Source organism: Pelodiscus sinensis, chromosome 1 (assembly GCF_049634645.1).
Source record: "Pelodiscus sinensis isolate JC-2024 chromosome 1, ASM4963464v1, whole genome shotgun sequence".
Taxonomy (NCBI): domain Eukaryota; kingdom Metazoa; phylum Chordata; order Testudines; family Trionychidae; genus Pelodiscus; species Pelodiscus sinensis.
Window position 1 is genome coordinate 148,326,754 of NC_134711.1, and position 114,810 is coordinate 148,441,563.

General features: G+C 42.7%; 3 protein-coding genes across 14 annotated transcripts; 2 read left to right on the plus strand and 1 right to left on the minus strand.

The window, feature by feature from the left end:
- The first annotated feature begins 4,671 nt into the window (after positions 1-4,671).
- On the plus strand, positions 4,672-31,245 carry CCDC80 (coiled-coil domain containing 80). Of its 2 annotated transcripts, none has more exons than XM_006112220.4 (8): positions 4,672-5,373; positions 6,116-8,019; positions 13,903-14,059; positions 18,170-18,306; positions 19,262-19,410; positions 23,068-23,171; positions 26,144-26,224; positions 27,506-31,245. In XM_006112220.4, the coding sequence occupies exons 2-8, from the start codon at positions 6,127-6,129 to the stop codon at positions 27,850-27,852; spliced, it is 2,868 nt and encodes a 955-aa protein (XP_006112282.2). In that variant the 5' UTR covers positions 4,672-5,373; positions 6,116-6,126; the 3' UTR covers positions 27,853-31,245. The 2 variants fall into 2 exon arrangements, with proteins under 2 accessions (XP_006112282.2, XP_014433118.2); XM_014577632.3 differs by having other exon boundaries at positions 4,672-5,068.
- SLC35A5 (solute carrier family 35 member A5) lies at positions 23,170-72,644 on the minus strand. 10 transcript variants are annotated; one of them, XR_003090889.2, is made up of 8 exons: positions 71,653-72,232; positions 69,015-69,161; positions 66,500-66,598; positions 61,281-61,414; positions 57,842-57,909; positions 52,940-53,726; positions 51,595-51,714; positions 23,170-24,258 (listed from the first exon to the last, which is right to left on the minus strand). XR_003090889.2 is itself a non-coding variant. In XM_075906797.1 (8 exons), the coding sequence occupies exons 3-8, from the start codon at positions 69,136-69,138 to the stop codon at positions 51,646-51,648; spliced, it is 1,281 nt and encodes a 426-aa protein (XP_075762912.1). In that variant the 5' UTR covers positions 69,139-69,161; positions 71,653-71,783; positions 72,447-72,644; the 3' UTR covers positions 49,120-51,645. The 10 variants fall into 10 exon arrangements, 8 of the variants coding, with proteins under 8 accessions (XP_075762912.1, XP_075762903.1, XP_075762937.1 ...); XR_003090888.2 differs by lacking the exon at positions 23,170-24,258 and adding an exon at positions 49,120-49,416; XM_075906797.1 differs by lacking the exon at positions 23,170-24,258 and adding an exon at positions 72,447-72,644 and having other exon boundaries at positions 49,120-51,714; positions 71,653-71,783.
- ATG3 (autophagy related 3) lies at positions 72,644-106,701 on the plus strand. 2 transcript variants are annotated; one of them, XM_075906881.1, is made up of 13 exons: positions 72,644-72,835; positions 77,379-77,420; positions 82,437-82,486; positions 83,321-83,377; positions 83,546-83,616; positions 86,255-86,362; positions 88,598-88,647; positions 93,048-93,126; positions 93,675-93,709; positions 93,939-94,094; positions 95,695-95,822; positions 105,342-105,410; positions 106,480-106,701. In XM_075906881.1, exons 1-13 carry the CDS (start codon positions 72,764-72,766, stop codon positions 106,559-106,561), a joined length of 999 nt encoding a protein of 332 aa, XP_075762996.1. In that variant the 5' UTR covers positions 72,644-72,763; the 3' UTR covers positions 106,562-106,701. The 2 variants fall into 2 exon arrangements, with proteins under 2 accessions (XP_075762996.1, XP_075763004.1); XM_075906889.1 differs by lacking the exon at positions 83,321-83,377.
- The last annotated feature ends 8,109 nt before the right edge of the window (positions 106,702-114,810 follow it).

Here is a 114,810-nt window from a genome sequence, read left to right on the forward strand (position 1 = left end):
CGCAAAAATGGCGATCGGGGCTTTTTTGCGGAAAAGCGCGTCTAGATTAGCCATGGACGCTTTTCCGCAAAAAGTGCTTTTGCGGAAAAGCATCCTGCCAATCTAGACGCGCTTTTCCGAAAATGCTTTTAACAGAAAAGTTTTCCGTTAAAAGCATTTTCGGAAAATCATGCCAGTGTACACATAGCCCCAGAGTAGCCTTTTTGCTATAAGATGGCATTTCTAGTCCTGGCCATTTCCAGGTAATACATGGGCCATGTGGATGTGAAAACTACTGGGCAGTGTTTAATACACTTTTCTGAATCTCCATCCATTTTTAAGATGTTTTGAGGCAGTTAGTTTCACCAGACCAGTCCACAAATTCAGATTTCAAGGTCAGAATGGACCATTATATTCTAATCTGGCCTTCTGAATAACACAGACATACAACCTTACTCTGAGTATGTCTACACTGCAGAGTTTTTTCAGAAAAATGGCCATTTTTCCAAACAAACTTCACTTACGTTCACACTGCAATCTCCTTCTTTCAGAAAAAAATATTGAAAGAACTGAGGGGTTTTTCCGAAATTCGTAACCCTCTTTTTTCAAAGAAGAGGCCTTTTTCCAAAAGAGCTCTTTTGCAAAAAGACGTATGTGGACAGGGAAAAGGGAGTTCTTTCAAAAGAAGAGGAAAGAGGAAAAAGCACAGGTGCCCTGGTGGCCTCTCCACCCATAATAATCACAGCTTAAATGCGAGATAGCGTCCATTCAGTGTGGACGCTCTCTTTCGAAAAACCGAATGGCTTTTTCGATGCACTTTTGCAGTGTGGATGCTCTCTTGTGGAAGAAGTTTTTTGGAATATCTCTTCAGGAAAAGCTTGTTCCAATAGAAGCCTGAAGTCTAGACATACCCTCAATGTTTCCGCAAAAGGCCAATAATGTGTGTTGAGTTAGAACATATCCTTTGCAAAGATATTCAGACTTGTCTTAGTCTTCAAGGGTACATCTACACTGCACAGTTATTTCGGGATACCAGAAGTCTCACATTGGCTCGTGAGCAGAGAGGAAGTCTCTAGGGAAACCTACTTCCAGAGGTATCTTGAAATAGCTACACCGCGTCTACACAAGCTGCCTGTTATTTCAAAGTATTTTTCAAAATAACGGGTGCACTATTTCACCATCCCAGTTAACCTCATTGCCCGAGGGATAAGGGATGGCTTGAAACAACATGTTGTTTTGAAATTTGGCATTGTGTAGACATGCCAAATTTCAAAATAAGCTATTTTAAAATAATTTTTAAATAAGATACGCAATTTGCAATTGCGTAGCACAAACTGTGTATCTTATTTTGAGTTTAGGGTGCTGTGTAGACGCACTCCAAGTGATAAAAAATCCACCACTTTTCTAGGTAAGTTGTTCCAATGATTTACCTTTCCTGTTAAATGTGTGTACCTTATCACTAGTCTGAATTTGTCTAGCTCCATCATCAAACCACTGCTTCTCATAATGCCTTTTTGTACTAGATTAAAGAATTTTGATTATTGCTGGGGTTGGAGACGACAGGCCCTCAGCCTCAACTACAGCTCCGCCCTCTTTGTGGAGGCACCGCCCCACCACAGGGAGGCAAAGAGCATGCACACGCCCCAGCATCCCTGGAGCAGCAGGGAGGGAAGAGGCTACACAGTCCGAGCCTCCCTGCCCCCAGGAGCAGAAGGAAGGCAGTCGGCTGTGGCCTGAGCTGGCCCATGCCTCCCCACCCTGGGAGCAGTGGGAAGGGAGGAGGCCCCATGGCTCCAGCCTCCCTAGCCCACAGAACATCGGGGAAGGAGGCATTGTCATGGCCCAAGATGCCCCAGAACACGGGGACAGCAGGCACTTGGGGGCAGCAACACTCCTCCCCCAGTACATGTACAGCAGGTGTTCTGGGGATGGAGAGTGGGTGGGACCAAGCGGGGCCAAGCTGGCGGTTTGGGAAAGCAAAGCCTTCCCCTGCCTAAGTCACCTATGTGAGGAAGTGTAGACAGGCATCTTTTTCGAGCCCTTCAAAACCCCTTGACTCCTCATTGTGCCAGAGCTGGGAGCTCAGGGGAGTGATACAGCCTGCCCAGCTCCAGCTATCCAGGGAACAACACAGCAGGGGCACTAGTCCAACCACTGTTATTTGTCTTCAACACATTGCTGTGCAACGAGTTTCTCTTATTAACCCTGATCCTGAAGCAGGCTAGTGGATAAGTGCGCTCCACTCCTCCTAATAGATTATTGGTCCTGGACACTTTGCATTCAGCCCCACATTAAGAGCAACCCATAAGCCACAAAAATGTAACATTGCACCCATATGAGCATAAGACAGAAACACCAGAAATGTTTTCCATAGCACTTGCCAACTTAAAACAAAAACAAAACAAAGAGACAGAGAGAAAAAATATGCAAATACTTTGAATCAGAGGGCTGTTACTTTTCTTAAAGGGCCACTTAAAGTTGACCTAATATTTAATCTGATATTCAAAATAAAACTATGTTTTGTAAATAAGAATGATGATCATCTTTTTCAAACCTAAGAGCAATAGCAATGTTTCCGTTTGAGTTCTTTTAAGTATTGTATATCATTTACCAAAAAGTGATATTTGGGTATTTGTCAAGAGTCTGTGGACCAAATCTTCAGCTGCTATAAATCATTTTAGCATGTCTGCTTGCAATGGAGCTTGGCTAATTTACATCAGCTGAGGATTTGCATTCTAGAGCTAGATCTACACTACAGAGTTTTTGCACGAAAACGGCCAGTTTTGCACAAAAACTTGTGGAACATCCACACCTCAAATGTGTTTTTGCACAAGTAAAATGAAAGAACAGAGGGGTTTATCCATTGTAGGTATTCGTCCTTCTACAAGGAATAACTCCTTTTTGCGAAAGAGTTCTTGCAAAAGGTGTGTGTGGATGGGCAATAGGGGGTTTTTGTGCAAAAACAGGAAAGAGGAAAAAGCACAGAATGGTGGCCATTCTGTGGATAGCTATCAGCGCTTTCTTTCGAGAGAGCGTCTATTCAGTGTGGATGCTCTCTTGCGCAAAAGCACATCGCTTTTTCCATGCACTTTTGCAGTGTGGATGCTCTCTTAGGGTATGTCTACACTGCCACCCTAGTTCGAACTAGGGTGGCTAATGTAGGCATTCGAAGTTGCAAATGAAGCCGGGATTTAAATATCCCGGGCTTCATTTGCATCTTGCCGGGCGCCGCCATTTTTAAATCCCCCTTAGTGCGGACTCCGTACCCGCGGCTACACGCGGCATGGAGTAGGTAGTTCGAATTAGGCTCTCTAATTTGAACTACCGGTACACCTCATTCCATGAGGAGTAACGGTACTTTGAATTAGAGAGCCTAATTCGAACTACCTTCTCCGTGCCGCGTGTAGCCGCGGGCACAGAGTCTGCACTAAGGGGAATTTTAAAATGGCAGCGCCCAGCAAGATGCAAATGAAGCCCAGGATATTTAAATCCCGGGCTTCATTTGCAACTTCGAATGCCTACATTAGCCACCCTAGTTCGAACTGAGGTGGCAGTATAGACATACCCTTATTGCTTATTGCACAAGAAGCCTGTAGCGTAGACCTAGCGTAGGGAGCTACATTGATTTGTACAAGCTCAGGATCTGAAGTCAATAGATCTACACAGATTTATACTAGCTGGCCGTGTCTACATTGGCACCCCTTTCCGGAAAAGGGATGCTAATGAGACCAGTCGGAATTGCAAATGCCGCGGGGGATTTAAATATCCCCCGCGGCATTTGCATGAACATGGCTGCCGCTTTTTTCCGGCTCAGGGTTTTGCCGGAGAAAAGCGCCAGTCTAGACGGGATCTTGCGGAAAATAAGCCCTTTTCCGGAAGATCCCTTATTCCTACTTTCAAGTTTGAGCACTTTCAAGTAGGAATAAGGGATCTTCCAGAAAAGGGCTTATTTTCCGCAAGATCCCATCTAGACTGGCGCTTTTCTCCGGCAAAACCCTGAGCCGGAAAAAAGTGGCAGCCATGTTCATGCAAATGCCGCGGGGGATATTTAAATCCCCCGCGGCATTTGCAATTCCGACTGGTCTCATTAGCATCCCTTTTCAGGAAAGGGGTGCCAATGTAGACACAGCCGCTGGGTATCTCTCCCTGTCTTTACACACCTTTCTCTGTAAGTTTGCATCTTTTGCTTTTGACATGCATAATGCACATTTACATGAATCAAACATCAATATAAATACGTATTTAAATGTTTTGATCCAGCTTTTAAAAAATGACTGACCCTTTGATTGTTTGCAAATTAAAGACTAGAGCAGTTGTGTACGAGAATGTGAAAGAGAAATTTACTAGAAACTAAGGTGAAATTTACTGGTCTCTTTTTATTTCCCAGATTGAAATATAGAAAGTGGACAAACAAAAATTGGGAGGAAATCAGATTTTAAAAAAACTTCTCTCCACTTTTAATTATGTGCCATACTATTATTAACACAGGTAAGGAAATGAGTTTCTGAAGCATGTGATTTTTAACTGGATGGTATCAGTTTAGTGGAATAAGAAAGGAAGACAAGAAAGGGAGGGCTGGGGGGAAGGTCAAGCCAGTTTGAGAGCCTGAGGAGCTTAAAGAGTTAAGGTTGCAGTCATCCTTTACTAAAGTGATTTATGATGATGATGTGAAACGTTTCAACCCCCTAAGAAATTTCCTCCACCCTCCCTCAGTGAGTTGAAGTGGGAAAGAGGCAGTGTTCTGCTGATCTTTTAAATTCTTAGTGAAGTTTCCCTGATTTCCAGTGGCTGCTGCTGTTTGAGTTTGGTTTAGAACAGTGCTGAGGTTATCCTGACATTTCTGGGATCACATCCAGCGAAAAGGAAGAAGAAGAAAAAGAAAAGATTGGGGTGAAAAGTGGGGAGAGGAACAGAAGGCTCCAGGAGGCTTCTTTTCTCAACATTGCATTCCTGTGTTTTGCCTCAGCCTGGAAAATATATTAATCCCAGGGCTTTTTCTCTTTGGAAACAAAGGAGCTAAACTAGAGAGTGGGGAGGAAAGGCGTGATTAGAAGGAGCATGGAGCTTTGAAAGAGATTCAGAAACAACTGTGAGTTCATTTTTATTAGATGAAATGTGCCTCTCTGTGTCTGTGACTGATAGAGAAACAAAACAGACCTGCAGGTAAATGGAGCAGCAAAGATCACAGGGAAATTTACTTTTGCCTCATCCCACTTTGTCACAAAGGTGAAGAAAGACAAAAAAGTAAAAGCTCCACAGTGAATCAACATTGTCCGGAGTCTGTTTTGTTACATAAAAGTCAGTGAGCTGCAGCAAAACTCCATGCATGGCATTGCTCTTCCTCTAAAGAAAGGGCTGGATACACATATCTTGACGGGAAACTTTCCTGAGAGGGTAAGTTTTAAGTTAAAAACAAACTCTTGACTTACCATCTCTGTGAATCACTCTGTGTGTGTGTGTGCTGCGAACATAACTACTGTATTTTTTTTACGTATTTGAACAACTAGATAGATTCATGTTATAGATGATCTCATCTTTTGCCTAAATTAATCTACTGCATGTTTTTCTAGACATAGCCTCTAAAGTTTTTATAGAAATATCATTACAGGACTTCTTTATATAGCTAGCCAGTCTATTTGTTGTTCTCTGGTCACTTGCAAGGGTGTGTCTACACAGCATTATTATTTCAGAATAACGGCCGTTATTCTGAAATAATAATGCGAATGTCTACACAGCAATTTTGTTATTTTGAAATACATTTGAAATAACAGATGGCTTATTCTGACTTCTGTAAACCTCATTCCATGAGGAATAATGCCTATTCCAAAAGAGCTATTTCAGAATAGCTGTAGTGTGTACGCTTCTCTGCTGCTATTTCAAAATAGCTCCTCTCCAGTGCCTCCTGGGGCTCTAAATCCTCATTAGGGAAGCCTGCCTCAGACTAATTTAGAGGCTTCCTTGTAATGTAAACTTTTTATTCAGAAATAAACTATTTCAGGGTATTGCTTCTGGAATAGCTTATTTCGAAATAAGTGTGCAGTGTAGATGTACCCTCAAGTGCACAATCTAGCTCTCTATATCTATATCTAAAAGACTACTCTTAACATTTAACTTTTTCTCCTCATTTCTTTTGAAGTGGATCGCACAATGAACTGGACACCAATTCTGAGTTTAGCCATGCTGTGGGCAACGTGGCTAGCGTGCGACTCTGAGAAGACCGTGAGGCTAGCAGACAGAGGGAGCCACGGAATTAGTAACGTGCCTTTCTCTCACAGGGCTAGCAACAGATCGCTCTCCTTCCTGAGAAGGTCGGAGGCATCTCAGGGGAATTTCCAACGTCCTGTTGCCAAGAGGGATACTCCAACATCAAAAAATGTACGGCCTGACCTGCTGCGAGATGAAACACCTGCCCAGGCTAGGAAGATTAAAGCTAGAGTGAGGCAGATACAGAGACCCACCTCTGCGGCTAAACAGTCTCACCCTGAGATGATCAAGGATGAGGAGAAGTCTGCTGCGTCTCGGTCACGAATGATACGTTTCCCTTCAGGATCCAGTTCTCCTAATGTCCTGGCTAGCTTTGCCGGTAAGAACAGAGTCTGGGTTATCTCTGCTCCTCATGCCTCTGAAGGCTACTACCGGCTCATGATGAGCCTGCTTAAGAGCGACGTCTACTGTGAACTGGCCGAGAGGCACATCCAGCAGATGGTGTTGTTCCATGAGGAAGGGGAAGAAGGAGGGAAAGTCAGGAGGATAACCAGTGAAGGGAAAATCCTGGAGCAACCTTTAGATCCCAGCCTCATCCCTAAACTCATGAGCTTTCTGAAACTGGAGAAAGGGAAATTTGGCATGGTGCTGCTAAAAAAAACCCTACAGGTGGAGGAAAGGTACCCTTACCCGGTAAGGCTAGAAGCCATGTACGAAGTTATTGACCAGAGCCCCATCAGGAAAATGGAGAAGATGAGGCAGAAGGGCTTCATTCAGAAATGTAAAGCTGCCGGGGTGGAGGGTCAAGTAGTGGAGGAAGTTAACAATGGAGGCGGCACCAGACCTACATCGAGTGGTGGACATGTTCAGCTGTCAGTAAAAAAGGAAGAGCCAAGGAGAAGCAATGTTCAACCAACAAGGAGCAAAACAGTGAGGAAACTAATCACAACCACAGTGGCTCCTCCTCCCCCTACAACGCGTGCCAGCACCCTCCCTCCTCCAACCACCACTACCCAGGCAGCCACCCGTACAGTGACAACGCTGAACAGACCTATGACTACAGCCACATCCCTTCCAACCACTCTGAAAACTTGGACCACAAAGTCACACACCACGTCCGACTCTCATAGGCTGCCCACAGTGCCTGAGGCAACTGCCCCACGGGGCACAGACACTGAGGATTTTTACTCCCCGGTGTGGAATGAGAACCGCAGAGACAGGCAGTCTGGCCACCCAGAGAGACACCCAGTAGCCACCCGAAGACCTGGCAAAGTTGCTAGCTATGATAGCTACACAGAAGCTCCCACCGCTGCCTCTGAGCACTACACAAGGGCCAACACTGGTAGATTTAAAGACAACCGTACAGACCGGAAGGACTTTATCCACCGGGATCCCAGTGTCATGCCAGGTCAGCACAAACCCGCCAAAGCCAAGCCACCTAAAAAAAGAGTCCAGGAAAAGATTCTGAGCAATGAATATGAGGACAAATATGAACCAAGCAGGCCTGCTGTTCCCCACTTGGAGCAAGAGATTGCAGCAGGGAATATCCCACCAAAGAAGGGAAAAGAGCCAAAAAAGCATGACCGGCCAGATAAACCTGAGAAGAAGAAGAAGAAGGAGAGACCCGACAAGCTGCAGAAGAGTGAGAAGCAGGCCAAGAAGAACAAAGCTGAGAAAAAGAACAAGCAGGACAAAGATCGCAGCAAGAAAAACAAAAAGGGGAGCAGGACTGAGAACGAGGGCTACCTGAAGCCCAACACAAAGACTTTCATTCAGCCCTCCAGGAAATCAGTGACAAGCCTCCTGGATTTTTTTGAAGGCAAACGGCGACTCATTGTAAGTAGCATGTCCCTGAGCATTTTATCACCTCACCCATTAAACTTAGTCTCCCTCCTTCTGAGATCGAGACCTGCAGTGGGGAAGCTGGCATCACTGCCCTCCATGCGCTGCCTGTTCTGAACCTTGCATTGACAGGACTCTCTCTAGGGCAATGATGGGCAACCTATGCTAGAGAAGGGGGCGAATGACTGGCCCTCCATCTCAGTGGGCTGCAAGATTGTTGTAACCAACTTGATCTCCCAGGAAAGAGTAGTTTTGCTAACTGTGCTTGCACACCTAGCATTTGTGGAGTGCACTGATTGAACATAGCAGCGCTTTGATGGGATGCACATGGCTCTTACAGTCAATGTTGTGTACAATAAGCATGCACCTCACTTCACTTCACATGTGTGTCGCTGTAATAATACCGGTAGGAAAAAAAACCTACGTGGACAGACGCCTGCAGAATCTGGCAACCTTGCACGGGGGGGGGCAACAGTAAACAAAATGTCTGGCAGGCCACATATAGAACCCCAATGGGCACAGATTGCCCACCACTGCTCTAGGGGCAAAAGTGGAGTTTGTCATCCTTGGCCCTTTCAGTCCTTCACCTTCTGCTACAATAACCAAAAAAGGGCCCCAATCACGCTGGCATCTCTGAGTGTATTGTGGACAGTTGTCTGTAGACTGGCACCCTCCCATTCGTTTGGCATAAGGCCACAAGAAAAGCAATTATTGTTTTGTCCTCTGGGGGTTCTGGAGGGGAAGGGCTCTGTATCTGGGGTGATTAATGAAACGAAGCAGCAAGGTTCTAATTAGGATGCTTGCTGGCATTGCCACCAGCCTCTACATTCTATTTCCCAGCATGCTCAGCCAGCTGACATCTGTTCCATAGTAATGCCAGTGTCCAAACTGTGGAAACAGCCTCAAGGGTTGGGCACTGCTTATGGGTATATATATTCACACACCTGCCTGCACATATACATGCTGAAAGTCAGGTTTTCAAAGCTGCCATTAAGTCCTGATGGGAATTGGGCATTTAGGTTTCTTTGACAAGCCCACCTTATGCTGGTTTAATTACAACAGCCTCCTCTGGTGAGGTTCCCAAGCTTAGAAGCTGAGCAGAGCCTGCAGCTACTGCTCCTAATAATGTGTGTTTTTCCAAGTGCTTATCTAACAGCATTTCACCTGAGACAAGGAACAGTTTTAGCCTCACTTCAAATGTTTTCTTTGATCAGACGCATTCACTTTAAAGGTTCACTTTGAAAAGCAGATCTTTGAAAAACAGCATTTCAGTCTCACAGGTTAGTTTAGTGTAGGCAAGAACTTTCCAGTAGCTAGTGTCACCAATAGCACCATGGTTCCCAAAATCCAGCTAGGCTTTTCCTGCCCTTCACAGCATCCCCTACAATAAAGATTCTTCTATCTACCATGGGAGTTCAGTTGACAATTCAGCATAGCATCCAACTCTCTCCTACATGTATTACCACTGCATGGCTAACAGGAATAATTATATGAGTGAGTGAGCGAGAGCGAGAGCGAGAGCGAGAGCGAAAGAAAGAAAGAAAGAAAGAAAGAAAGAAATCACAGATTTAAACCGTACTAAATTTTGGAAGCAGAAAGGAAGCCATGTGTTTGAAAAAAAAACAGAACCTGGGGAATCTGAATTTAGCAAATGACTCTGGTCTTAACAATTGGCCAAAGCAAGACCACAGAATGGAGCTGACTGGAAGTTTAGGATCGTTGAAACCTGGCTCTAGTTCTGAACATTGTGACTTCCAAAAATTAGTGTCACGTCAGGCCAAAAAAAGCAAAAAGTGACGAGAACAGAATAGAAATCACAGAAACCAGACAGCCACTGCTTTCCTCCCTGAAGGATCATGGTGACTCATCACTCAGTCTGGAATTTGAATCTCCACATATCAGAAACTTTTAAGCTGGAGAAATGATTTGTCCAGTCTGTGGTAGTTGGTGAGAACAGACTGTAGGCAAACATTACTACTAAGCTTCATTATAGTTTGTCATAGTCTAGTACTACCAATAGTCTCCTCCTCCTGAAAGCTAGGTTCATTATGCAATAGTTATTCATATGGACAGTACTGGAGATAAATCAAAGGCAGAACCATGTGCTGTATGTAGCATGTGCACAAGGTAGATTAAAAGTTAGTGAAATCTGAATCCACAGTCATTTCACCCCCTTAAAATAAAAACCTCCTTTCTTTGCACCCCTTTCCCCAAATGGACTCTTCTGTCCAGTTCAGTTGTCCCTTCCTCTTGGGTTCAATTCTTCCAGTGTATTGCCCCAGTTGGATAGTTCTCTTCCACTCCTAAGTCCTTGGTCATCCTCCCAAATTAACTAACCCAGGCCTCTCTAGTATCTGCTCTGTCTGTGCTGTTTCCCACTGCTCCACTACACTGTTCCTTTTGGACCACTCCCCCAACTCCTAATGTGAATTTAGAAAAAGAAAAATCACTGTTTGTGATGGTTCAACCAGGCAGTTCACAGAGGTGGGTTAAGTACTACAAATGGTTAAACAGAGAGATAGGCCCAAAATTCAGATTCTGATCTGAATTTCAAACTGCCAGAAGTGTGTAGCAAAGGCTTTGATTAAGTTCTTTATAGATATAGGGCATTGCTGTGAAATCTCTGTCTACTTTTAGTGTTGATTTTGAAACACAACCCTGATTCAGATCTGTGGTCAGAAAGTTTTGCTTCAGGTAGTTTATTTTTTGTGTCGGGGGTAGCTGTGTTAGTCTGTAACTTTAAAAAGAAGTAGTCCTGTGGTTATTTCCACTCCAGCTCATCTGATGAAGTAGGTTATACCCACAAAAGCTCATGATACTATACATTTTTGTTAGTCTGTAAGGTGCCATAGGATGACTTGTTATTTTGTGTGTGTTATTCTGTGGTGATGAAGTGGAGACTGAGGGTTTGTAAGTAGCATTTCATTCACACACACACACTCTGGGTATGTCTACACTACCCTCCTAGTTCGAACTAGGAGGGTAATGTAGGCATACCGCACTTGCAAATGAAGCCCAGGATTTGAATTTCCCGGGCTTCATTTGCATAAGCGGGGAGCCGCCATTTTTAAAACCCCGCTGGTTCGAACCCCGTGCAGCGCGGCTACACGGGGCACGAACTAGGTAGTTCGAACTAGGCTTCCTAGTTCGAACTACCGTTACTCCTCGTGAAATGAGGAGTAACGGTAGTTCGAACTAGGAAGCCTAGTTCGAACTACCTAGTTTGTGCCCCGTGTAGCCGCGCTGCACGGGGTTCGAACCAGCGGGGTTTTAAAAATGGCGGCTCCCCGCTTATGCAAATGAAGCCCGGGAAATTCAAATCCCGGGCTTCATTTGCAAGTGCGGTATGCCTACATTACCCCGCTAGTTCGAACTAGCGGGGTAGTGTAGACATACCCTCAGAGGACATAGGCGAATAGCAGTTAAAGCAACTTAAAATTAAACCAATAAATAAATCCCTGTTTGTTTTGCAACATATACTAGGCTATTTTAAAGCTATGATTTGAGGTTTGCTTTGCTTCTGAAATGCTCCTCACTTTATCCTACAAGATTTACCAGACAGACAAATTCGTTGCTCATTGTACCCATACAATTCCACTAGACCAAACTCCACATTCATAATAGGGATGTAAGCATCTAGTCACGTAGTCAACTACCCGATAAGCCTAAGTTTATCAAGTAGTGGAGTCACTACTCGACTACTCACTTCCTCCCCCTCACCACTTCCTGCCTCTGTATCAGAGGCAGCAATGGGGAGGGGAAGCAGGAGCTGGTGCTGGGGGGAGCCAGCTTAAAAGCTAGTTCCCCCCAGAACCATCTCCACAGTGCAGGAGTGTAGGTGCAGGGTTGGCAGAGGCGCAGCAGTCCAGAACCTGGCGGGAGATGGGACTGTTAAATCCCAGCTCGCACTGGGTCTGGGACCAACCCCCGCTGTGGCTCTGTACTTTAAATTTAGTAGGAGCCGGGCTGCCTGTGCACCTGGCTCCTACTACATTTAAACTGCAGAGCCACAGTGGGACCCCTTATCGACTAATTGTGCTGTTGATACAAATTGTATCGACTACATGATTACTCAGTTACCTGCTTCTTAACATCCTTACATTCATACCCACACACTGGTTAAGAAACTAGGAGCAGAACCCAGCTCATTTTCTGGTATTTATCTGAGTTCTCAAGCAGTGTTTAAAATACCTTTTTCTTTTTAAACATTTCACTGTAACTTTAAAGTACAGTAATATGATTCATGTTATAGATGTGAAATCAAGTTGTCTTCTATACATATAATCTCTATGGGCCTGATTCTCATTTACACTAATGTGCTTTTTCCATCACCAGGGTGATGTAATGGGGCCTCTGTATAAATGAGACTCAGGCTTTATATAACCTATCACTTAGACTTATAATTGAATGTAGTTATAAACTCTATTTATAAGGTATGTTTCATAAAAAGTATCCCAGAAAGCCTTACAAAAGAGTAAGAAAACACTAGCAGAATGATTATGCATGATGTAAGTTAAATCATAACTTTGCCTTTAAAGGACTATTATATCTTATGACAAGCCTAAAACACAAAATTTGGCTTCCCCAATGGGTAGGGTTGCCAGATAGTTTCACCAAAAATACCCAGCATGGTGGGGAAAAAATTGGTTGAGCAAAAAACAAACAAACAAAAAATGGGGGACCAAAGTTTTTGAGCAAAAAAAAAAGTCACTGCGCCTTTAAATCCTAAATCCCCACACTCCCCTCACCCCCATCCCCACCAGACGTGGCAGGGGAAGAATGTCTCGAGCGGCCGTCCATCCAAGAAAAACAGACAATACTGGATGTTTTACATGTCTGGTATTTTCTGGTTTTTTTACCGGACACCTGGCAACCCAGCAAAGTTGGGATCTAGGGATTTTGGACAGAGCCTTGCTCTAGTCAGAACCCTTCTGTTTCAAGTGGATGCAGGATTCTCCTTGACTTCCTCTCCTAAATTGTTATGTGGTATTGCAGTGTGTAGTTAAACAGATGTTATATCATTCCCCCCTCCCCTCCCACACACACACACACTCAGAAGAGGCTGTATGTCTTTGGAAAACACATGTTGGTGTAAACTTAAAAGACTTTTTTTATTACTGCTGTAATCATTTCTTCCTGCCACACCACTTTCTGATCCTTCTTCTCCCTCAACACATTAAATAAGGCCTACAAGTGAGGCTTTCCAAATGTTTTTGGCTAAATGTGGGGTAGATGGTGCCCAGATCTAATATAACTATGCAGCTGACTATAACCATCACAAATGCCTGGATCATGGGACTAGGGGAGAAAGAAGGGGCTATGGCTGAAAATGACTCTAAAAACGTATTTAGGCCTGTTACTCCCACTGAAATTTAGGCCCATTACTCCCACTGAAACCTCGGTAACTTGATGATCTGGGGCTATGTAGCCATTTCCCCCACCTCTCTGCAAACAAGTGGATGTGAGGGTGGCATGGCCATGACAGGTTGGGCTGGAGAACTGACGGGACTCAGAAGGGTGAAGATCTAAGAAGGGAGTATGTTGTTTCCAGTACAGTTTACAGCAACTTACGCCTCTCCTCCCAGCACAACAGGGGAGCACCAGAGTGACTGCGTGTTGGAGGGATGTCTCTGAATCCCATGCCTCCTGCGGTTATTCCTCTAGCTTTTTGCTCAGGTCTGGGCCTAAAGACACTTTCTAGTTCTACATAAATAAATGTAAGTTCCTGTGCCACTGGCTAAGGTGTGCAAAAGAAACCCCAGTGGGCAAGCGGCATTAAAAAACGCTGTTCTTCTTTAGAGAGCTGCTTCTCTGACAGAGGCTTGCAGTGGCTTTGTTTTGAAACTAATCAAACTTTTTGTTTCTTCCATTCCCTAGCTGATCACGACGCCCAAGGCTGATAACACCATGTATGTGCAACAGCGAGATGAATACCTGGAGAGTTTCTGCAAGATGGCCACAAGGAAAGTCTCAGTCATCACAATTTTTGGCACCGTGAACAACAGCAGCATGAAGATTGACCACTTTCAGCTAGGTTCGTTGGGGGTTTTTTTTACATATTTATTTCTCGCCTCTCTCTTTTTTTAAGGAGGACCAAACATTAGAGAAGGAAGAGAGAAATCCAACTGGGTTAAAGTCTTAGAGAGAGATCCTTTGTTGTGGTAACTTCCTGCACTTTGTATTTACATAGCTGTGTCTGGCATTTACTGTGTTTAGTTTCCAAAGCAGTAAGGTGAAATGTGTGGTAGTTTTTAATGCCAGTGAAAGAATAGAAAGCAGGAGATGGGAGTGGGGGAGGGAGAACAGCAGGAAGGTCATTTTGTTCAGGTCTGTCAACATGTCATGTATCCATCTCTTTGGGAAACTTGAGGGTACTTCTATAGAGCAGCATTATTTCGGAATAACTGACGTTATTTTTAAAGAACATAGTGCTTGTCAACACAGCAAGCCATTATTTCAAAATAATGTTGAGATGGAGGACTTCTTACACTGACTTCTGTAACACTCGTTTCATGAAGAATAAGGGAAGCGGGAGGAAGAGTATTCTTCCTTTGACTTCCTGCTGTGTAGACAGCGCCAAGAGCCGAATTAAGCTATTTCAACTTAAGCTACGCAATTGACATGGCTGAAGTTGTGTATCTTAACTCGACTTCTGCCCTGCAGTGTAGACATGCCCAGAATGGTTAAATTTCTGTGATATCACCGGATTCACTTTACAGACTATACTGCCTAGTAGGATTTAAGAACTGCCACAATAATTGTTCAGTGTAACATACATGAATCAATTCACAAGGAAGGGGGAAATAAGTTTTGATTAAATAAAAAGCTACTCAAAACTCAGACCAATCCAACACCCACTCTGAATTTCCACATAGTTCCCTTCCTGTTGCTGATTTTTCTCCTCCCTTTGCACTTCTTTGTTCTTCCAAAAAACCATATGAAAGGCTTTCCTCAAACATAGGGGCTAACCAGGACAGACAAGAAATCTTACTAAACAGTTATTGTGTCAAGAGTTTCCTCCATTCTCTGAGGACACGTCTACACTAGGAAACTGTTTTGAAATAACTAAATTTGACTTAACTCCTGATTTTACAAAATCGAAATAGCGTGTCCCCACTACCAGGACACCTCGAAATTAGTCTGAAGGCAACTTCTGTTAATGTGGACTCACCACCTCAACTTAGAGCCCCAGGAAGCTCTGGGGAGTAGTTATTTCAAAATAGCAGCACTGGAGTGTCCACACTAACACTAGTTTGAAATAACTATTTTTAAATTAATGTTATTTCCTGAGAAAAGCAGGAGTACAAATTTTGAAATAAGCATCCCCTTATTTTAAAATAATGGGCTTGGTAGTGTGGACGCTTCACTTATAAATTTGACCCATGGTGGGATCATTTAGAAATAAAGCCCTGGTGTAGATCTGGGCTGGGTGAACATGAGTGTTCTTGGGCATGGTCATGTTTTGCTTAGTAATGGACTCCAACCATCATTTGGGGAAGGAAGTTTGAATCTGGTACTGAGTGCAGCTTTAGCTTACTTCTTATGTGGATATTTTTTGGATATTTGAAGCCTTTTCATTCTGTTAGATGGACTGAAGCAAAAGCCTTCTCTTTACCCTTAAAGCAACATACAACCAGTCTGGCTGCTTTCTGTGGGCTAGTGTAAATTTTTTCAGCTCATGGCGCTTTGCACCATGCATGAGTGAACCTAGGGTTCTTCTAGAGACCTTGTTCAGCCCATACGTATTCCACTAAGCAGCTAAACCAGCTACCCACACCCTGTGCTGCCTTCTTTAAGAGGGGCATCTTCAAAACTCCAAATGAGAGTTGGGTATCCAAATTCCCTTACGCAGCTTTGAAAAAAATCGAAGTGTACAAGTTCAGGTTTGATGCACAGCCTACTGAACTCAATAGGAGTCTTTCTGCTGACTTCAGTGGGTTTTGGCCAGGTCCTTAGATCCCAACTTAGCAACGTGCTTTAGCTTGTATGTAACTTTAAATAGGTGAATAGTCTCATTGACTTCCAGTATGACACTTCCAGGAGTGTAGTCCTGAACTGGTACTACCAGAACGCCCCTGCAAGTGTGGAAACACCTCTACTAGCCTGGCCTCAGACCCATGGGGCATATAAGGTCATGCTGTGCAGAGTATGCTGTTTTGCTCTACAAAAATGGTATCCTGTGTAGACCATGACTTTGGACGCACAGTGCGTTCAAGGTCATGCTGTGTGGAGGATGCCACTTTGAAAAAAACCTGCATCCTCTATGTGGCAATAGTGCTTTGTGATCCTCAGATGGCAGGTGCTATAGAAGAGCATAGCATAGTTAATTTTGTACTCTTTCACAGTTTACTGTGGCCCATGTTTCCTTTCATGTCATTTTCATTTATCTATTTCTAGATGCTAATTAGATTAAATCTTGAAGCACCAAAATCAATCTTATTATTTGTATTCCCCCATGCATTCTTAGGGAACTGTAATAAAAGGAAGTAGGGTACAGTATGATCTTTCTCTCTTCTGCATGTACCTTTTAATATCTCTTTTTGATTTTACCAACACTTTGGATTTTCTTTTGGGGGGTCTGTTGTGGTAATAACTATATCAAAGATGACAGCTGAGCCAGAGTTAATCTCGTTTCACAGATGCTCCAAGTGTGATTGTGTTTTCCTTTATTGAAACAAACAAAAACTATACAAAACACTGCAGGAATGCTATTGTGTAGTGGCGTGTTTTTGATCGTTGCTGCGGTACAACTGTAGCTCGGACTGAGATGATGACATTGGTATTTCAAATGTTCTATTACTGGTTGTACCTTGATAAATGGGATGATATTTCTTATGGTTGTTCCCACCTTAGAAAGGAGTGTGAGAGATTCTCTCTCTCACTGCAGGAGCAGTTTAGTCATTTCGGTTATTCATATATAGGAACACAAAAATAATGTTTTCACTTGTTAAAATATTTTCAGATATTTGAAATTTTAGTTAGGTTAGTTTTAGTTTTGGGGAGTGGGTTGCATCTGGATAACTAAGGAGGCCTTCCCCCCAACTGAAAATACCATCCCCATGTTTTAACAAGCCTTTTTTAAAGTCTTCCATGATCAGAGTAGAGTTGAGTATATTTACATAATCAGGCTTAACATGCAGACGTTTCTCTTTCACATGTTGAGTGCTGGCATGGGGAAGTAGTGTAGGATCAGTAAGTAGCACTGAGTAGTAAATCAATATCTCAGTATGACAATGAAGGGCTGCCCTTTGGATGAAACAAAGCAGCAAGCACTTGTGGTCATTAAAGATCCCATATCAACTTTTGCAGGAATGGAGGTGTTAACTCAGGAATCCTGGCCAAAATCCAGCTGTGTTCACTGTATTTCACAAGTTTAAATTCCATGTGTTGTTTTATTTGGATATTTTGTTCTTTATAGAATGTGGCTGTGGGCTGCATTTTCCTAATATTTCTGAAGAGCTTTGGAGTTCCTTTAGGATAAATTACATTACATGATACCTAGATATTCATAACTACCTCAATTTTAGATGCCTAGCTCATGATATCATTAAGGGACCCAATTTTCAGAAAGCGGGGACTGAAAATCAGGCCCCTTTAATGGTATATCTATACTTCATGTTTATTTTGAAATAGCACATCTACACTGCAGGGAAGATGCAAAATTAGTCCGAGGCAGGCTTCCCTAATGTAGACGTGTTATCTTGAGTTACTGCCCCAGGAGGCACGGGGGAGGAATAATTTAGAATGGCCCTGGTGACGGGCTATTTTGAAATAGCAGCAGTGGAGCATCTACAAATGCCTTATTTCAAAATAGCTATTTCAGAATAGGCGTTATTCCTCGTAGAATGATGTTTACAGATTTCGGAATAAGCTGTCCTTTATTTCAAAATTATTTCAAAATAATGGAATGGCTGTGTAGACGCTCACATTGTTATTTCAAAATATCGCTAGTTATCTCAAAATAACGGTGCAGAGCAGATGCACCCTAAGTTACTTCACACTGGGCAGCCAAAAATCACTTCCCTTTTGACTAGCAAGAGGGAGGGGGAAGGTGTTTCGTCCCCTTTTGTGTGACTTAGGTGGTGAAACTGATGACATTTTGCTCTGTGATTCCATATTTATCAGCACTTTATTTGCTTTTAAGATAATGAGAAACCCATGAAGGTAGTAGAGGATGAGGACCTTGTGGACCAGCAACTCATCAACGAGCTGAGGAAAGAATATGGGATGACCTACAATGACTTCTTCATGGTGCTGACGGATATCGACATGAGGGTCAAGGTGGGGAATTGAGCTCTTTTAACATAAAGACATTGGAAAGCAGAAATATGCTGTGTAGTGATGAGACATACACTGGAGAGGCTGGTTTAGGGCTTTGCCTTTACCTGAACTATCAGAAGAGTTTCATTAGCTGGGAGGTGGATAGCAAGGGTGATTGATGGCAAATAGAAAAGGGGGAGAGCACAGTCCATCTTTTTAAAATGGAGGATCTCCAATGGGCAGTCTGGATGTGTGCTGGGGGGAGAGAAGATGGTGGTCTGACAACTCACGACAAGCATAGAACTACCTCCATCAGAGGAGATGAATGCAGCATGGGATATCCTGAAATGCATCCTGGTGTGCCATGTGAAGTAGCGGTATAATATGATGCTGCTGCATCATAATGACATTCTAGGACATAGCATTATACTGCAAGATACAACCCAATTCTAGTGAGTTGTGTGCAATATCTCAATACATAAGTTTGTCCTACATAGCAGACATTTAAAGCAAGCCTCCTGGGAATAATCCAGTTCTTTACAGACTGCAAAATCAGAGATGTTTCTACCCACTGTCTCTTCTGGCAGTCTAGGTCTACACTGCAGAGGTAAGTCGGAAAAAGAAATGCAATTTGAGGTACACAAATTGCATATCTTTTTCCGCTTTACTGTCAAAAGAGGCTTTTCTGAAATTTGACACGTCTGCATGGCACCAAATTTTGGATAAAAGAGCTCTTTCGACACATCCCTTCTTCCTCGTAAAACAAGGTTTACAGGGACGGCAAAAGAACGTGTCCACTTTTTAGATTTTTTTTCTGAAAAAGTGGATGCGTTCCTTGGATGCAACATTGCTTTTCCGGGACACTTCCGGTATCCCAGAAAAGCACTGCAATCTAGACGTAGATGCAGTGACATGTTGTTTTGTGCATAAGGCCTTTACTTATCATTTGACCCATTCTTTACCTTTTATTTTATAGCAATATTATGAAGTGCCCATTGCAATGAAGTCTATATTTGATTTGATTGACACCTTCCAGTCACGAATCAAAGATATGGAAAAACAGAAGAGGGACGGTATTGTCTGCAAAGATGACAAGAAACAGTCCCTGGAAAACTTCTTATCCAGGTATTATTTTCAGCACTGGCTTCTGATAATGTAATCCTATTTAAAATATCTGGAATACTTTATTTTTAAGGATGAGTTTTTTTAAAAAACTAGATTTGGCAGTATCTGTCATTTCCAGCAAAGTAAAGAGATTTAACCACAGTTGACCCTGGTGCAGCATGCTCTTGGGGAGAGTAGAGCCCTGGAAATCAGATCTCCTGGGTTCTGTTTCCACAGGCTCATTGCACAATCTTGGCCAAGACACTACTTTTCTGTGTGTCGGTTTCCACAGATAAGGTTAATCTGCCTTACAGGGATGAAAGGATTAATTAGCTAATAGTTTGTGCGATGCTTTGAACCTGTTAAGCTTTAAAAGAGTGTTGCAAAGTTTCTGTATGCCAGTCCTTGGATGCCCCATGCCATAATCCTGTTATTTCAGCTGCAGCTCCTTCTGTGCAGTTCAAATCACTCACTCCATTTTCCCTAACTTCCTTCTTATCGTGTTTGAGATAATGCTGTTTGCCCTTTCCCAATGTTGGTCACCAGCCAGGATTTAAGAGTTGCTAATGCCTCTTGGAAAACATCTGAGAAAACCTGCTAAGAGACAGCTTTGTTCAGGTGGTCTGCAATATTCTGAATTACTCTTCCCCCCATAAAGCAAAATCCCTAGATGCAAAACCAGCCTGGACTTGAGAGAAATTCAGATCTGAAGTAAAACATTGCCGTTCTGGACCATCTCTGTTACTGGGTGATCTGCACAAAAATAAGATCTCTTGTGGTTCAGGATTTCACCTTCTGCTGTTGCATATTCCTCACCTGCCATCAAAATACTCAGTTTGTGCTATTATGCCTGATTGCTATGGAAATAACTGAGATGACAGCGAGTATTATGACTCCAAGGGGGCATAGATAGCAGGGAGAGATGAATGCATAAGCCATTGGTTCTTCAGCATGATAATTTCCAACAGCCACTTGCTCAGAGAAAGCATCTTTACCACATCCACCACATCTTCTAACTCCCCCACTTCCCTCCTGCTTGGCTCTCATAGGGCATGGCTACATTGCAACTATTTCAGAATACTTCCAGTATCCCAAAATAGCTATTCCACATCTTTGAAACAAGCCTGTTACTTTGGTTCAAATTAACACGTCCCAGCGTGCACTTCCTGGTTCGAATCAGTTGTGATTCAAACTAGCGCGCCGGTGAGATCATGCTAATGAAGCGCAGGATATTTAAATCCCCGCTTCATTAGCAATTTCGAATGCCTGCATTTAAATCCCTAATTTGAACGAGGGTGCAAGTGTAGACATACCCTTCCAAACCTGGATAGAACTGGGAATGCTTTTCTCTCTTGGGTACTTATATGGCTTCCATTACCCTACTATCGGAGCATCACAGTCTTTATCACATTTACTGTCACAACACTCCTTTGAGATAGACCAGTGCTATTATCCCCAAGGTATATATAAAAAAACGGAAGCCAAATGACTTACCCCTCTGTTAAGATGTGGGCTGCACTATGAAATTTATGGGGAACCCCAGCTGTAAATAAGATAGACCAAAGCCCTAGATCTGAACTCTCTCTGAACTCTGAGGCAACTCAGGTCTGGATACAAACTTTGCAGCTCAGGTTCCATTTCTAATTCCAATACAAAAAATGAAGGAAAACATGGACCAAACATGTGGGAATCTTCACAAACATATGGCTTGAATTTGGTTCTAGAGTCAAATCTAAATTGGAAGAGGGAGGAAGGGAGAGCTTGGCTTTATTTTAAGCTGCTTTGCCTGTCCCCTGTTTCTCAATCCTTGTCCCTTCCCTTCTCACCCTGCTTGCTATAGCACAGCAATACGCAGACCTCAGTGATTCAGGAGTGAAATTAGTAATCACCATTACCCAAAAGAGCCACAGTTCTGCCAATGACAGGGAAATATTTAGCTTTTTCTAGATTATTCTCACAACAAATAAGTGTATCAGCTTGCACTAATTTATTAAGTGAACTGTTAAGCATAGTAAAAGCATTCTGACTGGTTAATAGCATAGACTATTTAATAATTAAATCACAGTGTTTTATATCATGTGCAGGAGACAAATTCAGGGGCTCTGACAGCCAGGTGGGGAATGTGCAGGGCCCCCCTGGAAGGAGTGAGGACAGAAGGAGCATGGCTGGGGCAGCCAGTCCTTAACGCTGCCCTGAGTGCACCATGCCGACCCCAGCCCTCAGACCCACATGGAGTATGCTGTGTGGTGCTCTGGCAGTAATTTAAAGGTCCCGAGATGCCGGCCGCCACTGTCGCTGCAGTAGCAGCAGCCAGGAGCCCCGGACCCTTTGAATCCCTGGGCCCTGAGGCAATTGTCCCCCCCTCCTCCACACTGGTGTGCCTGTACATATTAAAGAGCCACTTGCAGCTGAAAGCCACAGATGGAGTATCACTATTGAAGCACATTTCTGGCTCTCTAAGCTCTCAAAGGCTACATCTGTTTTGCAGCTGACGGTGGAATTTCCAACTTGGGTAGACGTACACACACTAGTTTTGCCCAAGCTAGTGCATTAAAAACAGCCACATAGCTAGCTACCTGAGTATGTACCCAGAGTTTCATACAGGGATTAATTAGTCAGGGTGACTAGCCCATGCTGCTGCCAGTGGCACTACTTTTAGTATCCTCGTTCAGTGTTTCTCAACCAGTGGTACAAGTACCCTTAGGGGTACTCAAGAGAAGTCTTGGGGGTACGTCAACACAACTGAAATTTGGAGAAAACTGAATTTTGTTTTAAGTTTTACAGCGCTTTATTATTTTTGTACTTTTTACATCCAAAAATTTCATTGCCCGCCCAGCTACGATTAAGTTGTTCAAACAAATGTATTGCAATGGGAGAAAAAATGGCGTGTCTGAAAACTGTAGGCACTGGGGGTACTTCCTCTTTACAAAAAAAAAAGTGGTTCTTTATGAAAAAAAAAAAAAAAAAAAAAGGTTGAGAAACACTGCCCTAGCTACCAAACCTATCTCCAGCTGCAATGTAGACATTCCCTCAAAGAACTGTGGAACAATAATGAAAGCTGAGTGAAGCCTGTTTTCTATAGTTCTATCACCCTTCTAGACACAGTGATGGGGTCATATTCAGAACTTAACACTCATATGCTTTTTAAAAATGCTTCCCCATTAGATATGGATGAATTTTCCTTCAAATTGATGTTTAAACAAAAAAAATGCAATTTCTGCAAAAAAACCCAAAATTTTCCTGAAGAAAGTTTTGAATTTGCTGAATTTGTTCAATTTTCCCATCAGGAAAAAAAAGAAGTTAATATTCCGTGTCATGTGAGGCCAGTTGATTTTGTGGAACTGAATAGGAACACTTAATATCCAACTGACATGAAACTAAAACTACTTACAATGCTGTCATGCCTCAGAGTTGCCATTAGGAAGCTTCAAAGCTCCATTCTCTCCTGTGGACCAGGCACCCAGGCCAGACTTCATCTCCCATGATGCACTGTGGTTTCCCTTAGGAGCAAGCTGCATTGTGCATCATGTAAGTCACAGTAGTGTCCAGTGCGCTGCTGTGTAAAGCATTTTGAAGTCTGTGAAATTCCATATCTACATTCACCCCTCAGTTAAAAACAAAGCAGAGGGTGTTTGAGCCAGCAGAGAACAATACTCCTCTGTTCTCATCTCTTTCCAGGTTCCGATGGAGGAGGCGGCTGCTGGTGATCTCTGCTCCCAATGATGAGGACTGGGCCTATTCCCAGCAGCTTTCTGCTCTCAGTGGACAGGCCTGTAATTTTGGTGAGTCAGATGGCATTGCGCTCTTGCTCCCCAGACCACATCCTTCCTGAGCGCTATTTGTGGATGGATTCCTTCATGCTGATCTAAACCCAGACAACGTGAGGAGGTCTGTCCAACTGAAAGCTTAACCGAATCCACCCAGCTAGGGATGGAAGAAGGCAAATCCCTGACATGCACTGTAGTAACTGCTGCTACCCGAGCATATCTGGGGGCTGGCAACACCTCCTCTGAAGTCCCTCACTTCAGTTAGGGAAGGATTAGACCCCTCCACACACACACACAGAAACACACACATTCTCTGATGGGCATTTTAGGAGCTTAGCAAGGTAACAGCCCTGGGCTTGTCTCTCTTGTCACAGCTCAGCAAATTAGTGGTATAAGCACAATAGGTACCAATCATCAACCCAGCCTGGATGGAGATGCCTGGAAGGATGAAAAGAGCTATGTTCATCTTTTCTTCTTCATCCCAACTCTGGAAAGCATGTTCATGGAGGCACTTCAGCCTCTTAGCTGGGGCTCATCCAACTCTGCCTGTTCCCAATCCTGACCCTAACAGCCATGTAAATGGAGCAAGTACACCCTTGCCCAGCCTTCTAGCATGTATCCTTTTCTATGCAACACTCTGGAGTCTTCTGTGTAGCCGTAGTAGCAGTGGTGCCTGAATAAAACAGGGACCTACACAATGTCATTTTTACAGTGTCACTCTCTTAATCACAGTCTCACAGCAATTAACATCCTCAGCTGCTTTCTCTTCCCTTGATACCAAATTAATGTGCGAGATGAAATTTTTGTCACATAGTTTCTGAAGATCTGTATACAGCCAGCAGCCACTATTTATTTAACTCTTTCTCCTTTCTTGGGGATATCCATAAGGAATTGCAGCAAGATAGTAAGGCATGAGCCTTCTTTTTTCCTTATGCCAGAGTTGAATATCCGTAATCAAGCTGGGCATTTCCAAGGGTCTCATCTGTGGATCACTAAAATAGTAGCTTCCAGGACTCGGCCTAGCATACAAACAGGTGCTTCGCTGACTGGGTCTCCGGTGTGTGTCTGATCTTTTCTCAAAGACAACATTCCAATCCTCTGTCTAAAAAGAAAAAAAAAATGAATGCCTGCTTTAATCTGATCCCTGCAGTGATTTCCCACTTGAGAGTTACAGGTTAGGTTACCTACAAATAGTTTGCCACTGTACATATCATGAATAAGCACATTATTCTCAGCATTCTGACTTTTTCATATGTTTGGTGGGCTTCTCTCCATTTCTTTCATCTAAAAGCTTTCACTATTCTTTGGATCTCCTGAGATTTTTTGGAAAGTAAAGTAACAAAAATCTCATGTATCAAGGCATGAAAGGTGGGATTCAGAAATATATTTAGGTACCTAAATCTTCATGATTTCAGTGGACATTAGGGACCTAAAATACCATTGTGAATCCCTCCACAACTCTCCCTTGGTCAGGAAGGAATTATCATCCCAACAGGCAGGACTGCACAATTGGTCAGGAATAATTAGAAGGTGCGGTTCTTTCTTCTCTGAAGCTTCCATTGGCAAAGGCAGGATACTAGTCTAAGATGGAGTAATGGTTACTGCATAGCAGGTTACTCCGATAGAGGGTTATAAGATGGGATCCATTTTCACAAGAGAGACATAAAAAGGGATCAGATGGACAAATGGGCTGATCTAGCATGGTAAGGGGTGAAATACTGGACTTGTGACCTGATGCACTTAATATAATTTTGCTTTGCATCCAGTGGTCGTCTCTGGCCATCCTTCCAATATTAGGAGACCATCATGCTACTCTTAACAGTGCTAGATCGTTTATCAGACCCCACAGCTTCTCCATTTGAGATTCCACAACTGCCCTTCACAACGTATGCATTATAACCCGAGGGGCAGAGCATATGTTCCCTAATTTGGGGAAAAGATGAGGAATTGATAAATGTCAGCAATAAATACCATCTGCCCAACTTACCTGCCTTACCATGAAAGCCCTGACTTGTGAGGCTTTGTGCTAGGGTTCTAATATTTGTTTTATTTATACTGTCTTTGTATAAATGGGGGGGTTAAATGCCTTAGAGCAAAATCCTGCAGATCTTAGTTGAAGGCAGCTTTGACTGAGTAAGGACTACAGGATTTTCTGAGGGAGCCAGAGTGCAAGCCAAAACCACACCAGATGTACTCTCCTCATGGTATTTCAATTCCTGGAAAGTGGAACTGTGTATAGGACTTGACACTGATCACCAACTCACATGTCATTTGGATCCCATAAAAGACTCCCTAAGTCAAACCCCACACACAAGTTCTGAGGCATTGTTATGTTTACCTCACCAGAGATGTGCAGGAGGGGCTCTGCACCCTAGTTTATGCAACTGTAAGAACACAGGAGTCTAGGCTTGGCATAAGGGCTCCTTCGTCGAGCCTCTGAAGAGCCCACCCATGCACACACCGAGACACTTCATGACTGATAATGCAGTAGCATCCACCTGTTGTGTGCCCCTCTTAGTGCACCTCACTCACCCCACTTCTCTCCCACAAGCCCCACTGTGCAGAAGAAGGAAGTTATGCCTATGGAGTGGGCCTCTGCAATTCCCCCACGTGTGTGGTTGCCCTCCCACACAGCAGAACCACATTAGATGCTGCAGTCTCTCTGCTTGCATACTGCCCGTATAGATTAATTTATTCCCAAATTCTAACCCCTGATTAAGCCCACCATGCCACAGAATTATTTCAGGGAAATTCTATTGCCTGCGTTACACAGGAGGTCTGACTAGACAATCACAATGGTTGCTTGAGTCCTCAGCTCATGTGCAAGACTCCTATTGAAATCGATGTCAGACCCATGCACAGAAGGCTTGTGAGACTAGACCAACCAAGAAACAAGCATGGATCTGGACAGCTAAAGTAATGTGTGCCTGTCTGTGACTGAGTGGAAAGACTTGGTGTCTCCCAACACCTCTCTTGTTCCTTCACAGGTTTGCGCCACATAACCATCCTCAAGCTGCTAGGACTTGGAGAAGAGATCGGTGGGGTCTTAGAATTATATCCCATCAATGGTGAGAAATGATTTTCCATTACTTAGTTACTGATAATAAAGGACAGTTACACAGAACTGTGTGTTTCTAAGGTGTGGCTGGCACCTTCACTTGAAAGTGTGTTAAGAGGGAGAGATATAATTACAATTAAAGCACATTTTCTGACTTGCATAACATTCTTGTTTAAAAGACACTGCCAGGATAAAAAAAAAAAAAAAGATGGGCCTGAGTCTGAAAGATGCAGTATGTCTTTAGCTCCCACTGAAGTCAAAATAGAACAAGTCAAATGTACTTTTCTCCCCACACCTCCTGCCAAAAAGGCATGTCCTTTCCATTATTATCTCCCTCCCCTAAACTCTATACAAGATAAAGCACAATCACAGATGCTTCTCATGTGCAGGCCTTCATTTGGCTTCATTCAAGCTCCTTTCATCATCTACTCTTTGCTTACTTCAATGCCTTAATGCCCACTCAGATTAGTCTTGTATTAAGCAAGGTGTACACTAGGGGCTAAGTCTCAGAGGGGTAGCCGCGTTAGTCTGTAACTTTAAAAACAACGAGTAGTCCTGTAGCACCTTAGAGACTAACAAAACATGTAGATGGTATCATGAGCTTTCGTGGGCACAGCCCATTTCCTCAGATAAGTTCGAATTAAGATACGCAACTCCAGCTACGTTAATTGCATAGCTGGAGTCAACATACCTTGATTTGAACTTTGGCCACAGTGAGAGGTTGACAGGAGAAATGAAGAGTAGGAATCCTGGTGTTGATAGGGACACCCTCAGTGTTTGATTTAGTGTGTCCTTAATAGACCCACTAAATTGAATGCCAAAAGATCGATCTCTGGAGCATCGATCCACAGGTGAGTATAGATGCGGCCTTAGAAATCTCACTATCACATATTGGAGGCAGAGAGCTCCACCCTATTCAGTACATCCATCAAAGGATAGGTGAACATGGGGAGGAACCTCTCTCTTTTTGGATATGTAACTACTGCCCCAAATTGCAAGGAATATCAGACTCACATGTTTAATTCTATTACCCTCTATTGGCCGTTGTCTGCAGAACAAATAAACCCCTACTGAAACCAACGCATTCTTCTTCAGCCCACATAGCAATGAGGAAGCAGTAGGTCCTGAGTGCAATCTCTGCTAAGGAGGATTGTGAGATCCTTACACTGACCAGGATCCCTTACACAGGGCAATAAAATACAAAGAAAGGACAGCAGTGCACACTTCACAAATGATCAGTTTGCTGGTTAATCAGAATGTCAACATTGTTCCTGGTTCTGTCCTTTTCTAGGAAGCTCCAGTGTGGAGAGAGAAGATCTCCCTGCTCACCTGGTGAAAGACATCCGCAATTATTTCCAAATCAGCCCTGAATATTTTTCCATGCTTCTGGTTGGGAAAGATGGAAACGTCAAATCCTGGTATCCTTCCCCAATGTGGTCCATGGTGATCGTCTATGATTTGATTGATTCTATGCAGCTCCGGCGACAGGAAATGGCAATTCAGCAATCGCTGGGCATGCGATGCCCAGAAGATGAGTATGGTGGGTATGGTTACCATAGTTATCACCAGGGATACCAGGAAGGTTACCAAGATGACTACCGTCACCATGAAAGTTACCACCACGGATACCCATACTAAATAGAGCAACTTAACCTTTGGCTGCTGCCTCTTGCCCTCATCCTAATAGCTGTTCAAGCCATAAGTGGCCAGTCAAGAGCCTAAATAAACATTGCATTTGCCTTTTTGAAAATCCACAAGCCTTTACAATGAAATAGTTCAAACCAATAACACTGATGCTTTTTTTTTAGCAATAAAGACTCCTCTGTATTGTTTAACCCATGTAATCAGTGGACATCACCAGTTGAAGTTTGTTTGCATTAAACAAAAATCCTTTCCCTACCCTTTTGGCCATGGACCTCATACTGTAGCCAGGATACAAACTGTACAATAGATATTGTAATGCTTTTTTTATATTTTTTTCAAGGAGAAAAACAAAGTATATTTATTAGAAAGTGAGAATTTTGTGTTGTGCAGATGAACAGATACAGAAGACCACATCACAGGACTTCCCCACAGAAGGAGATTTTAGCAAAGACATGTGGGGCATTCTCTCTTTTATAATAATTTTTTTAAAACCTTTTTCACCTACCCTGTTTAAAAAGACTGTATCTCTTTTATAATAGATCAACTTTGTACTTAGCCGAGTTTCATCCATAACATAACAAAATGCAATCGCGTCGCTGAGAAATTTGAATTTCAAGCAAAAAGGAACATTTATTTCAAAAATATTTGTAAACATTTTTACTTGCATTTCAACTAACAATTTCTAATGATATTTTGGTGAAAATTCCATTTCCTCTCTTCATCAACTCTGGAGCCAATCTAAATTTCAAATCCCCCTTCTACTCCTTCCCCCAAAGAAAGGACAATTATTTTTTTTACAAAAATCTATGTAAAAATTAGGACATGCTTATTCAGCTAGCTCTGCTTCTGCTGTGGTTTCTCTAACTTGCATGCTTACTAGTGTGTTTTTAAGAGAACTGTACTAGTTATACCATACCATAAGCAATATCGCCGGATACCAGTTTCTATTTTACTGTTTTGTAACACGCAGCCTAAAAATATGATCTTCACCCTAGTCAAGGAAACTATGTTGAATATAGGAGCTTAGAAAATTCATTCCTAGAGGGTTCTAACCAATGGGAAAGAGTCAGTCTACTCATTTCAATAAAGGTTAAAGGCCTGATTCAACTCTTAAGGGCCTTACAGCAAAACTCAGGAATATCCCAATCAGGCCTCACAACAAAATATATCTTATTTAGCGGCTGCCATGGTGGAACGCACATTAGGTGACCTTTGACCTCTGATCTGGCATCTTGATATATATCCCAACCATCACACTGATGGATATATTTGGAAGAGGATTCTTATCAGTGGTCACAGCCACAGGACAGAAACAAGGAAGTGTCAAAGTACAACCCACTGCATGGTATTAAGCAAGTTGTTGAAAACCTTTGTCCCAGCCCAGATGAGAACAGAATTCTGCAAAACAAGGGCCTCGCTGAAAACCAGGTGTTTCCCTTAGAAAGGATCTCAAAAGCCCACCCCCATATCGAGTTCCGGTAAGTACGGGAAGAGTGAAGCCCTACCAGCTTCTGAAGCCACCTTCCCTTTCAGCACCAGAGGCCTAGTCATCATGGGGGCAGTTTGATAACTCATGCCCAGATCCTCAAAGGTTTGTAAGTGCTTAATCCTATTCAAATCATGGGAGTCCGATGCCTAAATATCTTTGAGGATCTTAGCCTCACTCCCTACATAGGGAGTGGTGATTAAGGCTTGTGGGAGATGGCTGGCTCTGGAAGGAGCCATCTTGAAAAAAAGACTATTAACTGTAACTTCCCTCTTTCAGCCTTGTTTCTTCCGGTAGCAATTCAGCAGCTGAAGTGGAGCAGGAAAAGAATTTATTTTAAAAAGTCAAGAAGGAATGATAAAACATAATGAGCTAAACTGAAGTAAGTCTTAGAGGAAAGGGTGAGGTCCTATGACACTGCTTAAGACAGTAAGTGCTGATTGACTTATGTCAAGATGGTTAAGCAGCTGACCATTTTGCACTAAGGCAGAAGTAGAGTAAGACATGCCAGATGTTTCCCTAACACTTACAACTCCTTTAGACAAAAGGAGACATTTTAAGGAGATTTCTTAATCATTTAAAACATTCTTGTGTCTTTGTATTTTTGCAATGATTCTAAGAGAACGTAGACTGCATTGCAAGTATTCCGAAATAGCAATGCCACATCCAAATGCCATATCCAAAGAATGTGTCCGCTATTTAAAAAAAAAATTCAAAATAATGGACATGCTCTTTCACCATCCCTGTAAACCTCATTCTACAAGGAATAAGGGATAGCTTAAAAGAGCACTTCATTTTGAAATCTGGCACCATGTAGATGTGCCAAATTTTGAAATAGCCTCTTTCAAAATTAAATCGAAAAAAGATATGCAATTTCCATACTGCAAATTGCGTATCTTTTTTGATTTTAGAGTGCAGTCTAGGCATAGCCTAAATGGATGCACAGTAAATCAAACTACAAATCAAGAATTAGCAGAAAGGCCCAGTTTTGGGGTCGGGGAGAATGGAATTAACATGCCTAAACAAATAGAAAATTTCAACCAAATAGGCAAGATCCTGAGAGTTTATCAAGATTTCAGAACAAAATGGTGTATGCACCAGACACTGACCTGTGCACTCTTAAAGATAATTATGTGACTGTCTATTTATAGAGGTAAGTTCAAACAAAAACTCTCCATCTGAACACTTGCAAGATTTAGGGGTTTTCTTAACATGGATCTAAATTTTGGTGATAACCCCCGTATCTGATAGACCCAACAAATCCCCATTTCTGAACAAACTGGAATTTTGAAGGATGGGGTTTGATATCCATAACAGGTCTGACTTTTGTAGCTTGTCTCTCCTTATCAAGTCCCACGGGCTAGAAAACTTTAATTCAGATCAAGGTTAATCTCTCACATAGCTAGCTAAAAATCCTTAAGAAAACACTATAACTTTCTCAAAACCTTCCACAAACATTAGAAGGCTGGAAACTTCCAAATTAAAAGGATCTACTTTACCAAAAAACACAAATAGCCCCAATATTTGAAAGTATATCGTTAGTTTCACAAACAACCTTCACTCTGCCCTTCTTAGAGCAAACAGAAACTTAGCCATGCTTAGCTATCCTTCATGCAGATATATTACGCTCATATTTTTATGCCTATTAATGAAGCAATCCTGAATGGCAGATAGAGAATGAGGTTTTGGAGTTTCTGGATGTTTGCAAGATTCCAAGGATTTTGGTTCATATCTAAACAGGTCATTTTCCTTTAGACTCTCTCTTATTACCAATCCAAACACAACAGCATTCACAATAATGGTGAAATGTACTGAAAGAAATACTATTGTAATGTGTTCTTAAAGAAAAACAAAAATCTCTCTTCATATTAGGTTTCATAAAACTATTTTCTTAAATCTGAGTGAGAAACTTAAAATGCTCAATGGCTAATAAGTTCCAGCATTCTTGGCTCTTGGCTCCAAAGGTATATCAGCAGTGACCCTCCATTCCAAGGTCAATAGATTTAGGCTTGTGCTACCAGATTAAATAGTTGTGTACAAACAATGGCTCCATCGCTGAAGCCTAGAGAAGAGAGTGCCAGTGCCTATTTAGCTATTTTTAGAGTTTTAGCACAAGGTTGAGGCTGTTGACCAAGGTGGGGATGCTCTCCCCCAAACAACACAACTTGGAATGGTCTTTGGAGATAATGCTCTGTCTAATCTATTTTTAGAGGCCATGTCAGCCATTCTTCTCCTAAATGTCAATTTACTATCTTCTACAATGTCAATTGTGAGAACAGTATTGTGGAAGATAGTATGGTCACACCTTCCTCTACAATACTGCATGTTTACTCACTATTGTGGTTACACCAAAATAGTTGCCCATTTCTGGGTGGGAGTCAGTGTCCCACAGTGAGAGGTTGACAGGAGAAATGAAGAGTAGGAATCCTGGTGTTGATAGGGACACCCTCAGTGTTTGATTTAGTGTGTCCTTAATAGACCCACTAAATTGAATGCCAAAAGATCGATCTCTGGAGCATCGATCCACAGGTGAGTATAGATGCGGCCTTAGAAATCTCACTATCACATATTGGAGGCAGAGAGCACCTGGTGAAAGACATCCGCAATTATTTCCAAATCAGCCCTGAATATTTTTCCATGCTTCTGGTTGGGAAAGATGGAAACGTCAAATCCTGGTATCCTTCCCCAATGTGGTCCATGGTGATCGTCTATGATTTGATTGATTCTATGCAGCTCCGGCGACAGGAAATGGCAATTCAGCAATCGCTGGGCATGCGATGCCCAGAAGATGAGTATGGTGGGTATGGTTACCATAGTTATCACCAGGGATACCAGGAAGGTTACCAAGATGACTACCGTCACCATGAAAGTTACCACCACGGATACCCATACTAAATAGAGCAACTTAACCTTTGGCTGCTGCCTCTTGCCCTCATCCTAATAGCTGTTCAAGCCATAAGTGGCCAGTCAAGAGCCTAAATAAACATTGCATTTGCCTTTTTGAAAATCCACAAGCCTTTACAATGAAATAGTTCAAACCAATAACACTGATGCTTTTTTTTTAGCAATAAAGACTCCTCTGTATTGTTTAACCCATGTAATCAGTGGACATCACCAGTTGAAGTTTGTTTGCATTAAACAAAAATCCTTTCCCTACCCTTTTGGCCATGGACCTCATACTGTAGCCAGGATACAAACTGTACAATAGATATTGTAATGCTTTTTTTATATTTTTTTCAAGGAGAAAAACAAAGTATATTTATTAGAAAGTGAGAATTTTGTGTTGTGCAGATGAACAGATACAGAAGACCACATCACAGGACTTCCCCACAGAAGGAGATTTTAGCAAAGACATGTGGGGCATTCTCTCTTTTATAATAATTTTTTTAAAACCTTTTTCACCTACCCTGTTTAAAAAGACTGTATCTCTTTTATAATAGATCAACTTTGTACTTAGCCGAGTTTCATCCATAACATAACAAAATGCAATCGCGTCGCTGAGAAATTTGAATTTCAAGCAAAAAGGAACATTTATTTCAAAAATATTTGTAAACATTTTTACTTGCATTTCAACTAACAATTTCTAATGATATTTTGGTGAAAATTCCATTTCCTCTCTTCATCAACTCTGGAGCCAATCTAAATTTCAAATCCCCCTTCTACTCCTTCCCCCAAAGAAAGGACAATTATTTTTTTTACAAAAATCTATGTAAAAATTAGGACATGCTTATTCAGCTAGCTCTGCTTCTGCTGTGGTTTCTCTAACTTGCATGCTTACTAGTGTGTTTTTAAGAGAACTGTACTAGTTATACCATACCATAAGCAATATCGCCGGATACCAGTTTCTATTTTACTGTTTTGTAACACGCAGCCTAAAAATATGATCTTCACCCTAGTCAAGGAAACTATGTTGAATATAGGAGCTTAGAAAATTCATTCCTAGAGGGTTCTAACCAATGGGAAAGAGTCAGTCTACTCATTTCAATAAAGGTTAAAGGCCTGATTCAACTCTTAAGGGCCTTACAGCAAAACTCAGGAATATCCCAATCAGGCCTCACAACAAAATATATCTTATTTAGCGGCTGCCATGGTGGAACGCACATTAGGTGACCTTTGACCTCTGATCTGGCATCTTGATATATATCCCAACCATCACACTGATGGATATATTTGGAAGAGGATTCTTATCAGTGGTCACAGCCACAGGACAGAAACAAGGAAGTGTCAAAGTACAACCCACTGCATGGTATTAAGCAAGTTGTTGAAAACCTTTGTCCCAGCCCAGATGAGAACAGAATTCTGCAAAACAAGGGCCTCGCTGAAAACCAGGTGTTTCCCTTAGAAAGGATCTCAAAAGCCCACCCCCATATCGAGTTCCGGTAAGTACGGGAAGAGTGAAGCCCTACCAGCTTCTGAAGCCACCTTCCCTTTCAGCACCAGAGGCCTAGTCATCATGGGGGCAGTTTGATAACTCATGCCCAGATCCTCAAAGGTTTGTAAGTGCTTAATCCTATTCAAATCATGGGAGTCCGATGCCTAAATATCTTTGAGGATCTTAGCCTCACTCCCTACATAGGGAGTGGTGATTAAGGCTTGTGGGAGATGGCTGGCTCTGGAAGGAGCCATCTTGAAAAAAAGACTATTAACTGTAACTTCCCTCTTTCAGCCTTGTTTCTTCCGGTAGCAATTCAGCAGCTGAAGTGGAGCAGGAAAAGAATTTATTTTAAAAAGTCAAGAAGGAATGATAAAACATAATGAGCTAAACTGAAGTAAGTCTTAGAGGAAAGGGTGAGGTCCTATGACACTGCTTAAGACAGTAAGTGCTGATTGACTTATGTCAAGATGGTTAAGCAGCTGACCATTTTGCACTAAGGCAGAAGTAGAGTAAGACATGCCAGATGTTTCCCTAACACTTACAACTCCTTTAGACAAAAGGAGACATTTTAAGGAGATTTCTTAATCATTTAAAACATTCTTGTGTCTTTGTATTTTTGCAATGATTCTAAGAGAACGTAGACTGCATTGCAAGTATTCCGAAATAGCAATGCCACATCCAAATGCCATATCCAAAGAATGTGTCCGCTATTTAAAAAAAAAATTCAAAATAATGGACATGCTCTTTCACCATCCCTGTAAACCTCATTCTACAAGGAATAAGGGATAGCTTAAAAGAGCACTTCATTTTGAAATCTGGCACCATGTAGATGTGCCAAATTTTGAAATAGCCTCTTTCAAAATTAAATCGAAAAAAGATATGCAATTTCCATACTGCAAATTGCGTATCTTTTTTGATTTTAGAGTGCAGTCTAGGCATAGCCTAAATGGATGCACAGTAAATCAAACTACAAATCAAGAATTAGCAGAAAGGCCCAGTTTTGGGGTCGGGGAGAATGGAATTAACATGCCTAAACAAATAGAAAATTTCAACCAAATAGGCAAGATCCTGAGAGTTTATCAAGATTTCAGAACAAAATGGTGTATGCACCAGACACTGACCTGTGCACTCTTAAAGATAATTATGTGACTGTCTATTTATAGAGGTAAGTTCAAACAAAAACTCTCCATCTGAACACTTGCAAGATTTAGGGGTTTTCTTAACATGGATCTAAATTTTGGTGATAACCCCCGTATCTGATAGACCCAACAAATCCCCATTTCTGAACAAACTGGAATTTTGAAGGATGGGGTTTGATATCCATAACAGGTCTGACTTTTGTAGCTTGTCTCTCCTTATCAAGTCCCACGGGCTAGAAAACTTTAATTCAGATCAAGGTTAATCTCTCACATAGCTAGCTAAAAATCCTTAAGAAAACACTATAACTTTCTCAAAACCTTCCACAAACATTAGAAGGCTGGAAACTTCCAAATTAAAAGGATCTACTTTACCAAAAAACACAAATAGCCCCAATATTTGAAAGTATATCGTTAGTTTCACAAACAACCTTCACTCTGCCCTTCTTAGAGCAAACAGAAACTTAGCCATGCTTAGCTATCCTTCATGCAGATATATTACGCTCATATTTTTATGCCTATTAATGAAGCAATCCTGAATGGCAGATAGAGAATGAGGTTTTGGAGTTTCTGGATGTTTGCAAGATTCCAAGGATTTTGGTTCATATCTAAACAGGTCATTTTCCTTTAGACTCTCTCTTATTACCAATCCAAACACAACAGCATTCACAATAATGGTGAAATGTACTGAAAGAAATACTATTGTAATGTGTTCTTAAAGAAAAACAAAAATCTCTCTTCATATTAGGTTTCATAAAACTATTTTCTTAAATCTGAGTGAGAAACTTAAAATGCTCAATGGCTAATAAGTTCCAGCATTCTTGGCTCTTGGCTCCAAAGGTATATCAGCAGTGACCCTCCATTCCAAGGTCAATAGATTTAGGCTTGTGCTACCAGATTAAATAGTTGTGTACAAACAATGGCTCCATCGCTGAAGCCTAGAGAAGAGAGTGCCAGTGCCTATTTAGCTATTTTTAGAGTTTTAGCACAAGGTTGAGGCTGTTGACCAAGGTGGGGATGCTCTCCCCCAAACAACACAACTTGGAATGGTCTTTGGAGATAATGCTCTGTCTAATCTATTTTTAGAGGCCATGTCAGCCATTCTTCTCCTAAATGTCAATTTACTATCTTCTACAATGTCAATTGTGAGAACAGTATTGTGGAAGATAGTATGGTCACACCTTCCTCTACAATACTGCATGTTTACTCACTATTGTGGTTACACCAAAATAGTTGCCCATTTCTGGGTGGGAGTCAGTGTCCCACAGTGAGAGGTTGACAGGAGAAATGAAGAGTAGGAATCCTGGTGTTGATAGGGACACCCTCAGTGTTTGATTTAGTGTGTCCTTAATAGACCCACTAAATTGAATGCCAAAAGATCGATCTCTGGAGCATCGATCCACAGGTGAGTATAGATGCGGCCTTAGAAATCTCACTATCACATATTGGAGGCAGAGAGCACCTGGTGAAAGACATCCGCAATTATTTCCAAATCAGCCCTGAATATTTTTCCATGCTTCTGGTTGGGAAAGATGGAAACGTCAAATCCTGGTATCCTTCCCCAATGTGGTCCATGGTGATCGTCTATGATTTGATTGATTCTATGCAGCTCCGGCGACAGGAAATGGCAATTCAGCAATCGCTGGGCATGCGATGCCCAGAAGATGAGTATGGTGGGTATGGTTACCATAGTTATCACCAGGGATACCAGGAAGGTTACCAAGATGACTACCGTCACCATGAAAGTTACCACCACGGATACCCATACTAAATAGAGCAACTTAACCTTTGGCTGCTGCCTCTTGCCCTCATCCTAATAGCTGTTCAAGCCATAAGTGGCCAGTCAAGAGCCTAAATAAACATTGCATTTGCCTTTTTGAAAATCCACAAGCCTTTACAATGAAATAGTTCAAACCAATAACACTGATGCTTTTTTTTTAGCAATAAAGACTCCTCTGTATTGTTTAACCCATGTAATCAGTGGACATCACCAGTTGAAGTTTGTTTGCATTAAACAAAAATCCTTTCCCTACCCTTTTGGCCATGGACCTCATACTGTAGCCAGGATACAAACTGTACAATAGATATTGTAATGCTTTTTTTATATTTTTTTCAAGGAGAAAAACAAAGTATATTTATTAGAAAGTGAGAATTTTGTGTTGTGCAGATGAACAGATACAGAAGACCACATCACAGGACTTCCCCACAGAAGGAGATTTTAGCAAAGACATGTGGGGCATTCTCTCTTTTATAATAATTTTTTTAAAACCTTTTTCACCTACCCTGTTTAAAAAGACTGTATCTCTTTTATAATAGATCAACTTTGTACTTAGCCGAGTTTCATCCATAACATAACAAAATGCAATCGCGTCGCTGAGAAATTTGAATTTCAAGCAAAAAGGAACATTTATTTCAAAAATATTTGTAAACATTTTTACTTGCATTTCAACTAACAATTTCTAATGATATTTTGGTGAAAATTCCATTTCCTCTCTTCATCAACTCTGGAGCCAATCTAAATTTCAAATCCCCCTTCTACTCCTTCCCCCAAAGAAAGGACAATTATTTTTTTTACAAAAATCTATGTAAAAATTAGGACATGCTTATTCAGCTAGCTCTGCTTCTGCTGTGGTTTCTCTAACTTGCATGCTTACTAGTGTGTTTTTAAGAGAACTGTACTAGTTATACCATACCATAAGCAATATCGCCGGATACCAGTTTCTATTTTACTGTTTTGTAACACGCAGCCTAAAAATATGATCTTCACCCTAGTCAAGGAAACTATGTTGAATATAGGAGCTTAGAAAATTCATTCCTAGAGGGTTCTAACCAATGGGAAAGAGTCAGTCTACTCATTTCAATAAAGGTTAAAGGCCTGATTCAACTCTTAAGGGCCTTACAGCAAAACTCAGGAATATCCCAATCAGGCCTCACAACAAAATATATCTTATTTAGCGGCTGCCATGGTGGAACGCACATTAGGTGACCTTTGACCTCTGATCTGGCATCTTGATATATATCCCAACCATCACACTGATGGATATATTTGGAAGAGGATTCTTATCAGTGGTCACAGCCACAGGACAGAAACAAGGAAGTGTCAAAGTACAACCCACTGCATGGTATTAAGCAAGTTGTTGAAAACCTTTGTCCCAGCCCAGATGAGAACAGAATTCTGCAAAACAAGGGCCTCGCTGAAAACCAGGTGTTTCCCTTAGAAAGGATCTCAAAAGCCCACCCCCATATCGAGTTCCGGTAAGTACGGGAAGAGTGAAGCCCTACCAGCTTCTGAAGCCACCTTCCCTTTCAGCACCAGAGGCCTAGTCATCATGGGGGCAGTTTGATAACTCATGCCCAGATCCTCAAAGGTTTGTAAGTGCTTAATCCTATTCAAATCATGGGAGTCCGATGCCTAAATATCTTTGAGGATCTTAGCCTCACTCCCTACATAGGGAGTGGTGATTAAGGCTTGTGGGAGATGGCTGGCTCTGGAAGGAGCCATCTTGAAAAAAAGACTATTAACTGTAACTTCCCTCTTTCAGCCTTGTTTCTTCCGGTAGCAATTCAGCAGCTGAAGTGGAGCAGGAAAAGAATTTATTTTAAAAAGTCAAGAAGGAATGATAAAACATAATGAGCTAAACTGAAGTAAGTCTTAGAGGAAAGGGTGAGGTCCTATGACACTGCTTAAGACAGTAAGTGCTGATTGACTTATGTCAAGATGGTTAAGCAGCTGACCATTTTGCACTAAGGCAGAAGTAGAGTAAGACATGCCAGATGTTTCCCTAACACTTACAACTCCTTTAGACAAAAGGAGACATTTTAAGGAGATTTCTTAATCATTTAAAACATTCTTGTGTCTTTGTATTTTTGCAATGATTCTAAGAGAACGTAGACTGCATTGCAAGTATTCCGAAATAGCAATGCCACATCCAAATGCCATATCCAAAGAATGTGTCCGCTATTTAAAAAAAAAATTCAAAATAATGGACATGCTCTTTCACCATCCCTGTAAACCTCATTCTACAAGGAATAAGGGATAGCTTAAAAGAGCACTTCATTTTGAAATCTGGCACCATGTAGATGTGCCAAATTTTGAAATAGCCTCTTTCAAAATTAAATCGAAAAAAGATATGCAATTTCCATACTGCAAATTGCGTATCTTTTTTGATTTTAGAGTGCAGTCTAGGCATAGCCTAAATGGATGCACAGTAAATCAAACTACAAATCAAGAATTAGCAGAAAGGCCCAGTTTTGGGGTCGGGGAGAATGGAATTAACATGCCTAAACAAATAGAAAATTTCAACCAAATAGGCAAGATCCTGAGAGTTTATCAAGATTTCAGAACAAAATGGTGTATGCACCAGACACTGACCTGTGCACTCTTAAAGATAATTATGTGACTGTCTATTTATAGAGGTAAGTTCAAACAAAAACTCTCCATCTGAACACTTGCAAGATTTAGGGGTTTTCTTAACATGGATCTAAATTTTGGTGATAACCCCCGTATCTGATAGACCCAACAAATCCCCATTTCTGAACAAACTGGAATTTTGAAGGATGGGGTTTGATATCCATAACAGGTCTGACTTTTGTAGCTTGTCTCTCCTTATCAAGTCCCACGGGCTAGAAAACTTTAATTCAGATCAAGGTTAATCTCTCACATAGCTAGCTAAAAATCCTTAAGAAAACACTATAACTTTCTCAAAACCTTCCACAAACATTAGAAGGCTGGAAACTTCCAAATTAAAAGGATCTACTTTACCAAAAAACACAAATAGCCCCAATATTTGAAAGTATATCGTTAGTTTCACAAACAACCTTCACTCTGCCCTTCTTAGAGCAAACAGAAACTTAGCCATGCTTAGCTATCCTTCATGCAGATATATTACGCTCATATTTTTATGCCTATTAATGAAGCAATCCTGAATGGCAGATAGAGAATGAGGTTTTGGAGTTTCTGGATGTTTGCAAGATTCCAAGGATTTTGGTTCATATCTAAACAGGTCATTTTCCTTTAGACTCTCTCTTATTACCAATCCAAACACAACAGCATTCACAATAATGGTGAAATGTACTGAAAGAAATACTATTGTAATGTGTTCTTAAAGAAAAACAAAAATCTCTCTTCATATTAGGTTTCATAAAACTATTTTCTTAAATCTGAGTGAGAAACTTAAAATGCTCAATGGCTAATAAGTTCCAGCATTCTTGGCTCTTGGCTCCAAAGGTATATCAGCAGTGACCCTCCATTCCAAGGTCAATAGATTTAGGCTTGTGCTACCAGATTAAATAGTTGTGTACAAACAATGGCTCCATCGCTGAAGCCTAGAGAAGAGAGTGCCAGTGCCTATTTAGCTATTTTTAGAGTTTTAGCACAAGGTTGAGGCTGTTGACCAAGGTGGGGATGCTCTCCCCCAAACAACACAACTTGGAATGGTCTTTGGAGATAATGCTCTGTCTAATCTATTTTTAGAGGCCATGTCAGCCATTCTTCTCCTAAATGTCAATTTACTATCTTCTACAATGTCAATTGTGAGAACAGTATTGTGGAAGATAGTATGGTCACACCTTCCTCTACAATACTGCATGTTTACTCACTATTGTGGTTACACCAAAATAGTTGCCCATTTCTGGGTGGGAGTCAGTCTCCCTATTGCTGGCCTGACGATGTACTTCTCTAATTCAAGAGAGCGTCACTAACGGCTCCAACCAGTCCTCTTGAAATTAATGGAAAGACTTCCTCAAAAGTTGGATTGGCCCCAATACCCTTCCCTGTCCCAGAGGTATAGACAAACAGGTTGGTGCATCTCCACAGTTACATACCTGATGTCTCCATATGATTAGGCCTGGTGTAAATACATCAAGCATGGAAGTATCATTCCATTTTCTTACAGATTTTTTTCAACCAAGATTTCATGGTGCGCAAGGCACCTCCTCCGTCCCCCTCTCCTCCAGCAATGACATGGCCTGGGTTAAAATCAGCCCCACACAGTGTGTGTCCTCCCCTTCTTTGAATTCTCCTATCAGTTCTCACAAGGTAGGTCTGAGGGCAGGTTTAAGGAGGGTTCATCCAACAAGAGGAAAACCAATTTACAAACATAAACCTTAGGCGTGCCCTCTTTGTGGAGGAGTGATGTTGTCCTGCTGTTGGTCCCGGACTATCAGTCCTTACCCCTAAAACAGGAAGTCTGCTTTGAGGGTTTCCCCACGTAGAGAAAAGAGCAACCTCTCACTTTCTGTGTCTAGCTGGACAACAACTTGTCTCTCCTCCTCCTCTCTAACCAAAGATCTCTGGCAGCCCTTAACTGGAGTTAGGTTTCCCTAATTGAGCCAAGCTAACTCCTTTGCAGTTTATCAGTAAAAAGGCCTTTATCATTCTAAGGCTCACATACCTCCCAGTTTCCAGTAGAATGACTTTCTTGCAGCTTCCCAGCTTGACATTGTTACATTGGGGAACTTGGAAAAATAGTAATAGCCTAGCTCTTATACTGTACTTTTAGGGTTGCCAGGTGTCCGGTTTTGAACCGGACAGTCTGGTATTTGACCTTTCTGTCCGGGAAACAAACTGAGAAAATACTGGACATAAAAATGTCCGGTATTTTCTAATTAAGTAAGTTTTATTATTATCATGAGTATCAGTATGTAGTTGCATACTTCCTGGCTAGTAGACACGCTCACAGTGTGTGAGCGTGTCTACCAGACAGGCAGTAGGCAATTACACAGTGGGGGGGCAGGATGGAATTCCTGGAGCTGGACTTGCCTGTGCACCCCGCCGGGACCATGTGAGGGACGGGCAGTGCCCCGGGATCTGCGTTCACCCGGGCCAGCCCTGCTCCCCGCCGGCCGGCCCACCCCGCTCCCGGCCAGCCCCACTCCCTCTGATCTCCCCCCGGCCATCCCCGCTCTCCCCAACTCCCTCCTGGCCAGCCCTGCTTCCCAGTGGCCGGTTCCGCCCCTCCTCCCCCAATCCCCTCCCGGCCAGTCCCGCTCCTTCAAACCCTCTTCCGTCCAGCCCTGCTTCCCACCGGTTGGTTGCCCCCCAGATCTCCCCGAGCCAGCCCTGCTCCCCCCGGCCAGCCCCACTCCCCCTCACCCCATCTGAGATCAAGTGTGTCCAGTATTTTTTTGAAACCATCTGGTAACCCTATGAACTTTTCATTAGTAGGTTTCAAAGCGTTTTATGAAAGTCAGAATCATTCTTTTCCCTTTGTAGATGGCAAAACTGAGGCATAATAAGGAGACACAACTTGCCCAAGGTCATCCAACACGTTAGTGGCAGAGCTAGAATCCTGAGTCCCAATCCAGTGCTCTAGCCATTGGACTATACTGCCTCTACACTAAGGACACTTTATAAAGTTAAGAAAGGGCTTTTCTCCATCATTTGTCTTCAAACAGAAATTTCAGGCAGGGAGGCCGCGAGTGTGGTTTTGGAGACTGTCAGACCTGGTTTGATGTTCAGTCTCTAAAGGTGTTGGGTTGATTTATGTGCTCAGACTTTGCATGTAGGGAAACTCTTTGGAGAAGTTTATGTAAACGCTGTCACTCTTCTTTAAATGAAATATTATATAAAGCTAATGGTTCCATATGTTGTTCTTGGAAATAGTTTAAGGTTGACAGCTATGTTTGCTATAGACAGGAAATTCAGGCAAATAGTGTATACTACAAAGTTGCACGTAAAGGAAAGCAATGAAATGTGTCTTACAGCAACTGAAATGTTAACAGTTAAGATGGTTTTTGCATTAATTGTTTCCCTTCCCAAAACAGACCATTGCCACTCAATGAAAATATGCATCTGGAAATTGTATTTAAATGAATTTTCTGATTATATTCTGTACGGGTTAAAGCAGGCAGGATTTTCTCTCTGTTAATGAGCTACCATAAAAGTATAAAAATATGAGTCTGGTTGTGAAGTTTCTCATCTAAGTGTCACTAAGAAAGTAATGACTAATAAATAAATTGCAACCATAATTTGAGAGGAGTCCTGTGGCACCTTATAGACTAACTGAAGTGTAGGAGCATGCATCTGACGAAGTGGGTCTTTGTCCATGAAAGCTTATGCTCCTACACTTCAGTTAGTCTATAAGGTGCCACAGGACTCCTCGCCACTTTTGCAGATTCAGACTAACACGGCTACCCCTCTGATACTTGACATAATTTGAGAGTTATTGTCTTTTTTAAAATGTGTTAGAAAAAGGTCGCTGGCTCCCCCAAGAGGAACATATTAAGAAGTGAGGAACTAGGATGCTACTTTTACATACACATTGCTTTTCACCCATGTCTTAAAATGCTTTATTAATGTCTAGATTCCTAGAATGTAGCCTGGATTGTACACCCATACAACAAAGTTAAGAGGTAAGGGTATGTCTACACTAGCCCCCTAGTTCAAACTAGGGAGGCTAATGTAGGCATTTGAAGTTGCAAATCAAGCCCGGAATTTAAATATCCCGCGCTTGATTTGCATCTTCCCGGCCAGTCGCCATTTTTGAAATTTACAAGTCCGGACTAACTGCCCGCGTCTACACGCGGCAGGGATCCGGTAGTTCTAATTAAAACCCCTAAATCAAACTAACTGTTAAACCTCCTTGCAGGAGGAATAACAGGTAGTTCGATTTAAGGCTTTAATTCGAACTACTGGGTCCCTGCTGCGTGTAGACGCGGGCAGTTAGTCCGGACTTGTAAATTTCAAAAATGGCGACTGGCCGGGAAGATGCAAATCAAGCGCGGGATATTTAAATTCCGGGCTTGATTTGCAACTTCAAATGCCTACATTAGCCTCCCTAGTTTGAACTAGGGGGCTAGTGTAGACATACCCTAAATTGCCATCCTCCTGATGCCCCAGACCATAGGTCCAAACATGTAGAGACACCTACTAACTCCCTGTCACAAAGCAGCAACCTTGAGCAGTAGAGTACTGGCAAGCAGAGTTGAGCCAGCACAGCATGGTGAGTAGCAACTTGTGCTGGCATACACCAGGGGCTGTGTCTACATTGGCATGATTTTGTGCCAAAGCACCAGCTTTTGCGCAAAAATTGCTGCCTGTCTACACTGGCGTGTAATGTGTGAAATCAGTGCTTCTTGCACAAGAACTATGATGCTCCCACTCAGGAATAAGCCCTTTTGCAACTGTTCTTGCGCAAAAGGCCAGTGTAGACAGGCAACATCAATTTCTTGCGCAAGAAAGCCCTATGGTTAAAATGGCCATCGGAGCTTTCTTGCGCAGGAGAGCGTCTACACTGGCACGGATGCTCTTGCGCAAAAGCACATTGCTTGCGCAAAAGCACATGCCAGTGTAGACGCTCTCTTGCGCAAATACTTTAACACAAAAACTCTTGCGCTAAAAGTATTTGTGCAAGATCATGCCAATGTAGACATAGCTCAGCAGTAAATTATTCTCCACCTCAGGAGGGGATGAGTAAGAAAGCAACAATGGCTCCCCAACACACAATGCCTTTCCTAGGATGGCTCAGCAACAAGCCAAGGGCACAATTTCATAGAACCATAGAATCATAGAATAATAGGACTGGAAGGGACCTCAAGAGGTCATCGAGTCCAGCCCCCCGCCCTCAAGGCAGGACCAAGCTCCACCTACACCATCCCTGACAGATGTCTATCTAACCTGTTCTTAAATATCTCCAGAGAGGGAGATTCCACCACCTCCCTTGGCAATTTATTCCAATATTTGACCACCCTGACAGTTAGGAATTTTTTCCTAATGTCCAATCTAAACCTCCCCTGCTGCACTTTAAGCCCATTACTCCTTGTCCTGTCCTCAGAAACCAAGAGGAACAAATTTTCTCCTTCCTCCTTGTGACACCCTTTTAGATATTTGAAAACCGCTATCATGTCCCCCCTTAATCTTCTTTATAAGCTTAATTCTAATTAAGCTTCAAATGTCCCAGTACAACAGGCAAGAGAGAACTAAGGACCACATCATCTACATTGGCGTGGGCTACAGTAGCTCATTCGCTGTACTACACAGCTATGGATCAGGAAGCAAATCCACTGAAATCAAAGGGGGAAAATCAAACCTTACATTGAGTAGTGTCATGAGAAAACTAACATGATGGAAACCCAATGTTTACTTGAACTTACTGATCTTGCCATAAAGGACAAACCAGAGAAAAATCCTTTGAAGCCTTTGGAAACCTGCATGTCGATATTAGCCTAGGGATGTGGTTTTGGGGATCTTGGCCATTTGTAGTAGGTTCCTCCCCCAAAACTGTGGTTTGATGATTTCATACTTTTAAGGCCTATAACCCTATTTCTGGCTTTCCAGAAAGCTGCTGAGTCTTTCACTTCCCCTGTAACAAGACTACACTCCCCTCTGCAAGCACACCCTGGCTGAGTGCATGCACCTGCACTCTTATTTGTTGTGGGTCTACACTCACTCAGCCCTCCTGCCAAGACATACACAATCTGTCTCAGGGCCTTGTCCTGGTGCAGTCCACCAGACAGCCTAAAGCAACCTCTGCTCTAGCAAGGAACTGAACTCTCTCTAGCCCTACAGCTCTTTGTATTCGAGCCTGCTGAGCCCTGATTGGTTCTTTCCCACATAGCCCCTTCCCACATAGCCACTCTAGGCAGGTTGGAGAATGTCTCTACTGCCCTTTTCAAGCAGTGGTGTGTGACATGGCCTCAAGGTCTCCAGCAGGCAGCCTCAAGGCCTAGTCTACTTCATTAACACCCCTGCACTCCCATCAGATCCCTCCAAGCTATGGGTGGGCAATAAGATGGCAGCAGTTTGCAAGTGCTAGCCCCTATTGGGCTGCCACCGTTGTATTTATCTGTGCATCTGCAAGTACAGGCTCTTGCAGCTCCCCTTGGCCACAGATCACTGTTTCCAGCCAATGGAGCTGTGAGAAATAATCCACTGGCAACGGGAACTGCATTCCTCCATATCTGTGGAGGCGTAGGTAAATAACAGTGGCAGCAGCCCACCATGGGCTAACCTTGGCAAACCAGATCCAGCCCACGGGCCAATATTTGCCAACCACTGGTCTAAGCACTTTCTTGTTTTGCATACCAAGAGTTCAAATAGACATCAATAGATTTCCCTAAAATGGGAGGACACTAGGGTAGCAAAATCATAGAACTGGAAGGGACCTCCAGAAGTCATCTAGCCTAGTCCCAGGCACTAATGGCAGGACTAAGTATCATCTAAACCAGGACTACTCAACATGCGGCCCGCGGCCCATTTGATTCCGGCCTGCAGAGTGGTTTGGGTTTATGCAAGGCTCCACATGTGGCCCACGTGTGGGATCCTTTGAACATGGCCTCCGCTAGGAACATGCTCCACAATGGCGAGTCAATATAATGATTTTCGATTGATACATGTTTAATTCCTGGACTGTCATTACTTATTAAAAGTGCTGTCATATGGGTGGAAATTGGGTAAATATTGCATGCTATGAATGTCAACAGAACTGACTTAAATGGGGCTTGCATGTTGTGTAGTCTTGCCTTAATCTTTGTATTCATGCTATTCAGTGTGAAAGAAGTTATTTGCATGTACAATGTACAGTAGACTTCCGATAATCCAGAACCTATGGGACCTAGGTGGTGCCAGATCATCAGATATGCCGAACTATCAGGAGGTACTATAAGCTGGTTATATATATACTGTATATGAAGTGTTCTTAACCCTTTTTATTGTACATACTGTATATTGTAATGTTTTAGTTTTTTAAAGCCTTTTTTACCCTTTTTGCTCAGTTCAGCTGCTGCCGCTGTTATCTTGTGACTCATTTTTTGCTGAAGCTCACTCACTAGACTCTTGCCATTTTGATGCCAGACTATCAGGAGTGCCGGACTATTGGATGCCGGACTATTGGAGTTTTACTGTATATGCAACCACACTTAAGTTGTGGCCCTCAGCATGTGATGTATGTATCACTGTGGCCCTCGGGGCTTCCAAAGTTGATCTAGACCATTCCTGACATGTGTTTGTCTAACCTGCTCTTTAAAATCTCCAATGATGGAACTTCCACAACCTCACTACACAATTTATCCCAGTGCTTAACCAGATTGACAGGAAGTTTTTCTTAATTCCCAAGCCTCCCTTGCTGCAATTTCAACCCATTGCTTCTTGTTCTATTCTCATAGAGGTTAAAAAAAAAAAAAAAAGCTTCAGTGGGTAGCCGAGTTAGTCTATTCAGGAAAAAACAACAAATGGTCTGGTAGCACTTTATAGACTAACAAAACACGTAGATGGTATCATGAGCTTTCGTGGGCACAGCCCATTTTCTCCCTTCTCTTTGTAAAAAAACTTTCATGTATTTGAGAACTGCTATGTCCCTTCTCAGTTTTCTCTTTTCCAGACTGAACAGACCCAATTATTTCAATCTTCCCTCAGAGGTCATGTTTTCTAAACCTTTAATAATTTTTGTTGCTCATCTCTGGACTTTCTCCAATTTGTCCACATCTTTCCTGAAACGTGGCATCCAGAAGTGAACTCAGAACTCCAGTTGAGGCTTAAATCAGCACAGAGTGGAAGAATTATTCTTCGTGTTTTGCTCACAACATTTCTGCAATACATCCCGGGATGATGTTAGCTTTTTTGCAACTGTTACATTGTTGACTCATATTCAGCTTGTGGTTCACAGTGATCCCCAAGTCCTCTTCTGCAGTACTTTCTAGGCAGTCATTTCCCATTTTGTATAAGTACAGCTGATTGTTCCTTTCTAAGTGGAGTACTTTGCATTGTTCTTCTTGAATTTCATCCTATTTACCTCAGATCATTTCTCCAGATCATTTTGAACTTTAATCCTGTTCTACAAAGCACTTGCAATCTCTTCCAGCTTGGAATCATCTGCAAACTTTATAAGTGTTCTCTCTATGCTATTATCTAAATCATTGAAGAAGATATTGAACAAACTCAGACCATGAACTATCCCTGCGGGATCTCATTTGTTATGCCCTTCCAGCATAAAAGAACCTAGACTGAAAATAGAATTAGTGAGTCCAAGTAAACCACTTTTGATTTGATAGAAGATGTGCATGCCTCTCAGATGTTTTTATCCTCACCTTCCAGGCTCTTCATTACTGTGGGTACAGCTAGACTCCACCGGTTTTTTGGAAAAAGCTACACAAAATGCACTGCGCATTTTGCATAGCTTTTTCCAATTCTTTTGTTAGAAGAGGCTTTTCTGACATTTGACCCATCTAGACTGGCCAAATATTGGAAAAAAACCCTCTTTCAGAAGCCCCCTTATTCCTCGTGGGGCTTCTTAAAGACGGCGTTTGCTCTTCTGCAAAATAAGTGGAAGAGCAAACGTGTTCCCTGGAAACAGAACAGTTCTTTTGGAATACCTCCGGGATCCTGGAAAAACTGGCGTAGTCTAGCCGTACCCTGTGTCCTATCTGCTGCCACTTACCCAGATGGCATGGTTATAATGCTCTTTATATAGCGTGGGCTGAAATGAAGAACCACAGTGTGGCCCTAACTTGAAATTGCTCCCAACTTTAGAGTTAGACATGCAATTCAGGAGCTGACTTCTGCAGCAGTTGGAGAGAAAACAACATATACAACTTGACAGGTTTTGGTACTACTGGAGGTTGGCTATCACACTTGATGAACCAATGAACTGATCGAGTGTGGCAGAGGGTGTACATTAATGAGCTATAGAACACATAGCTTCATGAATTTTGGAGCACAAGTTCAAAGGCAGGATTTCCTTCAGCCCACTGAGAAACATCAGTAGCTGCTGCACATTCTGGCATAGCATCATGAAATAACCCTTTAAGAAGTAGTTTGGTAAAGAATTATACCATGGATGTTTCCACTGTGAAAGACCCTTCATAGAAAGGAAAAAATTATAGCTTTTTTTTCCTGACTAATTTGATTTCTTCTAAATTTTCTTCCTCTTCTTTCAAGTTTACCTGAACTATATGGATCCCATTTCACATCACCAGATGTTCTTCCAGCAACATTTAATCAGGCAGCAACCATTTTCAACCCACTTTACCTAGCACCTTGCATAATCATATATAATAGTGCAGAGTGGGTGTAAAATGCTACTAGCGTCAGGAAACCCTATATAGCTAAGACATTACACGTAAATTGCTTAACTTGCAGAAATAAACAAATGTCATTATATACCGCACCCTATCTCATGTTGCAGCTGTCAAATGTTCTAGGATCATTGAGAATATGCTGAGTTTCTGTGTATACTTAGAGAAAATAAATACTGTATCTCTAGTTTGCTGCCTCCTCTATGAAATCATGAACATAGCTCAAACCAGAAATAAATTACAATGCAATCATCTCATAATGAACTTTAGTTTATTCAGGCTGGTTTCACAATTAGGCATAATAAATTACATGTAAAACAACACCTATTTACGAAGTGGTCATGTATCATAGGCACCAGTAGATATGGAAACAGCAGTGTCACACAGAATGCAATACAATGTTGAATTGCTGAACTCAATAGGCCTTATTCTGCTCACAGTTACACCTGCACACATAAGAAGGAACTCCTCTGAAGCCATAAAACTGTGGTAAAGTCAAAAGCTGGACCACAATCATACCACACATTTTTCTTCACATTCAAGAGTTGAACCTGTAATAGGGAATAATATATGCCTAATCCAAATGGTATGTTTGAAAGGACATTGTTCAGTTAAACATTCAAAGGGACTCTGATTAATCTGGGTTTACCGGTGCTTTCTATGGCTAGTGTCAAAACGCATCGGAAACATAAAAATTAATTTGGCCTTATATTTAAAAATAAAATAATTATTCTTATCTTCTTATTAACCATTTTGATTATTAAAACACATTTCAGTGTTTGTATAGTTTACTGTTTAAAGTGCTCCACAAAAATACAATAATTGATCCTCAGAACACATCTGTGAGGTAGATTAACAGTATTATCTCTATTTTACAAATGGAGAAGCTCAGGCAGGAAGCTGAAATGACTGAGACAAGGCAAAAAAGTGAAGCAATGGAAGAAAAGGGATTAGACTCGTGAGTCATTGAGTCTACCAGCTCGTACTTCACGGAATAAAAAAAGATCATTTTCAGAGGTGAATAGACTTCTCACTATTTCTCTCAGCTTGGACAATAATAGACTTTCCAAATTACCCTACAATTTCTAGTTACATTCATTGTCAGGGCCATAGAATCATAAAAATGTAAGATTACAAAGGTCCTCGATACGCCATCTAGTCTAGTTCGCTACACTGCAGTATGACTAAGTATTCTAGACCATCCCACATTCTAGCACAATGCTACTCAACTTTGGAAGCCCCAGGGGCCATAATGATACTCACAGAACATGCCGAAGGCCACAACTTAAGTGTGGTTGCATATACATGCAAATATATATGCAAATAGCTTCTTTCACACTGATGGGCATGAATACAAAGATTAAGGCAAGACTACACAACACGCAGGCTCCATTTAAATCAGTTCTGTTGATATTAATAAAATGCAATATTTAGCCAATTTCCACCCATATGACAGCACTTTTAATGAGCCATGACAGTCCAGGAATTTAACTACTAAAATGCATATCAACAGAAGACCATTATATTGACTATTTTTTTTGTTTCAACTCCTACCAACGAGCCGCAAACAAACGGGCCGCGGGCCACATGCAGCCCCCGGGCCACTTGTTGAGTAGCCCTGCTCTAACATAAGTCCATATCAACTAGGCAGCAAACACTGTAGAAAAATGTTGGTCTAAACAGAACCTATTCAGCTGTATTTTTTAAAGGCTACACAAATATCTCTTAGAGATTATTTTTAATGCTTGTTTTTACAAAAAATCAAAATTTTGGGCCAAGTTTATTTTTAACATTTAAAAGTCTGTCTTTACAAATACGATGAAATGCACTTACAGTGAATTTGGACATAAAGTAACTAGTTTTTTTAGTTAAATAGAATGAAAATCCTTGATTTCTTATGATGGGAAAACTGAATTTTTATGTAGAGTAAGAATGAAATTACTTCACAAATAGCTTCTATTTCTGAATATCAGGAAAACTGCTCTGCCACTGTGCAATAATCACCACCTTACCAAACAAACAGAAAGTATTTATAATGTGGCATAATGTTTCTCAGAACATACAAGACCAGCCATTCCTACAAATCATTGCAGTAGAGAGGAAACTTATTTTGCAGCTGTGGAAACTAATGACAGAAGTATGTATGATACCAATTAACCATGGAAATAAGAATACCTTGCACTTATATCGTGCCTCATATCTTTAAAGCACTTATGTTAGGACAACTCTCAACTGACCACTGATGTGAGGATTACAGGATCAGGCCCTCAACCAGTGAGGCAAGTACAACCCTAGTCCATGGCAGACAAACATGTACAACTGAGGACACCAAGTTTACTAGATTATTATACATAATATAGTACCCATGTGACCCAGATCATTAAGTCAGGGCTGAATTCTCCACTTATAACACTCTGATTACTGGTTTATCATTAACTGCACTGGAATTAACTTTTGATTTATACTAGTGTGAGAAGAGAAAAAAACTTTATATATAGTCTCAAAATTATAATTCTCTAGTTCTTCTAACCAAGGGGCTTTACTCATTTTTTTCCTCATCTGACATCCCACCCCCAAACCTGGACAAACCTATGCTGATTTTGGAGTTGTGTTGTATTTGTACAACTTAAAAAATACAATACAAATCCTCTGAAATCACAAAAACCCTCCAAACAGTCTTAACTGTTGCACCTGTAAAAAAGGGACTACCCTAGATTTTAAAAAGATACCAAGCACTGCTCTCCTGGAGAATATCCAGCACCCAATTGCACAAGCTGATGCTAGAAGGCATCTTCATCTGTATCAACATCACTGTTTGCTTTGGTTAGTCTCTCAAGCTCCTCTCCATCCTACAGGAGTCAAAAAACAGAGGGGAAGAACATATTAACAGCATTAGCAAATTTTCTTCTTGTTAATATTGCACAAATACTTACGTTGAAGCAGTCCAGTAACAAATATAAAATCAAGGACCTGGACTTAAAAAGTTCTTGAACTGGGAAACTAAGATCCTTGCGTAAGATATAGTATATAGCTGTTTCTGAAAGACAGTCCCCAGATATTTTTATAGCTAAATATTTACCATTTTACCTGGTGTACTTCCTGAATTTTTTCCAGGTGCATTGTATTCAGTTAAGCTAAACATGTCCCTTATTTATGTTGGCAAATACATAGGTTTGAGTAATTTGTATTGTAGCTAATTAATTACATATGCTGAAACATGCAGTGATTGATTTTATAAATGTGTGATTGCAGGTGTTACGTTAAATATCAATCTGCCATAGCATTGTGTAGAATTTCAATGAAACGGTTATACTTTTACTGGGACAAATGAAGTTTCCTAGGACTAAATGCAGACAGTGCCCTCTTCTGCTCACAGACCATAAATATAGTATACGTACTGCAAACCTACTCCTCAATTGGTGAAGTCTGGGAGCAAGCCCCTTTCTCACAAAAATGTTCCTAGATTCTAAACATCTGGGTCTTCAGTCATAGAAGAGCAGGAGGCTGGAGGAACTGATTCATGAAAAAGGACAACTTTCATGTTGAAAATCTGATATAAATATCCTTATCTGGGTTTTTTAAAGAAAAAAATCTTACCTGAATTTCATAAACATCCTAGACTGTTAAAATTCAAAAACTTTCAAATATCTTATTTATTTTTCTTTCATTCAGACTGAATGTTTACTTTCTGCATTTAGCTGAACCTGGGCTGCGAAAATGGATTAAACAATTTATCTTGTTTTTTATAATACCATATCTGGGTTTGATGGATAATTTGATTGCAAATGCTAAAAGAAAATGTTAAATCAAACCCAAGATTGCTGCAGGGTCACAGCGAAGTAAGGTTTTGATCAGGCCTCAGGAAACAAGAGGAAACAACTCATACATTTATGGAGTTAAAACAAGGATTTATTTACAAGATTGAGATTGCAGATCTTGTGTCATTTAAATGAAATTGACAATTTGGTTGAATTATGAGTCTAGCCACATGCACAGTTAATGCTGAATGGGCAACTGGGTAAACAATCTATGAGAAAGGGAGTTAACTAGAGAGACAAAATTTCAAAGCCTTACCCCACTGGATCGCTCCCAGATCTCACCAACGAATTTGTTCCTCTCCTGCTGAGTGGCATATTCCAGGTCTTGAGGTTTGCTGGCATGGTAGATAAATATGGAGAGAAGCACCACAGGTGCTTCCAAGAAGAAGTCCAGAGAAGGCTTGAAATCAAAGATGATGATGGACACAATGGTGATGATTACAGTGGTGACCTGCGCAGTCAGGACATGGAACATGTTATCTCGGAATTTCAGGATGAAGGCCACAGACAGCCCTAGGAAGGCAGTCACAAAAATAAGTGCAACAGAGAACACGTTGTGGCCATAAAAGAAGCCACAGTACTCTATCTGCCAGCGGTTCTCAGAGCGCAGACCCAGCATCAACCCATTGAAAAGCACTCCAAAAATGTAGAGTTTGCTGTTCTGCACAAAGATACTTTCATGGTCCCCTTCCTTCAGAATCTTTTCATTATAGATGTTGGCCAAAGCGGAGATGAAACACTGCATGATTATGAGCAGATGGCCCAAGCCGAGGCGGAGAGGTTTCAAAGCTCCTGTAGTTGTAGCAGTGAAATTCCACTTGAAGCTGGGAAAAAACTCTGTTACTGTACAATTGTCTTTTCCCCAGCACTCTTCCTCTGACTTCATGTAATGAAGGCAGCGATTAGATGAGCTGAAAAACATGTTGTGATGAAATCCATGTGTGGCCAAGCTGTGCTGATTGCTTCCGGTTCCTGCAGTCAGGGCTATGATGGACAGGAATAAAATGAGTAAAGAAGCCCACTGCACCAAGGAGAGTTGCCGTCTGTGTGTAGACAAAAAAAAAAATTGTCCTTTAGGATACTGGGACAGATGTTCAGCATCTTCAATACAAACTATGTAATCAACAAAGAAAGCTCCATACCAGCCACAAATCCAGAGACATTGAGAGAGGGTAAAATCTCAGCTCCTTTGAGCAGATGGTAAAAACTCCCATTAACTTCTGTGGGGTGGGGATTTCATAGATTGGGGTGAGAAGCCTCCAGCCTGCAGGCTGGATCCCTCCCACCTCCTTATCTTGCAAGGCTCAGGGTATCCTCTTGCAATGGGGAAAGCCCATGCTCATGCTCCAGCCCCACAGCAAGTTTCCAAGCCTCATCGCCCCCCTACCGCCGAGGCTGAAGCATGAGCACCAGCATGCTCTGCTGGGGGCTAAGCCCTGAGCCTTGGCTCCCCTGCATGGATGCCCTGGTGCTCCAACCTATTTGATTGGGGCCAGGTCAGCGAGGTTTTTTTTGCTGGGGGGAGGGAGTTTGCTTCTCACTTTTGTATCCCCCAACTGATTTTCTGAAGATCAGTGGCTCCTGAACAAAAGAGGTTCTCTACCCCTGCGCTAACCTTCATCTCAGAAAAGAAAGAGGCAGGGAACTCCAGAGCCTCACTTCAGCTGTCCTAGGGGAGTCCCTGCCTGACTCACAATGGCGATATAAGAACACAGAGAAGAAACTCTGTACAGATGGCACATTTAAGGAAAGAACCATTAGATAACATAGTTAACAGGCAGCAGCTAAAAATGACAGCTACCATTTCCATGGAAATAGGTTAGAGCCGTGGTCACCAACCTGTCGATCGTGATTGACTGGTCGATCCTGGGGGCCCAACTAGTCGATCATGAGGCTTTCGGCGTCCCTCCCTCGCCACCCCTCTCCTCCCAAGACGAACACTGTACTGATGCTACCTCCAGGGACAATGGAGGTAGCGCAGGCTTTTGGCAGGGTTGGAGGAAGTTCTGCAACTGCACGCCAGGTCCCAGAGGTGCATGCGTTGCTCTTCCCTTCCCCCCGCCCCTCAACAGCCGACATGGTACCTAAAAACGACGGTCCATCACACACTGGGGACTTTGTTCCCCTGCTGCCTTCCTGCACCCGGGGAAGAGGGTGGGGTCCGGGACTGTGACGGCTCCAGCTGCTAGGGCAGTGCGTGCTGCCGTGGGGAGTGGAGGAGGAAGGCACGCGCCACCCGAATGGTTGGGGCTGGCACAGTCCGCGACTCCCCCCCCCCCGTGCAGGAAGGCAGCAGGGAATAAAGTCCCCAGCACACCGGCTCCAGCTGCACGGGCAGCGCGCGCTGCTGTGAGGAGCAAGGCACAAGCTGACCGAGCGGTTGGAGCTGGTGCGGTCCGGGACATTCCCCCACCGCCGCGCAGGAGGGCAGCAGGGGAATAAAGTCTCCAGCACACTGGCTCCAGCTGGCGCAGTCCAGGACGCCTCCTCCCCCCGTTCCCACCCTGTGCAGGAAGACATCAGGTGTGCGACGGGCAAGAGTTTCAGGTACCGTGCTGCTGTTTGGGGGACGGGGGAGCACCCCATGCATTTCCTGGGCCTTGGCGCACAGCTGCAGGATCCCCAGGTACCAGTACCTGTCCCCTCTCCCAGCCCAGACCCCCACAAGTACCCTGCCCCAGTACTCACTGGCACCCTGTCCTGTGCCCCCATTGGCACCCTGCCCCAGACACCTGCACTGGCACCCTGTCCCCAGCCCTGGCACCCACAAGCACTCTGTCCCCTGCCCCAGCATTCTGTCTCCTGCCTCCACCAGCACAGCTGGGGCCACATTAGTGAGGCTTGAGGGGTTGTGTTTTTGTCTCTCACTTGTGTGGCCCTGATTGTATTTATTTATATGAGGGGCAGGGAACCTGTTTTGAGTCAGGGGTTACTGACCTACAGAAAAATCAATGCTGAAATCTTGTGTGTTTGACATAATATTTTATTTAAAAATTAAGCTTGGCCAGCAAGCCCCCATCTGGACACAGCATCATAACATTCCTGTATCCCCCACCTCAACCCCAAATCTGAGCCTATCATACATTGGAACCCCCTGTCCTGAGCCTCTCTCATGCCCAAATTCCTGCACCCCCATATCCTCAGTCTTCTGCCATAACACACTTGCACCATTCACACACTACAAATCTGTGTCCGGAGCCCATCATACTCCCAACCTCCCTGCCCTGAGCCCTTCACACTCCCCAACCCAAACTTCTGCACATCCACAAGCCTGTGGCTTGCTCAGCACCCCAACCCTCCACCTGATCCCAACCCTCCCCAGCCTGGAGCCCCCACACTGAGCCAGCATCCCCTTCTCCACCTCCTCCTGCATCCAAATGGAGCTTGCACTTCTCACCCTTTCCCACACCTAAATCCCTCATTCCTACCCCAGAGCCCGCACATCCTGTCTCAACCCAGGAGGCTAGACTGCAGGAGTTTTTCCAGCAAACATGCTCTTTTGGCAGCCCCTGTATTCCTCATTCCACAAGGAATGAGGGGGCTTCCAAAAGAAGGGGTTTTCTGACATTTGGCCCAGTCTAGACAGGCCAAATGTCGGACAAATTTCTTCCAAAAGAAGGATAAAAAAAGCAGCACTGTAGCCATACCCTGAGAGTGTATAAGGGCCAGGGATGGCAAGTGATAGAAGGGAACAAAGAGGGTGGGACCTCAAGGAAGGGGTGGGGTCTTAGGGAAAAGATGGGGTAGATCTTGGCTTGTCCTGACATTTAAAAAGTTATCTTGGGTGTAAAAAGGTTGGAGACCACTGGGTTAGAGGGTACAAACAAAGCAAATGAATTCAAATAAATCCTGTTTTGCAAATTTTCACTTAAAGGAGAACAGAAATTTCTTTGTAATTAGGTTTGTGCCCTCTTTTACTATTTTATTGCGTTATAAAGGCAGCCATAAAAGGCTGTTTATTTTGCTTGTTTTTTACTTTAGAAATTTCTCCTAGTCTTGTTTATTCTAGAAGCATTTATGGCAACAGGAGAATTTATGACATCACAAAAGACGAGCGGCTGAGCAAAAGAAAAAAGGATTTCAGTCAGATTATCAAAAACCATTTTAAATTAACACTTATTTAACTTGAATGCCCATAAATACTTAGGAGAAAAAATGTCTTTGTTAATGATTTTACACTACTGACCCTTCAAGTAGGGTACAAAAAGTCAATATATATATTCCCCAGGATCTTCTCCACTACTGAAGTCCTTCTGCAAAGCACATAAGACTATGACTGACATATTGAGTATTTGAAAGGGAAAAATAATGTAAGTGGGTAGAAAGGATTTTGTTCTTCTTTAAACACAAATAATTTTTTAAAAGATCATAAGCTTGCTTTTTAAAATATGCTTCGCAATTCACTTGCCTCAGCAGATCAAACTAAAGAAGTCCATTAAATCTGACACAATTATAACACACAGCACACTATCTATCTCTGTTCTCTACTGCATCTCCCATCTCTCATTTGTTTGTCTTCACTTGGTATGCAACATTTGCAGCTGGTAATAAATTAGAAAGATTTTTGCAAACATTTTCAAATGATTGTTTTCATCAAAATCTGTGAAAATTTTTAACTGCTCTAGTAAAATCTAGTTTAATTATATAAGCCTCAGGATACTGTCATTTTATGTTGTCTAAAATGATAAAATGCAACACTTCATAGATAAAAAAGCTCTCTTAAAATGTAGTTACATTTAGGAGTCCATATCAGTAACTTAAGAGTAAAACACATAAAAATATTGCAGTTATCTCCAAAATAATATTAACAACCTGGAATTTTAGAATAAAGGGTAAAGTTAAAAAAACATCTAAACATTAAAGTATGGAAATGCACAATAAAGGCACTCACACCTTAGCTCGACTCTTTAATGATGCTATGTAATACAATGATAGAAAAATGAAGGACTGAGATAAATTTGCTGAGATTTAAACTTGTGGTTCCAATTAAGCTATGAATTGCATATATACTAAACACTTAACCTGCTATGCCATCCCTCTAGCTTGTATGTCAAAGACATCAGAAAATACAGAGTACTAAAAACACTACAGTCCTCATGTGGAGGGAAAGAATCCACTGTAACTTCCCCCATATTTATTTACTTTCAAATGTACTTACTTTAGCACTATCCTGAATAAGAGAGCTGTTGTTATAATGATAAAATTTGAAAATAATACAGCCATGGCCTAGAAAAAAAAAGAAGAGGGAACATAGTTACAACCCAGACAGAATCTGATCAGCAAATCAACTCACACCATTCACTTCTCAGAAGGCCCCACGGCAAAAACGATCTTATTGGGACTGACCTTTCACTCCAGGGGAAATTCACTTCTGTGAGGAGGAACCACATGAGATCCTAAATAACTTGCCAGTTCCAAATTAATGGATTATGTAGTGTGCAGAAACTTTGCTAGGGTTCTCTGCAATGGGGAAGATTTCACCCTGGGCTAAAAAGGATTGAAAAAAACTAGAATTGATTTCAGTGAGTGCTGGATCTAGTACTTTGGGCAAATAAAAACTATTCATGGCTGTAAAAATTAATACATAGAATATGTAGTCACTTAAATTGTAGGTATGCTACATTTCTTGCTGTTTGTACTTTGAAGTTTGAGCAATATTACTATCTCGAAAGAGCGCATGGAGACACATGTTTAAAGCACAGCTCCACTCCACTACTGTTTGAAAGTATCTGAGTCAGAACTTCTGATTTTGCTGAAGAAAAAAAAAAAAACGGAGTGCCATATTTTTTTTACTCTGGCTAGCCATGCATATCCAATACAGCTTTGGGAGTCTATTCTGGCTCACTCAACAACTTAATTGTCAAGTAGGTATTAATTACAGGACTAATGCTGTTGCATAGAGGGAACAAAGCATAATTTGAAGATAACAGGTCTGCATGGGTGTAATGTGTGGAAGAAAAGAACCCAACTTGCCTTTCAAAAGCCAAGGCAATTTGCAGCAGTATTAAAGTAATTAAAACAACACTTGTTTTACTTGGGCAATCAGAGCAACTATGATTTGGATACTTCATAAATAATAGCATTTTTCAGAACAGAACCACACTTTAAAATCTTAAGAGTCAGAAGATTTTCAATTCAGGTTCCTACAGGGATTTTCTATAACTTAACTCTGTTCTCAAAGGCATTCCAGATTGACTCATGTAAAAAATAGGGGATTTGCCATTAACATGTCTGGCACAGAATTAACCACAGTCTTTGAACATAAACTACCAAGGAAAATTCAAAACTGGCCTCACCAAGCAGATTGTGGGATCAGTGAAAACATCCGCGAAAGTAACATTGATAGTACATGAAGTACCAGAGGAACCAATGTCTGTTTGAGACTTGTAGTAACTTATGTCCTAGAACCTTGTTTTTCTGGTGCAACTCGAGTGAACCCAGAACAAGTATAGAGTTTAAAACTAATTTTTCAAAAATATATTTGTTAAACGCCTCTGCTTTCCTCACAGCCTGGTTAATGAACAGTGACAAACCCAAAAATCTGGGTTTAACTCGTTTTGAGGTGTTCCCTGCACTCGACCTTTATGATGAAAATCTCTTTGTTACATAATAGGTTTTAATCAAATATTTATATACATGTGTATAATATCCATATAGTGCATATAATCTGAACTTTGTTAAATGCTTTTAAATTCACAATATTCACTTTGCATTAATGTTGCCCTTGTTAACCAGTATAAACGGCAGCTTCATTCCATTATAATCTAATGTATTATTTGCTAAGTAGCACATCATATTTTCCAATATTGTGTTCCCATGTAAACAAAGATCTTAAGTGCAATGAATACACATAAGAGGTCACAGTAAGGTTTCCTCTGATTTTCCTGACTTGTAAAATCCAAGTCTCAATTTTTAGAACTGTTATTAGACCATTAAGCATAAAATGTCCTTAGTTCTGCTTTTAAGAGTAGGAAAACTATTTGACTAAATAGGTGAAGTCAGAATGGACAGTGGAGGTTCTTCAAAAGATGGACTAGCAAATACAGGACTGGTGCACAAAAGAAACATGCGCTCCATTTGCATTTTGTTTTTGCTTTGTGGTCATCAAAGTACAAATCAAAATCTGTAGAGACAGGACATGATAACAATCTATGGTGTTACACCCAACACTGGTTTCCAGTTTTTATTCACTGATGCCCCAAAAAGCAAGAAAACAGAGCAAGTATCAGAGCAAAATCTACCACAGACCACTAAGCAACACATCAGGTCTCAACCGAAATTAAATCTTATTTTTAAGTCATATTAAATAAACAACAGCCAAATACTAATTAACCTCCTATCTAGGTAGTTTTTAAAATCACATGAGACAAGGATGGCCATGCATCTTCTTTCATCCAACTAGATACTATCCCTTCAAATGCAGCTTACCATGCCTTCCAGAATTGAGTCAGTCCAGGAGCCACTTAAATCTGAAATGTTACGATTCTTGTTTTACCATTATAGGGCTACAATTTTAATAAACCTCTATGAAATATGCCAGATGGAAAGTTAAAGAAAATTTATATGAAGGAAAGGAAGGGTTTTGAACAATGTTCACTTTGAGGGAAGAAATACAAATTGCTAGTGTGGATACAAGCTTTCTGTGTGATACCTGTATTATAAAAGATCCCAACAACCAAAAACAAAATTGCTTATTTAAGAAAATAACTGCATGTGGATATAATCTTTCAAACATCAGATCCTGTAATTTATTCAGGACTATACTGTGCTCACCTTTAAAAAGCTATGAAAGCAGCACGTGTTATTTTAAAATACCCTTTGAGCCCTAAAAAGACAATTTTTAGAAAAAGCCTCTGAGTTAAAATAAAGGTTTAGATTAACTATAGTTTCTCTAGTGTCATGATAACTACATTGAAAATTTCCTGTTATTTTATTAGTCAAAACTAACCATTTGTTTCTAGTCAATACTAGTAAAACTTAAAACAAACAAATAATTCCCAACCCTAAAAGGAAGATCTCAATTTTTCTGAAAACTAGATTTTATTAGTAGAACTTGGAATCAAACAGCAAATATCTGTTACACTGGTATCAATAAAAATTATCAAGTATTAGAGATAATTACATGCAAAAAATAAGCATCTAAAACTCTTTCCTCACCTCTTCCTCCCTACTTTTGGTGTTTAATCATAATGGTATTGGTGCAGAATGAAAGCAAAATACAAAAATGACTGAAGTCATTTGTATAAACACATTAATGGCAGGAGCCATATGATAGATGAGACTCAAAACCCACCTTCAAAACAAACTGATATGCTGAGCTCAAGAAAGGAGGAGGCAAGACCAAGTCTTGTATCACTTTGAAGCCACTCAACACTACCTCTAAATCAGGCAGGAAGTAGATTCTTCAGAAAGATTCTCTCTCAAATGGAAGCTACAAAACAGGATCTGATGGGCAGTTGGATGGAAGGGATTAATAAACACAGTCCTTGTGCCTTAGACAGGGCAACTAGGATCACGAAACCCCAACTAACAAAATATCAACAAGAGAGAGACTTGCATCACTTCAATGCTATTTTATTTGACCGGTGTATACTTACTGGTTGGAGGTAGGACAATACATAAAAAACAATCAGGTTATCCAAAAAGTACAAAAAGGCAGGAATTGACCACTTCATGTAGTTACAAAATGCCCTCCATGAAGTGCATCCGAAGTCACCATATGACTGTCCCTCTAAAAAAAAATAAAATAAAAAATGAAATAAATCAGCCAGTAAAATAAACTTGATTAGAATTATGAAAAAAGAATTTCTAGATTAATAGAAGTGTGTTTTAATTCCAATCTGACAGACTACCAATTGCTTGTTTTGTTTGTTTTAAAGCAAATTTAGTGTTTGATGAATCGTGTCAGAATGACAGCCCTGGAGATTTTAGTCTTCCATTAACTCACAGGATATACACAACACAGGCAGCACTAGCTTCCCCCATATTGTCTTGTTAATCTGCTTCAACTGTTTACCTAAAGCAACAACCTGTAAGAGGAGGAAAAATTCAGTCTCCACAGTCATTCAGTGTTCTGCCTCAGCAGAGAGGCATCAACAAGGCTGGTGGTATTTTTACATAATATTAACTAGGAATGAGAATGAGACTACCCATCATTATTGATGCCCAAAGAATGGCAGTCAGATAGAAATGGCTCTTGCTGACTATTGAGCATGCCTAGATTTAAAAAATAGCCTAGATTTAAGAGACTAGTTTATATAGTCTCAGAAGTACAGTAGTAGCACTTTACAGAAAAAAAAGACAGTCCTCGTTCCCACTGAGCTTACAACAGAAGACATGGCATGACAAGACAAAGCAGAGAGTAAGGCAGTGAGAGGATGCAAGATTATGAGCCTTAGGTAGGCCATGCCTGTGGCGGGTTTTAAGGGTGCGAGCCCCGCACCCCCGAAATCCCCCGGGTTGAGCCAGCGGGGTGGGGTGGGGCTCCGCGTACCCACCGCCTTCCAAATGCCCAGTCGCCCCGCCCTCCGGGGTCCACGGGCAAGTCTGGTCCCGGGTGCGATCACCCCTCGCCCCTTGCGGGGTTGAGGGGGCTCAGCAGACCCGGGCCTGTGTCTTCCCGGGCGGCCCCCGGTCGGGGGCCCGACCGGAGTTCTTGAGCCGTCCCTCTCTTCTTTGCTCCCTCGCCTCGTTGCCCCTCTCTGCGGGGGAAGGGGGGGGGGTGCTGCGTTCGACCATCGCTGCCTTTTGGGCTTGCGCTGAGGTCGGGGTGTGGGGGAGTGGGGGACCCGGGCCCGCCCTCACCACCGGGTCCCAGCCCGAGGCCCTAAGTGAGGTGGGTGCCTTAAGGTGCTCCCCTCACGGCAGGCGGGGCAACCGCCCGAAACTCGCCTGCCCACGGGCGCCAGAACGGCCCCGCCTCGGACTCCTTCCACCCCCGATGCTCCGGCCCCCTGGGCCGGTGCAGAGTCGGGTCACTTACCCCGTCGTAGCCGCCGGGTTCGTCCCAAGGCGAGCCTCCAGTTGCCGGGGTCGTCTCCCTTGGTCGCCCGGAAAGCCGGGTGCTTGGGGTGCCGGGAAGCCAGGGTGGCTGCCCGCTCGCTTCCCCTCTCTTGGGCGTCCCGGTGCCCCTGTTATGGGCGCAGCCGGGTGACGTCGGGGGCGTCAGCCCCGCCCCCTCCAGCGGATCCCCGCGTGGCTCCGGCCGGAGCGTGCCCGCGGCTTCCGCCCGGGGCGCGAACCGGGGCGCCCGCGCCGGACGCTTCCCGGGCCCCAGGTGTTTCCCCCGTCCCCTCTGGCGCGCGCCTGCCCCCGCCTTTAGCCGCTGCGGGGCCGGCGGCGCCGCGCCGAGCGGCTTCTGGCCGTCCCTGGCCGCCGCTTTCTGCCGGAGCAGGGGGGCCTCCCCCGCCCCTAGTGCGGACCCTGCCGGGTCCGTCACAATGCCTATAATATGACTTTCCATAACTAGATTCTGTAGGATATCATCAGTGTGGACACTTGACCACAGAGACATTACTCCTTCAAATGTGAACTTTAAAAAACAGTATTTATTTTCTGAGCACAGGGAAGAGGATGCAGGTGGCACAAGCATGTGCCGTCTTCATGGTCTGTGAGGCTCTGCCCCAGGCATCCCCAAGAGCAGCTGGATACTGCTGAGTTGGTGCCGTAGGGCCGCCCCTCGGCGCTGCGGGACCAACCCAGCAGCACCCCAGCTGCTCTATTGCAGGCATCCCCGATTCAGCTGCTGCTGAAACTGAACAGCAGCGGTTGAATCAGGGACACCTGGGGCAGAGCCGGACTATCGTAAGGCGGGGCTATGACGGGTCTGGGGTGGCATCCCCTCCCACCCCACTCCAGGCCCCTCATAGCCCCCCCTTCTGATAGTCTGGCATATCTGATAATCCGACACCCCCTGGTTCCTAAAGGTGCTGGATTATTGGAAGTCTACTGTAGTTTGTTGGGTATTACAATTACATGTGAAAAAAAAGTTTCATTTGCTTTGCTTTTTAACACAACGGCTGTGCACTGCACTTATGATCTTCTGAACCTGGCTTTTTCATTAGCATTTGTGGAAAGCAATATTTTACTTAGGTTTCTTTTCAGTCTTTATTATAAAATGGTTGAAGTCCGTTCTCTCATATACAAAAGTATCAGTATTCTGCTATTTTGCTCTATGAAATGGTGAGAGACTGACCCCAGAGTCTTGTCATTTTATGAAGATACAGAGAAGGCTAGGTGGAAAAGGGAATCTGCATCCAACAATAATTTTGTTTTTTATTGTGCCTTTCTGACGAGTCTCTCAAGGTGTTTTTAAAACATTAAACAAGCTTTAGAAAACTTACTGGACAACAGAGCATTCAAGGGATCTGTTCAAAGTTATACAATGAACAACACAACTAGCAGAACAAGCAAGTATCATTTCCAATTATCCATTTGAATGGCCGTTTTTGCACAAAAACTCTGCAGTGTAGATATGGCCATAGATGTACATGTTTTGCAAGATAATTATCCATAAAGAGTAATATACAAGTCATCTACGGAAAGCTTATAACTTGTAAAGATTCATAATCATTGCAAGATGCATGTATGGGTAGTATTTCAGGAACAATGTAGTTATATTGAAAGTATGCTTTAAGGACTGGGAGTAAAAATAAGACACCAAGGCATAATGTGTCTCTGTGATGACTCATTTAAACAGAGAGAGATAGCACCCTCTGCTCTGGTTAGCCAGTGTCGAAGACTAAATTATCTAGCCTTGCTCACTCCCAACACTTCCAACTGAAAACCATCAGAGGCAACTGCAAACAACTGAAACCACTTGGCAGGGAAAGAGAAACACTAACCCGCCTATGAATACAGATAAAAGAGGGTATGTCTGCACTATAGGATAAGATTGAATTAAGATGTGCAATTTCAGCTATTTTAATTGCATAGCTGAAGTTGAAGTACCTTAACTCAAATTTTGGCACTATCCACGCTGCGGGAAGTCAAAGGGAGAACACCCTCCCTTCAACTTCCCTTACTCCTTGTGGAAGCAGGACTACCAGCTTCAACAGGAGCGCCCCTCTCAGCTCAAATTAGTGTGTCTTCACTAGACATGCTAATTTGAACCAGGGAAGATTGACAGCAGCAGCTTCAATCTTCTCTGTAGTGTAGACATACCCAGACTGTTTTAGTACAACACAGAGTGTGGAGAGCCACTCAATATATTTCTATTGATTACATCTCGAGAAGCAGGAGTGGTCTCATGAAAAACTGGATTCCAGTTTCTGTGAAATAAGCCAGATCTGCTACAGACTATATTTTTTAGATAGAAACGATAATTATTAATGAATGTAGATGTAAATTCATCCTTTAGTGTTTTGCATGTATTGTAACCATTTGTTTCCACCACTCTCTTTTGTCTCCATTATTACGCTCTTGTGCACTATATAGGGGAGAGGATTTCAAGTAAAACTAGTAAACTGCAGTACAGTACATTGTGCCTTTGGGGACAGGAGATCTGGGATTTCTGAGAATAGCCAATTTCAGGGGCTGCATATCAAAGAGAAACTCTTTAAAAAGACTGACGGACCAGAGTGCACCTATTGTTAACCTGCACGGTAAAGACAAGGCTAGTGTAGCTCAGGGGAAAGTGCTTCAGTGGCTGACAGGCTGGCATTAGAGAGCTGATGTCCAGCTAGGCACAGGTAAAACTCCTTCCTACTGGCAGCAAAGGGTAATAAGGCGATTCACAGTCCAGGGAATTTTGAGAGAGCGGTAACAGTCACCATCAGCACTTTTCATAGCATTAGGTAGTGAAGCCTAACCTGCTTAGCTGATAAAATGTGAAAAGATCACAGATGCAGGGGTTGTCATTACTTCAGAATCAGAGCTAACTCACATTATTACCTGAGTGTCGTCCCTAGCTCAAGCCCTATCCATACAAAAAATCCTCCACTACAGCCTGATGATGCTTTTAACGTGAGTTGGCTGCCTGTCAGGGCATACAAATCATGGGTATGTCTGCATTCAAGAGACTATACCAGCATAAATATACCAGCACAGTCCTGTATCACAAACACAGCCTACACCACAAGTGAGCAAAAGGGACTCCGCAGGCAGGATCCAGCCCGCAGAGGCCCTGCTTCTCCCCCGCCCTCAAGCCAATTAAGGCCTGGGGACAGGGGAGCGTACCAAGCTTCTTCCAGAGCATGGGTGCCTAGTGGGAAGGGGGGGACAAAGGGGCTCTCCCTCCCCCAGACTAATCATGATCTGGAGGTGGGGTAGTCCTGCCCCTTCCTCCGTAGGCCCCACCTCTTCCAGCATGGCCCACAGCCACTTCAAAAAATTTTGAAGTGGCCCCTGGGCAAAAGTTACTGCCCATCCTTGGCCTACACCAAGATAGCAGGTTAGCATATGATACTACTTTCCTGAATAATGTCAGCTATGTTGATGGAAGCATTATCAACATAACTGAGTCTTCAGTAGGGTCTATGCAAATATAAATTCCACATGTAGACCAAACCTACAGCTTGAGTTTGTCAGCTGCTAACCCAATCATTCTATGAAGCTTACACAAATGCTCCATATTATTTCACAACGTAACCTCTGTCACTCAAGCTAACTTCTCTTGAATTAATGTAACTGAGTGCAGAGTATAATTCAAGTTAACTCTCAGTGAAGATGCTGTCTCAATTACTACTGTAGATGTACTACACACATGGTGTACCATGGGAGAGTCTAATGATTGTACTGAATCCATCATACAAGAGCAGAAGGATTTAAAATACAAGGTGAACAATTTCCTAATGGATTTTTAGGCATATGAACTTACCTTTTGTAGTTATCCAAAGTGCCACTGCCATACATAGCACCAATTTTACTAGCTCAGAGCACACATTCACAGTTGCAGGAAGATAATCATATTTGTTATCTGTGGAATTCAGCAAAATTATTACAGCAAATAAACATTCATACTCCTCCAACTTTTTCAGTCATCTTTAAAGCAACAGAAAGAGCACAATAATTCCCTGAGAACCACTTAAATGCACGCATTCAAAAGTTTTCACCAGGTCCCATAAATGATGTACCCTTTTAAGTTAAGGTTACGTTCATTACCATAATTATAAATACTCCAAATTTTCAATGGCACACAACTTCTTGAACATTTTGCTTTCCAGGCTGACGTTTCCAAGCTTAGTCTCAAGCTCACAAGTTTGAATTCCTTAGGAAATCTTGATTACAATTAGTTCAGCCTTTACAGAATGCTACTTTCCCAATTTAAGTAAATTTGAGCTTTGTTTTTTTCCCCCCACATACAACACAAATCTGACAATTTTACAAGTTTGAGATTTTTAAAGTGGCTAACCATTCTTTAAGGATTAGACTAGAGATGTTTAGGACTAGTTGACTGATAAGCATTTGCTTATCGGAGAGTCTGCTGACTAGTCGATTTCCCCCCCGCCCCCGTGCCCTTGCTCCCTCTATGATACAGAGGTAAGCAACGGGGGGTGGGGGAAGATATCCGCGGCTCAGCTGCCTCTTTAAAATGCCATAGCGCCGTGGAGCCTGGGGACTCCCCAGCTGATCCCAGGTTCAGGGGAAATGCTGTGTTGAACAGGAGTCAGCTGGGGAGTCCCCAGCTGACCCTGGGCTCCATCGCTGCCCCAAAATCAGCTCTGTTCCTCGGGAAGCTTGTGGTGGTTGCCTCCGGTTAGGTAGGACTCCAACCCTCAGCCACCTACCTGCTCAGTCACCACCAGCTTCCCCAACACTTCCTTCCAAGAGTGTCAGCCGCATCCCCAGTGAGCTAGCATTTTTGCCCCTGGCATGGGCTGGGCACCTGGGAGTCCCCAGCCGACCCCGGGTTTCAGAGAAGTGCCACTCGGAACCTGGGGTCAGCTGGGGAGTTCCCAGCTGATCCCGGGTTCCGCAGGAATGCTGCGCTGGAGCCTGGGGAGTCCCCAGCTGACCCAGGGCTTCACGGCGCTGCCACCACACAGCTGATTCCCAGCTCAGCTGTGCGGTGCTGACCCTTTAAAATGCTGTCTTGGCATTTGAAAGGGGCAGCGCCGCATGGCTGATTCCAGGATTAGCTGTGCTGCTGTGCATGGAGCATGGACTCCCCAGCTGTTCCCAGGATCCAACACGCCATTTCTGTGGAACCTGGTATCAGCTGGGGAGTCTGAGTCCCCCGCTGACCCCAGGCTCCATGACTTTGAAATGCACAGGAATCCATGCAGCACTGTTGCTTTGAAACGCTGTGGGGAGCCCAACATAAGGCTCCCCGTGGTGTTTCAAAGCGACAGCATCGCATGGAGTTTGGGATCAGCGGGGGAGTCCCCAGCTGATCCCAGGCTCCACATGGCGCTGCCGCTTTGAAATGCCGTGTGCAGCCTAGGGATGCAGCATTTCAAAGTGGCAGTGCCGCGTGGAGCCTGGAGTCTGGCCCCAGGCTCCATGTGGCACTGCTGCTTTTGAGTACCCCCTTCTCGCCTCTTTCTGATAGAGGCAACAAGGGGGGGAGGGAAGCAACTAGTCAGCTAGCCTGTAAACTGTCCAATAGGCATTTGCTTATCGGATAGTTGACTAGTTGTTCACATCCCTACCCTAGGACACAACCCGCTCCTTCACTCAAACGCTCTCCCAGACCCCACATCCTCTCCCACACCCCAATCCCCTACCCCAAGCTTCCTTCTGCACCTAACCTCCGCCTCAGATCCCGTACTCCCTACACAGGGGAGCATGTCCCTTAACCACTTATCAAAATCTTGAAGTGGCCCCTCAATCAAAAATTACTGCCCACTTCTGCTATATAGTAACAAAAGACCTGATCCAAAAAGGCTGACTCCTGTGAGAGTTGAAGGGACAGCACCTTCCAACAACAAGCATACAGTTAGCATCAAAGCTAAAAAGGTTTTCAGCATAGGAAAAACCTGTTGCAAAATAAAAGCAAGCAGCTCCTATATCACTCTTGTCATCAGATGATCTGAAAGAGATTTACATGAAAGAGGTGATATTATCCTCATTTTATTGATAGGGAAACAGATGCACAGACTTGCCCAGGGTTATGCAGCAAGTCAGTGGCAAAATGAGGAACAGAATCCAGATCTCCTGTATCCAGTAAGTGCACTGCTCCCCCAAAAACAGAATCTGTCCTGAAACATTTATGCCCCCAACAAACCTGCAGGTGAAAGGCAACAGCAAACACAGCCCACAAAAAGGAGATTGAAGCCAGTAAATATATTTGCAATAGAAGGCTTTAATCTCAGCATCTACATTGTTTTACTCTAAATGGAAAACTCTAACTTCTGCATGCAGTACATTATGTATTAAACATCCAAGCTTACCTTCATTGGCAGAATACTTCATCAGGAGAATACGACTTGAGCCCAAGGTAACGAATGCTCCTCCTAAAAGGCAGGTGTACAAGGCTGACTTGGTGCACCATAAAGAATGGCTGGAGCACTTCATTTTTCTGCCTTGCTGTCAATGCCCTTTGGACAACAAAATAAAAATACCTTGTATACTTATGTTCAGACACTGATAATAGATACCCTCCTTTCATTCTCTTGGTGCTTCAGAAAATCTCTGACCAGCAGCAGAACAGAGATACTGGAATGCACTAGTGCTGTGGTTTTCAACTGGTGGTCCATGGACCACTGGTGGTCCATGGTGACTTTTTTGGTGGTCCACAGGAACATTGTCCAAAGTCACATGGTGTGAGCAGGCGCCACTGTTAGGCTGTTTTATGCCGTGTTCACAAGCACGCAGCACATCATCCATACAGTTACCTAGGACGCAACTGCGTTGCGTTGCCAGTAACTTCTGTCTGAGGTTCTGAGTGTTAGTGTAGCTGCCACCGTCGTGCTGAGCGGTTGCTGTGTCGTTCATCCTGTGGTACATGTGCTGTTTTACAGATGTGGTGTAGTTTGTTTATAATGGCAACAACAGGAAGAAATGTCAAGTGCAAGTATTCGGAGAACTACATCAAATTCGGCTTCGCTTGTCAAGAAAAAGAAGGTGTGAATTTGCCACGTGTTATTTGTTTCAAGGTCTTGGGGAATGATTCAATAAAGCCGGCTAAGCTGAAACTCCATCTCAAAAAGTGTCACCCCAACTTGTTGCAAAAGGATGAAGATTATTTTGAGCAGCGGTTATCAGGTCTGAAACGGCAGCGCCTCGACTCAACAAGTGCATTCTACAATAAGTCAAGCAATGCAGTGCGCGCTTCCTACATTGTTGCATACAAAGTTGCACAGGCCAAGAAGCCTCATACCATTGTAGAGCAACTTGTGCTTCCCAGTGCAAAAGAGGTGGTGTGGCTTGTTCTTGGCAAAGAAGCAGCAAGGAAGCTGAATGATATATCTGTCTCTAACGACACAGTATCGAGAGGGATAAATGAGATATCACAGAACATCAGTGAACAAGTTGTGGATGAAATAAAGAAGTCTCCATTGTTTGCCATACAACTAGATGAATCGACCGACATTGCATTGTGCTCTCAGCTATTGGGTGTTCTCATGATACATGGTTGAGGGAGACTTCAAAGATGAGTTTCTTTTTTGTAAGACTCTTGATACCACCACAAAGGCTCAGGATGTGATGAAAATTGTTAACGATTTCTTTGAAGTACATGGTCTGGGGATTGGGTAAATCTTGTGGGTATCTGATGGTGCACCTGACATGCTGGGCTCAAAATCGGGCTTCCAAACGCTGGTGAAACAGCACGCGCCAATGGTTCATTGCTTCATTCATAGGGAAGCTTTGGCGTCAAAAACATCGACTGATCAACTGAATGCCGTTTTCAAAGGGTTGGTGAAAGTAGTCAATCACATCAAATCACTGGCTCTGAACACCAGGCTGTTCAAAAGATTTTGCCTGGACATGAGTTGCGACTTTGATGTGTTGCTGTTCTACACTTCTGTACAGTGGCTGCCAACAGGTAATGTACTCAACAGAGTTTTTCAATTGAAAGAGGAATTGGATTTATTTCTCCAGGATCAAGGGAAAAAGGAATTCCAAAATGTGTTGACGCAGTCAAATTTAGAACTTTTGTATCTTGTTGATATTTTTGGAATCTTGAACAAACTGCATCTTCAGCTGCAAGAGACAGGTGCAAATCCATTCTCTCACCAAAGCATCATCAAGGCTTTTCTTGACAAATTGGAATTCTGGATCTTAAGAGTCTAAGGCAATAATTTGGTTCAATTTCCGTATGTGGAGGCCATGCTCGGGGGAAAAGGAAGCCATTCAGACGCAAGTTCTCGATCATTTATGGAAGCCACGAAACGAACTCCAACGATACTTTCTGGAGGGGAACAGGACAACGGATGAATTATCTTTCATCAGGAATCCATTTACAACAGATGTTAACAGTGTTCCAGAGGATCTGCAGGAGGAATTCTTGGCTCTGAAAAATGATTTTGCGGCTCAAGACGTGTACCAGCAGTCTACCATAGAGAAATTTTGGGCCAGCGTGACAGGGAGTTACCCAAATCTGTCAGCAAACACAGTCAGATTTTTTTTTTTGCCATTTGCATCAATTTATATGTGTGAGACTGGACTTTCGTGTTTGTTGCACATTAAGTCCAAACAGAGGAATCGGCTTGTAGTGGAAAGCAATATTCACTGTGAATTATCAAGTACCATTCCAAACATTGAATAGCTTATCAGTGAGAAGCAAATCAAAAAAATCTGTTAGTAAGAAATAAATTTCTAACCAAAATGTTCATTGTCTGCTCTTTTTTATCATGTCTCAGAAAGGAAGTGGTCCACGAAAATTTTTTGATTAGCCTGGTGGTCCGTGGACTGAAACAAGTTGAGAACCACTGCACTAGTGGAAGATTCAAAAAAAGCAATGCTGGGAGAGAGCTGTATTTGTACCATGGTGAATAACTACGGGGGGTTAAACTAACGTCATAGTCATAGTAGGTACCTAGTATTTTATGATTTCTCACATTTAAAGAAAAAAAATCTTGTTCCTACCCTTGGCAATCTGCTAAATCTCATGTGCAGAAACAGGATCTGGTTCATTTCCACTGGTCCAACTACACCGGTCCAATCGGGACACAGATCTCCCAGCCTTACCAAGAGCAACACCTCAGCAGGCTCCAGACCTAGGATTACTGGACTGAGGTTGGGGAAGCACCGACACAAGGAACCGCGCGCGCAGACGCTCTCCTGTTTCTGACTGGCGCTGCTCCTCAGAGCCAAGGGCCTGGGACCGGCTGTGCCAAGTGCAGCTGCCCGGAGCCGGGGCACGAAGACGCTGCCCGTGCAGACGAGCGGCCCGGTGTTTTTACCCTGGAAAGCCGGTGCCCTGCTCCCGGGGGCCACCCTGCGGCAGGACGTCACGCGGGGCGGGCAGGACGGCACGCCGCACCCCGCTGCCCGGGCCAGAGAGGTGGAGCCCGGGACGCTCCCGCGTCAGACCCGGGCCAAGGGAGGCGCGTCGGGTCCCGCTTCTGGTGGCTGCGGCGCCGGGCGCTCACGGCCCGAGGCAGCCCCGCCCCCACAGCGCGCGCGTCCCCCTCAATGGGGGGAGGGGAGGGGAGGGGAGGGGAGGAAAACGAGCGTTACCCGCCCGCCCAACTGACAAACCCCGCCCCCGATCCCGGGCGCTGCCGAGCTCACCAGGCAGGCGTAGCTCCCGCTTCCGGCATCGTCGCTCGCGCACGCGCAACGATACACAGGAAACCCCCCCCATACACACACACTTCAGTCACGTGCTACGCGGGAGTGGGAGGGGCTGCATGTGCCATCTCCACGTGATTCCTCACCCTTGCTACAATCCACCGCGCATATCGTGTCTCTCTCCCCCTCCCATCTTCGTTCCGCGCGCGCGTCTGTCTCGTCAGTTGCGCGCGAGCGTCGTGAGCTCTAGCCGGCACTCTGCCGCGCAAGCATAAGGGGAGAGGGCGAGGCCTCACCCTCGCCGGACAACTGTGTCACGTGCGTGTGGGGGCGGGAGGTAAAAAGCCGGTCATGTGACTCCGGGTGGTAGCGGTGGTGGGCGCTGCGAGCTTGAGGCGCGAGCGGGGCTGCGGGCGTTCGGGGGGCTCCCCCGCGCGCGGGCGGGCGCGCGCGCTCCGGCAGGATGCAGAGCGTCATCAACACGGTGAAGGGGAAGGCGCTGGAGGTGGCCGAGTACCTCACCCCCGTGCTCAAGGTAACGGCCGCCGCCTGGCCCCGAGCGCAGGGGGCGGGCCCGACTGGGGCGGGCACTCCGCCCCTCCCCCCGCCGTTCCTGTGCCTGGCCCGGCCGGCAGCCTTGGAGGGGGTAGCGAGGCGGGGTGGCAGCCCCGGGGCAGTGACTCACCGGCCTGGGCGGGGACAGGCCTGGGGGGGGCGCGACCTCCCTGCTGGCGTGTTTACACTAAGGGCTGTGCCGGCAGAAGCGCGGCGTCACAGGCGGAAAGGTGCCTGTGGGTGGGGTGGCCGCACCCGCCGGATACTAGGGGCTTGTCCTTGTACATAACTTTAGGCCTTTTTCTTCTCGCAGCCCCCCTCCCCCCAGGAAAAAAAAATGTTCTGATTTTTCACACGTATCATCATCCCAGGTGCACTGCACCACAGTAGCCTCTTCCCTTTTCTTTGCTACAGAGTGGGCAATACTTTTTGATGGGGGAGGGAACACTCCAATAACTTGGTAAGTGGTCAGGGGCTGCACTTTTCTATTATATTAATGGAGTGGGGGGAGGGTGTCCTGGGATGAGTATAGGAGGGAGCTCTAGGTAAGGGATTCAGGTACAGGATAGGGATGTAAGTGAGTAGTCAACTATTTGCATTTTCCTCCCCCTACCCCACTTCTTGCTGCCTCAATCAGAAGCAGCAAGGGTGGGGAGGAAGCAGGAGCTAGAGCTGGGGGAACTGTCTTAAAAGCTCTCCCAACACTGTGTCCCTGGCACTGCTGCCTCGATCAAGGAGCATGCCACACGGAGACACACATGCTAGCCCCAGCAACCATTCACTTTAAGCAACATTGCCCAGGTGTCCTGTTAGGGCACAGGATTTAGCCCAGAGTGTCATGGTAGGCCAGATCCAGCAGGCTGTATTTTGTCCACCCCTGCTTTACAGGAATAAACTGTGCAGCTGTGTCTAAACTGGCAAGTTTTTCCGCAAAAGCAGCTGCTTTTGCAGAAAAACTTGCCAGCTGTCTACACTGGCTGCTTGAATTTCCACAAGAACACTGACGATCTCATGTCAGAAATCAGTGCTTCTTGAGGAAATGCTGCTCCCGTTCGGGCAAAAGTCCTTTTGCACAAAAGTGCCAGTGTAGACAGCTCAGATTTGTTTTGTGCAAAAAAGCCCCGATCATGAAAATGGCGATTGGGGCTTTTTTGCGCAAAAGCACGTCTAGATTGGCACGGACGCTTTTCCGCAAAAAGTACTTTTGCAGAAAAGCGTCCGTGCCAATCTAGACACACTTTTCCACAAATGCTTTTAAAGGAAAACTTTTCCATTAAAAGCATTTGCGGAAAATCATGCCAGTCTAGACGTAGCCTGCTGGTATAAGCACCTGGGTATAACTGAGTCCACAGTCAGGGAGTAAGGGGTAGATATATTCCACTCTTACTACACCAATGTACAGGCAGTCCCCGGGTTACGCGGATCCGACTTATGTCGGATCCGTACTTATGAATGGGGCTTTTCTCGCCCCGGAGGACATGGGTGGCGGGACCACCCAGACACGCCGTGGTCCCGCCGCCCGGGTCCTCAGTGGCTTTGCTCCGCGTCTCCCTGGTCTGCTGGGGGGACCCCAGCGGACCAGGGAGACACGGAGCAAAGCCGCAGAGGATGCGGGCGGCGTGACCACGGCGCGTCTCGGTCCCGTCGCCCGCGTCTCCCTGGTCTGCTGGGGGGGGGGGGGGCGCAGCTAGTGCGCCCTGCCCCCCCCCCCCCTTCCCCCAGCAGACCAGGCTTTTCTCGCGGACGCCTGGGGCAGAGCAGCTGTGGTGCTGCTGGGTTGGTCCAGTAGTGCTGCTCCTCGGCGCTACTGGACCAACCCGGCAGCACCCCAGCTGCTCTGCCCTGGGCTTCCTGGAATCAGCCGCTGCTGGTCAGTTTCAGCAGCAGCTGACTTGGGGACACCTGGGGTAGAGCAGCTGGGGGGCTGCCAGGTTGGTCCCCGCAGCGCCGAGGTGCAACGCTGCAGGGACCTACCCGGCAGTGCCCCAGCTGCTCTGTCCCAGGCGTCCAGATTCAGCTGCTGTTGAAACTGATCAGTGGCTGATTCCAGGAAGCCTGGGGCAGAGAAACTCTGCCTCAGGCTTCCTGTAGTCAGCCGCTGGTCAGTTTCAGCAGCGGCTGAATCTGGATGCCAGTTCCAACTTGCGTACAAATTCAACTTAAGAACAAACCTACAGTCCCTGTCTTGTACGTAACCTGGGGACTGCCTGTAGTTCAAGGAGTATAATTTTTGTGTGTTGACAAGGCTTTAAAATAAGACTTTGTGTAGATTGTAGCTAGATAATTGCAGCTGATCTTTGCTAGCTGCAGCTGTCGTAATTATGGTGTAGACATAGTCTAGTATACCCAAAACCCTTTTAACAGGTGCAGATAGTGGTATCCACCTCTGTGTTTCTTAATCTTTTTAAAAGAAAAGTCTCTCTCTTCTCTTGCTGTTTGTTCAGTATTTGAATTTTCCGCTATTCCTGCATGAAAACAGTGAAGACAGATAAGCCTGGGCTCATCATCGGTTAACATTCATGGTTACACGCAGACTCCTGGTATGCATGGGGAGCCTGCTTAAAAGCTGGCTCCCCAGGTACACTGAGTCCTGGGGAGCTGTCTTCCCTTTCCCTCCCGCTCCACTGTTGCCTATGTATCAGAGGCAGCAGGATAGGGGTGGGTAGGTCCGAGCACAGTGGTTGGTTCCAGAGAGCCATCTGCCTCCAATGTGTAACTGCTTACATTTTCAGTGGCTGAATGGCTAAGTAGCAGTTCTTCAGAAAAGGACTTGGGGATTACAGTGGACGAGAAGCTGGATATGAGTCAACAGTGTCCCCTTGTAGCCAAGAAGGCTAATGTTACTTAAATGATTTTAACATCCCTAGTTTTGTCATGTTTTAGCTAAGTTTTTGCAACATAACCCAGCACTGGTTGTAAGTATAGAAACAAACTGAAGCCCAAGTAGGTGAAGTGACTTGACTAAGTTTACTGAGTGTCCTTTTCTGTGCTAGGAATAGAACCTATGTGTTCTAACTCCTAATCTCTCCCTCTAACTATTGTAGCACATTGTAATCAAGGAAGACATATGCTGTATACCATCTTTGTACTTTGAACTGTTTGTTGAGAGAGACTAAAATGTTAATTCAAAGCTCTTTTTTACAAAACAAGAACAAACCAAGTAGATGGTGTTATCAAACATGCAGCCCATACTTGACATGTGTGCACAATCACTGTGTGCTGCACAGGCTCTGGTAAGAGATCTTTCACAGCTGACTTCAATTAAACTGCCCAAGATGACCACAAACTCTATTCAGAAGTGAGGATGCTCAGGTTTATTGCTGACAAAGTACAGTATTAGTTCCTCATGTGCTACAGGTAAACTTAATATGTGCATGCCCGTGACAATGATCCAGCCCAATTAGCAGCTGGACAAAGGGCTAAGGTGAGGCATCCCTGCATTTATAGACTGAGTCAGACTACTTGCCTATCCCCTTATGTGCTTTGAGGCTTATGTCTCTTTGTACCTTTCTCTTGATATTTCACACAGAACATCACTATTCATTGCTTCTGTCAAATAATCTTGTGTGCTAGGTTGAGAGATTTTTCTCTTAACCTGCCAGAATATATTTATATAATCAATGGTTTTTAGCAATGCTAATACTAATACTGTTGCTGAGCTCACGTACCAAAGAGTGAACTTGCAGACAAGCATCTGCGTTTGAAAGGACCTGACTTGCTTAGATCGTGATTTTTTTTTTGTTGCTGACTTTAATTCAGGTCATGTATTAAGCCTCCACTTGAGTCTTTCTTCCTTCTATGGATGGGATTTTTAAAATACCCAGTAGAAATGCAGCATAAGTGTATCCTTTCTGTCTAAAGAAACTATGCTTTTTGCACTTTTTAAAACGGTTCCCCATGCTGACCTGCCACCTCGCACTTGTATCAGAGGCAGCAACACAAGGTGGCAGGCAGCTCCCTGGCATGCTCTTCATTTAAAACTTGGACCAGTGGGCTAGGACTGAGCCAGCCTGCCAGTCTGAGTTTTAAATGCAGAGCACACAGGAGAAGGAGGGTTGTTGAGGCTAACTGGGACCAATAAGCATTGCTCATCAGTTAAATGGTTTGCCAGCTAACTGCTAACATCCCTAGTATTTAGAGCAGTTTCAGAAATGATGGCTGAGTTTCTGGGTTCTTATTGATCAGTGCTATGCTTGCCAAAGAGGTAGAAGATCAAAGAAGTTCTTCTTTGCTCCTGTTAGCTAACTGAATTGTTTAGAATTGCAAAAAATATGCTTTGGTTATGTGACTTTTTTATAACCTCTTGGATTCTATAAGAACTACTTTCTCGTGAATGTTCTGTCCTATAGAAAATGACTGCAGGCTGGCTATAAACCAGCTTATTGACACCACAACTGACTTCAGGTTTGTACACAGATCTACCTAGAGAAGCAATTTCAGGATCAGTGTCTAGCAGTTTCTTAAGCTGTGCAGGTTCAAATGTCAACAGAGTTGTAAATGTTTCTGAATTGTCTTTATCGTAGGAGTCAAAGTTTAAAGAAACTGGAGTCATCACTCCTGAAGAAGTAAGTGTTCAGAACTTATAAAATGTATTAAAATAAGCTATTAAAATATTAATAGATTGTGGTAAAAGTTGCCATAACTTTTTATAGTAGGTCTTACATTGACTCCTGCAACTGCTGACTGAGTGAAAGTTTGGGGGTGGGATTATATGCAAACTATTTCTGCTTCTGGAGGGATAGTAACCCAAGTCTGTCAGCAACAGAATTCCTCTTGAAATACTGTTGGGGGCACAGACCCTAGGCATCCTGATATAGGCTGAGGGAGAACCCACCCTTCTCTGAACACTCTTGAGGTGGTTTGGTTTTCCTGGATCAGCAGTTCCATTCTGCATTGAAGTCTGAGAAGTAAAGCATTCATTGGACTGAAAACTCCCTTAAACAATCCAGGGACCTCCCTCACTTACTGAAAGCAGTCCTGCTTCCCATCATATGTTTTTGTTCGCCTGCTACTGAGTATGTGGTGGGGTCATAACACATTATTGGTCCCATGCCATGCACAAGCATTTCCCTGCACTCTATAGGCTGCCCTAGCTTGGCCTTTTTTTTCCTGTAGGTGCTTTCAGGAGCAGTTTACAAAGAAATTTGCTGTAAAGGAAAAAGGGTTACAAAATGCTGGTCTGTTTTTTCTATATATAAAATGCAATGGTGCTTTTTGGTTTTCTTCCTCTTCCTGTCCTTATATAAAAGACTAGTGTTTGAAAGCTGTTGTCCCTGTAGCTGCCTATGCAGAGACCACAGAAAAGTAAAATGATTGGGGAGAGGGGATGAAGGAGAGAGGTTAGCTTAAGACAAATGCAGAGAGAAGGAAGGAGGCAGTCAGAAAAAAATTTAAGATAGTGTTCACAAGACAAACAACATAAGAAGATAAATGAGGCAGAAATGTTATCCCAGTACTGTCATCTGAAACTTTTCTGTGGAGCTAAACTACATGCCAGAGGAGAGCTCTGTTTACCAGATCGTTTTTGCTAACCCAGTACTATAGAATGAACTACAGGCAGTCCCCGAGTTACGCGGATCCGACTTATGTCGGATCCGCAGATACAAATGGGGATTTTCTCGCCCCGGAGGACTGGAGCGGTGGAACGCCTGGTCCCGCCGCTCGCCTCCTCCGGGGCGAGAAAAGCTGCTCCCCGTCTCCCTGGTCTGCTGCGGGAGCCAGCAGACCAGGGAGACGGGGAGCAAAGTGGCGCAGGACCCGGGGCCGGACCCGCGGCTGCTTCCAGATCAGCTGGAAGCGCCGGGGGTCCGGCCCCGGGTCCTGCGCCGCTTTGCTCAGCGTCTCTCTGGTCTGCAGACCAGGGAGACGCTGAACAAAGCCGCGCAGGACCCGGGGCCGGACCCCCGGCGCTTCCAGCTGATCTGGAAGCGCAGCGGATCCGGCACGGGTCCTCCGCCGCTTTGCTCCTTGTCTCTCTGGTCTGCTGGGGGGGACGCAGCTAGTGACCCCCTCAGCAGACCAGGGAGATGTGGAGTAAAGCCCGGGGCCTGTGGTAGAGCAGGTGGGGCGCTGCCGGTTGGTCCCACAGCACCGCTCCTTGGCGCTACGGGACCAACCCGGCAGCACCCCAGCTACTCTGCCCCAGGCGTCCTGATTCAGCCGCTGCTGATCAGTTTCAGCAGTGGCTGAATCAGGACGCCTGGGGCAGAGCAGCTGGGGTGCTGCTGGGTTGGTCCAGTAGCGCTGAGGAGCGGCCGCACTACTGGACCAACCCAGCAGCACCCGAGCTGCTCTGCCCCAGGCGTCCCCAAGTTAACCGCTACTGAAACTGACCAGCGGCTGACTACAGGAAGCCCGAGGCAGAGTTGCTCTGCCCCGGGCTTCCTGGAATCAGCTGCTGATCAGTTTCAGCAGCAGCTGACTTGGGGACGCCTGGGGTTCTTAAGTTGAATCTGTATGTAAGTCAGAACTGGTGTCCAGATTCAGCGGCTGAATCTGGATGCCAGTTCCGACTTACATACAGATTCAACTTAAGAACAAACCTACAGTCCCTATCTTGTACGTAACCAGGGGACTGCCTGTATACTATAGCCTGAACTAATTTGTTCAGTGCTAAGCAATCCTTTGAGGTGGTAGTTTGTTTTTTTTCTAATTTCATGGCAACCCCACAAATATTTCTAAATAACTCTGAATCACTGAAGCAAAACTCTGAATCACTGATACTTAACCCTATCATCTGTGGAAGGAAAACTGCACAGGAATGTCTAATTAGAAGGAGTTTCCCCTCATTATTCAGCTGTCTATATGGACTGTGTAGGGAGTCTTTGCTGTTTGCAGCATCAGATACTAGGGATGTCATTGTGTAGATGACTACATGATAAGCCTGGATTTATAGGTTAATCTGTTCGACTATATGCATCCCCCCAGCCCCCCCCCCCCCCCCCCCCCCGCCTTGGCTGCCTCTGTATCAAAGGCGGCAGCGTAGGGTGGCTGAGGCCCAGGAGTGCACTGGCTGCCCCCAAGGACTATCGAATAGTCATGTAAGTGCTAAGATTTTATGCAGCTACACGACTATTCAATTACATGATATCTAACATCCCTATCAGCTACAAGTCCATGCCAGAGGTAGGTTCTTAGATATAATGGGCCATTGGTGTGACATAGTATGGTGTACATTCTTATTGTAGGACCTGTGCGAAGACTGCCTGTCCTCTAATCTCAAAAGTAGTGATTCTTAAGAGGTTGAGAGCTCATGTGTTTTAGCACTTTGCTTTCAAAGCATTACGGCTTCTTTTTTTTTTTTTTTTTTTTTTTTTTTTAAACTCTGGCTTCCTAGGCTCTGTAACTTGATAGCCTTTCTGCCATAAGTATCTTGTATCAGTTGGGCCCCTAGTTCTGATTCCATCTTCATAAATATGGCCCATGTTAAGATACACAGACAAGCTCTGAGTTGTCTTAAAATAATCTGTGAAAGTGTGTCCTTATTAGGCAACATTGAGTCATAAGATCCACATACAGTTTCTATAACTCAATATGTTTGATCTCTGGCTCCATGGCGTAACTGATTTTTGGATGGTTCCTTAGCCATTGTTAGGTTTCCATGTCTTCCATAATTTTGAGTTTGGTTCCCCTCCACTCTTCCTCCCTCTTCCTCCTTTTCACCCTGCCCCTCCCCCTCCCCCCAGGAATAAAGACAGCTACTTTCACAGGGTGTCTCCTGTCAATGGAAATATATTAAAGCAAATGGTCAGGGGTGTAAAGTAGTGAATCATTGCACCAAGGGTAGATGTCTTGAGAGATTTAGGGTAGAATTTTTGTGTCTGCTATCTGTCTTCTAAAAAATCTTTCTCCGTTATCCCTAATAGTTCTCAGAGCAGTAGCTTTTACCCTATTCTTCAGTGATCATTAAAGAGAAATTCTGCCAGGTGTATAAGAGAAGGCTGTTTCTTTAATGATAGTGTTTGTTATATTGGAGTGTGTCAATGAATTGTAATGCACAAGCAATTAATCAGTGCTTGTTCCCAGATAACTCATGTTTTGCTGGTACACAAACTTGCACCACTTTTTTAATGCATTCCAATTCCAAGCTTGTATTTTTATTCCAATCATTGGTCTCTTTGAAATGCTGATTGCAAATTGTGATTGTGTGGCAACTTTGTGACATAAGACTGAAGCTAGGTCTAATACCTTTTGAGGTGACAGACTAGCTATCTTATCCATTGCATCACTTGACTGAGTGAGTTGCTATACTGCCCCTTGTTTCTAGTGTTATCTATGGATATTTGGATTCTTTCCCCCCCCCCCTTTTTTTTGGTTGTCACATGAGTATTCTGTATAAAAATGTTTGAGGATGTTTAACTTAAAACACTTTTCCTGCAGTGTTGGAAATCAAAGTGAAACTGACTCACTTCATTTCACTGTCAAAACTAAAAAAGTTGTAGTAATTTCCGGTGTTAATTCATGTAAAGTTACATTTTTATATTGATCATGTCATTCAAATGGATTGTACCCATTTTCCCCACTCAAGCAATCCAGTGTAGTATTTTTAAACAAGTACAGGATTATAAAGAGTGCTGCAGTTTTCTGCTTTACACATAGTGTTCTTGCATGTGAGTGAGTGGCTTTATGGACCTTCACTAACTTTTTTACAGTTTTCCCATTACTGTTAAATTCACTTTTAATAGAGGTTGATGTCAAGACATTTTCCCAAAAAGAGAAAATGACTATTCTGTGGAGTAAATGTATTCTATTGAACAAATGATGTGATATTTTCTGTTATGCTGACTTGCAATATTTCTGGGACACATGAAGGGAAAATGGTTGGCCAATTTGTTCACAGTAGTCTGTGAAGCCCGTCTGCAATAGCTTTCAGTCAGTGAAGCAGCATTTTACTGTGAAGTAGTATTTTAAAATTGGGAAGTATAGCTGGAACAGATCTGTAAGTTGTTTTAAAAACTAAACAAAGAACAAGCAAAACAAATTCACATTGACTTTAAAACTTCAGCTGTTCATTCCTTCTCCGCCACCCCCATTCTGATTAGAATAAAGGGACAAACAAATGACTGGATTAGATTGTGTTAATAATCACTCTATATGTAACTTTTTTAAATGCTATTTTTAAAAATATCTTTAAGGGATGCTAGAAATATAATTAAGAAACTTCTTTACTTCAATTACAGTTCATTAAAAGGGAGTTCTTAAAATCCAGCTCTTCAGGACAGAGACTTATTTTCATATGTATTCACTGCAGTTACCATGCTTTGTTACCAATTCATGATTGGCTATTTCTGGGCACTGCCATACTATAATACTTATGTCCATTTACTCCTTTAATTTCTTTCAACTTTAACAATGAATAACTGATGTCCGATTAACTTTGTTTCTTTATGTAACCATGTTTGGTTATGAACACTGCAGGGAAATTATTTTGCTTTTGCTTTTGCGAAGCACAATGAAAATCATATTTTTGTAAATGTGTTCAATATAATTTCTGTACAACTGAATTAATATTGCTGAAATGTATAAGTTTCTTCATTCTAAATACATCATTAGTGCATGTTTTTTCTTTTTATTCCAAACAGTTTGTAGCAGCTGGAGACCACTTAGTTCATCACTGTCCTACTTGGCAATGGTAAGTAAAAGAGAATGAGGCACAGAGAGTTAGAGGTGCAGAGAGCTGGAGGGACAGCATTTTTTATGTTAAATTTGCATACACATGCAAAAATGTATGGTATATCTCAATTTAATACAGATGAGAACTAAATCTAGACAAACTCTGGCAGTAGAACCTATCCCATTGTTGTCTTGGTAATGATCCAAATGACACTTTTGGAGGGAGGCTTTAGTATTAGCTACTATTTGTAGTCTCAGTCAGGATGGTTTCTCTGAGGTAGCAGAGAAAACAGACCACTCTGATAACTAGAGTACTTCTCTAATGGTAAGAGCAGGCTCATGCTTATTTGGGCCTTTCTTTGCTCCATTGATTATGGGGACTGTGAAATCTTGAGACCATTTTCTTTGTAATGGTGGTAGAGAATCACTGAACTAACTACAAGGGGCTGCTTGTAAATTCAGTGCCATGATGTAACCTACATATTTAAAACAATAGCTTATGCTAACATTTGATCATGTAAATCCATATCTAGCTAAGTTATAGATTAGAAAATGCTGATGTATAGATCTGCTCTGAAAACAAATGTCATAACTGCTCTGAGAAGGCTTTTTTTTACCTTTCTGGAATACAATGAGAAGGTATAAATAATGTTTTTGGTATATTTTAACAGGGTCTTGTGTCACACAAAAAATCATGAAATGTTTAGTGGTTAGAGCATAAAATTAGTGTCTATATTATTGGGCAAGACAAAGTTTATGCATGTGGGTAATGTAAAACTAGTACATCTAGCTTTGTCAGCATGGCAAGTCAAAATAGTATGTGAGATGAAAAAGTGAAAGCTCTTCTTTGTAGCTCCTTCCTGCTTGCACTTGGGATCATCTCACTGGTCAACTTGGTATGTTTCAAGAGGTAAGTTTTTTCAGTATATCTCAAGTTTTGCTACTACTAATGTGGTGGTTACTAATCTCAAGCAGAAGCAGGGTATTGGTATTTTTGTCTTCTGACCACACAGACTGAAGATAGTGTTCTTGTCTACAAAACAAATTTTCACTTTTTTGTGGTATGCTTTTTTTAAAGGGCTTCAGGAGAAGAGTTAAAGGTCAAGGCTTATCTGCCAACAGACAAACAGTTTTTGGTAACTAAAAATGGTAAGAATGGCTCTTAGTAGAGTTAAATGCAGCATAGCTCTTGTGAATTAATGGGCAAAAATAATTGCAGGCCATGCTTGTAGACCCAGCTCTTATCCTAGATCTAAAATTGGCAATAGAAAATAGAAACTAATCTTCCCTTGTATCTTCTGCATTTTCGTCTTGTGGTGAGAAAAGAAGCAGATTATATAAACTTGAGTATCCAGAATCTCATGCCTCTCAGAACTTGTCATCACTGAGCAGCAAGATAGTAAATATGTTTGGGGTCACATTTCAGCTTGCATTGTGAAAGTGAAAACTTCAAGTTCAGAAATACTTAAAAATAGGTGATCTTCTCTTTCCTTGCTTGCTTGCTCGCTCTTCTCTCCTTTTCCTTCCACTCCTGTGGTTAGCAGGGATGTAGGGTGTAAGGTTTTAACTTAAAATTCTTCCTCCTTCACCCTCCCCAGTGCTGGATCTTTTGGTTCTTCCTGGCTTACTAAAGTTATATCAAAATGCTTTACTTGGTAACACTCAGACTTTTAATCTCATGACAACTGCGTAACTCGGATCACCATACCAGTGACACTATAGAATGCTCTTGTAAAAGAGCTCAAATGATGGTCACACTTAAAGCAATGTCTAGTGGTGGTGTAGACTGCCCCATTTGCTATGAGGAACAACTTGCATCTCTGCCAAAACTTTGGGGGAAAGCTTACTTTTCTGAAAAGAAACACCATCTTTTGTGCCAAACTTTGTTTATAGCAAAGATGTCAATTTAGCCCCCTCAGTTCTGGTTTACAAAAGAGATGTGATTGAAGGCCTGAATTATGGCCTCATAAGGTGATATTCCACACTTTGACTTGACTCACCCATTTTGGAGACTTGAAATCCTCAAGGGGCCCTTGTGATCTGCACAGGATATAATTGAATTATTCACCTGCCAGTGCTACCTACGGTTGTAACAAACTTCTTATGCAGACAGTAGAAAAGACTGCAGGCTAAGTGATATACTTCCTTAGCTGGTGCCCTTTGTCGCCTCTCGTCAGTTGAAGAAAATCCAAGATTCCAGATTTCTTATGCTCAGCTGCCTGGTATCATAATATTATAACAACCTTTGACTTAAACACTTATTGAAAAGTTCTCATAGAGCACTCTACTAATCGGTTGTCAGGGAGACATCAAAACGAAAACTAGAGGACCCTACCCCTATGCCCTGATTTTGTGAACAGTCTACAGTAGGAATGTAAAATCCCATTTAATTTATTAACCACTTAAATGTTAAATTTAACCTGTTAACTTATTAAATGGAGACAGTTGGGGGGGCTGCTCCAGCCTGATTAGTTTGGAGCCAGTCCCCTTGCTGTTACAGTGACTGCTCCAGCCCTGCTGTTTCCAGCCCTTCATGGGGCTGCCAGCTCCTAGTCTCACATGGGGCAAGAAATGGCAGCCCTGCGCAGAGCCAGTGGCCCTATTCGGGGGGCTGCTACCAGGTACCAGTTAATTATTATCAAGATACCCATTAACACCTCTACAGTCAGCTTACAAAGTATAGCACTTATGTACTAATTGTTTTCTCCAGGGCTGGATTTGAGTGTTTCAGACAAGCTTTCTGTTTATATTAATGAAAATGTCAGTTTTGCCTTAATCAGATATAAACACTTTTACTGTCACACTGTAAGGTCTCCTGTGCAGTAGCTCTATGTTAGCAGGAGAGAGCTCTCCTATTGGCATAACTAATTCACCTTCAATGCGCAAAGGTTGCTACGTTGGCAGGAGACACTGACCTAGTACTGTCTATACCAACACTTTTGTTGGGGGGGGGGTGTTTTCACATCCCCCTGACTGATGCAATGTGCCAACCAAATTTGTAGTGTACACAGAGCCTTATTTTAGCAAGCACAGCTTTAATGTTTGAATATGCATATGACCAGGGCTCGACAAATAATACAAGAGCCAGGTTCAGGCGATCTGTGCATGCACAGAACGATCTGCACATGCGCAGATCGTTGGACAGTGTGGCTGGTGAGCGGGGCTCACCACGGTTCAGCGAGCCCTGCATATAACACACAGTAAACTCATCATCTTAAATAACCATCTTCCTGTTAATAGCAGTTCTTCAGGTGACCAGCTGATCTGTTACTTACATGACTCATGAACTTTACATAGAGGTCTGACCATCACATAACCAGTAAAAGTTACATGTTCAAATTCAGCCAAGATCTGCACTGACCAAAACCTGATTAGTGACATATGATATGCATGAAACAGGTAGTTCCCAGATTACACCAAATGGTTGGCAGTCTCAGAAAATTCTGAGACTCAAACTCCCTTCTGACCCTTACAGGTCAGGAAAAATATGAGGTGCTTGGTTGACCACTGCTTGGAATGTACCAGTTCCTTAACTAGTGTCCAAGTACTGTCATGCCTTCCCCTGTGCTAAATTCATGTGAATAATTTAGGTTGGAAATCTTGAAGGATTATCCCAAATGTACTGAAATTGTCTAAACTTGAGTTTTTAACCTTGTACCACAGAGAGCAAATGGGGCTGGGAAACCTTATTCACTGCAGGGTGCTCTGCAGTATGAATTTTTCTGTTCTTAACTAGTATCTGATGGCACTTATCCTATTACTTGTAAGAGTTTGCTCATGTTTACAGTGCCATGCTACAAGCGGTGTAAACAGATGGAGTATTCAGATGAACTGGAAGCAATTATAGAAGAAGATGATGGTGATGGGGGATGGGTAGATACATTTCACCATGCAGGTATTTGAATTCTTGTTTTTATATTTGTCTCACTATTATAAAAGACTTAGACTCTTATTAGACATTTCAATTTTAAAATTAACTTTCTCAAATGTGGTGTGTCTTAATAGCTGGTCTGAGAGACCTGAATTGCATTTCAAGTTCAGTTCCTATTTAGTGTGTGTGTGACACTAGCAAGTTGCTTAACCTCTCTGAGCCGGCTTCTGTCTGAAATGAGGTAGTATTTCAAAGGTTTGGGTGCTTAATAATTTGTCTTTTGAGATGCACTATAGAGATGCATATTATTATATCTGGTAAGCAAAATATCCCACATGCAAGGAACAAAACTTGTAACTATAGAGAGATTGAGAGAAATAAAAGCACCATTCCCTTCCACTTATTTGGAGAATAATGGCATACTGATCCCTCTTGTCAGTGAGTTTGAGATGTGCTACAATTTAAACTCTAGGGGTTTAAACGTCAGTCTCCCAGTAAGTTGATATTCTGGGGTTCAATTTTGATGGGCAAGTAAGGACCTACTAAATCAACCGCTGATGGTTCCCCTTTCGACTCCAGTACTCCACCAGGTTATAAGGAGTAAGGGAAGACAATGGGAGAATTTCTCCTGTGGACCTCTTGCAGTGGAGATGCCACAGAAATTCAACCTCGGGTACATTGACTTCAACTCTGCTATTCTCGTAGCTGGAGTTGCGTATCTTAGGTTGATTTTCTCTCCTTGTGTAGCACTTACATAACGGCTATGTCTAGATTGGCCCCTTCTCTGGAAGAGGCAGGCAAGTCAGAATAGGGAAATCCGCGGGGGATTTAAATATCCCCCCCGGGATTTAAATAAACATGGAATAAGAGATCCTCCGGAAAAGGGCTTTATTCCAGAGGATCGTGCCAGTCTAGACGCTCTTTTCCGGCTTTTCCCCAAGCCGGGGAAAAAAGCGGTGGCCATGTTTGTTTAAATCCCGCGGGGGATATTTAAATCCCCCGCGGATTTTCCTATTCTGACTTGCCTGCTTTGCATGCCTCTTCCGGAGAAGGGGCCAGTCTAGACGTAGCCAACTCCTATTGTCCCACTTTACATGAGCTGTTGAGACGAGGTCAAAAGAGTCAGTGTTGCTATTAGATGTTACCTGTGTCTTTGATACCTAAGGGCTTTTATATAAATTGGGATGATAAAACCATAATTAACTACAGAAAATAGATTGTAAAGCATTCATTGAATTATAGTCAGAAAGTCTGTAGAGCTTATTACTTTACATAAATATGAAAGTTTTGGTCAAAGAAAGACTTCTCTGTGAAGTGGGGCCTTTGTCATCATGAGGGGAAAACTCAAGAACTAAAAATAACTGTTCACTTGATTCTACCATGTAGTCAACCTAACTCTAAAGTGCCTAGCAAAATCTTCCATAGCATACTCTTTTCATTCTGATTTTGAGAGTTGATGATTGTTTTAGCACAGCCTGAGAAGGCAGGCTTTGAATTCCAAGATGAGTGTTTTCGAGAATAACCCTTAAAAGTGTGTGGAGCACCTCTCCACCAATATACTTACCACTGCTCCCAGCCAATGGAAGGGTTCTCTCCTGTCGGCTTTGAGTGGCTACATTAGTTTACAGCAGTGCAAAGCTTTTTACTGTAGCCAGAGTATTAGGTTATCTCCTCATGCTAATTAATTGATAGCGGCAAGCTGCTACTTTACAATGTAAGCTCCTTGGAACAGGGCTATGCCAGTATTGAAGTATTTTGCACATTTATGGCACTATAAAAATAACATTTGGCTAAGAAAGCATCATGCTTGTAGTTGAACAAGGCTGCTACATAGACAGGATGCTTTGATTGCATAGTAGTTCTTTCTACATACCCAAATGATTACTCTTGGAGTGCACCTTGCTTTCACATGCTTGATGTTACTATGAGTAAAGTAGTGTTATTGAATAGCATAGTGTTCCTGCTAGTCTAAATCTCTGACCGTGGTAAAAGCTCTCTGTCATCAGTTAAATTATGTCCCCAATGCATAACTTGTGCAGGAACTCCTGTATCGGAACTCTTGTCTCATAAGTCTGCACTGTGTGATTAGTCTGTAGTAGCCTACATAACCTACTCAGGAGAGAGTCTTTTTCTGCACTGAATAACATGTATCCTTCTAGTTCTTAAAATGCTGCTTTCTGAGCCATTTATACCATTCTGGGGAAAAGAAATAGGCTCTTCTAATTTGGACTATATTCAGTGTTGATGTTCAATCAACAGGTATTGGAGGCGTGACAGAAGCAGTTAAGGAGATCACACTGGAAAGCAAGGTATTTCTTAGGCTGTGAATATTGTACTGGAAGGCTGAAGTAAAATAGATGTCTGTCATAGTGTCCTTATGCAGCCAGGCTAATTACAGTATGTATATGAAAAATCAGTATATGGGCCAGGAAATATGTGAAGGTGGTGTGAACTATGAAGTGCGTTAGTGAACCCACTATAATATCAGCGTAAGCATGTATCCCTTTCTAAGTTTCCTCTAAGGTGTGCACCTGTGCAGCCCCTGATGGCGTCTTCAGTGGCTGCACATTTACCTCCCTAGGGCTGCAGTGCAGTGGGGAGAGATCCTCTTCCCCAGCCCAGATACTGCTGTGGGGAAGAGAGGGCTGGGATGGGAGGTCCTCTCTCCCTGTCACAACCCCAGGACAGCCAAACTCCAAAACCCTCATTGCTGGTTCCAACCAAAAGCCCTCATTCTCCCTGCACCCCAGTTCAGAGCCCCCTCCCCAGAGTCCAAATCCCTCACCACCACCCTTGACACACATCACTGCCATATTGGTGCACATAGCAAAATTCATTCTGTACATGGATGGGAAAAAATAGAAGGAACATTGATCCCTTCCCATTATCATGGAATGAGTCACAGTTAATCTGGAATATTTCAGTTGCGCATACACGTTCATTAATATTCCACATGCAGCTATAAACTCATTTTACTCAACTTTAGCTGAAAATGTGCACAGGTAGGATGCTGACAAATTGTTAGAGTAAGAAAATAAATCCTATTTTATGGTAAAATGGGGCTTACTCAACAGGTTTTATATTGTTTTTTAAACTCTGGTGCCTTTAGGTAGTCTAGAGAAGATACATATTGATTTGAACAGTCGCATGTCCTGCCAAACTTTTATCTGCAGTTGCTGAGACACTATAATAGCTACATGCTTTTTAGTTCATTTTTTTATTAACTTCCACCATACTTCTCAAATCAGCATAGGGCAGAGATGAAACTTGGAAAACTTCAGCCTTAGAGGAAGCTGAGAATAGCTGGAAGAGGCACTTAAGATAGCATGCACCTTTCCATTTTCAACCATAATATGTGTGTTTTAAAGGCATTATTGGATGAAAGGCCTGCATAGAAATCTAAAATGTCTCTTAAAAAGGAACCCGACTAAATGGAGCTGTGCCTCTGTGTTGCAGCTTTTAATCTTAAAACAGGATAAATCTGTTGTGTGAAGTGAGGAAGAAGAAAATTGGTAAGGATGCCACATAACTTTAATTCAGTGATTCCTCATGATGCTTACAAATCTAACAGGCCAACAAAATTGTCTTGTACAACAAACAATTTTACTATGTTTATGGGCATATGCACATTTTTCAAGCAGAAATAAAAGAAGAAACACTTGGCATGATTGTCACCTGTTTCAGAATATAAAGTACCTATAATGTACCTGTTGCATTGTGTTAACTGCTTTACACACATCTTATCTAGAGGGTTTAACCTTAATCAAACTCAAAAAATCTACTTTTTGCAGGATACTTGGCTTGATGGGGGTGTGACCCAGTCCAACATGGCAAATCTTTGTGTGCCTATGTAATAGAACAATATTTGCTTTTATGTTGTCTTCCATATATAGGTACTGTATTCCCAAAGCACTTCACAACTGACTTTGTGCAAACATGCCATCTTATTATATACTTAGGTTGTACTATGTATCTGTACTTGCAAGCTTGGATTATATACTTAGCAACCTTTAACATTAGAACCTATTTTATATGTAAAGGAATGTTGGCCATTGACACATAGGATATCTCCTTTCAGTCTTTCATCTTTGACTTATCAGATTAACCTCTCTGGACGTTCAATAATGGATTTAAAAGTAGCCATTCTTTTACAAAGGAATTTTTCCACCAAATTACAGAGAGACTCCTAAACTAGAATTTTTTTACAAATTTGACACGGTCAACCTGTGCTGGAGTAAAGATATTAATTGGTTAATGCATTACAAAACCAATTCCCCTGCCTTTGATACTTGCATTTTCTCATCAAAAGCTATGAATGGGACACATTCAGCCTCCTTAACACAGATCCAACAATTGACAGATAACTGCTTTTGCTGTTATATATTCTTTGGATTTTGTTATTTCCACTCCAACTCATCTGATTTATTGGGTTTTGCTCATGAAAGCTCATGATACTATATATTTGTTAGCCTCTAAAGTGCCATAGGACCACTTGTTGTTTTTATCACATTATGGCTCAGTCTCAAACAAGCTGCGAATCTTGCATGGATTTAAAAAACAAGTGTGGAATTATTGCACCAGTGACTGCTGCATGGCACTGGCAGGCTTTAAACCAGATATTTAGTTGTTAGTTGTACTTGATTCCTTTAAATTGCCTTGCTCAATGTACCAGCTCCTTATGTCTCCAAGTCACGCTTCTTTGCTGACAACTTCTTGTTCCAGTTAGCTCTATTGCCTTTGTGATGTAGCTGAGCAAGCTGTTGTGATGGGTTTCCTCTACCCCTTTCCGGGGTACCTGATGTACTGAGATTCCAGTGAGCCCACCATTCCACCAGCCTGGGCTTCTTCACTCTGTCCTGCTGTGCGCACACAGAGATAGACACACTTAGCTGGAAAATGACACCAACACTGAAATCAATACTCTAAGCTAAAGAATTGCCCAGGCATTCATGCACACACCGTCTGGAGTGCTGCACAGAAATCTATTGGTTAATTGAATAGTCAAATAACGTCATGAATTCTTATCAGTTACATGACTATTCTATAGTCCCTGGGTGCAGGGCCGGCAGCCAGTGTGCTCTGGCCCCACTACCAAGAAGCCCCTGCCACTCCACTGCCTCTGTTTTTGAGGCAGCAGCGTGGGGTGCCAGGTGGGAGCTGGTCCATGAGGGGAGCCAGTTTAAAATCCAGCTCCCCTTGCTGATACAATGGCAGCAGCCCCTGTTTGGAGTGGGGGGGGAGGGGAAAGCTGAGCTCCTAGAGCAAGAACTGAGCCAGGCTACCTGTCCACCTGGCTTCTAAAACACTTTAAATGCAGAGCTGTACCAGAGGTAGGTCCTGGACCTGGTGCAAGCCAGGACTGAGCCGGGCTGCTGGCCAGCCTGCTAAAACATTTACCGCTGTGGGGAGAGCAGGAAATGGATGTAATCTATAGCATTAACCAATAAGCTTTTGCTTATCAGTCAATTAATTGATTGACTACACTATTACATCCCTAATTCACCCCCTCTCTTAATAATGGAGGAAGATATCCATAACATTTTGCCCCTCCTTCCCAGTTATGAACTACAAAAGGTAGATTTTTAAGTGGTCATAGGGGATAGCAAACGGATCAATGATCAAATAAACATAGAACTAAGCTTAATACACTAAATAAATTGGCTACAAATTGTAATTTCCCATCCAAAACATTTGAAACATGTTGCAGAATTTCTTGAGGACAAACTGCTCTTGTTTGTGGCTTAAAATTCAGGTCAAGTGCTATTTCCAACCTTGGTCTAATCTTTCACCTCTTCCCTTTTTGTCTGTTTTCCTGATTCTTCATTCAAGCAAAAATGAGCCAAGATAAATTGATTCTCGAGCCTTACATAAGATGTACAATCCTCCTTTTCCCACTTTGACCCCTCGCACCCCTTCTTAATGGGAAAACACTGTAAGCCCAAAATGGGAGTTCAGTACCAGATGACATGATTACCTGAATTTGCAGCATCACAGGAAATTTCTCAGGAAGATGGGAAATTAGCATTTTCATAGTCATATTATTCTCCCTAATGGCCCATCCAGGCTGGTTGTGTTCTGTATGGTGGGTGTTCCCCAGGTGGCTACAGTTGTAATTGTATCTTAACTTTTGATACAAAAGAGATACATGCATACAAATAGGATAATCATATTGGAAAGATTATATGATTTACAGAATACCATCTCACATGACCTGTCTTGCCTAAAATTGATCTGTTACATATTCATATTGGAATAATACTTCTATGAAGAATATAGGGTGGAGCCACACAGCTGGCTTCAGTTCTACCGTGGGAACCAATAGGCTCATGAGCTACACTCTGATAGCAGAGTGTCTGTCTTGGTGTTGATATAGGATTAGATGTGTTTTCGGAGCAGAATTCACGACATGGACAGTTAGAAAAAAACATCCTTTGACTTTAAGCCTAAGCAAAGCTGATCTGGAAACAAATACAGAATCTCATAACTTTCAGGAGATTTTTTAATACACAAAAACCTTTAAATGCCTGACAATGTAGTATCTGATAATGTGAGTATTAGTTTTCTTATTTATGATGTTTGGATTCATAGGAATAAATGGAAAATACTCATTTGTAAATACTTTCCAAGGCAGATGAATTGCATAGCACGTCTCTTAAACCCCAGTCTCTTTAAAGCATTGGTCTCACTTGCTTTCAATTTAACTTAAAAGGAGAATATAAAACTACCAGAACATCCAGACTCCTGTGAGGATGATGAAGATGGTGAAGGAGAAGCAGCTGACATGGAAGGTATTTTCCTTTAAGTTGGATACGATGCACTTTATATCAGCCATATAATCAGTGCAGCACACGCTTTGGGAAAGCACTATTGCTTGTTCCTATGTAATGCCTATTAACAGGCCCGTGTTGGACCTGATTCTCTTCTTGTGCTGAATTTACACCACGACAACTCCATTAACTTCACTGGAATGCATAAGTGTTAGTGACTGGAAAATCAGACCAATAGGTAGCAGACTAGACAGGTCTGGCATGGCAGCTCATTGTGACTGTTGAGTACACAAACTTCAGTTTCTGAAACCCACCCTGTGAGAGATGCTGACTTCCTAGAAGCTTCCATAATGAATGTCCAGTGGAGCCGCATAGTAGCCGATCTGTCAGATTTACAGTATTAGAGTCTAGTTATAGTTGAATGGCACAGGAAAATTAGGAAGTCTACTTGTATAAAGCATGTATGCAAGTTGATTGCAGATTTTAAGGAGGCACTCTTGGTGGCAAATATTTAGGCTTCTGATTAATTACAAACTTGGCATGTACTAGTATATGTTCTTTTCTTTCAGAATATGAAGAGAGTGGTCTATTGGAGACAGATGATGTGAGTAAACTGTTTTCAACCTCCTCTATATCATGGCTAATGTGCTTTTCTCCTTTCTTAATGCATTTGCTAGGAAACTTTAAAAAGCTCTGTTCCTTATTGTAAATTAATATTGTACTCTGTCAGTTATCATGGTGTTCAGACGCTGTTTTAAGTATGGGGCAAGGGTGAATAAATATTTGTTCTACTGTTGTTGACTTTATTCTTTATCTTAAATCTTGACCCTCAGGCAACTCTCGACACACGAAAAATAGCAGAAGCTAGCAAACCTAAAGCTGATGTTGGAGGAGAAGATGCCATCCTGCAGACCAGAACTTATGACCTCTATATCACTTATGACAAATACTACCAGACTCCAAGGCTGTGGTTATTTGGATATGATGAGGTATAGCTGTAGCTCATCTCTCCCCCTCATTCTCTCTCCCCCTCCACTCCCAGGCTCTTCTCCTTGGGGCTCCCTGCCTTGCCGCTGACCCCCCTAACATCCCCAGCATGGCTCTCAACTCAGCTGCCCGCCTGCTGCCCCAGGATGTCCCAGAGTTTCCGGGGGGAACCACTTGGTCACTGTCAGCCCTGCTGCCACATAGTGTTCCCCAGGGTTCCTGGCTGGGGCCACCCAGCCACTGCTAGCCCTGCTGCTGCTGGGGTTCCCCAGCCAGAGCACTCGGTCACCCGCCCCGCTTGTACAACTGACCTCACTGCTGTTGGGGATTCTGGCTGCCCTCCTCTGCCAGCCCCATTTCAGCCAGGAAGCTCCCCAGCAAAGGCTGCCTGGTCACTCCAGCTCCCCTGCCACCGGGGGTTTTCTGGGATGCCTGGCGAAGGCGGGGACTCCCCAGATGCCTCCTGGTCCCACCAGGGCTCCTCAACCCCTACATTGCTCCCACCTCCTACAAGGCTCTGGTACAGCAACATCCGTGGCCCTACCAGACCACAGATGTTGCTGGACCAGAGAGTCCCAGATTTGGGAGGTTCAGCTGGATTTGGGAGGTTCAGTAAGAGCAATTTGTTGGTACTTGATTACATGTTTAAGAGAAGAAGTGAGGAGATCAATATAAAGCCAAGGTTCAGCCAAGATTTACTGGGCCTGTGAGAAGAAGTAAAAGCAAGCTCACCACACTTTGGCTACGTCTACACTGGCCCCTTTTTCGAAAGGGGCATGCTAATTTTAAACTTCGGAATAGGGAAATCCGCGGGGGATTTAAATATCCCCCGCGGGATTTAAATAAACATGGCCGCCGCTTTTTTCCGGCTTGGGGAAAAGCCGGAAAAAAGCGGCGGCCATGTTTATTTAAATCCCGCGGGGGATATTTAAATCCCCCGCGGATTTCCCTATTCCGAAGTTTAAAATTAGCATGCCCCTTTCGAAAAAGGGGCCAGTGTAGACGTAGCCTTTGTGTGGTTGTGTAATTAGATCTTGGTACCCAGTTGTGGGGATGCACATGCAATAAAAGATTCTTTTTCTCTGAGCTGTTCACTCTTCAGCATAAACAAGAATGAAAACCAATAAGCCTGCTATCAGTAAAGCAAGAAAGAGTAAACCAGTATATACAGGCAGCAGGACAGTTGAATAGGAAAGCATTCTTCCTCTTAAGGCTATGGAATCTTGTAAGTTTGTCTAGTAATCCTAAGTCTCAAGTCTAGAAATATCTAGATTCCTGGAACCACAAGGTCAGCTCCCAGCTTCCCCAGTGTACTATCAATAAAGTACAGTGCAGTATTACATCTGCTCTGAGTGGATCCTATGGATCCTGTAGCATTTTTCATAAGAGTAAAGGTTTGCCTTGTCATTAAGATCCTCTTTCTCTTTTTGTCCCTATGGTGGCTTGCCACTTTGGTGCTATATATCTAGTTTATAAAGTGCTTTGGGGTCCTTTTGGCAGAGAGTGTCTATATGCCTGTAAAATTATACTTTAGTGCTATTAAACTTTGAGTAGGAGCAATGATTCCATCTGTGTGATACTTTGTTACATATTTCTTTTCAGCAACGGCAGCCTTTAACAGTGGACCACATGTATGAAGATATTAGTCAAGATCATGTCAAGAAAACAGTAACAATTGAAAATCATCCCCATCTTCCTCCACCGCCCATGTGTTCAGTTCATCCATGCAGGTATCTTCAGTCTTTCAGCATTTCTTTACTGAATCCAGCTTATGCACATGTTATGAAAAGGTCATTCTGTTTAATTAAAATTGCCTTTTCTCCATCTATTGTTGATCTGTCAATCATAAATTCCCATTTCCTGGACACTTTTCTGTAGCTGTCTGTTTGCATGGGCTGTTAACTTTTGCACTGAGAAGAAAAGTCACAATTGATTAAGAAGCCATCTCTGAACTCAGTGCTAGACATGCATTAAGAGAATTGGTTAGGTTTTTCCTTTGTGCCTCTGTTTTGTATTAGTGTCTCAAAACTGTATTGTCTGAGTCTTCTCTTCTTTAAAAAGTCACAACATTCTGGATCAGGCTACTCTAGTTTTGATCTTTTTTTCTGCAAAAGCATTTGTATTCAATTCTACCATGGCTTTTTAGGAAGGTTAATTGTTTACCAAAAACCTCTTGTATTTTGAAAGCTACTATAGGTTGTTTTTGTGTATCTAGTCAAAAAAGGTCTGTCATACGTGCACTTTCACATCAACTCCAGAAGGTGGCAGACAGCTATGCTTAGACTCTTACATGTGAAGAAACTAGATTTTTGCCTGTATTCATAGAATGATAGAATATTAGAACTGGAAGAAACCTCGAGCGTTTGTCCATTTCAGTCTGCTGCCCACTGGCAGGACCAAGCACCATCTAGATCAGGGATGGGCAATAATTTTTGAAGGGGAGCCAAATTTGTGAAGTGGTTGTGGGCCATCCTGAAAGGGACGGGGCCTTGGGCAGAAGGGTCAGGGCCAGGAGACTTCATCATCTGCAGATCTTGATTGGCTTGGGGGTGGGGAGCACATGAAGTCTAAGCCTCCTCCTCCTCCCAGCCCCTGCCCTGCCATGGGCATGCAGCACCTAGAGAGATCTGCCAGTTGTTTTGAACAGCTGGACGTTCCCCTGGTGCCACATGTAGCTGGTGGGGGTAGGAGACTTTACGCACTCACCCATCCCCAGGACTCGATTGGACTTGGGCTGGGGGAGTGGCAGGGGGGCCGCAGGCCAGGAACCCTTTCAATTGCTGCTATTTAAAAGGCTCCTGGCTCTAGCTCCAGGAGCTACAAGCTCTTTAAATAGCAATTTAAAGGTTTGCACCTGCTAGGAGGCTGCTACCATGTTGCCTGGCAGCTGTCTGGAAAGAGCAAGCCCTTTAAATTGCAGGAATTGAAAGGGCCCATGCCTCCCTGGTGGCTCCCAGGCAACATGTTAGCAGCGGAGCTGGGATCTGCGAGCCCTTTCAACTTGCTTCTATTTAAAGCAATTGAAAGGGCTCACGCCTTCCGGTCAGCTCCGAGGCAACACATTAGCAGTGGAGCCAGAAGCTGGCCGGATCCAAGTGCTAGAGCAAGAGAGCATCTTGCCCAGCCCTGAGCTAGATCATCTTGACAGGTGTCTGTCTAACCTGTTCTTAAAAATCTCCAATGATGGATATTCCACAACCTCCCTTGGCAATTTATTCCAGTGTTTAACTACCCTGACAGGGAGTTTTCCCTAATGTCCAGCCTTAACCTCCCTTGCTGCAGTGTAAGCCCATTGCTGCTTTTTCTATCGTCAAAGGTTAAGGAGAATAATTTTTCTCCTTCCTCTTTGTATACTTGAAAGCTGCTATCCTGTCCCCACTGTCATTTCTTTTCCAGACTAAATAAGCCCAGTTTTTTCATCTTCCCTCACAGGTCATGTTTTCTAGACCTTTAATTATTTTTCTTTTCTGGACCTTCTCCAATTTCTGCACATCTTTCCTGAAATGTAGTGCCTGGATGTAGACACAATATCCCTGTTGAGGCCTTAACTGCAGAGAGGGAAAGAATAACTCTTGTGTCTTGCTTACAACACTCCTGTTAATGCATCCCAGAATGATGTTTGCTTTTTTTGCAACAGTGCAACACTGACTCATACTTAGTTTGTGCTCCTCTATGACCCCTAGATCCTTTTCTACAGTACTCCTTCGTAGCCAGTCACTTCCCATTTTGTATGTGTATGACTGGGTGCGGTCACAGAAGACCCCTTGGGCCTCCTTCCCAGTATGCTGAAACAGTCACTGACACTTTCCTCCTTGCTGTCTGGGGCTTCTCACTACCCTGTCCTGCTGGACCAAACCTCCTGGTCTTCCCCAGCCAAAGCACAGAGCTGAGATCACTACCTCCCCTCCACCCTCATCAAAGAGCAGTGCAGACACTGAATCCTTTCAGGTCTGAGGAGAATGCAGTTTCAGGCACAACATCCAGGAAACCAACCCCCCAAATGTGATCAGAACCCCAAATAAACCATTCAGGCACACCCCCTTTAACAATGAAAAGAGGATGTTCACATTGTTCCCCCAGGTAACAATTATTTACATTGGGCCTGATAGTAAATAAAAGTAATTTTATTAAGTACAAACAGTGGGGATTTAAGTTGTTGCAAGTGAGAATAGAGCAAAGTAAATAACAGATGTAAAATAAAAGAAAACGCATAGCTAGTTCTAACACACTAGAGCAGGGGTTCCCAACCTGGAGTACGCGTACCCCCAGGGGGTACAAGAAGCTTGTCAAGAGGGTATGGGGAATATTTGGTAAATAACTAGATTATCCTAATTGAAATATTCCAAAAGTAGTAGTGTTAGTGAAAAAAGTTGTGGATTCTAGAGTCCAGAATTTATTTCCTTTCATATTGAATAGGGGGTATGGGAAGGTTTATTAAAAGCCAAGGGAGTACGGGGACTGAAAAAGGTTGAGAACCCCTGCACTAGAGCTTATTTTAAGTTTACCCTAAAACTATTCTGATTTAGGCTAAAACCCCAAACTAGGGAAGATCCTTTTTTCCCTGGAGTCTCTGCATCCTTTTGGATGTTTCATGCCATCCAAAGACAAAGAGCCTGAAAACTTTGCATCCTGCATTCTTTTGGGCAGGAATTCTTTGTTTCTACATTCCACCTTCCATGGAAAATTACCTGGTTAGACCCTACCAGTTAGGGTAGTCAGATGTCTTCCTAAGACCAACCACTGCTTAGACTTAAAGGACAAAAGTGGCTGTTTTCAATATCTACTCTAGGTGATTACCTGTAATGTCTGAGCATTGAAAGCACTCTTGATGGCTTTCATTTGCACATTTAAAGCCATAAGCCATTTCCCATCCCATATCTCTAACTTTACGTACAAGAGTGGTGCATACACCAAAACCAGAGAAAAACAGATCTCGCAGATTGACATGAAAAATTGATAGGTTACATGAGGTATTTTGTTCTAAGCATCTTCGAGTTGTGCATATTTGTGAAATTGTCTTATGGGCACAAAGCATGGTGGGTAGGGGGGTTTCTGTCATAATGTATGAAACTGATTGATTGTTCCTTTCTAAGTGGAACTTATTGAACTCCATCTGCAGACCATTTCTCCAATTTCTCCAGATCCTTTTGAATTATGACCCTGTCCTCCAAAGCACTTGCAACCCCTCTGTTTGGTATCATCTGCAAACTATTCTCTATGCCAGTGGTAGGCAAAAGGGCCTCCACAGGCCAAATCCAGCCCACCTAGTGAATTGATCCGGCCCTTGGAGGCCCTGCTACTCCCCCACCCCCAGGCCAATTAGAGCCTGGAGCTGGTGGGGAAGCACACGACGTTTCCTCCGCCCTGCCAGGAGCACACGGTGCTTAGAAGCACCATGCAATCCTGGCAGGGCGGGAGGAGACTTCGCACTCTCCTGCCACCAAGTCCTTATTGGCCTGGAGGTAGAGGGTGGGGTGCATGAAGTCTCCTCCCACTGCCAGGGGCATGGGCACCTAGGGGGAATCTTGGGGGTCAGCAAAGACTTCAAGTGCTCCCCCACCTCCAGAGCAATCGGGGTCTGTGGGTGTGGAAGCAGGGAAATATCCTGGCCCTGCCCTTTCCGGAGCAGCCCAGGGCCACTTCAAAAATTTCTGAAGTGGCCCCTGACAAATTGTTGCCCACCCCTGTTCATCTGAATATCTTGCTTCCTTGGCCTTCCTTCCCCCTACCAACATGAGTCTGCTCTCAGGATGGCAAACAAGGTAACTTCTTCTCCAGCTGAGTTTTACTCACCTGGGTTCTAGAGCCCTCTCATAGATGGTTAAGGGGAGTAGGGATGATAATCTCATTGGAGAACACTGTCAGTAGATGCTGTCACAAACCTCTTGACCTCCACTCCCTTCCCCACCCCAGTGGAGCAAAATGTCAGCACTATTGAGCCTATGCTCAAGAAAGAGTTTTTTTATGTTGATAGTTTCTTAAATTGCTGCTCTTCCCGTTTTGGGGTATGGTGTGTTGGACAAGGAAAGCTGAGATTGTAGAGAGATCGTTCCAATATTAGCCAGTGCTTCAAGCTTCCCTGCATCCTGTCATTCTGGCTTCAGGCCAGAGTGTGATACAGATAATATAGGTCTTGTTAGTATATGTTCTGGCTGTGGACATGAGGTAGATAACTTGCTGGTTCTAGTAAAATTGACTACTTGCTTTTGATAGTACTAAGGCAGCTACAGACTCTGAGGCATATACAGGTTTTAATTAAATAGATGCTCTCTCAAAGAGCCAGAAAAGTTGGATCTGGGCAGTTGTGGCTTGTTTGGTAAGTAGCTCTTTACCATCTCATCTGGCTATGTACCTATGTTAAAGGAGCCCTGGTGAGAGAGGAAGCTGACTTGGGCTTCAGAACCATCAGAGGATCAAGCTGAATTGTAAATGGTAGATTCTGTGTAACTTGAAGTCTTTAAACCATATTTTGAGGATTTCCGTAATTCTATCAGAGGTGTGGGGTGGATGAGGGTCTGTGGCCTGCAATGTGAAGGTCAGAATAGATGATCAGAGTGGTCTATTCTGGCCTTGTGGTCTAGGAATTAGATGGTATGGAACTGTTTGGGGAGGGCATGGGCAGGAGCTGTGGGGTTGAAGGTGTCTACTCTATTAAATAGGAATTACCCACTTGACTTTTGGTGTTAAAAAGTCTTGTTGGACTCCAAGCTACCCCTAGATATTTCATGTAGAAAGAGAAGTAGTCAAGAGTGCTGCTTTAATCTTTGCTTCACAGAGAAGTTCCAGTCTTTCCTCTCTTTTCTCTGTTGCTTTCTTACCCCACGCCATAAATTGTGCAATGTGGAATATGCAGAGCTACATTTGACGACAACTGGGAAAGTACCTGTTGTCTCAAAACGCTATAGCAGCCTGTTCACTTAGTAGTTTCTTCCGTGGAATGTATTCACATTATTCTGTTTCGAAGGCAGAACTGAAAAAGGGATGCCATGACAAACTGCATGCCTACCGTTTGTTGAGACTTAACATGTTTTGTTCAAAGTTGTTACGCAAGTTGTGTTTTGGCAACCACATGATGGGTAAAAGCAATTTGATGACTACAACTAACAGCAAGTCAGTAAATTGGCACTCATTTAATCAGTCTGTCCATAATAAATGCTGATCCACACATTTGTAGAAGTAGAAACTGGGCAATAAACAGTGACTGATCAGGGAAAGTGAGACTCTGTAGCCTGGGTTTTAGGGTTTTAGGGTTTGCATCTGGGATGTGGGAGACCCAGGTTCAAGTCCTATGGTCACATAATTGTTTACCTACAAAAAGTAGAGTAGCTTCAATAGGAGAAATTGAGCCTCTTACCAGTGCATCCTTTGTTCCAGGGGCTAGGATACTCTCCTATGCTGTGGGAGACCTAAATTCTAATTCCTTCTCGAGGTGGAGAATTGAACCTGGTATCTCTCAGCCTAATGAGTTTTAAGGAATTGGGGGCATCACCAGCTCTGTCCATAACTTAGACTTGCTTTCCTGTGCCCACAATCAAAATTTAAAGTCCTCAAGTCAGGTCAAAATGAAATGTGACTTTCACCTCTTTGAAACATTGATATTTGTTTGCTCAAAACTCTTTGGTGAACTTGACATCATTTCACACATACTTTGACCTGAAATACATTTTTTGGTGACTAAAGTATTCACCAAAAAAGTGGTTGATATACTGTCAACTGAAGGACTCACTCCTATTCATTTCAGTGTCTATGATGTACTTCGAAAGTTTAGCAGATTTACTTTATAGTTTGCATTACAAGTGTGTTGTGGAATTAGAGAAGGGAGATCATCTAGTGTATCCAAATTTAGTGCTTTCTGAAATGGCTGGGTGTTGGTCAGTTTGCAGATTGTGGAAGCTGCAGCTAGAGATAATGCAAGTCTTCCTACTAGTTATCATTTACTTCCTTATGTTTGAGCAACTACAGAAGTCATCTTCATAACCAGGTTCCACAATATATATTTGATTATGGGGTATCCTTAAATTTTACCTGTTGGATTATTAAAACTTTCTTTCCTATTGTTGAAATTTTGTCATGGTAAAAGCCCAACAGAGAATCCCTTTTGTTGGTCCTGACCGACCTGTTTCATTCCATCCTGGAAAGCATATTTTCTTTTGACCTAACTTTTTTTTTTTTAAATGGCCACAACCTGCACAATTCACATGGTGTAACTAAACCCCCAAGCCAACGTTTTCAAACTTAAGTGACTAACTTAAGTACTCAACACATGTTCAAGGCACTGAAGTCTGAAAGATTTTCCCTGGAAGTTCTTTTGGCCTCTGTAGGAAGCAGGATCCTTGGAATCAGGAGAACAAATTATCAGCAAGAAAATTATCAGCAAGGAAGCATATTTTTATGGCTGTTGCACTTATTGAAGCCTGTGAGATTAAAGAAGTTCAATGTATGGCTGTCACCAAATCATCTTTGATAGGAATAGCAATGTTTGACATTATCCGGATGAAAGTTTAGTCCTATTGTAACTAATTGACTACTAGTTAATTTAAGCCAACTAACATGATTGTGGCATGTGTAGATCATCATTTGCAAACTTTTATTCTAGAACACAAATGTTTTAGTCTAGCTTGGGTTACAGGGCATATCAAATGTCTGTAGTGAAACAAGCATTGGTGGACTATCTACACAGCTCAAATTAATTGGCAAACATTTAATTCTAGCTACAAAACTCTAGACTAAACAAAGCCTTCAAGGTCATGCTAGGTAGCAGAATTCTTCAGATTGCAGTTTCCACATGGCTGCCTCACTTTCCTTTGCATTCTTTTGAAGTTCATACTGTGTAGTATGGATATAGGATAATGTTTAGCAAAAATACAATTTCCCATCTGTTCCTTAAATCTCTCCTGTGAGTCAAGGTAACCATCCTTTATCATACTTCCCAAAGCATCTCCCAAGACGACGACTTTAAAACTGTGATTGACTGAGCCTGGCATGTCTGGCTTCGTCTTATAAAGACTGTAGTACTGCTATCTCTTCCTTATCTGCTTTTAAGGGCGAAGGCTTGTGGTTCATACTGCAATTTTATTTTTGCTTCCCTTTAAGTACACAAATAAGATTCTCCAGCTCCTGGCCTCATGCTGCTGTGGGCTGCCAGAGTTCTCTGTTCCTGGGCTGCCATGGATGTTCGGGATTCTCCAGCTCTATGTTGCTATGTTTCCCTGGTCCCACACTGCTCTGGGTGACCAAATTTCCCTGGCTCCGGGCTGTCAGGATTCTCCAGCCCCAAGCTGCCTTGGGTGGCTGGGCTTCTTTGGCCCCCATCCCTGTGCTGCCATGGGCTGCTGGGATTCTCCGGCCCAGCATTTTTGTGGGGCTCTGGCCCTTCTGTCCCCAGCGACGCTGCTGTCACTCCTACCATTAGACTTCTGGGTTCTCTGGTCCAGGAACATTCATACCAGGTTTTCAGAGGTTCAACCTGTAATAAGCTGGTTTCTATGGAATTGCACATGATTGAAATCTGTCCTAGGCCTTGCACTCTGAGAAACACAATGGCAGTGTTTTATGGCTAGAACATGTAATGAAAAATAGCCGTGATAATGTTCTAGTTCTTCCACCAAGCAGTAGCATTGCTCTGCTGTCTCGAGGTGAAGAATTCAGCGGCCACAATGAATTTCTTTACTATCTGAACTGGAATGAAACCGACTAAGCGTGACTGAACTCACAGGGGAGAAATCAGAGGCTAGCAACTTGCCTGCTCCTGAAAAATATATATATAAAGCTTCTGCTGTGCTAAATTTTGTCAATGCATCCTGCAGTAATATTTCAGTAGGACTAATAAAAATATTAATGGATTATGACTGCTCAGCAAGTGCATGGGAAGACAGAGAAATATAGTCCCCTAATATTGCCCAACAGCACTTTTTCTCTGACTCATTCCATTTCACAATATCCGTTTTAATAATGTGGCAACCATGCTTTTGCATCTCAGAACTATACTAGCAAGGTGGCTAGAATTTGAGCTAATAAACTTGTGACTGAATACAAATAGCCATCTGCGTAAGCATTTATATTGTGTCATCTGAACCCTTTCACAAAATTCTGTAAACTTCCCTAAATAGTGATCAGTGTGAGATGACTATTTTAAAAAATCCTGTTAATTTCTTCATGGTCTTCCCTTGGTTTGTCGTCTTATCCTCAGGATTTTTCAAAAATTAATGTTAGACTACAAAAGCATAAAATAAAGCAGCAAAGTGAAACAACTCCTTTGTCATTCTTGCTGCCTCCTTTCCCAAGCAGCTAGCCACCTCTGTCCTCTCTCCTCAATCTATGCCCCTTTTCACTGCTGTGCCCTGCCCTGCCATATCTTCAAAATGTTATATTAGAAACTTGTCAGACAGTCGTTTTAATTTTAAGACTCTACATGGGTTGTGAAAAGTTGTGATGCATTGGCAGTATACATAGCTACTTATATGACTTCTCCAGATATGCGTAATGAACCATGTCAAAACATGGTGACTTAAAATGCTAAACACTTTACAAGAGAAACATTTCCAGTTTTTAGAATACCAATAACTGAGACATATGGATCCATGTTTGAGATGCTTCTGGTGATAGCAGAAGCAGAGAACAATTACTGACAGATTATATAACTTGGCTTGTATGACAGATGGTGTGTGTGAAATTTAGAATTGCCAGTGGCCAAAATATTTCTTAGTATTTTGAGCATCAGATCTGGAAGCTCAAGTTTGGATCCAGGCAGGGATGATCAAGCCTTTCCTGTCTCTAGGAGGAATAAATTCAAAGCAAACTGTATAGCGCTTAAAACCAGTGGTGTCCAACACGCTAGCCACTTACCACATGAAGTTATTTGTCCGGTTGAGATGGCTAGTTTGCTGGGTTGATTTAGTTGGGATTGGTCCTACCTTGGGCAGGGGGCTGGACTTGATGACCTCCTGAGGTCTCTTCCAGCTCTGTGATTCTATGAAACTATTAACAAGGATAACGTTCTTCAGGGCATATTCTGATATGGACTAAGTATGTCCTATTTCTTTAGAACCAAACAGCTATTAGTTGGTAATGACTTTTAATTATGATTTGGAGCTGGTTTTAGACAAAATTCCTATCCAAATGCCACTTTCTGTGACCATCCAGTCATATTTTTAAGGCTATTAATCTGCACAAGTAATCTAATTTTATTGATTTATGGAAAACAGAGCTGTCTTGTTGTGATATTTCTAAGATTCCCAATTTACTTTCAGGCATGCCGAAGTGATGAAGAAAATAATTGAAACAGTTGCAGAAGGTGGGGGAGAACTTGGAGTTCATATGTATCCTTTCCATGGAATATCGGGAGACCTCTAAAGAGTATGCTGTCTAATAAAGTTATAATCCATCCTCTGTTCATTACTACAATGTTGTTTTGCAGTAATTTATGAGGCTTAATGCTCCTGAAGTAATTTTAGATTAGCAATTTTTTCTTATGCATAGGAATTGAGAAGTAGCAAGCATGTGGTATCTCCCTCAGCAAAGTGTGTAAATGATGTCATGCTAGTTCATAAAGCAAATACAACTGACCAACAGTGAAAATAATTCATGTATTCTTACTTGTTAACTTCACTTTTCTGTTAGTTGCATTTGTACAAATAGTATTTTCTCTGATCTCTGTGAGACGAGGGATCTTAATTGATTTTTGTAATAGCAGTTGGTACAATAATTACACACAATATAATAGTACCGTTTCAGACAGAAATGCCACTTTCAAAGTGCCAGTGTCCATTGAAATGAATCCGTTCCTTTGGCTTTCCTGTTCTAAGGGAAGACAACTGTGGTGCTAGTGGAAACTGAATCAGAAGCAGCTTTTGTAGCTGGGATGAGGCATACCTAGGAGGTCGACCCCCCGTGCATCCAGACTACCGCGCTGAGCCGACAAACAGCTGATTGGCTCAGCGCGGCAGCCATGTAAATTTAAGTGAAGCGGCGATTATTTAAATCGCCGCTTCATTTTTCTATGCCAGGTAGTCTAATCTACATGCCTCTGTCAGCAGAGGCATGTAGTCTAGATGCACCCTCAGTGGACATACATTGTATATCATGTAAAACTAGATTAGTGTGATCAGGGTAAAGTTTTTTGTTTTTTTTTAAATCTGATGAATTTCTTGAACTGGAAATAATACCTGATCAAATTGTAACAGTTTTGAGAAATGTCATTCTTCACTATATTAATATATTGTTTTCTTAACCCCTTTAGACTTTCTAAGCTGTACTTTTCTTACTGTAATGAAATGGTAGTAAGATTCAGGTCACTTATAAAAGGCATAATTCAACCTAATTTTCTTGGATATAAAGTAAACATTTAATTATTATATTATTCTGTGTTTACCTTAACTAGAGACTCAGGTACCTTCTTATTTTCTTGAAATTTGTACAAGCAGTCATTCCAACAATAGAATATGACTACACAAGACACTTTACAATGTAATTAGAAATCACAAATGTCAATGCTAATTACTGGTTGATTTTTAAAAAAAAGTGTAACTTGTTTGTTCAGCATTGTACTCCATTTCTGTAACTCAACTTTTATCAAGTTAATGCATCAAAATAAAAAGTTCCACTACCAGCCTTACTTTTTAATAAATACCTGTGTTAAAATAAACCACTTTTCATTCCTGTACTTGCAGGATAGGTTTTTATATTCACATATTATTAATCTAGTTAGTCCTTAAGCACCTTTTTACTGACAGCTAGTAGCTCTTTCATATCAAAGGTTAAAACTTTGCTTTCCAGTATAAGCCTAAACTTGTTTCTTTTGGCTTCCATAATAAAATACTACTTATTTTTCAAGTAACTTCCAGTTCAAATGTTTTTGTATAATCCATGACTATCTCAGAACTACTTGATGAAACTTGTGATTTGCTCAGGTGCCTTTCTGAAACAATGCTGGCGAAAAGTGATCATGTCTGCAGGCAAAAATAGTTAGTCCTAGAAACAGCAAAGATGGCTTATGCGAAATGTTGTTAAAGTATAGTGGTGAAATGGTGGAAAGGAAGCCTATTTGGGAGATCTACACTGCCATTCCTAACAGTGAATTATTTGAGCCTCCAGATTGAAGGTACCAAGAACACAATGATTTTAAGCATTCATTTAAAGAAGCTTTTTCTATTCTAATATTTCAAAATGCAAACTGACTTTTAATATTTTCTGTCCACAAATAGTTTGGGTTAGTAGTACTGCCCACCAGTAGTCCTTAGACTTCCACCACTCATTGTAAGTGAATTTGCTCTGCCTGTGTGTTCTTTTTCTGTTTCCATGGATTCAAATACTTAAGTTTCATTCATAACTGCTCATGAGAAGTGGTGGTCAAAGTCGCAGCTGGGCCCTACAACTGTTGAATTTACCCATGAGTAAACAATGTCATGTGCTTGAAAGATCTTATGAGAGACGGTTGATTAAAGATAACGGATCAGGATTAAATGCTAGGTGAAAACATTAACCGAGCCAGACAACAGAATTTTCACAAGTATACAGGAACAACATGCAGTTCGATGCTAGCAGAAAAGGAAAAATGCAGAAGTTAGTCAATGATTTCCATCAATGCAATTATTTTGTTGCTTCTTTGTAAAAGACTAAGATTCATCATGATCCATGTATGGAGGAAAGGGGAAATGGAGCTACCGCCATCAGCAGATCCCAACACACCAGTTGTAGCTTTCCTCATCCCTCTGAGAATCCTGTCTCCAGAACTCCTGCATACTCTAGCCTTCCCTCTTGCCTCTGTCATAGAAGCTTAAGTACAGATATTCCCCTTGTCTGGTTCATCTTGAAGCTCCCATGACTGACTTGCCTTTCCCAAGTCATCTATTTCCTGCATCATAGAATGTCTTGATTCACTCTCATGCCAGTTTTGCCTCCCTGCATGTGTGTTAAATTCCATGGGTGCTGCTGTGGGTTATAATAGCACCTGCATTAGCCCTTCACCCCCAAGTCATGCCCATCTATTAAGCACTGTAAATGGTCCACAGAGAGCTAGAGCTGTGAGGAAAACCAGTGGTGAAATCCTGACTGCATTGAAGTCAGAGTTGTCCCTAGGAAATAGGGAATGAGGTAGGGAAGCTGTCTTGCAGAAGTTGAAATGCTTAAAACCACGTAGCGCTCCTATGTTGGATGACACAATAGTATTGAATGTATGTCAACCATTTCAAAAGTGCAAATGGGGAGGACTCTCTCTCACATGCCTATGTACAAGGATTCCCAGATGAAGACCTTCATTGGCCATAGGCAAAGGTAAGTATATCTGTTAATTTAACTTAAAAATAAATTTGTATTTATATTGAAATAAAAACTTAGAAGTGAGGAGATACAATTGTGTTTATTATTGAAAAAACCAAACAGGTATAAGTGTGGAAATACAGGGGTGAAGTTAGAGAGTTGCTTTAACTTTGCCGATATAATGCTACTTTGATTAAGCTCTTTAAAAAAAAAATCTGGCTACTACTTTGTCCTCAATAAGCAACTTAATCTAATGACTGTAGAAATTAGAATGCTTTGCATTCAGTAATACAGCATTAGAGGGTCCATAGGAAAAGATATCTCATTAGACCAATAACATACTAAAGGCAGTCATTCTCTGCTGAACCCAGACACATTCTGTCTGCCAACAATTATGTATGTAAAATTCCACACTTAAAGGCTACATCTACACTGCAAAGTTTTTGCACAAAAACAGCTGTTTTTGTGCAAAAACTTGCGAAGTGTCCACACTACAAGCCCATTCTTGCTCAAGAAGTAGTAGTACAATAAAGCATCTGATTAGAGGGCTTTTTGCACAAGAATTATTCCTCTCCCCACAAGGAATAAGCCTTTTTGTGCAAGAGTTCTTGTGCAAAAAGGCGTGTGGATGGGCAACAGGGGTTTCTTGCACAAGAAACCTCTATGGCTAAAGTGGCCATCAGAGCTTTCTTGCACAAGAGAGCGTCCACACTGCCATGGATGCTCTTGCACACGAACTTTTGTACAAAAAGTTCTTGCACAAGAAGTTTGCAGCGTAGACATAGCCAAACAGTATCTATGAATACAAGTCTCTTGGATTCAGCTTATGAAATTGAATCAAAAAGAGAATTAATTTTGGTCATAAAAAACTATTATACTTAGTATGTATGCAACTTGGTTTCAGATAAAATTAGGGCACTTTTTTTTAATAGTCCTCCCATAATTTATCTAAGTTGCATAGGGCAAATTGCCTTAATTGTAAGTTGATTCAGGTGTTTCTTGCCTTGGATGATTTTGACATGAATGTTAATCAATGCACCTCTTTGTTTTTTCACCATAACTACTACCTTTTCCCTTATAGATATAGGACACATAGCTGAGTCTGCTTATAGGTTAGCCTTGCATACATGTGTGAGGCTGCTCACTCAGAAATCCACAGCTGTGCTGTTCCATCAGTTCTTATCAAGAATTATACAGATTTTGAGCATATAAAAGCATTTGGGCCTAATTCCATACTGCACTGTATTTTGTGGATCCCTTTATACAATGGCCGAATGAGTGTGAAATGCTACAATTCTAATTTGTTTGCACTTTGCAGGCATTTACCCTGGTGCAAAAGGATTAGATTGGAAAAGGAGATAAGGGGTGGTCTCCTAGCAGTCTTCAAATACTTGAAAGGCTGCCATAAAAAATGGAGAAAAGTTATTCTCCTTTGTCTCTTGTGCTGCCCTCTGTGGTAATGGGTTCAACATACGGTATAGCAAAAATATTTTAAAACTGAGGAAAAATTTCCTCATGGAAAGAACAGGACAATGGTACAGACTGCCTCAGGAAGTTGTGGAAGCTTCTTTCCTAGAAGATTTCACAAAGAGGCTGGATAATCATCTGTCTCAGCTGGTTTAGCTACAAATGCTGCTTTGGAAGAGGTTAGACTAGATCCATGCTTCTCAAACTGTGGGGTGGGACCTCTACTGATATGGTGACCCCATTTTAACTGGTGTTGCCGGGCCTGGTGTTGACTAGCTGAGATAAGGAGTTCAGGCCCAAGCCCAAACCTCACTGCCTGAGGCTCACTGTCTGGGACTAAAACCTTCATCCTTCAGTGGCTGGTCACAAACCCTTGGGCTTCAGCTTTGTCCTCAATTCTTGGGTTTTGGCTTCCTCCCTCCTCCCCCACCTGCACTTCATCTGCACTTAATCTCCTCTCGGAGTTGTCGAGCAAAGTTTGTTGTCAGATGGGGGTTGTAGTGCAATTAAGTTTGAGAACTCCTTGGACTAGATGACCTTTGTGGTCTCTTCTAAGCCTATTATTAGGGCCCCAGCGAATTCAGTCTACTACAGTCAATTTCATGGTCATAGGATTTTTTAAAAGTGCAAATTTAATGATTTCAGCTATTTAAATCTGAAATTTCCCAGTGTTGTAAGTGTACAGTTCCTCAACCCCATAATTGTAGGGGGCGTACAGTTTTGCTACTCTTTCTTTTGCACTGCTGCTGGTAGCAACACTACCTTCAGAGCTGGGTGGCTGGAGAACGGTGGCTACTGATTGGAAGCCACCATTTCCAGCTGCTCTATAGTAAGGATGGCATGGTGTGGTATTGCCAGCTGTACTACAGCGCTGGGCCCTCAGTCAGCAGTCACCACTCTCCAAGCCACCCACTTCTGAAGGCAGAAGCGCATAAGTGAAAGGTGGTAAGATGTATATGACATGTTATGGGATTGTCACCCTTACTCTGCACTGCTGCTGGTGAGGTGCTGCCTACAGTGTCTGACCAATATCTCTGCCTGTCTCCGGCAGCCACTCTGAAGGCAGAGCAGAAGTAAGCATGGCAATACCGTGACCCCTTAGAATAACCTTGTACTTCTCTTCCCCCCTTCCCTCTACCACACACACACACACACACACACACACACACACACACACACACACACACTCTCCCTTTTAGGTCAGGACCTGCAATATGAGAAATGCTGGTCTTCCCCCGTGAAATCTGTATAGTAAAGGATAAAAACACACAAGACCAGATGTCATGGTTCATGACATGTTTGTCATGGTTGTGAATTTGGTAGGGCCGTATCTAGGATTCATGGGGCAGGGCAATGGAGAAAGTGCCTGAGAGACAAATTGTGTTGCCTTCTTTCCTTGTCTAATTGTGCAGAAATATATTCAAAAATGATACTTACATTTGTCATCAGATCTCAGTACTTTCTGAAGGAGGTCAGGATCATCCATCCAATTTTATAGATGGCTAAACTGAGGCACCAAGAGAGGATCTGACTTTCTTAAGATCAGCTGGCAGGCTGGTGGTAGAGCAGGGACTAGTACCCGCATTGCCTAAATTCCTTAGCAGTGCTCTGCCCAGAGGGACACATTATCATCACACAGGTAAACCCCTCTCAAACTCCTATCTATTAATTAAAGCTTCTTTTTGGAAAGAAACTTTGTATCCATTACAGCTTGTCGGCCTTCAGATACCTTTGGCTGCCCTTGTGATTTGTAATGTCCTGTGCTTAACTTATTTCCACAAGAGCAGGAGTGTAAGAAAGTGCCAGGACTTACCAGTATGCTGGGGTCCTAGGCATGGTGTGGGAAGTGGCTCTGGGGCCCCCAGAAAGGGTGGGATTAGGGAGATCAGACTTCCTGAATAACCCTTTAGGCCTACACAGCAAGGAGCCCTGCAGCTGCAGCAGTGATTTGAAGGGCCCAGGGCTCCTGGCAGTTGCCACAGTTGCCAGAAGAATGCCCCACGACTTTTTAAATTGCCAGGGCAATTGCCTGTTAAATTAAATTGCCTGTTGGCAGCCCTGCTGGTAGGATTCAGTGGTGCTGCCAGATATTACCAGCAGGGGAGCAAAAGGGATAGCAACGTTAAAGCATGTCTGTGGCAGTGCTATAAGGAAGGTCCTTAAAGTGCTGACAGGACAACACTTGAATGTCCATCCTGTTTTTGCCAGTGCTGGTGGCTGCTGCTTATGATATGCCGTACCAGCCTACTTTATCTCTGCACGAGAGCTGTTTCACAGGTTCCCAGAGAGAGAACCTGCAGACCTCTTGTTTTAATATGTTTCTTTAGAAATGTTTATACTTCTCTGATAGTTGTGAAATGCGTACACTGGGCCTGGTAAATCAGTATCTCTCTTTCCCACTCTCTCTCTCTCTCTCCATCCCTTTATCTATGTTTAGAATCTGTATTTGCTGCAGCTAAATAATTAACTCCTTTGTTTGCCCAGTTAAGTCCCCCCGCCCTCTCAGCTGTGTAAAGAACATGGTTTCTGGATGTATGTTCCAAATTTATTTTCTCAATTTTTTTTTTACCAAGACAGCATCAGAAGACAGTGTAGCATCTATTCTACAGTTCTTTCTCTTCCAATCTTGTTTTGCCTTATTTGGTGGTGTAATGGAGGATTGTTCTAAATTATTACAGAAATCTCTTCAGTGTGGCAACAACATGAACATTCCTTTCCTAAATTGTTGACCTGAATTTTCCCTTCTTATTTAGAATGTAAACTTTTTAGGGCACAGAATTTGTCTTCTCTGTTAATAAAGTACTCTAAGTTTGCAGTGCTTTGTGAATGTTTTTGTATCCGTGATGGCAACAGTGATGTAATTTAATGCCAGCTCTACTATCAGACCGAACTATCGTGTAAGCAGCTTGTTGAAGTTACGGTGAATACTGTATCTTTAACTGATCATCTTCTGCAGACCTGTGAACCCATGACCTCTCCAAGACACTTTTCTCTTGCTGGGATTACCACTAAATGATACGGTTTATGCTAAGAAGGATTTGAATTGGTGACCCTGATCTCTGAAAGACCAGAAAACTGTGAGAGTAAACAAGAATTTGTTTACTGTGTGTAACAGATCATTTAGCAACAGCTTTCATATCTGCTTCTGCTACTCTTTTTAAAGTGATATTTTATTTTCTGTTTCTGTACTATTATTGTTTAGTATTTATATTTCACTATCTCCTAATTGCTTCATTGAAATAGGTGTTGTGCAAATTCTATGGACTGAGTTATGCAGGTCAGACCAGATGATCATATAATGATTCCTTCTGGCCTTTGAATCTGTGAAACACACATGAAGGCATTCTATGATCCTTTCAGTCTAGAATTTTCCTTACAAGGTTTTGTTTTTGTCTTTTTAATCTGTGACTATAGACTTTTCTCATTAATAGAGTATAAAATACCAGAGCTGAGATGTTGAGTACCTATACCGAGTACCTATACCAAGCACCAGGCCAAAAAGTTGGATATAGCTTTTCCTTATTTTTTTTCAAAAATTCAATTAGAACTTCTTTGGGTATTTAAACATTTCCCTGTAGTGTTGGAAATACAAGCTTAATAGTCTGATGCCATAGCAAACCAAAAAAAACAAACCCCAAAACCAAAAGAGTAAATTTACTAGACGCAGAAGGTGAAACTGATGAACTTTGTATCACTGTTTAAGCTAAGGGACATGCAGCACATAGACAAATAGATGAGAACAAGTAAATTAGGTTTTTCTCTTTTAAAAAGCCTTCTGTGTTAATCTTAGAAGACCTTACACAGGTAAGGGGACACAGGAAAAAACAGGATTGTTTTGGCAAAGACCCATTAAATATTTTGTCATTTGAAGTCTAAGAATAAAATTAACCATTTCTAATTGAAGTAATGCAGAGCATTTTCTAATAATCATGTAAGGTTCAGACCCAAAGCCACCTGTGGCTTGTAAAACAAGCACCCTTGAAATGGATTTTGTGGTTTGTATGGAAGCTACATTTTTTACTCTACCTGTTCATATGTGTGAGAAGTTGTCCTGGGATTTGTTTCCTCTCAGTTTAAACATTCTACAGAAAAGAGAGAAGTCTGTGAGACATGAAAGGTCCCGGAGGATTTGCCCTGTATTATTCTTTTGCCCCATAGAAGTGAGTTCATTCATGTAAGAGAAGCAATAAAAGTACCTGCCACTGCTTTTCTCTTGTACTATTGTCTCCTGTTCTGCTGAAGGTAATGGGAGCTTTACTATTGATTCCAGTGGGCAGAATTGGGGCTGTGGTTAAAAACTTTTTGGCCCAATTCAGTGTTGTCCTGCCCCTTGTGGAGTCACTTGCACAGGTGTAAGGTAGATGTGCAATATATCAGGATGGTTGCATTTTGCATCCAATTTCCACTGGCATAAATAACTGCACAAGGAATGGGTCCTTAGTATTACATTATACACAAGCTCAAGCCCATGCAAAACATGAAACCTTCATGCAGAATGTCAACCAGAAAGGACACTGTCTCAACAATTTAATTACCTGCATCCTGCTTCAGAAGCCTTTTAAATCTGCACTTGAGAGGGAATCCTCTGAACTGTCATTCATGCTAAAATTCGACACTCTACGTGGGGGGCTCAACAAAGACTCTGGCTATCTTACCTATTACAAAGATAGCCTCCCCAATTATCACCTCTAATACCATTAGCTCACAGACATTTACCTTCCCCCTCCCCATCCCCCTTCTGTTCTGAAATTTGATTTGTCCTTTTCATCTGTGTTCATTTTTTTAATTGTATCCTTTGGTATATATGGTTGTGACTATTTTCTTCCACTATTTGATCTGAGGAAGTGGGTCTAGCCCATGAAAGCTCATCATCTAATAAACCATCTTGTTAGTCTTGAAAATGCTACATAGTCCTGTATTTTGTTTCATGCAGACTGTTATCTAAGGATATTCAGCTCCCCCCCCCCCCCTCCCGCATACAACCCTCCCAGCATG

What these genes read in the sequence shown, in the direction of transcription:
- SLC35A5 (XM_075906822.1), bottom strand. Translation starts at nt 69,138, where the DNA reads ATGAAGTGCTCCAGCCATTCTTTATGGTGCACCAAGTCAGCCTTGTAC. An exon ending in GAAGTATTCTGCCAATGAAG is followed by an intron (nt 66,599 to 69,014) that starts GTAAGCTTGGAT and finishes TGAATTCCACAG; the next exon opens with ATAACAAATATGATTATCTT. An exon ending in TTATTCAGGATAGTGCTAAA is followed by an intron (nt 53,727 to 57,841) that starts GTAAGTACATTT and finishes GTCTACACACAG; the next exon opens with ACGGCAACTCTCCTTGGTGC.
- CCDC80 (XM_006112220.4), top strand. Translation starts at nt 6,127, where the DNA reads ATGAACTGGACACCAATTCTGAGTTTAGCCATGCTGTGGGCAACGTGG. An exon ending in GATTGACCACTTTCAGCTAG is followed by an intron (nt 14,060 to 18,169) that starts GTTCGTTGGGGG and finishes TTTGCTTTTAAG; the next exon opens with ATAATGAGAAACCCATGAAG. An exon ending in AGAATTATATCCCATCAATG is followed by an intron (nt 26,225 to 27,505) that starts GTGAGAAATGAT and finishes GTCCTTTTCTAG; the next exon opens with GAAGCTCCAGTGTGGAGAGA.
- ATG3 (XM_075906881.1), top strand. Translation starts at nt 72,764, where the DNA reads ATGCAGAGCGTCATCAACACGGTGAAGGGGAAGGCGCTGGAGGTGGCC. An exon ending in GTTTTTGGTAACTAAAAATG is followed by an intron (nt 83,617 to 86,254) that starts GTAAGAATGGCT and finishes TCATGTTTACAG; the next exon opens with TGCCATGCTACAAGCGGTGT. An exon ending in AGATCACACTGGAAAGCAAG is followed by an intron (nt 88,648 to 93,047) that starts GTATTTCTTAGG and finishes TTAACTTAAAAG; the next exon opens with GAGAATATAAAACTACCAGA.